General features: G+C 44.4%; 1 non-coding gene across 1 annotated transcript; it reads left to right on the top strand.

Moving 5' to 3' along the window:
- The first annotated feature begins 128,773 nt into the window (after positions 1-128,773).
- On the top strand, positions 128,774-128,846 carry Trnat-ugu (transfer RNA threonine (anticodon UGU)). The gene has a single exon. It is a non-coding gene; the product is annotated as a tRNA-Thr (tRNA).
- Positions 128,847-144,179: the final 15,333 nt, after the last annotated feature.

Here is a 144,179-nt window from a genome sequence, read left to right as displayed (position 1 = left end):
CCTTCTTCTAGTCAAGTTGTGCCACAAACTTCTCTTCTCCCCAATCCTATTCAATACCTCCTCATTAGTTACGTGATTTACCCACCTTATCTTCAGCATTCTTCTGTAGCACCACATTTCGAAAGCTTCTATTCTCTTATTGTCCAAACTGGTTATCGTCCATGTTTCACTTCCATACATGGCTACACTCCATACAAATACTTTCAGAAACGACTTCCTGACACTTAAATCTATACTCGATGTTAAAAAATTTCTCTTCTTCAGAAACGATTTCCTTGCCATTGCCAGTCTACATTTTATATCCTCTCTACTTCGACCATCATCAGTTATTTTACTCCCTAAATAGCAAAACTCCTTTACTACTTTAAGTGTCTCATTTCCTAATCTAATCCCCTCAGCATCACCCGATTTAATTTGACTACATTCCATTATCCTCGTTTTGCTTTTGTTGATGTTCATCTTATATCCTCCTTTCAAGACACTGTCCATTCCGTTCAACTGCTCTTCCAAGTCCTTTGCTGTCTCTGACAGAATTACAATGTCATCGGCGAACCTCAAAGTTTTTACTTCTTCTCCATGAATTTTAATACCTACTCCGAATTTTTCTTTTGTTTCCTTTACTGCTTGTTCAATATACAGATTGAATAACATCGGGGATAGGCTACAACCCTGTCACACTCCTTTCCCAACCACTGCTTCCCTTTCATGCCCCTCGACTCTTATAACTGCCATCTGGTTTCTGTACAAATTGTAAATAGCCTTTCGCTCCCTGTATTTTACCCCTGCCACCTTCAGAATTTGAAAGAGAGTATTCCAGTTAACGTTGTCAAAAGCTTTCTCTAAGTCTACAAATGCTAGAAACGTAGGTTTGCCTTTTCTTAATCTTTCTTCTAAGATAAGTCGTAAGGTTAGTATTGCCTCACGTGTTCCAACATTTCTACGGAATCCAAACTGATCTTCCCCGAGGTCCGCTTCTACCAGTTTTTCCATTCGTCTGTAAAGAATTCGCGTTAGTATTTTGCAGCTGTGACTTATTAAACTGATAGTTCGGTAATTTTCACATCTGTCAACACCTGCTTTCTTTGGGATTGGAATTATTATATTCTTCTTGAAGTCTGAGGGTATTTCGCCTGTCTCATACATCTTGCTCACCAGATGGTAGAGTTTTGTCATGACTGGCTCTCCCAAGGCCATCAGTAGTTCTAATGGAATGTTGTCTACTCCCGGGGCCTTGTTTCGACTCAGGTCTTTCAGTGCTCTGTCAAACTCTTCACGCAGTATCATATCTCCCATTTCATCTTCATCTACATCCTCTTCCATTTCCATAATATTGTCCTCAAGTACATCGCCCTTGTATAGACCCTCTATATACTCCTTCCACCTTTCTGCCTTCCCTTCTTTGCTTAGAACTGGGTTGCCATCTGAGCTCTTGATATTCATACAAGTGGTTTTCTTCTCTCCAAAGGTCTCTTTAATTTTCCTGTAGGCAGTATCTATCTTACCCCTAGTGAGACAAGCCTCTACATCCTTACATTTGTCCTCTAGCCATCCCTGCTTAGCCATTTTGCACTTTCTGTCGATCTCATTTTTGAGACGTTTGTATTCCCTTTTGCCTGCTTCATTTACTGCATTTTTATATTTTCTCCTTTCATCAATTAAATTCAATATTTCTTCTGTTACCCAAGGATTTCTATTAGTTCTCGTCTTTTTACCTACTTGATCCTCTGCTGTCTTCACTATTTCATCCCTCAGAGCTACCCATTTTCTTCTACTGTATTTCTTTCCCCCATTCCTGTCAATTGTTCCCTTATGCTCTCCCTGAAACTCTCTACAACCTCTGGTTCTTTCAGTTTATCCAGGTCCCATCTCCTTAAATCCCACCTTTTTGCAGTTTCTTCAGTTTCAATCTGCAGTTCATAACCAATAGATTGTGGTCAGAATCCACATCTGCCCCTGGAAATGTCTTACAATTTAAAACCTGGTTCCTAAATCTCTGTCTTACCATTATATAATCTATCTGATACCTATTAGTATCTCCAGGATTCTTCCAGGTATACAACCTTCTTTTATGATTCTTGAACCAAGTGTTAGCTATGATTAAGTTATGCTCTGTGCAAAATTCTACCAGATGGCTTCCCCTTTAATTTCTCTCCCCCAACCCATATTCACCCACTATGTTTCCTTCTCTCCCTTTTCCTACTGACGAATTCCAGTCACCCATGACTATTAAATTTTCGTCTCCCTTCACTACCTGAATAATTTCTTTTATCTCGTCATACATTTCATCAATTTCTTCATCATCTGCAGAGCTAGTTGGCATATAAACTTGTACACTGTAGTAGGCATGGGCTTTGTGTCTATCTTGGCCACAATAATGCGTTCAGTATGCCGTTTGTAGTAGCTAACCCGCACTCCTATTTTTTTATTCATTATTAAACCTACTCCTGCATTACCCCTATTTGATTTTGTATTTATAACCCTGTAATCACCTGACCAAAAGTCTTGTTCCTCCTGCCACCGAACTTCACTAATTCCCACTATATCTAACTTTAACCTATCCATTTCCCTTTTTAAATTTTCTAACCTACCTGCCCGATTAAGGGATCTGACATTCCACGCTCCGATCCGTAGAATGCCAGTTTTCTTTCTCCTGATAACGACGTCCTCTTGAGTAGTCCCCGCCCGGAGATCCGAATGGGGGACTATTTTACCTCCGGAATATTTTACCCAAGTGCTGATGCCCGGAGAGCTTCTGCTGACGATCCGCATCGAGAGCTGCAGAGTTTATGGAGAATGTATTTTATCCTAGACTTAGACCTACTTAAACCTAACTAACCTAAGGACATCAAACACATTCCTGCCCGAGGCAGGATTCGAACCTGCGACCGCAGCAGCAGCGCGGTTCCGGACTGCAGCGCCTAAACCGCTCGGCCACAGCGGCCGGCTCACTGTAGTTGCTATCTTATGCTAAGTCACATTGTCACATGCGTTTTCCAGGTTTATAAAGCACATGTATTAATCTCTTTCCTTCTCAATATTTATTTGCTTATCGTTTGGCAATATGTATACAAAGGTTACAGAACTATTACATGTCAACATTTAAGCACAGCTCTCGTAGCGTAAAATACCACAAGTCACAACAGCTATATATGGATATCAAAGTCTTTTATGTGTTTTATGACATCACTCGTCGCTTTGAGGAAATCTTCGCCAGGACCTTTGTAAGCACTTGCCGGACATGTCGATACAACATGAGCAACTGTCTGTCGTTGCGCACCACAATCACATGATCATGATGAAGATTTGCCCCACTTGTAGAGAGTGTCTACACATCGTCCATGGCCCGTTCGCATGTGGTTCAAGGTAGTCCAAATTGCTCGAAACTGGTCGAATCCAGGGGATTTCTTCTGGATGCAAGTCATTGTGTGGAGCAGTTTTGTTTTCAGCAACGTTTCCATTCATCGATGGTATTTAATTCAGTTTTCGTGAGACTCCTGGCTGCAATGAGAGTAGGATGTCTTGACCTTAGTCTTTTTCGCTCCGCATGGAATACGTTTTCCATTATTGGAAGGTCGGTGTTATTAGCAGTCTTTTGGCAGTCACATAGTAGCGCACTTTTCCCTTCTGATATCGTGAGGTGGAATGTAGTTCAAGATAGGTAGCCAGTTTGTGGGAGTAGATCGTATTGACCCACTAACAATGCGCATGGCCTCGTTAAGTTGTACGTCTATGTTTTTTTACGTGTGGACTATTAAGCCAGACAGGCGCTCAGTACTCTGCTGCTGAGTATACGAAGCCGAGTGCTGATGCCCGGAGCGCTTCTGCTGACGATCCGCATCGAGAGCTGCAGAGTTTATGGAGAATGTACTTTCTAGAATGAGATTTTCACTCTGCAGCGGAGTGTGCGCTGGTATGAAACTTCCTGGCAGATTAAACCTGTGTGCCGGACCGAGACTCGAACTCGGGACCTTTGCCTTTCGCGGGCAAGTGCTCTACCAGCTGAGCTATCCACGCACGACTCACGCCCCGTCCTCACAGCTTCACTTCTGCCGGTACCTCGTCTCCTACCTTCAAACTTTACAGAAGCTCTCCTGCAGACCTTGCAGAACTGAAAACATCCGCCAGGCTGTGGCCAAGCCATGTCTCCGCAATATCCTTTCTTTCAGGAGTGCTAGTTCTGCAAGGTTCGCAGGAGAGCTTCTGTAAAGTTTGGAAGGTAGGAGACGAGGTACTGGCTGTGAGGACGGGGCGTGAGTCATGCTTGGGTAGCTCAGCTGGTAGAGCACTTGCCCGCGAAAGACAAAGGTCCCGAGTTCGAGTCTCGGTCCGGCACACAGTTTTGTTCTGCCAGGAAGTTTCAATGTATTTTCTGGTTTTGAGCTTAGCAGATGTCCATGTAAGGTGCTCCTTAAAAGGAAGTGTCCTATCTAACGTGATCCAAAGGTATTTTGGATTAACATTATGATGCAGTTTGTCTCTTTCAAACTAGACATCACCGGCTGGTGTGGCCTAGCGGTTCTAGGCGCTTCAGTCTGGAACCGCGCGACCGCTATGGTCGCAGTTTCGAATCCTGCCTCGGGCATGAATGTGTGTGATGTCATTAGGTTAGTTAGGTTTAAGTAGTTCTAAGTTCTAGGGGACTGATGACCCCAGATGTTAAGTCCCATAGTGCTCAGAGTCATTTGAACCATTTTGAAAATAGACATCGAGGGCTCTATGTGCCAGTTTATGGATGAAAACGTAAAACTTCTGTTTTATTTGAGTTTGATTGTGACCTCCATTTACGGAAGTAGCGGCTTAAAATGTTTAGATCAGAAGTTAGGATTTCTTTAGTTCTTTAAAACTTTTTATGTTGGGTAGGTATTGCCCAGTCGTCTGCATAGCCAAACTTTCTGGACTGTGTTGGAGGGATAGAACGGATCCCTGTGGTATGCCATTAATTTTGTTGTCCGTTTGCATGAGACAAGTTGCAATAATTTATAAAGCAGTCCATACCTTCAAACTGTGTCATATCCTGCGATTAGATCAACGAAAGCAACTGATCTTTTCTGCTCCATTTGGTATCCTGCTTCAATAAATGTTGTCAACGATAAGACTTGATCAGCACAGCTCCGTCCTGGTCGGAATTCAGCTTATTGAATAGGAAGATTCTGAAAGATTACTGGACTAATCCGACTGAATAGAATTATTTCAAGGAACCTGTAAATACTGCTCAGTAGTTCGATTGGGCGATAGTTCTTAGGCTGGTCTGGTGCACTGCAGAAACAGCCAAACGTTATCTCAAAATATTCACAACAACTCTGGTGTGTATACGTAGAGTGAAGAATGAAAATTTGTGTGAAATGCTGAGAATTGAACCTGGGTCTCCAGCTTAGCACGCAGATGCACTGACCACCACACCACATTGGCACGGTAACTTTTCACAACTGCGCGGACTACCCTAGCGTGCATCGACTCCTCAATCCAAACTCTCATTCATATCTTAGCCCAAGTGGTATTCCTCCCTATATAGAACAGCATTGCAGAGGCTCTGCAGTTGTGTTGCAATAGCACCTCAGCATCGAATGAAATGGAGGATCCTGCTTCAAACCCAGGCATCGGTGCTTTAATCAAACGAAACTGTATGATTCCAGAGAACTTTTCAGATCTGAAACATCTATGAGGTATATACGAGGGGCGTTTGAAAAGTCCGTGCAAAAGTAAAAACTACTTACGTGTTTGGGGTAAAACTTTTGTATTTTTCGACATAGTCTCCTTTTAGGCTTATACACTTCGTCCATTGCTGTTCGAATTTGTTGATCCCTTCCGAATAATAGGAATTGTCCAAGTCTGCAAAATAGCTATTAGTTGCTGCAATCACACCCTCATTTGAATAAAATCTTTGTCCCACCAGCCATTTCTCCAAATTGGAGAACAAATAGTAGTTCGAGGGAGCCAAGTCTGGAGAATATGGGGGATGTGAAACGAGTTGGAATCCTATTTCCATTAATTTTGCGACCACAACTCCTGATGTGTGTGCTGGTGCATTGTCGTGATGGAAAAGGACTTTTCTGCTGTCCAATCGCCGGCGTTTTCCTTGCAGCTCGGTTTTCAAAAGGCCCATTAACAATGAATAATATTCACTGTAATAGTTTTACCCTTTTCCAGATAGTCGATGAGGATTATCCCTTGCGAATCCCAAAAGACAGTCGCCATAATCTTCCCTGCCGAAGGAATTGACTTCATCTTTTTTGGTGCAGATTCTCCCTTGGTAACCCATTGTTTAGACGTTTGGTCTCAGGAGTATAGTAATGTATCCACGTTGCATCCACAGTGACGAAACGACGCTTAAGGTCCTGCGGATTCTTCCTGAACAGCTGCAAACCATCCTTGCAACACTTCACACGATTCTGTTTTTGGTCAAGCGTGAGCAATCGCGGAACCCATCTTGCGGATAGCTTTCTCATGTCCAATTGTTTATGCAAAATATTGTGTACCGGGTTCATTCGAGATGCCCACAGCACTAGCAATCTCACACATCTACATCTACATCTACATCTATACTCCGCGAGCCACCTTACGGTGTGTGGCGGAGGGTACTTATTGTACCACTATCTGATCCCCCCTTCCCTGTTCCATTCACGAATTGTGCGTGGGAAGAACGACTGCTTGTAAGTCTCCGTATTTGCTCTAATTTCTCGGATCTTTTCGTTGTGATCATTACGCGAGATATATGTGGGCGGTAGTAATATGTTGCCCATCTCTTCCCGGAATGTGCTCTCTCGTAATTTCGATAATAAACCTCTCCGTATTGCGTAACGCCTTTCTTGAAGTGTCCGCCACTGGAGCTTGTTCAGCATCTCCGTAACGCTCTCGCGCTGACTAAATGTCCCCATGACGAATCGCGCTGCTTTTCGCTGGATCATGTCTATCTCTTCTATTAATCCAACCTGGTAAGGGTCCCATACTGATGAGCAATACTCAAGAATCGGACGAACAAGCGTTTTGTAAGCTACTTCTTTCGTCGATGAGTCACATTTTCTTAGAATTCTTCCTATGAATCTCAACCTGGCGCCTGCTTTTCCCACTATTTGTTTTATGTGATCATTCCACTTCAGATCGCTCCGGATAGTAACTCCTAAGTATTTTACGGTCGTTACCGCTTCCAATGATTTACCACCTATGGCATAATCGTACTGGAATGGATTTCTGCCCCTATGTATGCGCATTATATTACATTTATCTACGTTTAGGGAAAGCTGCCAGCTGTCGCACCATTCATTAATCCTCTGCAGGTCTTCCTGGAGTACGTACGAGTCTTCTGATGTTGCTACTTTCTTGTAGACAACCGTGTCATCTGCAAATAGCCTCACGGAGCTACCGATGTTGTCAACTAAGTCATTTATGTATATTGTAAACAATAAAGGTCCTATCACGCTTCCTTGCGGTACTCCCGAAATTACCTCTACATCTGCAGATTTTGAACCGTTAAGAATGACATGTTGTGTTCTTTCTTCTAGGAAATCCTGAATCCAATCACAAACCTGGTCCGATATTCCGTAAGCACGTATTTTTTTCACTAAACGTAAGTGCGGAACCGTATCAAATGCCTTCCTGAAGTCCAGGAATACGGCATCAATCTGCTCGCCAGTGTCTACGGCACTGTGAATTTCTTGGGCAAATAGGGCGAGCTGGGTTTCACATGATCTCTGTTTGCGGAATCCATGTTGGTTATGATGAAGGAGATTTGTATTATCTAAGAACGTCATAATACGAGAACACAAAACATGTTCCATTATTCTACAACAGATTGACGTAAGTGAAATAGGCCTATAATTATTCGCATCTGATTTATGACCCTTCTTGAAAATGGGAACGACCTGTGCTTTCTTCCAGTCGCTAGGTACTTTACGTTCTTCCAGAGATCTACGATAAATTGCTGATAGAAAGGGGGCAAGTTCTTTAGCATAATCACTGTAGAATCTTAAGGGTATCTCGTCTGGTCCGGATGCTTTTCCGCCACTAAGTGATAGCAGTTGTTTTTCAATTCCGATATCGTTTATTTCAATATTTTCCATTTTGGCGTCCGTGCGACGGCTGAAGTCAGGGACCGTGTTACGATTTTCCGCAGTGAAACAGTTTCGGAACACTGAATTCAGTATTTCTGCCTTTCTTCGGTCGTCCTCTGTTTCGGTGCCATCGTGGTCAACGAGTGACTGAATAAGGGATTTAGATCCGCTTACCGATTTTACATATGACCAAAACTTTTTAGGGTTCTTGTTTAGATTGTTTGCCAATGTTTTATGTTCGAATTCGTTGAATGCTTCTCTCATTGCTCTCTTTACGCTCTTTTTCGCTTCGTTCAGCTTTTCCTTATCAGCTATGATTCGACTACTCTTAAACCTATGGTGAAGCTTTCTTTGTTTCCGTAGTACCTTTCGTACATGATTGTTATACCACGGTGGATCTTTCCCCTCGCTTTGGACCTTAGTCGGTACGAACTTATCTAAGGCGTACTGGACGATGTTTCTGAATTTTTTCCATTTTTGTTCCACATCCTCTTCCTCAGAAATGAACGTTTGATGGTGGTCACTCAGATATTCTGCGATTTGTGCCCTATCACTCTTGTTAAGCAAATAGATTTTCCTTCCTTTCTTGGCATTTCTTATTACACTTGTAGTCATTGATGCAACCACTGACTTATGATCACTGATACCCTCTTCTACATTCACGGAGTCGAAAAGTTCCGGTCTATTTGTTGCTATGAGGTCTAAAACGTTAGCTTCACGAGTTGGTTCTCTAACTATCTGCTCGAAGTAATTCTCGGACAAGGCAGTCAGGATAATGTCACAAGAGTCTCTGTCCCTGGCTCCAGTTCTGATTGTGTGACTATCCCATTCTATACCTGGTAGATTGAAGTCTCCCCCTATTACAATAGTATGATCACGAAACTTCTTCACGACGTTCTGCAGGTTCTCTCTGAGGCGCTCAACTACTACGGTTGCTGATGCAGGTGGCCTATAGAAGCATCCGACTATCATATCTGACCCACCTTTGATACTTAACTTAACCCAGATTATTTCACATTCGCATTCGCTAATAACTTCACTGGATATTATTGAATTCTTTACTGCTATAAATACTCCTCCACCATTGGCGTTTATCCTATCCTTGCGGTATATATTCCATTCTGTGTCTAGGATTTCGTTACTGTTCACTTCCGGTTTTAACCAACTTTCCGTTCCTAATACTATATGCGCACTATTTCCTTCAATAAGAGATACTAATTCAGGAACCTTGCCCTGGATACTCCTGCAGTTTACCAATATTACGTTAACTTTTCCTGTTTTTGGTCTCTGAGGACGGACGTTCTTTATCAACGATGATAATGTTCTCTCTGGTAAGCCGTCAGGTATTTTATCGTTTCGCCCAAGGGGGGGTCCCTCTAACCTAAAAAACCCCCGTGTGCACGCCACACGTACTCTGCTACCCTAGTAGCTGCTTCCGGTGTGTAGTGCACGCCTGACCTGTCTAGGGGGGCCCTACAGTTCTCCACCCAATAACGGAGGTCGATGAATTTGCAACCATTATAGTCGCAGAGTCGTCTGAGCCTCTGGTTTAGACCCTCCACACGGCTCCAAACCAGAGGACCGCGATCGACTCTGGGCACTATGCTGCAGATATTAAGCTCAGCTTGCACTCCGCGTGCGATGCTGGTTGTCTTCACCAAATCAGCCAGCCGCCGGAAGGAACCAAGGATGGCCTCAGAACCCAAGCGGCAGGCGTCATTCGTTCCGACATGTGCTACTATCTGCAGCCGGTCACACCCAGTGCGTTCAATAGCTGCCGGAAGGGCCTCCTCCACATTACGGACGAGACCCCCCGGCAAGCACACCGAGTGCACACTGGCATTCTTCCCCGACCTACCCGCTATTTTCCTGAGGGGCTCCATAACCCGCCTAACGTTGGAGCTCCCTATAACTAATAGGCCCGCCCTCTGTGACTGTCGGGACCTTGCCGGAGAATCGGCCACTGGCCCAACAGGCGAGGCATCCTGTGGTGGCTCGGAAACGATGTCATCACCACTAGGAAGCACCCCGTACCTGTTGGAAAGGGGTAAGGCAGCCGCCACGCGGCCAGATCCCACCTTCGCCTTTCGGCCAGGCACGCGCGAGCCCACCACTGTCCGCCATTCACCCTGGAGTGATGGCTGACCGGTAAGATGCTCACTGCCGGAAGACGCAGCGACATCAGGGGTTCCATGTGATTCCAAGGCCACCGAAGTAGGCATAGGTCTCACCACAGTTGCCCCAACGCCACTACGAGCCGACGCCTGCGCCTCGAGCTCGATGAGCCTAACAGACAAAGCCTCCACCTGTCCCCGAAGAGTGGCCAATTCTCCTTGCGTCCGCTCACAACAACCACAGTCCCTACACATGACTATGTTTACCCTACTCTATACGGTGACAAATTCCCAAGATAATCTTCTGATGAGCTACTCTGATAATCAAGAAACACTCACTGAAATACGAGACGCGAAAACTACGCTAGGTTTTCCCAGAAAAACTATTTAAAAGCTAAGCGCAGCAAATAAGTACAAAAACACTGTTATTGAAATAAAAGGTTCTACCTAGTAAGCACTCGAACACGCAAGAAATTACAAAAATAAACTAGTAATTACACAGATAACTGAGAATAAGTCGCTGCTGTTTGTAAAATATGTAAGAAGCAAACGGTGTACTCGCCTTAGTAGTAGCAGGAGCTAGCGATGCGCTCTCGCTGACGGTCTAACTGACACTGACTGAGCTGCTCTAACCAAACATACAAGCCTGCACGATACGAGAGTCGATACAACGGTCGATAGCAATGGCGGTACTGTACACTACACTGTTAGTGAAATAAAAGGTTCTACCTAGTAAGCACTCTAACACGCAAGAAATTACAAAAATAAACTAGTAATTACACAGATAACTGAAAATAAGTCGCTGCTGTTTGTAAAATATGTAAGAAGCAAACGGTGTACTCGCCTTAGTAGTAGCAGGAGCTAGCGATGCGCTCTCGCTGACGGTCTAACTGACACCTTAATTCTTTTGTCATCCATCACATATCATGGATTTTATTAATGATTTCTTGAGTCGTAACCTCCACAGGGCGTCCAGAACGTTCAGCATCACTTGTGCCCATACGACCGTTCCGAAAATTTTGAAACCACTTATTACTGTTGTAATCGAAGGTGCAGAGTCACCGTAATGTTTATCAAGCTTCTCTTTAATCTTCTGAGGCGTTTTGCTTTTCATAAAGTAATGTTTAATCACCACACGAAATTCTTTTTCATCTATTTTTTGACAATCACTCGACTTCCTTGATTCACACGAATGCAAACACAAAGAAATAGACCAATACGGCTGAAACTCGGTGTGCGTTCTTTCCAATGATGCTACTAACTAAACATGACTCCGATACGCGCCGGTGGTGCCATCTGTCGGACTTCGCACGGACTTTTCACACGGCCCTCGTATGTAGACTGAAGCGACAAATGAAAATTTGTGCCAAGGCCAGGATTGACGAGGGAGACATGCCAGTCGTGCGAAGTCAGTGCGCCAGGGTGGTGTAGTGGTTAACACATCTGCCTAGTGAACAGAAGACTCGGTTTCGAATCCCGGCCTTGGGGCAAATTTTCATTCATCACTTCAGTCTACATATACAGAGTGAACATTAATAAAACCGGAATTGCATCATTGCCACGGTAGATGGTGCTGAGCGGCCAAGCTGTTGGTAACAGACGAGAGGCTGCATCGCTATACCAAAAAAGTACACAGACATCAATCACATCACACAACATTTGAAGTCCTTTTTGGTCGTTTGTGTGATCATGGACCCTTTCAGACAGACGACCATGCAAGGAGGCGGCAGTCTGTGCACACACCAGATTTGGAGCACCGGGTTCTACATGACACTGAGACGAAACCTAGTACAAGCTCCATGCAAGTGGCCCGCCAACATGGTGTAAGTGAAAGTACGATTATGTGTATCCTGAATGATGACCACCACTATCCCAATTACCTGCAGCGAATGCAAGGAATATCAGCAGCGGATATCCCTCTTCAGGAAGGATTCTGTCGACCGTTTTTGCACCAGACCCTCACAGTTACACGATTTTCGTCATCAATCCTCCTTACCGCCCAAGCAACCTTTACCAAAACTGGCATCATCAGCCTGCATAACGGTTATCTGTGGGCTACAGACAATGCTCGGGGAAGGGCTGAGACGTCTGATCAGCATCGGTTCAACATCACTGTGTGGGCAGGGATTTTTGGAGACCACATACTTGGACCTCAACGGAGGAATGCACCTGGACTTTGTGCGGAATATTCTGCCTACGCTGTTTGAAAATGTGTCTTTGACAATACGACAGGTTATGTGCTTTCTGCATGACGGTGCACCACCCAACTTCCGCGTTACAATTCGCCGACACCTGAACTGCATCTTTCCTGGATGTTGGGTAGGACGCGGAGGCCCTGTACCATGGTCTGCTAGGTCACCGGACTTAAACCCCTTGATTTGTACCTCTGGGGGCATCTGAGAAGCGTTGTTTGTGCTGGACCATTTCCTGGTGTGCGGAACCTTCAACAGCGTGTTCACAACGCCTGTGACGCTATTCAAAGAGAGAACTTGCGAAAGTCTGCGGCAGTCCATGATGCGAAGTGTGAACACGTGCATTGCATCCCATATTCACATTGACGTCGATGCGACGCAGCTCTCTGTCCTGTGCTGCAGAACGATTTGTTGTTGTTGCACGCACACTATCCATTTCCGGACGTATGTTCATAGAGCCTTTTTTCCTCCATTTCCAGTCAGGAATCCGTCCCTGCAGTTTGTCGGTTTCATTAATATTCACCCTGTATACATAGTAGATATTTGAGACATGAAGAGATCTCTGGAATCATGTAATTTCATTCTGAAACATTCCTGTCATCCGTCCACGACGTAGCTCTCATTACGCTGCGCGACGTACACTCGCGGCCGCGGTCTGAATCGAGGCACTCCTGCCGATGTGCAGCACGCGAGACAAATGGCGTGACGTAGTACTCCGCGGGATTACCTGAATACATTTATTGGCAACCCCGTATAATTGCCTGCACTGCTACCTTACCAGACCAATATAAACAAGGTACGCCAGCCTCGTTTAAACCAGTGAGACTTCACAACTAAAAATTCAGTAATGAATGTGCACTACTGGCCATTAAAACTGCTACACCAAGAAGAAATGTAGATGATAAACGGGTATTCATTGGACAAATATATTATATTAGAACTGACATGTGATTACATTTTCACGCAATTTGGGTGCATAGATCCTGGGAAATAAGTTCCCATAACAACCACCTCTAGCCGTAAGGACGGCCGTAGTGGCCGAGCGGTTGTAGGCGCTACAGTCCGGAACCGCGCGACCGCTACGTTCGCAGGTTCGAATCCTGCCTCGGACATGGATGTGTGTGATGTCATTAGGTTAGTTAGGTTTAAGTAGTTCTAAGTTCTAGGGGACTGATGACCTCAGAAGTTAAGTCCCATAGTGCTCAGAGCCATTTGAACCATTTGGCCGTAATAACGGTCTTGATACGCCTGGGCATTGAGTCAAACAGAACTTGGATGGCGTGTACAGGTACAGCTGCCCATGCAGCTTCAACACGATACCACAGTTCATCAAGAGTAGGGACTGGCGTAATGTGCCTAGCCAGTTGCTCGGCCGCCATTACCACACGTTTTCAATGGGTGAGAGATCTGGAGAATGTGCTGGCCAGGGCAGCAGTCGAACACTTTCTGTATCCAGAAAGGCCCGTACAGGACCTGCAACATGCGGTCGTGCATTATCCTGCTGAAATGTAGGGTTTCGCAGGGATCGAATAAAGGGTAAAACCACGGGTCGTAACACATCTGAAATGTAACGTCCACTGTTCAAAGTGCCGTCAATGCGAACAAGAGGTGACCGAGACGTGTAACCAGTGGTACCCCAACCCATCACGCCGGGTAATACGCCAGTATGGCGATGACGAATACACGCTTCCAATGTGCATTCACCGCGATGTCGCCAAACACAGATGCGACCATCATGATGCTGTAAACAGAACCTAGATTCATCCGAAAAAATGACTTTTTGCCATTCGTGCACCCAGCTTCGTCGTTGAGTACACCATCGCAGGCGCTCCTGTCTGTGATGCAGCGTCAAGGGTAACCACAGCCATGGTCGCCGAGCTGATAGTCCACGCCGCTGGAAATGTCGTCGAATTGTTCGTGCAGATGGTTGTTGTCTTGCAAACGTCCGCATCTGTTGACTCAGGGATTGAGACGTGGCTGCACGGTCCGTTACAGCCATGCGGATAAGATGCCTGTCATCTCGACTGCTAGTCACACTGGACTCGCATTCGGGAGGACGACGGTTCAATCCCGTCTCCGGCCATCCTGATTTAGGTTTTCCGTGATTTTCCTAAATCGTTTCAGGCAAATGCCGGGATGGTTCCTTTGAAAGGGCACGGCCGATTTCCTTCCCACTCCTTCTCTAACCCGAGCTTGCGCTCCGTCTCTAATGACCTCGTTGTCGACGGGACGTTAAACACTAACCACCACCACCATCGACTGCTAGTGATACGAGGCCGTTGGGATCCAGCGGCGTTCCGTATTACCCTCCTGAACCCACCGATTCCATATTCTGCTAACAGTCATTGGATCTCGACCAACGCGAGCAGCAGTGTCGCGATACGATAAACCGCAATCGCGATAGGCTACAATCCGACCTTTATCAAAGTCGGAAACGTGATGGTACGCATTTCTCCTCCTTACACGAGGCATGACAACAACGTGTCACCTGGCAACTCCGGTCAACTGCTGTTTGTGTATGAGAAATCGGTTGGAAACTTCCCTCATGTCAGCACGCTATAGGTGTCGCCTCCGACCTCAGCCTTATGTGCATGCTCTGAAAAGCTAATTATTTGCATATCACAGCATCTTCCTCCTGTCGGTTAAATTTCGCGTTTCTAGCACGTCATCTTCGTGGTGTAGCAGTTTTAATGGCCAGTAGTGTAACTACCTCCAGGTAAGATTGCGAGATTCGACCACTGGACTGCAATATGTTCACCGCGAACAATTCCATAAACCCCATTCAACTGATAATTTGCAGTTGCTGCTGTCAATCACACTAACAAAGAAAGGAACACAGTTAAAAGGCAATGAGGAAACAAGTCACATAAAACACCACATTCAAAACTTGGACGGAAAGAAATGGATTTTGGTATGAAATAACCTTTGGCAAGTTTGTCACTTTTCTCTAACAGTACCTCGAGCTAGCTAATAGCTCGACGCTCAGCCGTGAGGCTGATCTGATCTTTATCGATCAAATCTACTCACCAATCCGCCACGCTCGCCGAGAAATACTGAAAAGTACTGAGTAGAATTCCAGGCACTCACCAGGTGGCGCACTTAAGATTCTTTCAGTCTTCCGCATTTCACTAAGTCACTTGGTTGACCATGAAGTATCACCTACTCCCGACTTCTGGCATACACAATAAAGACACCACTTCCACCCCAAAGGGCACACAACCGAGCGAGGTAGTGCAGTGCTTAGCACACTGGACTCGCATTCGGGAGGACGACGGTTCAATGCCGCGTCCGACCATCCTGATTTAGGTTTTCCGTGATTTCCCTAAATCTCTCCAGGCAAATGCCGCGATGGTTCCTTTGAAAGGGCACGGTCGACTTCCTTCCCCGTCCTTCCCTAATCCGATGAGACCGATGACCTCGCTGTCTGGTCTCCTCCCCCCACAACAACCAACCAACCAACCTCCTTCCCCACATATACCAGTCCACTACCACTCCCAAAGGGCACACAACTGCTGCCCTCATTCGGGATGCTGGTCAACCGCCCGTCTTCGCGCGCTTCCCATCGCTCCAAAACTTTATCTTACATATAGGCCCTGCAGCCGATGAGCATCAGGAGCAGAACGTAGGCCATTCTCATTGACCATTCCATGCTCCTGTTTATGGCTCATTTACAGAATGCTACTTCGTGGCAGAGATTTGAGGACCTTTCTGTAGCCGCTGTCATGGCGAAATACCTGCCCCGGATATCCACCTATTCAGCTTCGAACATCGGTACCTAAAGAGGTGCTCTAATCTACGGATGGGAAAAAAGCGCTCGATTAAAACCAATACCGGTATTTTAGCTCCTATTAACCGGCATTTTTCGTTATTTCTTTGTTCCTGGTTATAACAGGTGTTTTTTTTTATTTTTTTACTAATAACTGAGAAAAGAACTGAAATATCAGTTAGCCATAGCAGCAATGCAAAATCTTTTTTCTTTTTTAAATGAACCATTTTTATAAAAAAGGAGTAATTTTTATTTGTAAAATATTCATTGGTTTGAAATATTGTGCTGTTGTAGAAAACAGGAAAAGTGATTAGTGCTATTATAATAGCAATGCCGACAGAAACGAGCTACAAACACATGGGGTAGGAACTGATAAGCATAGCTGAGACAATAATGTTCCAGTTTCCACGTCTCGTGGCATAATGTATGCGTTTACGTGCACTGTGCAAGACTTAGCCCCGACCTGATCTATACGGTAGTTTATCGCTTTCGCCGCCGGATATCCATTGTATTGCAGAAAGGCACCGACATTACTCTAGGAATAGTTTTACGAAGGGACGTAGCAATGAAGTACAATGCTTCACTTGCTTTAAAACGCTGAAGATTTATCTGCTATTGCATTTAAATAATAAAGTAGAAAGGAAATATTGATAACAGTAATAGATTAAAAACTGAACAACAATTCATTCTTAGTACACAATAAAAATAGACGGTGGCTGATCTGTTGCCTGTGTCTACATAATATGACTTTATCTGCTTGTAGCCCTTGAAAACGGAGAAATTAACACGAAAAACAGACTGCGTGGACCTCTGTTGTCGCCCTTTAGTGCTAACTGTTCCTGTTGTTGTTCTGGTCTTCAGTCAAGAGACTGGTTTGATGCAGCTCTCCATGCTACTCTGTCCTGTGCAAGCTTCTTCATCTCCCAGTACCTACTGCAACCTACATCCTTCTGAATCTGTTTAGTGTATTCATCTCTTGGTCTCCCTCTACGATTTTTACCCTCCACGCTGCCCTTCAATACTAAATTGGTGATCCATTGATGCTTCAGAATATATCCTACCAACCGAACCCGTCTTCTAGTCATGCTGTTACATAAATTTCTCTTCTCCCCAATTCTATTCAATACCTCCTCATTAGTTATGTGATCTACCCATCTAATCTTCAGCATTCTTCTGTAGCACCACATTTCGAAAGCTTCTATTCTCTTCTTGTCTAAACTATTTATCATCCACGTTTCACTTCCATACATAGCTACACTCCATACAAATACTCTCAGAAACGACTTCCTGGCACTTAAATCTATACTCGATGTTAACAAATTTATCTTCTTCAGAAAGGCTTTACTTGCCATTGCCAGTCTACATTTTATATCCTCTCTACTTCGACCATCATCAGTTATTTTGCTCCCCAAATAACAAAACTCATTTACTACTTTAAGCGTCTCATTTCCTACTCTAATTCCCTCAGCATCACCCGATTTAATTTGACTACATTCCATTATCCTCGTTTTGCTTTTGTTGATGTTCATCTTATATCCTCCTTTCACGACACTGCCCATTCCATTCAACTGCTCTTCCAAGTCCTTTGCTGACTCTGACAGAATTACAATGTCATCGGCGAACCTCAAAGTTTTTATTTCTTAACCATGGATTTTAATACCTACTCCGAATTTTTCTTTTGTTTCCTTCACTGCTTGCTCAATATACAGATTGAATAACATCGGGGATAGGCTACAACCATGTCTCACTCCCTTCCCAATCACTGATTCCCTTTCATGCCCCTCGACTCTTACAACTGCCATCTGGTTTCTGTACAAATTGTAAATAGCCTTTCGCTCCCTGTATTTTACCCCTGCCACCTTTAGAATTTGAAAGAGAGTATTCCAGTCAACATTGTCAACAGCTTTCTCTAAGTCTACAAATGCTGGAAACGTAGGTTTGCCTTTCCTTAATCTATTTTCTAAGATAAGTCGTAGGGTCAGTATTGCCTCACGTGTTCCAACATTTCTACGGAATCCAAACTGATCTTCCCCGAGGTCGGCTTCTACCAGTTTTTCCATTCGTCTGTAAAGAATTCGTGTTAGTATTTTGCATCCGTGGCTTATTAAACTGATAGCTCGGTAATTTTCACATCTTTCAACACCTGCTTTCTTTGGGATTGGGATTATTATATTCTTCTTGAAGTCTGAGGGTATTTCACCTGTCTCATACATCTTGCTCACCAGATGGTAGAGTTTTGTCATGACTGGCTCTCCCAAGGCCACCAGTAGTTCTAATGGAATGTTGTCTACTCCCGGAGCCTTGTTTCGACTCAGGTCTTTCAGTGCTCTGTCGAACTCTTCACGCAGTATCATATCTCCCATTTCATCTTCATCTACATCCTCTTCCATTTCCATAATATTGTCCTCAAGTACATCGCCCTTGTATAGACCCTCTATATACTCCTTCCACCTTTCTGCTTCCCCTTCTTTGCTTAGAACTGGGTTTCCATCTGAGCTCTTGATATTCATACAAGTGGTTCTCTTTTCTCCAAAGGTCTCTTTAATTTTCCTGTAGGCAGTATCTATCTTACCCCTAGTGAGATAAGCCTCTACATCCTTACATTGTCCTCTAGCCATCCCTGCTTAGCCATTTTGCACTTCCTGTCGATTTCATTTTTGAGACGTTTGTATTCCTTTTTACCTGCTTCATTTACTGCATTTTTATATTTTCTCCTTTCTTCAGTTATATTTAATATTTCTTCTGTTACCCAAGGATTTCTATTAGCCCTCGTCTTTTTACCTACTTGATTCTCTGCTGCCTTCAGTACTTCATCCCTCAGAGCTATCCATTCTTCTTCTACTGTATTTCTTTCCCCCACTCTTGTCAATTGTTCCCTAATGCTCTCCCTGAAACTCTGTACAACCTCTGGTTCTTTCAGTTTATCCAGGTCCCATCTTCTTAAATTCCCACCTTTTTGCAGTTTCTTCAGTTTTAATCTACTGTTCATAACCAATAGAGTGTGGTCAGAGTCCACATCTGCCCCTGGAAATGTCATACAATTGAAAACCTGGTTCCTAAATCTCTGTCTTATCATTATATATGTATCTGAAACCTCCCAGTATCTCCAGGCTTCTTCCATGTATACAACCTACTTTCGTGATTCTTGAACTAAATGTTAGCTATGATTAAGTAACGCTCTGTGCAAAATTCTATCAGGTGGCTTTCTCTTTCACTCCTTACACTCATTCCATATTCACCTAGTGTGTTTCCTTCTCTTCCTTTTCCTACTATCGAATTCCAGTCACGCATGACTATTAAATTTTCGTCTCCCTTCACTATCTGAATAATTCCTCTTATCTCATCATACATTTCATCAATCTTTTCGTCATCTGCGGAGCTAGTTGGCATATAAACTTGTACTACTGCGGTAGGCGTTGGCTTCGTATCTATCTTGGCCACAATAATGCGTTCACTATGCTGTTTGTAGTAGTTTACACGCATTCCTATTTTTTTAAGTCATTATTAAACCTACTCCTGCATGACCGCTATTTGATTTTGTATTTATTACCCTGTATTCGCCTGACCAAAAGTCTTGTTCCTCCTGCCACCGTACTTCACTAATTCCTTCTATATCTAACTTTAACCTATCCATTTCCCTTTTTAAATTTTCTAACCTACTGGCCCGATTAAGGAATCTGACATTCCACGATCCGACCCGTAGAAAGCCAGTTTTCTTTCTCCTATTCCTAATGCCCATATACTGATTTGATACCTGATTACAACATGATTTTTGAGTAGAGTTTCAAAAAATTAGAAGCATTGGGAGAATATTGGTGGTTTATGTAGTATTCAACCACTTACCACTGTTCGAGAAGAGCGCGAACAGTGGACGGAAGAAGTTTTCTTTTATTTGCCTACTTAATTTAGTATTTTGAATCTAGGTATGTTGATACAGAGAGTCAAAAATTTTTATTAGTCTTTGTTCGATTTCTGTGTTTATTACAGGAAATAACAGGAACGAAAAACCGAAAATCGGTTATTTCAGAAACCGATTATTTTGAGCGGTTTTAACGATAGGGCTAGACCGACATAACCGAAAACCGGTTGTTTCAGCGATAACCGCCATCCCTGCTCTGACCCGGCGGTACACAGTTGGGAGTGAAAATACTTTCCTGACCTACGCGGTGACTCAAAAGTTACGGGACATAGGACAACTCCGTTGATTGTGCAGATATCAAAAATACGATAGAGGGCAAAATTGTTGGACGTACATTTTAAATTATGCCCTAAATGTTAAATTTGTATTTTTTCATTGTTTTTCCAGTAATCAACAACAAAATTGTTGGAAATTACGTCTTAAATCATGACCTTAACGTTGAATTTTTCTTTTTTTGCCAGTAAAAAACAATAATGTCCTAGTACACAATTCAGGAAAGGGTGGGAACAGTTCTTATCCAAATTACAGGCATGAGTCTACGGGAAACTGCGGAGAAATGTCACAGACGTGATACAGATCAACCACCCCTCACATCTCGCAACCAGTGGTCGTTTAGCGGAGCATTTCAAGGTAACAGGCAGTACCTCTGACAAACGTCGGTCTAGGCGGCCACGCAAAGCAACAGATCATGCAACCTCAACTAGCGTGCTAGCTAAGCTGACAGTCAGTCCAGCGTGGTCAACGAAAAATGGGCCAAAAATCTGGCTTCAGTGAAGCATCCGTGTTACCATATTATCCAGAAATCATTTCCATTCATATAGTGCGCATTTGGTCCAGGAACTTCACGGAGATGACTCACATAGGTCGGTGCAGTTCTGTGAATGGTTTACAGAAACACGAACGCACTAGCCACACCTTGACGCTGCTATTCTTTTCAGCGACAAGGCCATCTGAACGGAACAGTGAATCGATATAACACCGTTTATCGGGCAACTGAGAAACCATACATTGCTGTCAATGCTCATTATCGACAAGCTCACTTCTGAACTGTAGAGAGAACCATTATGTAATGAAATCCAGATTGCTGCTATAGTACTTCAGTGTTTTCATTATTATGTATCGATTTCGGCTACATCGCCGACTTCAGGCCATATGTGAAAGTTACGTAATATTTTTTAAATTTTATATTAATTTTGTTTATTGCATTTTCAGATACAAAGATTCTGTACTCACGCCCTCATATCATCAGTAGTCACTATCACTCTGTATTCTATTACGATTTGGTGTAGATTTAGAACTCATATACTTCAAGCTGTTTCGTGGTTGTTAATCGTCCTTTCTCACACTTTTTATGGTCTGACATTATTTCGTCAGATTTGATAGATTGGCGGTTGTGACAACTGGCCAAAGATGCTATGTGGTTACAGTTGCTGTAGTGTATTGATGTTATCATTTTGGGCTGTGACCTGGCAAAGGCACATCTTTACTGAAGCCTGACGTTTGGTGAGGTAAGATGGCGGCGTCAGGAAGTTTCTGTATGGTACTACTACGATTTTTTGAAAGGAAATGGCGTTATTAGCGTTACGAGGTGGTTTAAACAAGTTCTGCGGCTGAGCAAACGTTTGCATACTAGTTGGGTTTAATACATGGTACAGTGTAGAATGATGTTATGTGAAGAACATAAAGTTACATATACACACACTGCAGTTTTCGTAAGAACACTCAAATGAATAAAGACACTTGTTACCAACGACAAATAGGAGCACTTTAATAACGTGCATACTACTCGAAAGAACGCCGAAGCGGATGAAAACTGGTTAAAAACATTAAGCTACGACTGTTAATACTAGATTTACTAAACCCCTTAAAATACACATGAAACTATTTCAACACTGCCGGTATTTGAGATAAGACGAACTGCAATGTAATTATTTAGGCTTAGATACAGTCCAAAAGCAAAAATACGTAATATGTTTCTAGTTAAATTTGCATTAACATATGTTACGTTCCTTCTATGTTCCGTCTACTGTACGAAACGTTACAGCCAAACACGAAGCATCTTTAGACCATTATGACAGAACTCTAAAGATGACGTAGCTGTATCAGCTTATCCCCATTTATTATGTCTCTTATATCAGTAAATAAACAGCTGTTTGCACGTCCTTCGTGCTCCCCGCCATATTTCGATCGTAAAGTGCTGGGTTCGGTGACGCCAATAATACTGTATACACTATTGCAAGTCTAGTAATGTATATCTGTAGGTGCTTGTGTCTAACCGTCACCTTTGGTTAGGAATTCTGTAACATTTTAAAAGAAATGTTTGTGTTTTAAACCTGTTTGTTCATTTAGAATGTCATCAGCGCGTTGTATTGTGTTTATCTAGATTTCTATCCCTTCAAGTTCCTTCATTGTAAATCTTTATGTAATATGTGTAATATCTTCATTGCTAACCCCATTCTGCATTGTGATTATCGTTCATTAGGTGGCTGAGGAATGTAGAGGGATTGCCGTCCAGTTTGGCCGTGCGGTTCTCGGCGCATCAGTCTGGAACAGCGTGACCGCTACGGTCGCAAGTTCGAATCCTGCCTCGGGCATGGATGTGTGTGATGTCCTTAGGTTAGTTAGGTTTAAGTAGTTCCAAGTTCTAGGGGACTGACGAACATAGATGATAAGTCCCATAGTGCTCAGAGCCATTTGAACCAATGTAGAGGGATTATTTTCGCTGGTTCTCGTGTGCTCTTGACATCTTATACTGAAGTTGCGACCTGTCTGTCATATGTAAAATTTATTGCAATCCTGACATTCGAATTTGTATATGCCTGGGTTTGTGTATATTTGTAATTTTGCTTTTCCTGAGTGAAGTCTACTGCGGGTATTGTTGTTGGTTCAATATGCAAATTGGATACTTAAGTTCTTCGTTAGTTTTATTAATTTGTTTGATATTATTCCTAAATAGGGTATAGGTTTCTACGTTCGTTTAGACTTTTTTTAGGCACAGTGGACATAAGTACAAAATTTATATCTGAAAATACGATAAACAATATTATAATAAAATAAGAAAAATTATGTAACTTTCGCAGATGGTATGAAGATGGTAATGAAGCTGAAATGGACCCATCACAGTAAAAACACAGAAGTACCGTAGCAGCAACCTGGACTTTTTTACATAATGTCTCTAAGAGATACCTTCAACCCTGCAGGCCCATTGGATCATGTTGTTGTTGTTGTGGTCTTCAGTCCTGAGACTGGTTTGATGCAGCTCTCCATGCTACTCTATCCTGTGCAAGCTTCATCATCTCCCAGTACCTACTGCAACATACATCCTTCTGAATCTGCTTAGTGTATTGATCTCTTGGTCTCCCTCTACGATTTTTACCCTCCACGCTGCCCTCCAATGCTAAATTTGTGATCCCTTGATGCCTCAAAACATGTCCTACCAACCGATCCCTTCTTCTAGTCAAGTTGTGCCACAAACTTCTCTTCTCCCCAATCCTATTCAATACCTCCTCATTAGTTACGTGATCTACCAACCTTATCTTCAGCATTCTTCTGTAGCACCACATTTCGAAAGCTTCTATTCTCTTCTTGTCCAAACTGGTTATCGTCCATGTTTCACTTCCATACATGGCTACACTCCATACAAATACTTTCAGAAACGACTTCCTGACACTTAAATCTAAACTAGATGTTAACAAATTTCTCTTCTTCAGAAACGATTTCCTTGCCATTGCCAGTCTACATTTTATATCCTCTCTACTTCGACCATCATCAGTTATTTTACTCCCTAAATAGCAAGACTTCTTTACTACTTTAAGTGTCTCATTTCCTAATCTAATCCCCTCAGCATCACCCGATTTAATTTGACTACATTCCATTATCCTCGTTTTTCTTTTGTTGATGTTCATCTTATATCCTCCTTCCAAGACACTGTCTATACCGTTCAACTGCTCTTCCAAGTCCTTTGCTGTCTCTGACAGAATTATAATGTCATCGGCGAACCTCAAAGTTTTTACTTCTTCTCCATGAATTTTAATACCTACTCCGAATTTTTCTTTTGTTTCCTTTACTGCTTGCTCAATATACAGATTGAATAACATCGGGGATAGGCTACAACCCTGTCTCACTCCTTTCCCAACCACTGCTTCCCTTTCATGCCCCTCGACTCTTATAACTGCCATCTGGTTTCTGTACAAATTGTAAATAGCCTTTCGCTCCTTGTATTTTACCCATGCCATCTTCAGAATTTGAAAGAGGGTATTCCAGTTAACGTTGTCAAAAGCTTTCTCTATGTCTACAAATGCTAGAAACGTAGGTTTGCCTTTTCTTAATCTTTCTTCTAAGATAAGTCGTAAGGTTAGTATTGCCTCACGTGTTGCAACATTTCAACGGAATCCAAACTGATCTTCCCCGAGGTCCGCTTCTACCAGTTTTTCCATTCGTCTGTAAAGAATTCGTGTTAGTATTTTGCAGCTGTGACTTATTAAACTGATAGTTCGGTAATTTTCACATCTGTCAACACCTGATTTCTTTGGGATTGGAATTATTATATTCTTCTTGAAGTCTGTGGGTATTTCGCCTGTCTCATACATCTTGCTCACCAGATGGTAGAGTTTTGTCATGACTGGCTCTCCCAAGGCCATCAGTAGTTCTAATGGAATGTTGTCTACTCCCGGAGCCTTGATTCGACTCAGGTCTTTCAGTGCTCTGTCAAACTCTTCACGCAGTATCATATCTCCCATTTCATCTTCATCTACATCCTCTTCCATTTCCATAATATTGTCCTCAAGTACATCGCCCTTGTATAAACCCTCTATATACTCCTTCCACCTTTCTGCCTTCCCTTCTTTGCTTAGAACTGGGTTGCCATCTGAGCTCTTGATATTCATACAAGTGGTTCTCTTCTCTCCAAAGGTCTCTTTAATTTTCCTGTAGGCAGTATCTATCTTACCCCTAGTGAGACAAGCCTCTACATCCTTACATTAGTCCTCTAGCCATCCCTGCTTAGCCATTTTGCACTTCCTGTCGATCTCATTTTTGAGACGTTTGTATTCCTTTTTACCTGCTTCATTTACTGCATTTTTATATTTTCTCCTTTCATCAATTAAATTCAATATTTCTTCTGTTACCCAAGGATTTCTATTAGTTCTCGTCTTTTTACCTACTTGATCCTCTGCTGCCTTCACTACTTCATCCCTCAGAGCTACCCATTCTTCTTCTACTGTATTTCTTTCCCCCATTCCTGTCAATTGTTCCCCTATGCTCTCCCTGAAACTCTCTACAACCTCTGGTTTAGTCAGTTTATCCAGGTCCCATCTCCTTAAATTCCCACCTTTTTGCAGTTTCTTCAATTTCAATCTGCAGTTCATAACCAATAGATTGTGGTCAGAATCCACATCTGCCCCTGGAAATGTCTTACAATTTAAAACCTGGTTCCTAAATCTCTGTCTTACCATTATATAATCTATCTGATACCTTTTAGTATCTCCAGGATTCTTCCAGGTATACAACCTTCATTTATGATTCTTGAACCAAGTGTTAGTTATGATTAAGTTATGCTCTGTGCAAAATTCTACAAGGCGGCTTCCTCTTTCATTTCTTCCCCCCAATCCATATTCACCTACTATGTTTCCTTCTCTCCCTTTTCCTACTGACGAATTCCAGTCACCCATGATTTTTAATTTTCGTCTCCCTTCACTACCTGAATAATTTCTTTTATCTTGTCATACATTTCATCAATTTCTTCATCATCTGCAGAGCTAGTTGGCATATAAACTTGTACTACTGTAGTAGGCATGGGCTTTGTGTCTATCTTGGCCACAATAATGCGTTCACTATGCTGTTTGTAGTAGCTAACCCGCACTCCTATTTTTTTATTCATTATTAAACCTACTCCTGCATTACCCCTATTTGATTTTGTATTTATAACCCTGTAATCACCTGACCAAAAGTCTTGTTCCTCCTGCCACCGAACTTCACTAATTCCCACTATATCTAACTTTAACCTATCCATTTCCCTTTTTAAATTTTCTAACCTACCTGCCCGATTAACGGATCTGACATTCCACGCTCCGATCCGTGGAATGCCAGTTTTCTTTCTCCTGATAACGACGTAACTGTAGAGATATCATCTCGAGATGACACCCCTGCCCTATTTGGATAATCTACCCCTAGCACAACGGCGGAGGTTTTTCTTACCGCCGCATTTCGGAGCAACAACTCGCGAATTGCTGAATGGAGTTTTATCTGGGTAGGTCAAAGAGGTCCAGTGGAATGGCCGCCCAGATCGCCGCATTTGACACCACCTGACTTTTTCCTCTGGGGCAACCTCAAATCTGTAGTGCACGGCGTCAGGCCCCAAGCACTGCAGGAATTGCAGGGAAGCATCATAGGAACCTGTGCGGCGATAAAATGAGCGGCGTTACGTAAAGTGCGCAAGAGTTATGTCAACCGCATTCAGATGTACTGTCAACACGATGGCACTCAGTTTCAATTCCTCCAGTAGCGTCGAAGCAGTGCAGATGCAGGACTTGGCAGTTAGACTCATTAATTTGTTTCAGTTTGCCACTCTGTGAGTTTGCTGTTGCGATTGTCAATTTTGTTGTTAAGTCGTAAATGGTGTACGGATATGACATTTATTTGTTTGTATTTGTTTAACTTTGCCATTTTTACAGCCACATTGTTTTGTTAAGTTAGTGATTTCAAGGAGACTAATAAGGTTACCCAATAATTAACCTAAATGCTGAATATTATGACGCAACAATTACACTCGTGATTTAAAACAATGTATTTCCTACAATTTTGGTGTGAAATGGTAATTAAATCAAGACCATAAAGCTGTCGACAGGCGTTGATATACATCAACGGGGACAGTTGAAATTGTGCGTGTTCCGACCGGGACTCGAACCCGGGATCTCCTGCTTACATGGCAGACACACTATCCATCTGAGCCACTGAGGACACAGATGATAGTGCGACTGCAGGGATTTATCCCTTGCACGCTCCCCGTGAGACCCACATTCCTAACTTAATGTGCACACACTAGATTCGTAGTGCCCCTGACCAGTACACTCATTAATCGCGGCAGACAATCTTACCGAGTCCCGTAACAGTTCGGCAATGCGTGTGAATCCAGCACAGAAGAAGAAGGTCAATGGCGGGTTAGCCTTAACTATATGAAGATGGTATCTGGTCTTTCGGTCAGATTTTTATCAGAATCGACAGCAAACGAGGAAAGTAAGGGAGAAGGGATAGATAACACTCCATCAGAATTTATAAAATCACTGGGGGAAGTGGCAACAAAACGACTATTCAAGTTGGTGTGTAGAATGTATGATTCTGGCGGCATACCATATGACTTTCAGAAAAGCATCATCCACAAAAAATATTTCAAATTGCTCTGAGCACTATGGGACTTAACATCTGAGGTTATCAGTCCCCTAGGACTTACAACTACTTAAGCCTAACCAACCTAATGACATCACACACATCCATGCGCGAGGCAGGATTCGAACCTGCGACAATAGCAGTCGCGCGGTTCCGGACTGAAGCGCCTAGAACCGCACGGCCACCGCGGCCGGCCATCATCCACATAATTCCGAAGACGGCAAGAGCTGACAAGTGCGAGAATTATCGCACAATTAGCTTAACAGTTCATGCATGCAAGTTGCTTACAAGAATATTATACAGAAGAATGGTAAAGAAAGTTGAGGATGCGCTAGATGACGATGAGTTTGGCTTTAGGTTGGTTGGTTGGTTGGTTGGTTTGGGGAAGGAGACCAGACAGCAAGGTCATCGGTCTCATCGGATTAGGGAAGGATGGGAAGGAAGTCGGCCGTGCCCTTTCAAAGGAACCATCTCGGCATTTGCCTGGAGCGATTTAGGGAAATCACGGAAAACCTAAATCAGGATGGCCGGACGCGGGATTGAACCGTCGTCCTCCCGAATGCGAGTCCAGTGTCTAACCACTGCGCCACCTCGCTCGGTGGCTTTAGGAAAAGTAAAGGCACGAGAGTGGCAATTTTGACGTTGCGGTCAATAATGGAAGCAAGTCTCAAGAAAAATCAAGACACGTTCATAGAATTTGTCGATCTGGAAAAAGCGTTCGACAATGTAAAATGGTGCAAGATGTTCGAAATTCTGAAAAAAAGTGGGGGTAAGCTGTAGGGAGATGAAGAGGTTAGCACTGGAGAGGAATTCGTGGCGGACCGCATCAAACCAGTCAGAAAACTGATGAAAAAAAAAAAAAGTCTTCCCTCACGGTGCAGTGATCAGCTCTGAAGTGGATTGTGCTACCCTCAGGAAACTGAAGAAATGAATTCAGCTTGTTCGTCGCCACAAAACCACAAACGAACTTCTCCTTATCCGTGACAACGCATGGTGTCTCACAAGTCTGAGCACCCGTGAGAAGCTCACAGAACTTCAATGGACTGTTATTCAAAATTGTTCAAATGGCTCTGAGCACTATGGCACTCAACATCTGAGGTCATCAGCCCCCTAAACTTAGAACTTCCGTGCCCGAAGCAGGATTCGAACCTGCGACCGTAGCAGCAGCGCGGTTCCGGACTGAAGCGCCTACAACCGCTCGGCCACAGCGGCCGGCGACTGCTATTCCTTATCCAGCCTACAGCCCGGATCTCGCACCTTCCGACTCCACGTGTTAGGCGCAATGAAGGATGCACTTGGCGTGAACCAGTACGTGGATGATGGTGAGGTTCTGGATGCAGAAAGACGTTGGCTCCGTCGTCGACCACTAGAGTGCTACCTTGCAGGTATACAGACCCTACAAGTAGCGTGGCGTAAGGCCTTCGCATTGGAAGGAGATTATGTTGAAAAGCAAAGTTTTGTAGCCAAAAGAGTGGCGAATAGCTTGGTGTATTGTAATCCTGAATAAAACCAACCTGTTTTCAAAAAAGATATTGCATTTCTTACTGCACGCCCCTCATATTCAAGAAAAACAGAGTTTGACTGATACCATCCCATACCATACAACAGGAATCTCGTAACAGATACTGCATGTTGCCACTTCCTTCCGATCTTTAATTTTACACAAAACCTGTTCAGTAATTTTGATAATTCCTAAAAATTTATGCATCTGCAAGTTTACTCAAGAAAATCCGCATTCATTGATACCAACCAGTCAGTCGATAAACGTTCATGATGAAAGACTCATTCTGTTTAAAATCTTATCTACAAATCACTCACGAAAAGACAATAATTCACGTTCATTTATATACTCACATGGTTCTTTACAGTAAAAGACATGCTAAATACAGGGTAAACATTAATAAAAGCGCCAAACTAGTAGGACAGATTTCCGGCCAGAGTGGCCGAGCGCTTCTAGGCGCTACAGTCTGGAACTGCGCGACCGCTACGGTCGCAGGTTCGAATCCTGCCTCGGGCATGGTTGTGTGTGATGTCCTTAGGTTAGTTAGGTTTAAGTAGTTCTAAGTTCTAGGGGACTGATGACCTAAGATGTTAAGTCCCATAGTGCTCAGAGCCATTTGAACCATTTTTGAGGACAGATTCATGTCTGGAAATAGAGGAACAAATATCCTATGAACATGTGGGCAGAAATGGTCGGTGTGCGTGCAACGACAACAAATGGGTCAAATGGCTCTGAGCACTATGGGACTTAACATCTGAGGTGATCAGTCCTCTAGAACTTAGAACTACTTAAACCTAACTAACCTAAGGACATCACACACATCAATGCCTAAGGCAGGATTCGAACCTGCGACCGTAGCGGTCCCGCGGTTCCAGACTGAAGCGCCTAGAACATCTCGGCCGCTGCGGCCGGCTACAACGACAATAAATTGTTCCGGGACACAGTACAGAGCTGCGTCGCATATACGTCACAACAGATGTTCAAAGTGACCTCCATGGGATTGCAAGAGATACGGGTAGTAGCAGTTGTTATTCAGGAAACGCATAATCGCACTTTGGCTTCCACTTGGCGAGTCACTTGCGTGGAGTTTGTACTAGGGCTCGTCTCACAAGGGAACCTCCCCATCGCACCACCCTCAGATTTAGTTATAAGTTGGCACAGTGGATAGGCCTTGAAAAACTGAACACAGATCGATCAAGAAAACAGGAAGAAGTAGTGTGGAACTATGAAATAATAAGCAAAATATACAAACTGAGTAGTCCATGCGCAAGATATGCAACATCAAGGATTGTACGAGCCCAAGAGCGCCGTGGTCCCGTGGTTAGAGTGAGCAACTGCAGAACGTGAGGTCATTGGTTCAAGTCTTTCCTCGAGTGAAAAATTTACCATCTTTATTTTCGCAAAGTTATGATCTGTCCGTTCGTACATTGACGTCTCTGTTCACTGTAATAAGTTTAGTGTCTGTGTTTTGCAACCGCACAGCATAACCGTGCGATTATTAGACGAAAGGACGTGCCTCTCCAATGGGAACCGAAAACATTTGATCGCAAAGTCATAGGTCAACCGATTCCACCACAGGAAAACACGTCTGATATATTCCATACGACACTGGTGACGGCATGTGCGTATGTGCGTCAGATGACAGGAATATGTTGTCGACCCACCTAACTTGTACACTTGGCGAATGGGTAAAAACATTCTTCTACCTTGCCCGATAGTTTTCTTGTGGATGTGATAATCACTCCCAAGAAAGTGATGAAAACATAAGAGTTTGTCACATAAACTGAAAATAAAAAATTAAAATTTTCACTCGAGGGAAGACTTGAACCCAGGATCTCTCGTTCAGCAGCTGCTCACGCTAACCACGGGACCACAACGCTCCTGAGCTCACGTCGCCCTTGATATTAATTATGTGACACATCAACTACTCAGTTTGTATATTTTGCTTATTTTTTCATAGTTCCACACGACTTCTTCCTGTTTACTCGATTGATCTGTGTTCAGTTTTTCAAGGGCTATCCACTGTGCCAACTTATAACTAAATCTGAGGGGGGTGCGATGGGGAGGTTCCCTTGTCAGTATCTTGTAGAACTCGGCCCTCCAAATCTGGTGTACGCATAGTCCGCCGCCCCCATGCACATTTGTCTGCCTGAAAGGATTCATGATCACACATACGAATAAAATGGCTTGAAATGTTGTGTGATATGGTAGGTATCCGTGAGGGTTCTTGTTTAGGAATAGTCGTGCTGCCTCTCGACGGTTTCCATCTGCTTGGCCATACACAAACACCGTCTGGGCTTGTTCTCGACATAAATACCGGACCAGTCTGCTGAATGCAGTATGCTGCGGTGCGTCAATCACACAGCCTGCAACTCACAAGAAACACACGACAAGTGGTCAGATGAACTGTCATTCACCAGCGCCATCTACCGCGGCAACGATGCATTTCCATACACATGTTCATACGACATTTTTCCTCCATTTCCATTCAGGAATTCGTCCCTGCAGTTTGTCGATTTTACTAACGTTCATCCTTCATTTTGACACACAGCAATTCGATCGACTTTGTACATTAAATGCACAAATGTCGTTGTGGTTTTATATTTGTAACTTTTTTATGTGTGTAGGCGTACATGTGAGAGGTGGCATGAGCCCCCTCTCATATTTCTATCTTACGACTCTCCTCTCTATTTGCATGCGGTGGAGGGCTGCTATTCCTTCACACGCGGACTTCCCACGCAGCGTCTCTCGTCACCCGGGTGGTCCGGTGACAGGCGGGTTAAGCCGACGTGTGTGAGGCAGTCGAGTGAATGCTTTGCAGACGCCGACATTGTCAAGAGACACGCCCGCTGGGGTGTGAAGTAGCGGCTGGGCTAGAGGTTCCGTTACTTCGGAGAAACTTAGCGAAAACACTTTCTGGCGGGCTACCAGCGAGGCGTGGGAATGACTTGTGTACCCTGGCAGTTGTGGCGGGAAAATTCCCGCACTTTCTGCAAAATAGTAACGGTGATTGGTTTGCTCAGGGCATAGCGCCGTGACGTAGCAAAATCAGCACAGAAATTGGCGCCAAGAATCTCCATTGGTGGAATGGTAGTGCTCCGGCAATGGAGTGGAATTTCCGCCGGTTTTCGAGTTGCTGATTGGAACGTTTAACCTCGGCCACTGTCGTGGGGGCGGAAATGTTCTGTGTTCGGCCTGTACGGGTGCTCTTGTGTGGAGTCGGCAGTCGCCTTTCGGTCGAGGACGTCGAAGCAACCAGCCCTCGCCTGCGGTACGCCAGATCGTGTTCTGGGAGATAAGAAGACCGTTTGGTAATGTACGTCCGCAGCACCGGCAGATAGGGATTTTCCTAGGTGACAATCAGAGCTCAGCAGAGCGCGCCTGTTCATCCTTTTCAAACTTTGTTCTGTTTCGAGTAGCAGCAATTACTGTTGGGTTAGCTGTGTGTCTCTCTTGAGATTTGAGTGGAAAGGAATTGGCTCCACATACCACCTCGTCTTAAACCTCACGATCTAGTTTAGGGACAACTTCACCTTTACAGTGTTTGTATGAATCTCCAAATTTGAGCCAATTTGATGTATTATATTTCCTGTGTTTCTTTTACTATTCAGTGTTTAGTCTTAATAAATCATATTGTTATTTTGGACAGAACTTTCATTCTGTTAATCGATAGAGCAACCCTATCATTCCTCACTATGCAAATGAAACCTTTGTTTATTTAACTTATTTATAAAATTAAATTATTGCAGGTGCCAAACTCTCTTCTACTCCACTGGCAGGGTTGATTAGAGTCAGTTCGCGTATTTTTTTTATCCTTGTGCAACAGCAAAAGTCGGAGTTAGAATAGGGGGGGCTTAGAGCATGATTTACATATGTGGATTCTAGTAGAATTTAGTGATAAATACACTGATAGCCCCGGCACCTCGCACATGCATGTGTTCTGTACCAATACACAGGTAAGAGAGATGTGAGGCTACCAGCGTGTAGGTTGAACAGAAGCTTTTGTCTAGTACTGAAATATTTTTGTGAAACTATGGCAAGAAAAAAGGGTGTAGTATTTTGAGACACTGTATGTGACAGGAAGAAATTTAAGCATACTTCAGGGATATTCGAGCGTACGAAAGCAATATTCAGGGTTACGTATGCAGATAGTTAGGCACATTATTGTTAACGAAAAAACTACAAAGAACGAAACTTGTCTAGCTTGAAGGGGGAAACCAGATGGCTCTATAGTTGGTCCGCTAGATGGCGCTGCCATAGGTCAAACGGGTATCAACTGCGTTTTTTTAAATAGGAACCCTCATTTTTTATTACATATTCGTGTAGTACGTAAAGAAATATGAATGTTTTACTTGACCACTTTTTCGTTTTGTGATAGATGGCGCTGTAATAGTCACAAACATATGGCTTACAATTTTAGACGAACAGTTGGTAACAGGTAGGTTTTTTAAATTAAACTACAGAACGTAGGTACGTTTGAACATTTTATTTCTGTTGTTCCAATGTGATACATGTACCTTTGTGAACTTATCATTTCTGAGAACGCATGCCGTTACAGCGTGATTACCGGTAAATACGACATTAATGCAATAAATGCTCAAAATGATGTCCGTCAACCTCAACGCATTTAGCAATACGTGTAACGACATTCCTCTCAACAGCGAGTAGTTCGCCTTCCGTAATGTTTGCACATGCATTGACAAAGCCGGCCGGTGTGGCCGTGCGGTCCTAGGCGCTTCAGTCTGGAACCGAGTGACTTAAAGCTAACTAACCTATGGACGTCACACACATCCATACCCGAGGTAGGATTCGAACCTGCGACCGTAGCAGCGACCCAAGCTGTCAGCAAGTCAATGTGCAAGCTATTGGTGGCTCCATAATGGTGTGGACTGAGTTTACATGGAAAGTACTGGATCCTCTGGTTCAACTGAACCGATTATTGACTGGAAATGGTTACGTTCGGCTACTTGAACACCATTTGCAGTCTAGATGCAGCCATTCATGTAGTTCATATTCCCAAACAACGATGACTTTTATGAGTGACAATGCGCCATGCCACCAGACCCACAATTTTTCGCGATTTGTTAGAAGAACATTCTGGCCAGTGGTTTGGCTACACAGATAGCCCAACATGAATCCCATCGAACATTTAAGGGACACAATCGAGAGGTCAATTCGTGTAGAAAATCCTCCGCCGTCAACACTTTCGTAATTGTGGACGGCTGTAGAGGCAGCATGGCTCAATGTTTCTGCAGGGAACTTCCAACGACTTGTTGAGTCCATGACACGTGGAGTTACTGCACTACGCCGGACAAAAGAAGGCCCGACACGATACTGGGAGGTATCCCATGACTTTTGTTACCCCAATGTATTTTTATTACACATTTCCGGTTTCGACCAATTTTGTCATCTTCAGAAGTTGAATATTGGCTTAGCAGGTGTCGATATCTTCTTCATAGAAGCATTATGGCATGGTATATCCACAAATTTACATGTTGTATGTGATTATTGTAAACAGATTGCCGAAACCGGTAAAGCATAAGAAAAATACATTTGCAACTGATGACTGAATGTTATTCTGAAAAATATGTACAACAGTTGCTGTAAATTACAACCGTAAATAAAATAATAAATTTCTGTTCTCTACTTGTCTGAACTGTTTATCCTCAACATGTAACTTACATACAAGGCTATACTCCAGAAATGAAAGTAATTATACACTCCTGGAAATGAAAAAAAGAACACATTGACACCGGTGTGTCAGACCCACCATACTTGCTCCGGACACTGCGAGAGGGCTGTACAAGCAATGATCACACGCACGGCACAGCGGACACACCAGGAGCCGCGGTGTTGGCCGTCGAATGGCGCTAGCTGCGCAGCATTTGTGCACCGCCGCCGTCAGTGTCAGCCAGTTTGCCGTGGCATACGGAGCTCCATCGCAGTCTTTAACACTGGTAGCATGCCGCGACAGCGTGGACGTGAACCGTATGTGCAGTTGACGGACTTTGAGCGAGGGCGTATAGTGGGCATGCGGGAGGCCGGGTGGACGTACCGCCGAATTGCTCAACACGTGGGGCGTGAGGTCTCCACAGTACATCGATGTTGTCGCCAGTGGTCGGCGGAAGGTGCACGTGCCCGTCGACCTGGGACCGGACCGCAGCGACGCACGGATGCACGCCAAGACCGTAGGATCCTACGCAGTGCCGTAGGGGACCGCACCGCCACTTCCCAGCAAATTAGGGACACTGTTGCTCCTGGGGTATCGGCGAGGACCATTCGCAACCGTCTCCATGAAGCTGGGCTACGGTCCCGCACACCGTTAGGCCGTCTTCCGCTCACGCCCCAACATCGTGCAGCCCGCCTCCAGTGGTGTCGCGACAGGCGTGAATGGAGGGACGAATGGAGACGTGTCGTCTTCAGCGATGAGAGTCGCTTCTGCCTTGGTGCCAATGATGGTCGTATGCGTGTTTGGCGCCGTGCGGGTGAGCGCCACAATCAGGACTGCATACGACCGAGGCACACAGGGCCAACACCCGGCATCATGGTGTGGGGAGCGATCTCCTACACTGGCCGTACACCACTGGTGATCGTCGAGGGGACACTGAATAGTGCACGGAACATCCAAACCGTCATCGAACCCATCGTTCTACCATTCCTAGACCGGCAAGGGAACTTGCTGTTCCAACAGGACAATGCACGTCCGCATGTATCACGTGCCACCCAACGTGCTCTAGAAGGTGTAAGTCAACTACCCTGGCCAGCAAGATCTCCGGATCTGTCCCCCATTGAGCATGTTCGGGACTGGATGAAGCGTCGTCTCACGCGGTCTGCACGTCCAGCACGAACGCTGGTCCAACTGAGGCGCCAGGTGGAAATGGCATGGCAAGCCGTTCCACAGGACTACATCCAGCATCTGTACGATCGTCTCCATGGGAGAATAGCAGCCTGCATTGCTGCGAAAGGTGGATATACACTGTACTAGTGCCGACATTGTGCATGCTCTGTTGGCTGTGTCTATGTGCCTGTGGTTCTGTCAGTGTGATCATGTGATGTATCTGACCCCAGGAATGTGTCAATAAAGTTTCCCCTTCCTGGTACAATGAATTCACGGTGTTCTTATTTCAATTTCCAGGAGTGTAGTTTCTTCGGTATGTTACCACAGTTACCTTTGCTTGTGTGAAAATACGTTCAGAACACTGAAAAAGTCGATAACGTACGATCACCAAAACGTACAACACAAAATACATGTACGTACATATGTGCAGGTCAGAAGTAATATACGAGTAACGTGGCTGCCTTCGCTGTGGGAACAGCTCAGTATGCGTCGTTCTACCGCTCATGCATTGCGTTCAGTGAACCCGTGCATATCGGTCAATTCTTTATCAGTAAGTCTATCCGTACTGCTGTATCTCATTGTTTACATACCGCTGAAACGGCCGGAAAACAAAGACAATACAGAACAGAGCAGTACTTTATGCAAGCTTGAGGGCAAATGTTAAACAGGCATTTCTGTTGTCAGTAGCAAGCACCGTGAGTGAAAGTAACTACATATGGTTTGTTTACAAACTAGGCTCACAGCGCGTGCTGTCGATATTTTCATACTAGTGCAGATATTTGCAGGACATTGCCGATAAGAAGATAAAGGGGTAAAAAATGAAACGAAGTGTAGTTGCTGTGGGACGGCAAATAGGAGACTTAGCCCAAATACTTACGAAATATCCTTGAACAATTTCCGAAGTTCTATGGACGGAGTTCGAATTCGCGCCCTACATAGTACGATTTAACACATAGAGTTCGCTGACGATGTTGTTCTCTTCAGCAACGGTTCGACCAGGATAATTGTATAGAAATGCAGGAGTCTTAGAAACTTAGTTGAAAGCAGTAATTTCCTTGCGTGAAAACGTTTCTTATTTCGAATAAATAATTTTACACTGGATTCCTCTTCACTTCAAGGAATAGACCCTCACCAGTTCCGACCTCAGTGTAGTCATCTCTATTTTTTCATTAACGATTAGCTACTTAAGTCCCCTTGAGTATTTCTACATCTACATCTACGTGATTAGTCTGCTATTCACAATAAAATGCCTGGCAGAGGGTTCAATGAACCAGCTTCAGGCTGTCTCTCTACCGTTCCACTCTCGAACAGCACGCGGGAAAAACGAGCACTTAAATTTTTCTGTGCGAGTCCTGATTTCTCTTATTTTATCGTGATGATCATTTCTCCCTATGTGGGTGGGTGCCAACAGAATGTTTTCGCAATCTGAGGGGAAAACTGGTGATTGAAATTTCATGAGAAGATCCCGTCGCAACGAAAAACGCCTTTGTCTTAATGATTGCCACTCCAATTCACGTATCATGTCTGTGACACTATCTCCCGTATTTCGCGATAATACAAAATGAGCTGTCGTTCTTTGTACTTTTTCGATGACATCCGTCAGTCCCACCTGATGCGGATCCCACACCGCACAGAAATACTCGAGAATAGGGCGGACAAGCGTGGTGTAAGTAGTCTCTTTAGTTGACCGGTTGCAGCTTCTAAGTGTTCTGCCAATGAATCGCAGTCTTTGGTTTGCTCTACCCACTATATTATCTATGTGATCGTTCCAATTTAGGTTATTTGTAATTGTAATCCATAAGTATTTAGTTGAATTTCAGATTTGTGTGACTTATCCCGTAATTTAAATTTAGCGGATTTCTTTTAGTTAAGGACTCAAACAACAGTGGGGAATAAACAACATGAAATGGTATTCCGATCGAATAGCACAATATTGTACAGTCGTAAATGTGACGTCCTGGACTAGAACGAAAGAAGTGTTCACAAAAAAACACTAAAATAAGTCATCATTTGCTTTTTGTTCTACATACTGAACTTCTCATATGTGGTTATAATGAGTTCTGTCATCCGACGGGAACATGGATAGCCATTTCGTGTTGTACATTTGACAGGAAGCGACTGTCTTGCCAATTAATTGGCTTAATTGTAGTGTGGAGTGGGCCGACGACGGGTGGATGTAGGGAGGAAATGTCGGAAACCAAGCCAGTTGAATACTAAGGACAAGAGTTATGAGTGTCCACATCATTTATTAATTTTACTGTAGGAATTAGACTCGCCAGTAATGTATTAAAAGGTGCGAATTTTTTCAAACGCCACAGGCCTGCCGGATATGGCCGCGCCTGGTTCAAATATCTCTGAGCACTATGGGACTATGGATCTGTGGTCATCAGTCCCCTAGAACTTAGAACTACTTAAACCTAACTAACCTAATGACATCACACACATCCATGCCCGAGGCAGGATTCGAACCTGCGACCGTAGCGGTCACGCGGTTCCAGACTGTAGAGCCTAGAACCGCTCGGCCACTGCGGCCGGCAGGGCCGCACCTGGTTTGATGCTCAAAGCAACCCCTTCCACGTTTCTCCGAGATAGGGGAGCTGGTGGCTTAACGGACCTCAGCCCGGTTCAGTAATCGAACGATCCAAACGCGCCACTTCTGTGCGAGTTAGCGTCCACTATTACTGACGGTTGAAGCGCCGTCTCAGAACTGGGACAGACTTTGGCCACACCTGATTCACCATGTGCAAGAGCTAGCAGCATACGTTTGTCCTTGAAATTATAAATACGTTGTCCGCCTGCTTAGCTGGCTGGTAACGTGCTCGCCTCCCATGCAACCGGGCCCGGGTTCGGTTCCCGTCTGGGTTGGAGATTTTCTCCGCTCTCCGCTGGGTGTTGTGTTGTCGTCATCATCGCTTCATTGTCATCACCGGCGCGCAAGTCACCCAATGTGGCGTCGAATGAAGTAACACTTGCACTTGGCGGCCGAACTTCCCCGAATAGGGGCTTCCCGGCCAACGATGCCATACGCTCATTTCATTTTTTTATAAATACATTAGCCTCTGGCTGCAAGAGGGGCTTTCAGTTTCTCTGTTGTGGCATTATCGCTTTCGGAGCTACCAGCCCAGTCCTCAGATGCACTTGTTAATATTACATTTTTTATTTTTTTTCAATCCCAAAGAAAGCAGGTGTTGACAGATGTGAAAATTACCGAACTATCAGTTTAATAAGCCACGGATGCAAAATACTAACACGAATTCTTTACAGACGTATGGAAAAACTAGTAGAAGCCGACCTCGGGGAAGATCAGTTTGGATTCCGTAGAAATGTTGGAACACGTGAGGCAATACTGACCCTACGACTTATCTTAGAAAATAGATTAAGGAAAGGCAAACCTACGTTTCTAGCATTTGTAGACTTAGAGAAAGGTTTTGACAATGTTGACTGGAATACTCTCTTTCAAATTCTAAAGGTGGCAGGGGTAAAATACAAGGAGCGAAAGGCTATTTACAATTTGTACAGAAACCAGATGGCAGTTGTAAGAGTCGAGGGGCATGAAAGGGAAACAGTGATTGGGAAGGGAGTGAGACATGGTTGTAGCCTATCACCGATGTTATTCAATCTGTATATTGAGCAAGCAGTGAAGGAAACAAAAGAAAAATTCGGAGTAGGTATTAAAATCCATGGAGAAGAAATGAAAACTTTGAGGTTCGCCGATGACATTGTAATTATGTCAGAGTCAGCGAAGGACCTTGAAGAGAAGCTGAACGGAATGGACAGTGTCTTGAAAGGAGGATATAAGATGAACATCAACAAAAGCAAACCGAGGATAATGGAATGTAGTCGAATTAAGACGGCTGATGCTGAGGGAATTAGATTAGGAAATGAGAGGCTTAAAGTAGTAAAGGAGTTTTGCTATTTGGGGAGCAAAATAACTGATGATGGTCGAAGTAGAGAGGATATAAAATGTAGACTAGCAATAGCATGGAAAGCGTTTCTGAAGAAGAGAAATTTGTTAACATCGAGTATACATTTCAGTGTCAGGAAGTCGTTTCTGAAAGTAATTGTATGGAGTGTAGCCATGTATGGAAGTGAAACGTGAACGATAACTAGCTTGGACAAGAAGAGAATAGAAGCTTTCGAAATGTGGTGCTACAGAAGAATGCTGAAGATGAGATGGGTAGATCACGTAAGTAATGAGGAGTTATTGAATAGAATTGGAGAGAAGAGAAATTTGTGGCACAACTTGACCAGAAGAAGGGATCGGTTGATAGGGCATATTCTGAGGCATCAAGGGGTCACCAATTTAGTACTGGAGGGCAGCGTTCAGGGTAAAAATCGAAGAGGGAGACCAAGAGGTGAATACACTAAACAGATTCAGAAGGATGTAGGTTGCAGTAGGTACTGGTAGATGAAAAAGCTTGCACAGGATAGAGTAGCATGGAGAGCTGCATCAAACCAGTGTCAGTACTGAAGACCTCATTTTTTTCAAAATTACATTGCAGCAGTGCATGCATAATGCAAAAGCGTTGCTCGTAGACTGCGTATTACAAAATTTTTGATCTCTACCGGTCGTCAGATCAGTTAATGTTATTTTGTTCAATTCAAACCATGCGCAATGTTACAGTTATACATACTCATGGCTAAAAACATCAGTACAGTGATATTATTTAGACTTGCGCGAGTTAAGTGTAGTCTAATAATACAGGGAACCAGTTTATATTTTCGAATTAAACATTTACAATGAGGGAATATTTACGCACTCCACTATCGTCAAACACTTTCGGCGTTATGGACAAAGTCGAAACCTTACGATGAAATCGGGAGATCTTTTATTCTAAAGGTATCGTAATTAAGTACTATTCTATGCTACTTGTGCTGGATGGTACATTGGTCACGTGTCAGGACTTATTCAGGTGAATAATAGCTAATAAAATCAACAGGAACTATTATGTTTAATAGGCGATATAATTGCCCTGTTATAACAAGTGCTTAACCTAGTTCGCAGTTTATGGTTATGCTCTAATAAAAATGCAAGTCAGACTTATGACCTCAGCAGTTGAGTCCCATAGTGCTCAGAGCCAAAATGTAAGTCAAAAAGGTACTGTCACTTAAGCATCATGGAGATACTACAGATTTTAAAAGATTAATCCACTGATGTCGCAAAAACAGAGGAATCGCATCTGGTATCCACTGTACGCAAGAACTTACTATATCATATACCTTACTTTCCATCTAAGACTGGCTGACAAATACGCCGATCTGCGAGATACATGTACCAGACAATATAACAGCGAGGAAGATCACTTAATTATCTTGTGCATGGCTAGTGAAAATCCATTCTCTTATCGCTGCATGAACTGTACACCTGAAAGTGCTAACAGATTCATTGTCAATAGTGGAATGTATATTAATGAAATGGCGTTATCCAAAACAGGAATGTTCCATAATTACTGACCGCCTGCCAGGTTCTACAGTCAGAAATATTCCACACTGACTATTACGACATAAGTGCATACTTGGTAATCTAATTGTAATATGTGGTACCCAGGTAATTTAAAAGAAGCCAAATGTTCTAACTCTGCGCTCATGATAATACGAGCCTACCTCTAATGTTTAGTTTCCGGATAAGACTGATAGATCCTGTATGCCTTAGAAAGTTAGGAAACTGCGCCACGAATGAAAAATTTTGATCAGTAGACCATAAATATTAAAGTCATCAATATTCTCTAAGCCAAAAAGAGACACATTACGAAGGAATTGTCCAAATGGGACGGAAATCGGTAGATGTGATGTTCATGTGCACACAAGCAAATGTCCACCCTTGGTAGCTGAGTGGTCAGCGCGACGGAATGTCGTACCTACCGGCCCGGGTTCGATTCCAGGCTGGGTCGGAGATTTTCTCCGCTCAGGGTCTGGGTGTTGTGTTGTCCGTATCATCATCATTCCATCCCCATCGACACGCTAGTCGCCGAAGTGGCGTCAACTCGAAAGACGTGCACAAGGCGAACGGTCTACCCGACGGGAGGCCCTAGCCACACGTCATTTCCATTTACACAAGCAAATCATTACAATTTCAGAAAAATTGGATAATTTATTCAAGAGAATGTGCTTCACAAACTGAGCAAGTCAATAACGCGTTGGTCCACCTCTGGCCTTTATGCAAGCACCTGTTCGGCTTGGCACGGATTGATAGAGCTGTTGAATATCCTCCTAAGGGATGTCGTGCCAAATTATGTCCAACTTGCGACTTAGATTGTAAAAATCCCGAGATGGTTGTGGGGCACTGTCCATAATGCTCCAAACATAATGAGTTTAGGGACAGATCCAGTGACCTTGCTGGCTAAGATAGGGTTTTATTGGCAACCACGAAGTCAAGCAGTAGAAACTCTTACCATGTGTGGTCGGGTACTATCTTGCTGAAATGTAATCCCAGGATGGCTTGCCAAGAAGGGTAACGAAACATGAATGTCGGCAACATACCGCCGTACTGGTGGGTGCCACGGCTGCAAATCAAAGGGATCGTGCTATGAAATGAAATGACACCCCAGACCATCCACTCCTGATATAAGAACGTAGGCTTCCGCGGCCGGCGTCATAGTGATTAAAATTATTCTCGGTATTATGCCGCATCATTGCAAAAAACTAACAATAATAAACTAAAACCGAAGTTTCGGCCGAATTGCAACGGCCTACCTATTGAGGAGACTATGCGCATTTTACAGGATCGGATCCCACCAGATATCTGCGAACTGGTGCACTTATGCCTATCATCTACGTACTTCACCTGTCGGGGAAAATATTACGAACAGTTAGATGGAGTGGCAATGGGTTCCCCGCTCTCTCCTGTAGCTGCGGACGTCTTCATGGAAGCCTTTGAGCAAACGGCCCTAGCTTCTGCTTCGTTACATCTCAGTTGTTGGCTACGATACGTGGACGACATATTCATTATCTGGCCTCACGGTGAAGCGGAATTGGGCAATTTCCTCCAGCACTTAAATAGCCCGCACAAAAATATAAAGTTCACACATGAGACTGAAAACAATGGTACCTTACCATTTCTGGATGTGGAAGTATACAGAGCTGCCGAAGGTAAACTGGGACACAAAGTGTACCGGAAACCAACGCACACTAATCGATACCTGCACGCGGAGAGCCACCACCAACCAGCTCAAAAGTATTCTGTTCTGCATACGTTAACTGTCCGAGCCTACCGGATAAGCGATGAAAATAACATCAAAGAAGAATTAAAGGAGCGACAACACACGTTTCGTGCCAACGGCTATGATGGCAACATCAAAAGAAAGGTAGCTAAAGCCAAAGGGAGCAGAACACGAGAAGAAGGCAAAGAAGAGAAGCTTCGACTGTAAAAGGCGTCAGTGAACGGCTAGGCAACGTTCTCCGCCGACGAGGTTCCAGACCGATTTTTCGAAGCAGTCACAGGGTCAACGAAATGATAGGTCCCACCAAGGATGTAGTCAACAATCTTAATACTGCCGGTGTTTACGAACTACGGTGTGAGTGCGGAGCTGCCTAGATGGGAGAAACAGGGAGACCTGTCAGCTTACGAGTAGCAGAACACGAACGCCATGTACGATTACAACAACATAATAAATCGGCGATAGCGGAACACCACCGTGACTGTGGACAACCTATCAGGTTCCAGGAAGCCCGAGTACTGGCGAAAGAATCGTGGATGCGACAACGCAAAATACGGGACGCGATCGAAATTACACTACTGGCCATTAAAATTGTTACACCACGAAGATGACGTGCTACAGATCCGAAATTTAACCGACAGGAAGAAGATGCTGTGATATGCAATTGATTAGCTTTTCATAGCATTCACACAAGGTTAGCGCCGGTGGCGACACCTACAACGAGCTGACAAGAGGAAGGTTTCCAAACGGGTTTCTCATACAGAAACAGCAGTTAACCGGCGTTGCCTGGTGAAACGTTTTGTGATGCCTCGTGTAAGGAGGAGAAATGCGTACCATTACGTTTCCGACTTTGATAAAGGTCGGATTGTAGCCTATCGCGATTGCGGTTTATCGTACCGCAACATTGCTGCTCGCGTTGGTCGAGATCCAATGACTGTTAGCAGAATATGGAATCGGTGGGTTGAGGAGGGTAATACGGAACGCCGTGCTGGATCCCAATGGACACGTATCACTAGCAGTCGAGATGACATGCATCTTATCCGCATGGCTGTAACGGATCGTACAGCCACGTCTCGATCCCTGTGTCAACAGATAGGGACGTTTGCAAGACAACAACCATCTGCACGAATAGTTCGACGACGTTTGCAGCAGCATGGACTATCAGCTCGGAGACCGTGGCTGCGGTTTCCCTTGACGCTGCATCACAGACAGGAGCGCCTGCGATGGTGTACTCAACGACGATCCTGGGTACACGAATGGCAAAACGCATTTTTTTTCGGATGATAGCAGGGTCTGTTTCCAGCATCATGATGGTCGCATCCGTGTTTGGCGACACCGCGGTGAACGCACATTGGAAGCGTGTATTCGTCATCGCCATACTGGCGTATCACCCGGCGTGATGGTATGGGGTGCCATTGGTTACACGTCTCGGTCACCTCTTGCTCGCATTGACGGCACTTTGAACAGTGGACGTTACGTTTTAGACGTGTTACGACCCGTGGCTCTACCCTTCATTCGATCGCTGCGAAACCTTACATTTCAGCAGGATAATGCACGACCGCATGTTGCAGGTCCTGTACGGGCCTTTCTGGATACAGAAAATGTTCGAATGCTGCCCTGGACAGCACATTCTCCATATCTCTCACCAACTGAAAACGTCTGGTCAAGTGTGACCGAGCAACTGGCTCGTCACAATACACCACTCACTACTCTTGATGAACTGTGTGTGGTATCGTGTTGAAGCTGCGTGGGCAGCTGTACCTGTAGACGCCATCCAAGCTCTGTTTGACTCAATGCCCAGGCGTATGAAGGCCGTTATTACGGCCAGAGGTGGTTGTTCTGGGTACTGATTTCTCAGGATCTATGCACCCAAATTGCGTGAAAATGTAATCACATGTCAGTTCTAGTATAATATATTTGTCCAATGAATACCCGTTTATCATCTGCATTTCTTCTTGGTGTAGCACTTTTAATGACCAGTAGCGCATTAAGCAGCCAGACAACATCAACAGAGAAGAGGGCTATAAACTCCCGGGGTGCTGGCTGCCGGCCATCCCTGTCCAACGCGCCGCGAGAGGTCGTAGGGCAGAAGCTACACGGGACACGGACGTATCTGCACAAACAGCTGTAGAGCAACTGTCAGTCCACTTCCGCGCACACGAGGAGGAAAACGTGCCGACCAGAAGCCGAACGCTGATTGGCGGACAGATACCAATCGTTGACGACATGGACATCACGAATAGCTTCTTTCCTTCTATCTTCAAAAATGGCTCTGAGCACTATGGGACTTAACATCTGAGGTCATCAGTCCCCTAGAACTTAGAACTACTTAAACCTAACTAACCTAAGGACATCACACATACTTATGCCCGAGGTAGGATTCGAACCTGCGACCGTAGCGGTCGAGCCGTTCCTGATGTGTTGGCAGAAGAGCCAACACCGTGTTGCTACAGGAGGCCGAAATGCACGCGTTTAAGCTCACGCAGACTGGCGTGAGGTCTGGAACAAGGTAAAGTAGTTGAGTCTAGTAAGAAAAGAACGTAGTTGCTGGAATACTTAACTTTAATCCACAATGGGAGAACATCGCTCTTGTTTATACATGAATTACAATCTCAATATAAACTGGTAATGGCGCCTTGCTAGGTCGTAGCAAATGACGTAGCTGAAGGCTATGCTAACTATCGTCTCGGCAAATGAGAGCGTATTTTGTCAGTATATCATCGCTAGCAAAGTCGGCTGTACAACTGGGGGAGTGCTAGGAAGTCTGTCTAGACCTGCCGTGTGGCGGCGCTCGGTCTGCAATCACTGATAGTGGCGACACGCGGGTCCGACGTATACTACCGGACCGCGACCGATTTAAAGGCTACCACCTAGCAAGTGTGGTGTCTGGCGGTGACACCACAGTTCCAGACTGAAGCGCCTAGAACCGCACGGCCACATCGGCCGGCCCTTCCATCTTCCCTTACGTCATGACTAGCCAATCATATTAGAGGGCCAATTAAAAGTTTTACTACAGTGACATCAGACATCGATAGTCTAATAAATACACTCCTGGCTAAATGGCTCTGAGCACTATGGGACTTAACTTCTGAGGTCATCAATCCCCTAGAACTTAGAACTACTTAAACCTAACTAACCTACGGACAACACACACATCCATGCCCGAGGCAGGATTCGAACCTGCGACCGTAGCGGTCGCGCGGTTCCAGACTGTAGCGCCTAGAACCGCTCGGCCACCACGGCCGGCAAATACACTCCTGGAAATTGAAATAAGAACACCGTGAATTCATTGTCCCAGGAAGGGGAAACTTTATTGACACATTCCTGGGGTCAGATACATCACATGATCACACTGACAGAACCACAGGCACATAGACACAGGCAACAGAGCATGCACAATGTCGGCACTAGTACAGTGTATATCCACCTTTCGCAGCAATGCAGGCTGCTATTCTCCCATGGAGACGATCGTAGAGATGCTGGATGTAGTCCTGTGGAACGGCTTGCCATGCCATTTCCACCCGGCGCCCCAGTTGGACCAGCGTTCGTGCTGGACGTGCAGACCGCGTGAGACGACGCTTCATCCAGTCCCAAACATGCTCAATGGGGGACAGATCCGGAGATCTTGCTGGCCAGGGTAGTTGACTTACACCGTCTAGAGCACGTTGGGTGGCACGGGATACATGCGGACGTGCATTGTCCTGTTGGAACAGCAAGTTCCCTTGCCGGTCTAGGAATGGTAGAACGATGGGTTCGATGACGGTTTGGATGTACCGTGCACTATTCAGTGTCCCCTCGACGATCACCAGTGGTGTACGGCCAGTGTAGGAGATCGCTCCCCACACCATGATGCCGGGTGTTGGCCCTGTGTGCCTCGGTCGTATGCAGTCCTGATTGTGGCGCTCACCTGCACGGCGCCAAACACGCATACGACCATCATTGGCACCAAGGCAGAAGCGACTCTCATCGCTGAAGACGACACGTCTCCATTCGTCCCTCCATTCACGCCTGTCGCGACACCACTGGAGGCGGGCTGCACGATGTTGGGGCGTGAGCGGAAGACGGCCTAACGGTGTGCGGGGCCGTAGCCCAGCTTCATGGAGACGGTTGCGAATGGTCCTCGCCGATACCCCAGGAGCAACAGTGTCCCTAATTTGCTGGGAAGTGGCGGTGCGGTCCCCTACGGCACTGCGTAGGATCCTACGGTCTTGGCGTGCATCCGTGCGTCGCTGCGGTCCGGTCCCAGGTCGACGGGCACGTGCACCGTCCGCCGACCACTGGCGACAACATCGATGTACTGTGGAGACCTCACGCCCCACGTGTTGAGCAATTCGGCGGTACGTCCACCCGGCCTCCCGCATGCCCACTATACGCCCTCGCTCAAAGTCCGTCAACTGCACATACGGTTCACGTCCACGCTGTCGCGGCATGCTACCAGTGTTAAAGACTGCGATGGAGCTCCGTATGCCACGGCAAACTGGCTGACACTGACGGCGGCGGTGCACAAATGCTGCGCAGCTAGCGCCATTCGACGGCCAACACCGCGGCTCCTGGTGTGTCCGCTGTGCCGTGCGTGTGATCATTGCTTGTACAGCCCTCTCGCAGTGTCCGGAGCAAGTATGGTGGGTCTGACACACCGGTGTCAATGTGTTCTTTTTTCCATTTCCAGGAGTGTAGAAGCACCTATCCCCATGCATAACCAGTCGTGCCGTGAGGAAAGCCGTTGCAATTCGGCCGAAACGTCGGTTTTAGTTTATTATTCTTGTTAGTTTTTAGCAATGACGCGGCATAATACTCAGAAGAATTTTCGTCACCGTCCACTCCTGGTTGACGGGCCGCACGCGGACGACGCTCAGGTTGATATCGCACCATTGTCCAGGGAGTCTACAAACACGTCTTCGCCCGTCATCGATGCTCAGTTCGAAGCGGGACTCATCACTGGAGACGGTTATACTCCATTAAATGACAGTCCACGCCGATGTGCCCGACAGTAGTGTAAACGGGCTTGCTGGTGTACGGACGTCAATGGCAATCGGCGGAAGGAGCGCTGTGAGCTTGGCACCCCTTTCTAATGATCCTTGTGTTCCCTGAAGCACCACTTGCGCGTCGGATAATGATGAATCCGGGGCTCTGAGTGCCTCTCTGACGATTTCTCAGGCCTCCCGTCCTATTGTCTCTCTAGGTCGAGCGCTTCCTTCTTGGCGCTGTGTTCAGACACGTTTCACCCATTCCTGCCAACATCGTCGAATAGTGGCATTGCCCCTTTTCAAATGTCGAGCGATTCGCCGATTACTCCAGCACGTCCTCTCTCAAATGCTGATAACATCGGAAGTTCACTGAGGCTTTTTGCGGATGATGCTGTAGTATATCGAGAGGTTGTAACAATGGAAAATTGTACTGAAATGCAGGAGGGTCTGCAACGAATTGAAGCAGTGAATGGGATTTGAATCTCAAATAACCTTTATCATTTAGCTACAGTATAGCAGGTCAGCAACTGGAAGCAGCTAATTCCATAAATTATCTGGGAGTAGGTATTGTGGTGTTACCGCCAGACACCACACTTGCTAGGTGGTAGCCTTTAAATCGGCCGCGGTCCACTAGTATACGTCGGACCCGCGTGTCGCCACTATCAGTGATTGCAGACCGAGCGCCGCCACACGGCAGGTCTAGAGAGACGTCCTAGCACTCACCCCAGTTGTACAGCAGACTTTGCCAGAGATGGATCACTGACAAATACGCTCTCATTTGCCGAGACGATAGTTAGCATAGCCTTCAGCTACGTCATTTGCTATGACCTAGGAAGGCGCCATTACCAGTTTATATTGAGATTGTAATTCATATATCATCAAGAGCGATGTTCTCAAATTATAGATTAAAGTTAAGTATTCCAGAAGCTATGTACTATTTTTGGCTACTATAACTCCTTTAATTGTTCCAGACCTCACGCCAGTCTGCGTGAGCTTAAACACGTCCCTTTCGGCCTCCTCTAGCAACACGGTGTTGGCTCTTCTGCCAACACATCATATGGCGACGAGTGTAAAATCGGTCTTCTTCTTTATACTTGCTTAAATTACTTGTGTCATGGCTTCGCCACAATCTCCAAATGTACTGTCCGAATTTTCTTGCTTGCAGAATCAGCAGACGCAGGCCTTATTGGATGCCCTTGGACAGCTCGTCCAGGGTCAACATGCAATGCAAACCGATGCGGCAGCCGCCGCTCCATCGCTCCCGCAGCCACAACACGTAGTTGCACCACCGTTTCGTCCTTTTGATGCGGCTCTGGAGAGCTGGACGGAGTGGTCCCGCCAATTTGGATTCCATCTCGCCGCCTACAGAATTCAAGGTATTGAGCGGCAGCCTTTTTTGCTTTCTTGTGTAGGAGTGTCCACCTACCATGTGATAGTGGAATTGTTTCCCCGACGCGACGTAGCAACTCTGTCCTACGACGAAATTTTGTCTGCATTAGATGCATATTTCAAAGAATCAGTCAATGTAGTTGCAAAAACGTATACTTTCTTTCGTACAAAACGTACGGCCGGTCAGACTAATAGGGAGTGGGTTGCAACTTTGCAAGGCCTTACTAGGGATTGTGCTTTTGCGTGTGAATGTGGACTCCCTTATTCAGATACTATGGTACGTGATGCAATTGCACAGAACGTTTCTGATGTTCGTATAAAGGAACAGATTTTGAAACTAGTCAATCCCTCCCTTCAACAAGTGATGGACATCTTGGATAGGCAAGACACACTTGACTTTGCTCAGGAATCATTTGAAACTTCGCCAGCTGTGTGTCACGTTAAACGGCCCGCCAGGCGAGCTGCACGGAACAGTAAACAGCCCTCGCGCCCGTCCGCGCAGCTGCCGATAAACCTCTCCGCTACGTGTGCCGCGCAAGCAAGCAAATGCAGTGCTAAAATCATGTCCGCGGTGTGCAACTAGACTTTCGCGTGAGAATTGCCCGTCACGCCAAGCTATTTGCTTTTTCTGTAATAAAAAAGGACATGTTCAAAGTGTTTGCCAGAAACAGCTCAGAACGGACACTCACAACCATTCCAGGCCCTTTGCTTCGCGCCGGAATCGAACCAAGAATACTCAGGCTCGTGAACCTTCGCCCATGGAAATTCATGTAGTTAATTCCACTCCGCCCAGTGCCACTCTCTTTAACAGTGACTGTGTTCGTCCCACAAATAGTGTGCGTCGACGTCGCCGGAAATCCCGTCAAGTCGCAAGTGATTCTGTACCGGTGTCAGTTCCTGTTGCACGAGACAGTCGCTCTTGTCGTCCGCAGGACAATAAACTTTTTGTAGACTTGGACATTAATGGCAACGTGATCCCATTCCAGCTCGATACCGGAGCTGCAGTTTCATTGATCAATAAAGACACGTACAAACAACTGGGCACACCTCCGTTGCGTGCCGCAAATGTTAAGTTAAATAGTTATTCAGGACAAGCCATCCCTGTGTTAGGACAGTGCAGCCTTCTTGCAACATACAAGGGACAAACAAAACTTGTGTCATTTTACGTTCTTCGTTCTTCTTCTGCAGTGAACTTGTTTGGTTTCGATTTATTTCAGTTGTTTCACTTGTCTATAGTAAATCAGGTCCTCTCAGTGAACCAGACTGTGCCTTCAGACAGTGTTTCTCGTCTATGTGAAGAATTTGCAGACATTTTTGCACCGGGTCTTGGTTGCGCTAAGAACTATGAAGCACATTTGGAACTGAAAGTAAACGCGCAACCGAAATTTTTCAGAGCGCGCAATGTTCCCCACGCATTGTGTGATGAGGTCGCGAAAACATTACACGATTTGGAATCACGAGATGTGATTGAACGTGTGCAGGCTTGTCTCTGGGCATCACCCTTAGTAATTTTGCCAAAACCTTCCGGAAAATTGAGACTTTGTGTGGACTTCAAAGCTACAGTGAATCCACAACTAGTGATTGCAACTTTTCCTTTACCGCGCCCGGAAGATCTTTTTGACAAACTGTGCCCGGGTAAATATTTTTCGGAGTTGGACCTCCCAGATGCGTACTTGCAAATACCGGTGGACGAAGACTCCCAGCGCATTTTGGTGGTTAACACGCATCTTGGTTTGTATCGATTCAAAAGACTGCCATTCGGGTGTGCATCCGCCCCTGCATTGTTTCAGCAATATCTGCAAACTGTTTGTGCCTCGGTTCCTACTGCAGCAAACTATCTGGACGATATTGTGATCTCCGGAAAGACGGAAGAAGAACATTTAGCCAATCTCAGAACATTATTTCAGGTCTTGCGACAAAATGGTCTTCGCTTGCGGAAGGACAAATGTGTGTTTTTTGCTCGTGTCTTACCCTATCTGGGACATGTAATCAATGCCCAAGGCATACATCCCAGTCCCGAGCACCTCCGTGCCATACAAGACTTGCCTTCGCCGCAGAATTTGAAGCAGCTACAGAGTGTGCTGGGAAAAATAAATTACTATAACAGATATGTGCGCCACGCCTCTTCCATTTCAGCTCCGCTTCATCGCTTACGCCGTAAAGGTGTTCCGTTCGTCTGGACGCCGTAATGCGAACGCGCCTTTCGCCAGTTGAAATCGGCGTTGCTTTCCACTACTTGCATTACGTCATTCGATCCCCAAAAACCCCTTTTGTTGATGGTAGATGCATCGGATTTCGGGATCGGTGCTGTGCTTGCGCACAAAGATGGATCGCATGATCGCCCTATTGCCTTTGCGTCCAAATTTCTCTCGTCTACGCAAAGAAATTATTCACAGATCGAGAAAGAAGCCTTGGCTCTCGTATTTGGTGTTACAAAGTTTCATGATTTCTTGTATGGTCGTCACTTTACCATCATCACAGATCAGAAACCTTTGACATCGCTTTTTCATCCGAACAAGCCTGTACCTCCACGTACAGCGCAGAAATTCATTCGCTGGTCTATTTTCCTCTCGCAGTACCGCTACGATATCTTGTATCGGTCCACTGATAAGCACGGAAACGCCGATGCGTTGTCCCGTTTGCCTGTTGCTGAGGATAGAGCATTCGATTCCTCCTAACTTGCTTGCATGTTCATTGATGCGGAAACCGATGACGTGGTCGAATCGTTTCCGATTGATTTTCGTAGTGTAGCTACAGCCACAGCTGCTGACCCTGTCCTTGCTACCGTTTTGCGTTTTGTTGCTACGCAATGGCCGTTGTCACAGTCACGGATCGAGGATCCATTGGTTCGCCGATTTTTTGCTCACAAGGAGAGACTTTTTGTATGACGTGGTGTTTTGCTGTTGCGTTCTGATAATGATCAGTCCAGGGTCGTGGTCCCACGTTCGTTACAGTCCTCTGTCTTACGGCTTCTCCACCAAGGACATTGGGGTATAGTGCGAACGAAACAACTTGCTCGTCAGCACTGTACTTGGTTCGGAATCGATGCTGCGATTACGAATATATGCTCTTCTTGCATGGCGTGTGCCGAACAACAATCCGCACCGCCGCGGAAATTCTTTGCATGGCCGAAAGCCACTACCCCTTGGCAACGCTTACACATAGATTTTGCTGGTCCATTCTGGAATGCTCGATGGTTGGTTGTGGTAAATTCATTCAGTAATTTTCCTTTTGTTGTCCGGATGTCTTCCACGACGTCATCTGCCACCATCCAAGCGTTATCTGCTATCTTTTGCATTGAAGGTCTTCCACAGACTATTGTTTCCGACAATGGCCAACAATTCATGTCCGCAGAATTTCAGTCATTCTGCAAGGCCAATGATATTCAACATCTGACATCCGCGCCGTTTTCGCCTCAGTCAAACGGTGCCGCTGAACGATTGGTCCGGACTTTCAAGTCCCAGATGTTGAAGTTGAAAGAGTCGCATTCTCGGGAGGACGCGTTATTGCTCTTTTTGTCTTCGTATCGCTCTCAGCCCCGAGATGGTCGCTCGCCGGCTGAGTTGCTCCATGGTCGTCCTCATCGAACCTTGATGTCTTTGATGCATCCGCCGCATCAGGTTCCTGTGCAGCGGCAGACACCTGCTTTTGCCCCAGGCGACGTTGTATATACTATCGCAACTATCGAGGTTCACGGCGTTGGCTCGCAGGGCGCATTCTTCGCTGCCTCGGCCGCGCTTTGTATCTGGTTTTGGGGGCCTCTGGTGAGGTGCGTCGGCATCTCAATCAGCAGCGCCTCTGTCGTCGCACGGGTTCTGCCGTTCCCCGTCTGCTTTCAACGACGGTGCCGTCCGGTCAGTGTCCTGGGGACCCATCTACTGGCTCGCCTCATCCCCAGGTGTTACCGACGATGCCTTCCATTTTGCCCCTTGGCGACGCGCAGCCGCCGCCGCCTGTTCTCCCGCCGGCGACGCCCGCAGTGGACGCGTCGCTGCAGCCGCCGGGCGCCTCCTGGGTCACGCGCCGCCGATCGCTTTCCGTGACCAGCTGTCCTCCGACATGGAACTCTTGCCCGCTCCGGACCAGCTGTCGTCTTCGCCCAGCGGGTGCCCCGACGCGATGGAGGTCGACCCTTCGGCCCCTCCTGTCTCTCTACGGGCGTATACACCGCATGTTGGCGTGCACCGTGGACTAGGTTTTCAGGCGTTTCCTAGCTCCCCTCGGACCGAATGGCAGGGTGCGGGTGGCACAGCCTCGCCTGTTGTTAGGCTCCCCACCTCGTCGCATACGTCAACATGGGGTCCTCCCCACGGCGGGCGGAAGCCTTATAAAACGACCGTACGCCAGTTTGCGGGGGAGGAATGTGGTGTCACCGCCAGACACCACACTTGCTAGGTGGTAGCCTTTAAATCGGCCGCGGTCCGCTAGTATACGTCGGACCCGCGTGTCGCCACTGTCAGTAATTGCAGACCGAGCGCCGCCACACGGCAGGTCTAGAGAGATGTCCTAGCACTCGCCCCAGTTGTACAGCAGACTTTGCCAGAGATGGAACAATGACAAATACGCTCTCATTTGCCGAGACGATAGTTAACATAGCCTTCAGCTACGTCATTTGCTACGACCTAGCAAGGCGCCATTACCAGTTTATATTGAGATTGTAATTCATATATCATCAAGAGCGATGTTCTCCAATTATGGATTAAAGTTAAATATTCCAGAAGCTATGTACTATTTTTGGCTACTATAACTCCTTTAATTGTTCCAGACCTCACGCCAGTCTGCGTGAGCTTAAACGCGCGCCTTTCGGCCTCCTCTAGCAACACGGTGTTTGCTCTTCTGCCAACACATCAGGTATTACGAGTGATTTAAAGTGGAATGACCATATGAAATTAATCGTCGATAAAGCAGATGCCAGACTAAGATTCATTGGAAGAATTATAAGGTAATGCAGTCCGAAAACAAAGGAAGTAAGTTACAGTACACTTGTTCGCCCACTGCCTGAATACTGCTCACCGGTGTGGGATCCGTGCCAGACAGGGTTGATAAGAGATATAGAAAAGATCCAACGGAGAGCAGCGCGCTTCGTTACTGGATCATTTAGTAACCGCGAAAACGTTACGGAGATGGTAGATAAACTCCAGTGGAAGACTCTGCAAGAGATGCGCTCAGTAGCTCGTAGGGGTTTTTGTTGAAGTTTCGTGAACATACCTTCACATAGGAGTCAAGCAGTATATTGCTCCCTCCTATGTATATCTCGCTAAGAGACGATGAATATAAAATCAGAGAGATTAGAGCCCACACAGAGGCATACCGACGATCTTTCTTTCCACGAACAATACGAGACTGGAATAGAAAGGAGAACCGATAGAGGTACTCAAAGTACCCTCCGTCACACACCATCAGGTGCTTGCATAGTATGGATGTTATTGTAGATGTAGATGCACCTGCTTATACTGTTTACGCGCCTGTCTGAGAGGCATAGTTACTTTCCGAGCACATGGAATGAAATTCACGATGACTTTATGCTCTGATATTGACACGTTCAGGGTGCTAAACGCATTCTCTGAAAATTATTTCGTGCAGTTAATTCAAGAGCCCACGCGAATAGTAAACGGTTGTGAAAACACACTTGACATTTTAGCAACAAATAATCCTGAGTTAATAACGAGCATCAAAACCTATACAGAGATTACTGAACACAGGGTTGTCGTAGCGAGATTGAATATTGTAATCTCCAAATCCTCCAAAAATAAGCGAAAAATATACCTATTCAAAAAAAGCAGATAAAAATTCCCTTGACGCCTTCCTGAGAGACAATCTCCAACTATTGTAATCCCCAAATCTTCAAAAAAAAAAAGAAAAAAAGCGAAAAATATACCCATTCAAAAAAGCAGAAAAAAATTCACTTGAAGCCTTCCTGAGAGACAATCTCCAAATATTGTAATCCCAAAATCCTCCAAAAATAAGCGAAAAATACACCTATTCAAAAAAGCAGATAAAAATTCACTTGACGCCTTCCCGAGACACAATCTCCAAATATTGTAATCCCAAAATCCTCCAAAAATAAACGAAAAATACACCTATTCAAAAAAGCAGATAAAAAATCACTTGACGCCTTCCTGAGAGACAATCTCCAAATCTGGTAATCCCCAAATCCTCCAAAATTAAGCGAAAAATATATCTATTCAAAAAAGCAGATAAAAATTCACTTGCGCCTTCCTGAGAGACAATCTCCACTCATTCCACATTAATAATATAAATGTAGACAAGATGTGGCTTGAATTCAAAGAAACAGTATCGCCAACAAATGAGAGATTTATGCAAAATAAATTAACAAACGACGAAGCTGATACTCTTTGGTACAGAAAACGGCTTAGAACACTGTTGCAGAAACAACGAAACACGCCAAATTTAAACACGTGCAAAATACCGAAGTTTGGCGATCTTTTAAAAAATGACCTTCAATGGCTCAAATGGCTCTGAGCACTATGGGACTTAACAGCTATGGTCATCAGTCCCCTAGAACTTAGAACTACTTAAACCTAACTAACCTAAGGACATCACACAACACCAAGTCATCACGAGGCAGAGAAAATCTCTGACCCCGCCGGGAATCGAACCCGGGAACCCATGCGCGGGAAGCGAGAACGCTACCGCAGGCGATCTTTTACAGAGGTTTGAAATTTAGCGCGGACTTCAAAGTGAGATGCTTATAACAGTTTCCACAACGAAACTTTGTCTCGAAACCTGGCAGAAAATCCAAAGAGATTCTGGTCGTATGTTAAGTATATTAGCGGCAAGAAACAATCAATGCCTTCTCTGCGTGATAACAATGGAGATACTATCGAAGACAGTGCTGCAAAAGCAGAGTTACTCAACACAGCCTTCCGAAATGCGTTCACAAAAGAAGACGAAGTAAATATTCCAGAATTCGAATCGAGAACAGCTGCCTACATGAGTAACGTAGAAGTAAATATCGTCGGAGAATTGAAGCAACTCAAAAAATGGTTCAAATGGCTCTGAGCACTATGGGACTCAACATCTCAGGTCATAAGTCCCCTAGAACTTAGAACTACTTAAACCTAACTAACCTAAGGACATCACACACACCCATGCCCGAGGCAGGATTCGAACCTGCGACCGTAGCAGTCCCGCGGTTCCGGACTGCAGCGCCAGAACCGCTAGACCACCGCGGCCGGCTGAAGGAACTCAAATCACTTAATAAAAGCAAGTCTTCTGGTCCAGACTATATACCAGTTGGGCTCCTTTCGGAGTATGCTGACGTGTTAACTCCATACTTAACAATCATATACAACCGTTCGCTCGGCGAAAGATCCGTACCCAAAGGCTGGAAAGTTGCACAGGTCACACCAATTTTCAAAAAACGTAGTAGGAGTAATCCACTAAATTACAGGCTCATATTGTTAACGTCTATATGCAGCAGGATTTTGGAACATACTATATTGTGTTCGAACATTATGAATTACCTCGAACAAAACTGTCTATTGACACACAGTCAACATAGGTTTAGAAAACATCGTCCCTGTGAAGCACAACTAGCTCTCTATTCACATGAAGTGTTCAGTGCTATTGAAGGGATTACAGATTTATTCCGTATTTCCGAATTTCTGGAAGGCTTTTGACACTGTACCACACAAGCGGCTTGTAGTGACATTGCGTGCTTGTGGAATATCGTCTCAGTTATGTGTCTGGATTTGTGATTTCCTGCCAGAGAGGTCACAGTTCGTAGTACCTGATGGAAAGTCATCGAGTAAAACAGAAGTGATTTTTGGCGTTCCCTAAGGTAGTGTTATAGGCCCTTTGCTGTTCCTTATCTATATAAACGATTTCGGAGACAATCTGAGCAGCCGTCATCGATTGTTTGTAGGTGACGCTGTCGTTTTTCGACTAATAAAGTCATCAGAAGATCAAAACACATTGCAAAACGATTTAGAAAAGATATCTGAATGGTGCGAAAATTGGCAGTTGACCCTCAATAACGAAAAGTGTGAAGTCATCCACATGAGTGCGAAAAGGAACTCGTTAAACTTCAGTTACACGATAAATCAGTCTAATCTAAAAGCCGTAAATTCAACTAAATACCTAGTTATTACAATTACGGACAACTTAAATTGGAAGGAACACATACAAAATATTGTGGGAAAGGCTAACCAAAGACTGCGTTCTATTGGCAGGACACTTAGAAAATGTAACAGATCTACTAAGGAGACTGCCTACACTACGCTTGTCCGTCCTCTTTTAGAATTCGGTTGCGCGGTGTGGGATCCTCACCAGATAGGACTGACGGAGTACATAGAAAAAGTTCAAAGAAGGGCAGCACGTTTTGTATTATAGCGAAATATGGGAGAGAGTGTCACAGAAACGATACAGGATTTGGGCTGGAAATCATTAAAAGAAGGCGTTTTTCGTTGGGACGGAATCTTCTCACGAAATTCCAATCACCAACTTTCTCCTCTGAATGCGAAAATATATATTGTTGACACTGACCTACATAGCGCGGAACGATCACCACGATAAAATAAGGGAAATCAGAGCTCGTACGGAAAGATATAGGTGTTCATTCTTTCCGCGTGCTATACGAGATTGGAATAACAGAGAATTGTGAAGGTGGTTCGATGAACCCTCTGCCAGGCACTTAAATGTGATTTTCAGAGTATCCATGTAGATGTAGATGTAAACGTAGATGTTCCCTGCTTACTATCCTTGCCAGCTGCGAGGTGAAATAACGCTCTAACGTTACACATTCGTCCATCCGCCGACGAAGTTTACAGTTTTACATTTTCCTTCGATAACGCCATCAATATGAGTTTGTGACGAATTTGCATGACTCATTTTCTTCTTTGTTTCAGAGTGTAAATAAAGAACTGGTAACTAAAGAGAAACTAGCCAACCTTGATTTGGTTACAGTGTTAGGATCTTTGGGTTTGACACTTACCACTGTTTCGCGGTATACGTAGTCCGCTGTCGTTCGCTGAATGTCACTATCCGAGAGGTACTGTACGCACAGGTTTTGTAAGTGATGTGTACCAGTTAGGTGTGAACTATTCGGAGAACGTTCCAGGCTATGTTATTTACATGTGTATTTTACAGTGGATGCTACTGATTGCCGGAGATGGCAGTTGGCTGTGATACCGGGGAATACAAACGTTAACATCTGTTAGATGTGTATACCGAGCCTGAATAATAATTCTGTCACATTGTCTTCTTGATTACTGCGTCCTTAGACTCTTATAACTGCCGTTTGGTTGCAATACAATTTGTGGATAACCTTGGAAGTAGGTTGTTTAGGTTTTTATGTTGGTAACGCCACGTAGCGCTCTGTATGAAAATCACTGGCTGTGCTGTGTTCAGTCCGTGGCTGGTTGGCATTGTTGGAATTTGCTATTGTAGTGTTGGGTAGTTGGATGTGAACAGCGCGAAGCAGTGTTGCCAATTTAGCGACTTTGTCGCTGGAAATGGCGACTTTTGCCTTCGTCTTAGCGACAAAAAAAACTTTTTAGCGACAAAAATTATTTAGCGACTTATCTGTCGACTTTTGTAGTACTGATGGCTTTTGAAGTACAAATCAAAACTATTTTGGGTCAGTATTTTCATTAACAAAACTAAGATTTTAACTATAGTATGGGTCCTACCACTGACTGTTCTAGATTTTCTAAGCTAAATTAAGTTCTTAGCAGATCATGTAGCATTGTTCAGCATTTAGTATATCTGAATGTGGGAATTGCCTACAGAGTAAGAAAACCATGACAATAGAACAATTCATTATTCATTACCCACTAGCCTGTTATCGTCGATAACGTATCGGTCTATAATTCTTCAACTTTTGAACTCCCTTTATTTTTCGAATTGACAAAAAACATACGTAATATTAAGGATAATAAAATACATTTCCATCCAGCAACCTCTAATTTTTCGAAATGTTAACTCGTAGTCAAATTATTACCACATGCACAGTGGTAACGCAAGAACAATTCGGCGGGGTATCTCAGACATTATTACGTTTTAAACAATGAACAATAGGACTGATATCGAGTTACCGAGTGAGTAGATTGTTTCATGACCTCTAGTTCGCCTGAGTTTTAATGTATTTTCAGTGAGTATAAATTGGTGAAACTTATGTTTTGGTGGCTTACATAATGGATTTACCGCAGAAGAAGAAGCAGTACGCTCAAAAATATCGGGATGCGTGGGAAGCAGAACCTGAATTCAATGGGTGGCTGAAACCAGTCGTTGGAGACTTATCCAAGGCAAGATGTCAAGTATGTGCAACAGAGTTTTATGCTAAATTGTGTGATATTAGAAAGTATTCGAAAACTATTAAGCATAAACAAAGAATTGATTTTAAAAAACACTAACCACCTTACCTGTGAAAATTCTTCCGAAAACTGCAGTTAGAATAGTAAGCAGAGCGAAGGCGGCCTTTCTTTATTTATTGCTGAACATTGTTCTATTTTAGCTGTAGATCATTTAGGAATACTGTGCAAGAAGGTGTTTTCCGGTGATGAGGGCGCTAAAAACATGCAATTACATCGTACAAAGTGCACTAACATTATAACTGAAGTTTTGGCTCCATATTTTACTCAATCATTGGTTGAAGATATAGGTAACCAAAAAGAGAGTGTACTAATAGATGAATCCATAGATGTATCAATATTTAAAATGCTAGGTATCGTTATATGTTACTATAGTGTAAACAACCATATCATTAGATCAACATTTCTCAAACTCGCTGTAGTAGAAATTGCAGATGCAAGAAATCTGGCTGCTGTTCTTGTGAATTCTTTGAAAGATCTCAAACTGCCTATTGCTAATATGGTAGGAATTGGCACAGATAATGCTTCTGCAATGGTTGGAATAAGCAATGGGCTTTTCGAACGACTCAAGAGAGAATACGGTTTGAAGCATTTGATATTGATTCGTTGCATTTGTCACTCTCTTCAGCTTGCAGTTTTGCATGCCTCAGTGAATACCATACCTAGAAACATAGTGTTTCTTGTACGGGAAATCTACAATTGGTTCTCCATTTCACCCAAAAGACAGGAGGATTATAAAAAGGTTTATGAGACAATAAATTGTGGAAAACAGCCACTAAAAATTTTGAAGGTCTGTGCAACACGTTGGCTTTCAATTGAACCAGCAATACGAAGAATTCTGGAGCAGTGGGAAGAACTAAAGCTACATTTTTCACTTGCCATGGTTCAAGACACTTGTTACACCGCCGATCTTTTGTACAAGATGTATTGTGACGACTCAGATCAACTTTACATGTTTTACTTTAAACATGCTTTAAAACACGTACAAATAGCAATAAAAGCTTTTGAAGGAGAAGACAATGACCCCACTAAATTACTAGTTACACTTGTATTTCTCATGCAATCACTCGGACAAAACATAGTTTTTCCAACTGTTGATTTGTTGATAACACCAGTTCCAAGCGAATGTATGTACGCAAATCCGAACCTTGGCTTTATGTTTGAACATAAATTGTCTGAGTCAAGTTTGTCTGAAGAAAATAAAGTTTATTTGAAGAAGAGATGCATTCAGTTTAGTCTGAAAGTCATAAAAGAAATTCAACAAAGACTACCAAGTAACGTTACGATCCTGAGAAAAATGTCAATGCTGAATGTTGAAGAAACACTAAAAGTGAATAAAAATAATGCTGTAGCTAATGTTGCCAAAGAATTGGGCTTTAGTGGCGATTTCATAGACGGTATGCTGCAAGAATGGCATAATATCAACTTCATTAGGTGGAATAACACTACTAACACTGTTCGATTTTGGAGTGGAAAGAATATTCAGTTCTATGAACATTATAAAAACTAAACAACCTAACAGATTATCATTAAAGACAATTAATGCTTTGATCATATTGAGAGACCAGCTGAAGAAACAAAATAAAGATTGTGCATCTTTTGACATACCGTCAGACGTATTGGAGCTTATTGGAACGAACAAAAGTTACTCCTTTGCGACCAAACCAGTCGAACTGCAACATCATCTTTTGAGCGACATTAAACCTTCTGAATCAAATACAGTTCTGTCAGAGCATGAAACAGAAGAGTTATTCGATCGTCTGAGTGACGACGATGAATAGCTCACGTACCGGTATGTATATATTTTGTAACCTAATTTGCGTTCTTGCTTTCTTTTGTTACAAATATAGTTGTATATTTCTAGTATATTTGACTACTGTGATTGAAACAACAATTTATGTGTTGTGTCAATTATGATAACATGTTTAATTAAACGATAGCGTATTTTATATGTATGTTGTTGCAAGCGATGCGTCATTTAATTAAGACAATATAGCAATTAAGTATTAGACAATTTTTATTAATATTTTATTAACCTCCCCCCCCTCCCCCAACTGGCTTATTGCACCATTCACAGCACGAAATTTTCAGTAATCCCTAGTAAAATCAGTTTTAGCGACTTTCTAGCGACTTTTTATATTTAATCTAGCGACTCGGGTTTTTTAGAGTTGGCAACACTGGCGCGAAGCGTTGCGCAGTTGGAGGTGAGCCACCAGCAGTGGTGGATGTGGGAAGAGAGATGGCAGAGTTTTGAGAGTGGACGATCTGGACGTTTGTCCGTCAGAAAAACGAAATTTGTAATACTGTATGTCATGAACTGATATATATATATATATATATATATATATATATATATATATATATATATATATATATATATATATATAAATGATTTTTGAACACTATTAAGGTAAATACATTGTTTGTTCTCTATCAAAATCTTTCATTTGCTAACTATGCCTATCAGTAGTTAGTGCCTTCAGTAGTTAGAATATTTTATTTAGCTGGCAGTATAGGCGCTCCTGTATTGCAGTAGTTCGAGTAACGAAGATTTTTGTGAGGTAAGTGATTCATGAAAGGTATAGGTTATTGTTAGTCAGGGCCATTCCTTTGTAGGGATTATTGAAAGTCAGATTGTTGAAAGTCAGATTGCGTTGCGCTAAAAATATTGTGTGTCATTTAGTGATGATCAGAATAAGTAAAGAGAGAAATATGTGAGTACGTTCAGTTTTGCTCAGCTGTTTGAAAATCAAATAACATAAGAGGTTTACCAGCACAGTCATTTGTAATTTTTCTAAGAGGAGGTTTCAACCTTTCGATCCCTATATTTTGTCCCTAGTGCAGTGTGTTTACCACTCCACCAATCTTCGACGTCACGTGAGAAGTGTGGAAGACATGTTAAATATTGTACTGCTTTCCAACGATACGCAACGGCTTTACCGCAGTGGCTACACCGGTTCCCGCGCGATCACCAACGTTAAGCGCTGTCGGGCGTGGTTGGCACTTAGATGGGTGACCATTGAGACCGCCATGCGCTGTTGCTATTTTTCGGGGTGCACTCAGCCTCGTGATGCCAATTGAGGAGCTTCTCGACCGAATAGAAGCGGCTTCGGTCAAGAATACCATCATAACGACAGGGAGAGCGGTGTGCTGACCCCACGCCCCTCCTATCCGCATCCTCCACTGAGGATGACACGGCGGTCGGATGGTCCCGGTAGGCCACTTGTGGCCTGACGACGGAGTGAGTGCTCTAACGATACACTCTTCAGTTTTGAAGTCAGTAACTGTTTTGTATATTAATACTAGTGGGTGGTTTCTGTTTTAACGTCCATAAGAACTTCGGTACGTAATACAGTCCGAGCGTGTTGCTGATGTATACACCATGGCTCCTGAGGTCTCTTAATAAAGCACTTAGAATTAGAAAGCCGCCATTTCATATGTTTTCTTCCCGTATGCTGCTTTCAACTGTATTTTTGATAAACTTTCTCCGTCGGAGATAACGTCCCTCGCCGTTCTGCTTGACAATACAGCTGGACGTACAACCGGTATGAGGCTGTTCGCTTATCAAATGAGTTTAGTCGTTATCTGATAAAGGGATGCACTTCAGCGAATCTCTGTCGAGATAGGACTCTAAGTAAACAACATTGCGATAGGTTAGACACTGTTGAATTTTATCTTGAATTGGAACAGCTTCTCGAGATCTTGAGAAAGAGAAACAAAGTGGGCTTCTCAGAGTGGAAAAGTACTATCTTCCCGTATCAGCTCACCTAATTAGTGAGTCATTTAAGTTTATTCGTCTGCAGACCATTACACAACTATTTTGGAGGTGTCAGCTTAACTGAATGGTTCAAATGGCTCTAAGCACTATGGGACTTAACATCTGAGGTCATCAGTTCCTTAGACTTAGAACTACTTAAACCTAACTAACCTAAGGACATCACACACATCCACGGCCGAGGCAGGATTCGAACCTGCGACCGTAGCAGTCGCGCGGTTCCAGACTGAAGCGCCTAGAACCGCTCAGTCACAGCTGCCGGCGTCAGCTTAATATAACCATCAAATAGAAAAGTTAACAAATCTACAGGTGCAGGTACATAAAGACATAAAATATCTTGTTTCGCAAGGCTTTATAAATAGGGTAAAATGCTCTCTCTGTTTCTCCCTCTTGAGGCCTCGAATCCAGCGACGATTCTTGGAGGGGGGAGGGGAGAGAAGTAGGGGGATGGGTCACAGTTTGTTACAGTCTCTCTTTCTGCACCTCCTCCCTCCACCCCTCAAATCTAACATTCCGTCACAATCACTTTTACCATGCCACAGATGCCCACCATTCTTACATTACGTACTGCATAAGTTCGTAGCGTTTTTCCATAAGTTTAATAAACACAACAGATACACGTAACAGAGACTGAAGTCATCAATAATGTATTTTTCTTCACTGTTTACAACAGTCTGCTAACGATGGGGTAACTTTCCGATTCCGCGACTGTAGAAATCACGAGGTACTGAGGCGAAGAACTCGCCGAGCCATGTTCGGAGAGTATATCCATCCGGAAAGGAAGTTCCTTAAGTTCCAGAATGAGATTTTCACTGTGCAGAGGAGTGTGTGCTGATATGAAACTTTCTGACAGATTAAAACTGTGTGCCGGACCGAGACTCGGACTCGGGACCTCTGCCTTTCGTAGGCAAGTGCTCTACCATCTGAGCTACCGAAGCACGACTCACGAACCTTCCCCACAGCTTTAATTCCGCCAATATCTCGTCTCCTCCCTTCCAAACTTCACAGAAGCTCTACTGTATACCTAGCAGAACTAGCACTTCTGGAAGAAAGGATATTGCGGAGACATGGCTTAGCCACAGCCTGGGGGATGTTTCCAGAATGAAATTTTCACTCTGCAGTTGAGTCTGCGCGACAGGCGAAGGTCCTGAGTTTGAGTCTCTGTCCGGCACACAGTTTTAATCTGCCAGGAAGTTTCATATCAGCGCACACTCCGCTGCAGAGCGAAAATCTCATTCTGGAAACATCCCCCAGGCTGTGGCTAAGCCATGTCTCCGCAATATCCTTTCTTCCAGAAGTGCTAGTTCTGCTAGGTATGCAGGAGAGCTTCTGTGAAGTTTGGAAGGTAGGAGACGAGGTACTGGCAGAAGTAAACCTGTGAGGACGGGTCGTGAGTCGTGCTTGGGTAGCTCAGTTGGTAGAGCACTTGCCCGCGAAAGGCAAAGGTCCCGAGTTCGACTATCGGTCCGGCACAAAATTTTAATCTGCCACGAAGTTTCCTTAAGGTTGTTAGATAGAGAGCGGAAAAGGTGAAAATCTGAGAGCGCAAGATCAGGTGAATAAGGCGGATGGGGAGTGACTTCCCAGCCCAACTCCTGTATAGTGTTCTTTGTCTATCTAGTAGAATGTGCGTGGACGTTTAGTGGAGTGACATCACTTCACGCAGTCTCCCTGGTCGTTCTTCTTGGATAGCGTCGGCAAGACGTCTCAGTTATTGACAATAAATGTCGGCCGTGATGGTTACGTATCGGGGAAACAATTCATATTACACAACACTATCGCTGTTCCACCACATGCAGAACATTATGTTCTGTGGATGCGCGCATGTCTTTGTATGGGGAGTTGCTGCTCTGTTTGGACTCAAGTATTTCTTTCTTTTTCCTTATGTTAGCATAAAGACACTATTTCTCGTCACCATTAACGATACAGGATAGGAATGGTATTTGTTGTTCACGAGCCATTCCATGACGAGCAAGCAGAGATGCACGTATGGTAACCCCCTGCTTAGAGCAGGTGGTTCCTATACACCGAATTTTTTAACCTTCCCCATGACCTGATCATGCCCCTCCCCTCTTCTAAGTCAAGTCCATTTCTCAGAAACACGTCGCACAGAGAACTTCGAACTCAAAAAATGGTTCAAAAGGCTCGGAGCACTAACATCTCAGGTCATCAATCCCCTAGAACTTAGAACTACTGAAACCTAACTAACCTAAGGACATCACACACATCCATGCCCAAGGCAGGATTCGAACCTACGACCGTATCAGTCGCTCAGTTCCGGACTAAAGCGCCTAGAACCGCTTGGCCACCACGGCCGGCACTTCGAACTCAATACAGACATATTTAGATCTCCCAACCACAAACCATATTTTATAATACAATCACATTATTCATCCCCTTCTTTAAGCTAATCCATTTTCTTGCAAATAGACCGATCAGAGGGCTTATAAGTCAATGCGCACATTTAGTTCTCCCAATAACAGCCCACTAATTAAGACGAGGCAACCAGTCAAACAGTGACCTGCATCATGGATGGCTGGGGCATGAAATCATTCTCATCAACTCGTGGTGACACTTTCATTCCTTCTGGATGTGACTGCCTGCATCTCTGAAAGTTACCTGTGACAGTTACGGGCGAAGAAAAGTGGCGGTGGGATGTCTGGTCAACAGAATACAACACAAGTTCATCAGCACACACACACACACACACACACACACACACACACACACACACACACGCACAGCTTTGTCAAGTTTCGACTTATCTGAGACCTTACTGGCTTAGTAGAACCCATACAGTTTCGTCAGCGGAACACACACACACATACATTTAGTTTACTGGTCACTAAAATGAAACAGCCAGTCGCACAACCTAAGATCAAAACTAATGAAAAATAAAGCTTTATAAGTCAGTCAGTAAACTCAGTTACATTTTCCTAGTGTAGAACATGATACTTGATCTTCTTATCCTCTAAAATGGTACTTTGTCATGTGATGGAAGTTCGTTTTTGTACCACCAGTAACATAGCTTCAATTATGCCTGAGAGGAACTGTCAACTATTACCTCCTTGGTGTGTAGCATATTATTTTGGCATGTGTTTTGTGCTGTCATACACTGAAGTGCTAGAGAATCTGCTATAGGCATGCGTATTCAAATACAGAGATTTGTAAACAGGCAGAATGCGGCGCTGCGGTCGGCAACGCCTACGTAATATAAGACAACAAGTGTCTGGCGCAGTTGTTAGATCAGTTACTGCTGCTACAGTGACAAGTTATCAATATTTAAGTGGGTTTGAACGTGGTGTTATAGTCGGTGCACGAGCGATGGAATACAGAATCTCCGAAGTAACGATGAAGAGGGGAATCTTCCGTACGACCATTTCACAAGTGTACCGTGAAGAGAAGAAATCCGGTAAAACATCAAGCCTCCGATATCGCTACTGCCGGAAAAAGATCCTGTAAGAAGGGGACCAAGGTGACTGAAGAGAATCGTTCATCCTGACGGAAATGCAACCCTTCCGCAAATTGCTGCAGATTTCAATGCTGGCCCATCAACAAATGTCAGAGTGCGAAGCATTCAACGAAACACCATCAATATGGGCTTTCGGAGCCGAAGACCCACTCGTGTACCCTTGATGACTCCACGACACAAAGCTTTACGCCTCGCCTCGCCTGGGCCCGTCAACACCGAGATTGGACAGCTGATGACTGGAAACATGTTGCCTGGTCGGACGAGTCTCCTTTCAAATTGTATCGCGAGGATGGACGTGTAAGGGTATGGAGACAACCTCATGAATCCATGGACCCTGCATATTCACAGGGGACAGTTCAAGCTGGTGGAGGCTCTGTAATGGTGTAGGGTGCGTGCAGTTGGAGTCATATGAGACCCCTAATACGTCTAGATGCGACTCTGTCAGGTGACACGTACGTAAGCATCCTGTCTGACCACCTGTATCCTTTCATTTCCATTGTGCATTAGACGGACTTGGGCATTTCTAGCAGGACAATGCGACATACCACACGTCCAGAATTGTAACAGAGTGGCTCCAGGAACACTCTTCTGAGCTTAAACACTTCCGCTGGCCGTCAAACTCTCCAGACATGAACATTATTGAGCCTGTCTGGGATGACTTACAACGTGCTGTTCAGAAAAGATTTCCACCCCGTCGTATTCTTAAGGATGTATGGCCAGACCTGCAGGATTCATGGTGTCAGTTCCTCCCAGAACTACTTCAGACATTTGTCGAGTCCATACTACGTCATGTTGCGACACTTCTGCCTGCTCGCGGGGCCCTACACGATATTAGGCAGATGTACCAGTTTTTTTGGCTCTTCAGTGTAGAACAATAATACAGACAATTAAGACGTGGGAATATTATTGTGGAATTTAGATTGAGATTCCATAGTCATGTTATTGGTGCCAAGCGCTCCTTAAAATGTAAGTCACACCAGTAATGTGAATATCTGTGCCTATTTTGATACATTATACCGACTTTTTAGACATAGAAATATCGTTGTCACACATAACATTAGAGTCTACTGTGCTGTGCATTAAGTTGGGTACAAATGTGGCTGTGCAGCAAGTGAGATACAGAGAACAATATTGCCAACTCTGGAATACATATTATCGGCAGTTTCGTTTTTATGTGCAGTAAATAACTGGGGTGTGATTGGGAGATCTCTTTCTCTCTCTCTCTCTATCTCTCTGTATCTGTGTGTGTGTGTGTGTGTGTGTGTGTGTGTGTACGCTCATGAAACTGTATGTGTTCTCTGCTGACAAGGCATCTCACCCCCGCTTTCCTCACTTCCACCTACCACAGACAATTCTCCGATAAACAATCACATGCATTCGTTACCCAACTGCTGCCACCACCACCACTGAGAAAGAATATCATCACTCCACCCATCCTTGATATAGGAAAATCTCTGATTAACTGCTTCGTTTTAATTATGGGTAAAATAATGGGCTGTCATTGGGAAAGCGAAATATGTCTGATGGCTTAAAAGCTATCTGTATGACCTATTTGCAAGAAACTGAAGTGGCTTAAGAAAGAACTAAGAAAGTGACTGGATAGTAAAATACTAGGCTGTGATTGGAAGACCTGAAATTTGTGTATTGACTTATCTCTCGCTTTGGTGTGTTTCTAAGAAAGGGGCTTGGCTTAGGAGAGGAGACAGGCATGACGATGTCATCCAACCGCTGCAGCCCTGCCCTCGTCTCTACCTGCCAAGGCTGAGGAATGGTTACTATGCATACTATATCCAGAAACCCCATTGCATTCCTACTTTCATGATTTGCTTCCTCGCAAACCTTATGAAATAAAAATTTTAAGGTTTGGCAATGACCGCCTAATTCTGTCAGAAACAGCAAAGAACATGAAAAGTCAGTAGAATGGCACCTACCTGTAAATTGAAAAGAATTGTAAAGTAGAATGCAGAAATAAAATATAGGTAAACGAATACATCATCATTGAAGTAGGTAATGCTGGTGGAATTAAATTTGGAAATGAAACAGTGGAAGTAGTAGACGAGCTTTTTTGTTTGGGAAGGAAAATAACGAGCAATGGCATAAGTAGGGACGACATAAATTGTGGACTTGCAATAGCAAGAAAAGCATTTCGGAAAAAGAGAAATATGTTAACAGCTAACATAAATTTAAGTATTTAGAAATCTTTACTGAAAGTATTTGTCTGAGGTATAGTCTTGCACTGATGTGAATCATGGACGATAAAGAGTTGAGGCTAGAAGAAAATAGCTTTTGAAAAGTGGTGTGACAAAGGAACGTTGAAGATTAAACGAGCAGACTGGATAACTACTGAGGTGGTACTAATTCGAATCGCGGTGAAAATGACGGTGCGGTACACCTCATCTAAGAGAAAGGACACATCCTGAGACATCAAGGGATTGTCAGTTCGTTAATGGAATGCAGTGTGAGTATGTTGGGGGGTGAAACATTGTACAGAGACACAAAGATTTGATCACAGTAAGCAGGTTAAAGTAGATGTTTGGTGCAACAGCTATACAGAGATGGAAAGATCTGTTCAGGACAGACCAGCATTGAGAGCTGCATCCAGCTTGTCTTCGGACTAAAGACAACAACAAAAACGACAAAAACAACATCTTATGATTGTGGTACTCTTTGTACCCTCCGCCACCCACGATATGTTGGTTTACAGAGTGCGTTTCATATGTACAAGGTCCATATGATTTGAAACTTTGGCTGGTATCCGTTCATAACAGCTTTCCGGGAATAACATGAACACATCCCAGCGTCTGTGTTTGTCATTCAACAGATAAGAGCGGCACGTGAATATCACGAGCCGCTGTTGCGAAATGGAGAAAGACTCTCTATTGAGAAAGTAACACATTAAATTACGCAATGATTTATTCTCTTTCGCGGGAGGCTAAGGATGTACCCACATCTAGCATGGAAGTATGATAACTTTCTGCAGGTGTTTCACAGTTGTTGCGTCGATTTTTTTTTTCATTTTTTTATCTATGATCGGAATGAGTATCCACAACATCTGGGAGTAGTGAGGGAGAGCTCTTAACTTGCAGTGAAGATAACAGACCTTCGCCGGCCGGAGTGGCCAAGCGGTTCTAGGCGCTACAGTCTGGAACCGCGCAACCGCTACGGTCGCAGGTTCGAATCCTGCCTCGGGCATGGATGTGTGTGATGTCCTTAGGTTAGTTAGGTTTAAGTAGTTCTAAGTGCTAGGGGACTGATGACCTCAGAAGTTAAGTCCCATAGTGGTCAGAGCCTTTTGAACAGACCTTCAGTCGATGTCGAGACGGAACATACGTTAGGATTGGGAAAAGATGAGTATAGAAATAGGTCAGGCTTTTTAAAAGAACCATCCGTAATTCTATTCGAGTGATTTAGAGGAAAAAGGGGGACTCTAAATCAGGATTGCTTGCAGATGACTTTAATACTGATCCTCTCGAATATGAATCTAGGTTTAGTCTTTGCTTAAAGCCATTCGGTCTCTTGGCCTACTACATCTAAAAAATATTTGTTTAAAAATTATCTTTTTAAATTTTACTACTCACGCTTAAATATTGTATGTGATGGGAGATTACAGTTACTTGAATTTAGTTATAACAATGAAATCCTACACGAAGCTGGAGTGTGATCGAGCTATACTTTTAGTCTATAAATTGTTATCAAGAAATTTTTCTTCCGAATGAAATGCCAATGAGATAAAAAATCGTAGCATTTCATGATTTATGTTAATAAATGTCTTTCACACAGTAGGTCCACTCCAAGCCAAGATTCTTTGTCATTTAGGCTTGGGGGATTTGAATAAGAACGCTGGAAATATTTGACCGTGGCGCCTATCATCGAACTTCTCTAACGTAATATCGAAAATTGCGGGTTGGTCTTTCAGATATAAAGTATGGTTAAGGAGGGTAGGACGTCAAACGGGCCGACTTGGAGCAGGAGAGGCACCACTGAACATTTTAATTTCCACTGTCTACACTTTTACAAATAAATTCATAAAACTTTGTCAGCATGACCAGGAAGGATTCAGAATTTACACTCTTAGCAGTGGAAGTTCGAAAACATATGAAATAATTTTTTTTACATGTGAAATTTCTTCATTTTTTTCACTTACTAATGGCAGCATTTGTTGCTGTAGGTACACTTTTCTTCATAAGTAAGAGAGATTCTTCGATGAATTTTGCACAGCATACGAACCATACTTAAAAGTGTATGAAACTCTAGAATTTTCCAAATCTATTAAAAACTGTGGTAAAAATTGAGGTAATTAACTATAAAATTTGTGTTTTTTCTAAACATGAAGTTTAAAATATAGTAGTTCATTCGTGTTTTCATAAATTAAATAAATTCTAGAGTGTCGTGCACCTGTGAGTATGGTATGTATGCTGTGCAAAATTCATCGAAGAATCTCTCTAACTTATGAAGAAAAGTGTACCTATAGCAACAAATGCAGCCATTAGTAAGTGAAAAAATGTTGAAATTTCGCACGTAAAAAAAATTATTTCGTTATGTTTACGAACTTCCACTGCAATGGGTGAGAATCCTGAATCCTTCCTGGTGATGCTGACAAAGTTTGAGGAATTTATTTGTAAAAGTATAGACACTGGAAATTAAAATGTCCTGTGATGCCTCTCCTGTTCCAAGTCGGACCGTTTGACGTCCTACCCCCCTTAAATGGTGAAAGGTGCTTGCTTATGGCGTCTGGGCTGTTGTGCAGCTACAGGTCGCAGGATGTCATTCACGTAGGTCACATTGGTCTCACTGCCCTGGACACTCACCAACTATGATTTGTGGTTGTACGCAGTAGGACCCCACACAATAAGGCCTTGAGTTGGTGCTGTACGTCTCGTGCGAATGCAGTTACTCCCCCCCCTTCCCCCCCCCCCCCCCCCCCTCTGTCTGTAGCGAACCAAAATACGGCCATCATTTTCAAACCAACAGAATCTGAATTAGTTAGAAAACACTATCTTATGCCGTTCATGTTCCCAGTAGAGTTCTTCCATACACAACTGCGTCTAGTATGTTTCTGCACAATCGTCAAAGGTAGACGGAGAAGTGGACGATGCGCCGCACGTAACCCATGCCGTAATAAACGTCGACGGACTCTCACCCCTGATGGTGTACGATGAGTCACACTGTTCCACTGTTGCACCACTGTTCCACTCAGATCTGTCCTGCAATACCATTCGAATGAGGTGTCGATCTTCTCAGGGGCTGGCCTGGGAGGTGCGACCTGACCCATCTCGTCGTGTTCTACAGCCTTCCGTGAATCATTCTGCACACACTCCGTGCACTATCGAAACACTTCGTCCCACACGAGCAGCAATTTCCTGAATGGATGCCTCGAATTCTAATAATTGGCAACCAAAGCTGTACAATCGCAATAAAGTCATGAGATGTTCAATTGACTCTTTTATTAGAACATGTTACGCTTTTCGGGATTACACCCATCTTCAGACATCACAAACTCGAACTCCCTCCTAACCAATCAGGGGTACAGCCTTGACAACTCAAAGAAAGTGTCGAATAACTGCGGCACAAGCAGTCTTGAAGCACAGCGTATATGACACATTCTTTGAGTTGTCAAGGCTGTAAGCCTGGTTGGTTAGGAAGGAGTTGAAGTTTGTGATGTCCGAAGCTGGGTGTAATCCCGAAACGAGTAACATGTTCAAATAAAAGAAAATGGCTGAAATGGCTCTGAGCACTATGGGACTTAACATCTATGGTCATCAGTCCCCTAGAACTTAGAACTACTTAAACCTAACTAACCTAAGGACATCACACAACACCCAGTCATCACGGGGCAGAAAAAATCCCCGACCCCGCCGGGAATCGAACACGGGAACCCGGGTGTGGGAAGCGAGAACGCTACCACACGACCACGAGCTGCGGACTCAAAGAAAAGAGTCAATTGAACATCTCACGACTTTATTGCGATTGTACAGCATTGGTTGCCAATTATGAACATAAAAATGATCGCAGGCCTCAGACGGGATTTTATGTCCTGCATATCATGCTCCAAATACTATCACGCCAATAAAGCCCTCTTTCAAACTCACTGATTTGACGGTACGGTTCGCGCATACGTCTGCGAGGGATCCTGCACGTCTGCTCAAGTTGCAGTGATCCATTTCCTTCGGTTTATAGCGACAGCGAGAGCCGCAGACACATTTTACCAGTAGGTAGTGTTGCACCACGCTGTCGATGTTGACCTTGACCCCGCAGGCCGACATGGTTCAAATGCTAATCATTTCTGCAGACCACACTAATGTACATGTCCAGCTAGAGGCAGGACGCCTCTAGCTGTTCAAGGTGTTCTATTTTTTTTCTGAACGTGAGTTATACACTCCTGGAAATGGAAAAAAGAACACATTGACACCGGCGTGTCAGACCCACCATACTTGCTCCGGACACTGCGAGAGGGCTGTACAAGCAATGATCACACGCACGGCACAGCGGACACACCAGGAACCGCGGTGTTGGCCGTCGAATGGCGCTAGCTGCGCAGCATTTGTGCACCGCCGCCGTCAGTGTCAGCCAGTTTGCCGTGGCATACGGAGCTCCATCGCAGTCTTTAACACTGGTAGCATGCCGCGACAGCGTGGACGTGAACCGTATGTGGAGTTGACGGACTTTGAGCGAGGGCGTATAGTGGGCATGCGGGAGGCCGGGTGGACGTACCGCCGAATTGCTCAACACGTGGGGTGTGAGGTCTCCACAGTACATCGATGTTGTCGCCAATGGTCGGCGGAAGGTGCACGTGCCCGTCGACCTGGGACCGGACCGCAGCGACGCACGGATGCACGCCAAGACCGTAGGATCCTACGCAGTGCCGTAGGGGACCGCACCGCCACTTCCCAGCAAATTAGGGACACTGTTGCTCCTGGGGTATCGGCGAGGACCATTTGCAACCGTCTCCATGAAGCTGGGCTACGGTCCCGCACACCGTTAGGCCGTCTTCCGCTCACGCCCCAACATCGTGCAGCCCGCCTCCAGTGGTGTCGCGACAGGCGTGAATGGAGGGACGAATGGAGACGTGTCGTCTTCAGCGATGAGAGTCGCTTCTGCCTTGGTGCCAATGATGGTCGTATGCGTGTTTGGCGCCGTGCAGGTGAGCGCCACAATCAGGACTGCATACGACCGAGGCACACAGGGCCAACACCCGGCATCATGGTGTGGGGAGCGATCTCCTACACTGGCCGTACACCACTGGTGATCGTCGAGGGGACACTGAATAGTGCACGGTACATCCTAACCGTCATCGAACCCATCGTTCTACCATTCCTAGACCGGCAAGGGAACTTGCTGTTCCAACAGGACAATGCACGTCCGCATGTATCCCGTGCCACCCAACGTGCTCTAGAAGGTGTAAGTCAACTACCCTGGCCAGCAAGATCTCCGGATCTGTCCCCCATTGAGCATGTTTGGGACTGGATGAAGCGTCGTCTCACGCGGTCTGCACGTCCAGCACGAACGCTGGTCCAACTGAGGCGCCAGGTGGAAATGGCATGGCAAGCCGTTCCACAGGACTACATCCAGCATCTCTACGATCGTCTCCATGGGAGAATAGCAGCCTGCATTGCTGCGAAAGGTGGATATACACTGTACTAGTGCCGACATTGTGCATGCTCTGTTGCCTGTGTCTATGTGCCTGTGGTTGTGTCAGTGTGATCATGTGATGTATCTGACCCCAGGAATGTGTCAATAAAGTTTCCCCTTCCTGGGACAATGAATTCACGGTGTTCTTATTTCAATTTCCAGGAGTGTATATACAGGGTGGTCCATTGATCGTGACCGGGCCAAATATCTCACGAAATAAGCGTCAAACGAAGAAACTAAAAGAACGAAACTTGTCTAGCTTGAAGGGGGAAACCAGATGGCACTGTGGTTGGCCCGCTAGATGGCGCTGCCATTGGGCAAACGGATATTTACTGCGTTTTTTAAAAATAGGAACCCCCATTTTTTTATTACATATTCGTGTAGTACGTAAAGAAATATGAATGTTTTAGTTGGACCAATTTTTTCGCTTTGTGATAGATGGCACTGTAATACTCACAAACTTATGGCTCACAATTTTAGACGAACAGTTGGTAACAGGTAGGTTTTTAAATTAAAATACAGAACGTAGGTACGTTTAAACATTTTATTTCGGTTATTCCAATGTGATACATGTACCTTTGTGAACTTATCATTTATGCTGTTAAAGCGTGATTACCTGTAAACACCACATTAATGCAATAAATGCTCAAAATGATGTGCGTCAACCTCAATGCATTTGGCAATACGTGTAACGACATTCCTTTCAACAGCGAGTAGTTCGCCTTCCGTAATGTTCACACATGCATTGACAATTCGCTGACACATGTTGTTAGGCGTTGTCGGTGGATCACGATAGCAAATATCCTTCAGCTTTCCCCATAGAAAGAAATCCGGGGACGTCAAATCCGGGGAACGTGCGGGCCATGGTATGGTGCTTCGACGACCAATCCACCTGTCATGAAATATGCTATTCAATACCGCTTCAACCGCACGCGAGCTATATGCCGGACATTCATCATGTTGGAAGTGCATCACCATTCTGTCATGCTGTGAAACATCTTGTAGTAACATCGGTAGAACCTTACGTAGGAAATGAGCATACATTGCACCATTTAGATTGCCATCGATATATGGGGGCCAATTATCCTTCCTCCCATAATGCCGCACCATAAAAAATTGATTCAAATGGCTCTGAGCACTATGGGACTAACATCTCAGGTCATCAGTCCCCTAGAACTTAGAACTACTTAAACCTAACTAACCTAAGGACATCACACACATCCATGCCCGAGGCAGGATTCGAACCTGCGACCATAGCGGTCGCGCTGTTCCAGACTGAAGCGCCTAGAACTTCTCGGCCACCGGCGGCCGGCGCCGCACCATACATTAACCCGCCAAGGTCGCTGATGTTCCACTTGTCCCATCCATGGTGGATTTTCCGTTGCCCAATAGTGCATATTATGCCGGTTTACGTTACCGCTGTTGGTGAATGACGCTTCGTCGCTAAATAGAACGCGTGCAAAAAATCTGTCATCGTCCCGTAATTTCTCTTGTGCCCAGTGGCAGAATTGTACACGACGTTCAAAGTCGTCGCCATGTAATTCCTGGTGCATAGAAATATGGTACGGGTGTAATCGATGTTGATGTAGCATTCTCAACACCGACGTTTCTGAGATTCCCGATTCTCGCGCAATTTGTCTGCTACTGATATGCGGATTAGCCGCGACAGCAGCTAAAACACCTACTTGGGCATCATCATTTGTTGCAGGTCGTGGTTGGCGTTTCACACGTGGCTGAATACTTCCTGTTTCCTTAAATAACGTAACTATCCGGCGAACGGTCCGGACACTTGGATGATGTCGTCCAGGATACCGAGCAGCATACATAGCACACGCCCGTTGGGCATTTTGATCACAATACCCATACATAACACGATATCGACCTTTTCCGCAATTGGTAAACGGTCCATTTTAACACGGGTAATGTATCACGAAGCAAATACCTTCCGCACTGGCGGAATGTTACGTGATACCACGTACTTACACCTTTGTGACTATTACAGCGCCATCTATCACAAAGCGAAAAAAGTGGGCCAACTAAAACATTCATATTTCTTTACGTACTACACGAATATGTAATAAAAATGGGGGTTCCTACTTAAAAAAACACAGTTGATATCCGTTTGAGGTATGGCAGCGCCATCTAGCGGGCCAACCATGGCGCCATGTGGTTTCCCCCTTCAAGCTAGACGAATTTCGTTCTTTGTAGTTTTTTCGTTTGATGCTTATTTCGTGAGATATTTGGCCCGGTCACTATCAGAGGACCACCCTATATATATGAAACAACGTAGAAAGCTCTTTCGTAAGCATTGGCATTCCCATCGCATTGCACTCCTTTGCCGATTTAATTCTTATTTCTGTTCATTGCTGAATTAATGTAAGTTTATGTTGAAAATATAATTTGAAAGGCAAGTATTATTCCAAGTCGTGCATATTACTTATGCAGTTCCAGTCGCAACTTAATTTCGAAAATATTGTGAGACAAGTGGCGTATATTGAAGATGAGGTTTTTGTGGAAGAATTTTGAATCGGCTTCGCCAACATTTAACCATACTTTATATCTGAAAAAGCAACCTGTAATTTTCGGTATTACGTTAAATAAGATCGATGATTTTCCTGATAGGCGCCACTGTCAAATATTTCCAGTGTTCTTATTCAAATCCCGCAATCCGAAATTACAAGCAATTTTGGTTCAAATGGCTCTGAGCACTATGGGACTTAACTTCTAAGGTCATCAGTCGTCTAGAACGTAGAACTATTTAAACCTAACTAACCTAAGGACATCACACACATCCATGCCAGAGGCAGGATTCGAACCTGCGACAGTAGGGGTCGCGCGGTTCCAGACTAGCGCCTAGAATCGCTCGGTCACCTCGTCCGGCAAAGAATTTTGCCTTGGAGTGGATCTGCTGCATGAAAGACATTTATTGACTTAAATTATGACGTACTACGATGTTTTACCTCATTAGCGTTTCATACGGAATGAAATTTTCTTGATAACAATTTACGAACTAAAAGTATAGCTTGAGCGCAGTCCAGCTTCGTCTAGGATTTCATTGTTATAACTAAATTCAAGTAACTATAATCTCCCACCATATACAATATTTAAACGTGAGTATTAAAATTTAAAAAGATAATTTTTTAAAAAGTGTTTTATTTGATCAGAATTCTCTGTAGAATTCTCTATAGGATTACTTCACCGGTGTCAGAAAGTGAGGTAGAGCTCGTTTGAAAGAGAATTCGGAACTTAGGTTTCTGATCTCGGATGGTTACTCGAGCCTGTGCTGTGTTCTGATGCTGAGAGGAATACTATCTTTGTCTGCCAGAGACCCATGCTGTCGTGTAGGTTTTCACGATGAATAAAGAACTGTGTGAGACTGTTTTAGTTTATTTACATTGGTGAAACTTATTGATAGTGGCAAGGTTAGATTGCTTAGCTGCGACCACTATGCGAGTAGGCATGGGGGCGTTGTGCTTGCGCGTTATAAAATGGATGCTGATATTTAGTTGATGGAAGGTGGTTATCGCACCATAAACTACCTTTTCTCTATGTCGTTTTGTAAAAAACAGATTTCCGACGGAACACTTATAGGATCACTTTGTGTGCGTGTCCGACTGTTGAAAACTTTTTTTCTCAGGATCGAGTAGACGTATCAAGTTGAAATTTATGCCACGTAGTCAGATGTATGGCAACGCCCTTGCCGCAGTGGTAACACCGTTTCCCGTCAGATCACTGAAGTGAAGCGCTGTCGGTTTGGGCTAGCACTTGGATGGGTGACCATCCGGCCTGCCGGGCGCTGTTGGCAGGGAATGCCGGACATTTGCCACACCGGACATTTGCCACACTTGCCCCTTCGCCAGGTAGCTTGAGTAGCGATCCCTCAGGTAAGGGACGCCCTTCCCCGCACTACCTCTGTCCGCTTTCAAACCGCCGTCTCCACATCTTACTCGATACAACCAGTACGTAAGGGACCCTCTTCTTCGTCATCTTGGTCAAATACAGAGCTTGTTTTCCGAAATCGAAATATTTATAACTTTTGGGAAACGAAAGCAATATCGACGATTATGTCAGCATGTAATTAGTTCTGCCAAGTGTAAATATAGATTCCTCTGTCTGTACGGTAGCTTGTTTTCACGCTTACTGATTGCGATAGAAACAGTCCATCGGCATGGGAGCAACAAGAAAGGAACGATGAAACTAGAATGCAAATGTACGCTAATCATTTCTTTTTTATCACTGCATTTGTGCCTACTTTAATTACTACAACTGCATACACAAAAGACACTAGGGAAAGAATAAATGGGTTTGTGAATGTTTGAAAAGAAGAACGACATACTCCATATTAATTTACTCTCTAAAAACATTAGTTAATAAAGTGTAGTGGGACAATGTTCAAAGCAACTGAAAACACGTCCACTAAATAGAGATAAGAACATCTATGACTGACATGTCATCTAAAGTCGACTTACATTTTAAAATGTTAGAAATAAGGAAATGAAGTAATACAGAATGCTACGCTTGTAACGTACGTTGTTGTTTTACATTGTTTAGCTCTGGTATTTACAGGGTCACAGAGAAAGCATCTTAGGTTCTGGAGGGAAAAGCCGTAATTGTAATTATCTGCGCTACAACAGAAACAAGAAGGACAACTTAAGGAAAAATAATGTGAGCTCACTATCGACTTTGAAGCAGATAGTTCCTGTGACTTAGTATGGGGCCGGCCGAAGTGGCCGTGCGGTTAAAGGCGCTGCAGTCTGGAACCGCAAGACCGCTACGGTCGCAGGTTCGAATCCTGCCTCGGGCATGGATGTTTGTGATGTCCTTAGGTTAGTTAGGTTTAACTAGTTCTAAGTTCTAGGGGACTAATGACCTCAGCAGTTGAGTCCCATAGTGCTCAGAGCCATTTGAACTTAGTATGGGCAGAGGTTATACTCGACAACCGGAATAAATTAATAACTGGCTCCTTTTACCGACCCCCTGTCTCAGATGATACAGTTGCTGAACAGTTCAAAGAAAAGAAAACTTGAGTCTCATCACAAATAGGTACCCTACTCATACAATTATAGTTGGCAGTGACTTCAATCTACCTTCCGCATGTTAACAAAATACATTTTCGTACCCTATTATAAATAGAAAACAACTTCCGTAATTGTTCTAAATGCTTTTTTTAAAATTATTTTTAACAATTAGTTGACGAGGCTTTTCAAATTGCAAATGGTTACGAAAACACACTTGACCTCTTAGCCACAAATAATCCAGAGCATCACGACGGATACAGGGATTAGTGAACACTCAGTCGTAGAGAGGCTCACTTCCTTAACAAAGAAATTCACCAAAACTAAACGCGAAATATATCTATTTATAAAAGCAGCTAAAAATTCAGGTGACGTCTTTCTAAGGGATAGTCTCCAATCCTTCCAAACTATGTAAATGGAGACAATATGTGGCTTAAGTTCAAAGAAATAGTATCAACAGCACTCGAGATATTCATACCAAATAAATTAATAAGAGACGGAACTGATTCCCCATGGTACACAAAACCGACAGAAAGCTGTTGCAGGAGCACCGCAAAAGGCACGTATAATTTAGACGAACGCAAAATCTCCAAGATTGGTGAAGTTTTACTGAGGCTCGAAGTTTGGTGCGGATTTCAATGCGAGATGCATTTAATAGTTTCCACAACGAAACTCGATCTGGAAATGTGGCGGAAAATCCAAAGAGATATTGGTCCCATGTTAAGTAAACCAGTGGAAAGGCTCAATAAGTACCTTTACTGCGCGACAGCGACGGTAATGTTACTGATGACAGTGCCACTAAAGTGGAGTTAGTAAATGCATTTTCCGAAATTCCTCCACCAAAGAAGACGAAGTAAATATTCGAGAATTCGAAATGAGAACAGCTGCAAACATAATTTAGAAGTAGATGTCCCTGGTGTTCCAAAGCAACTGAAATTACACTGTCAGTGACAGAGGAAATGATCAAATATCTTTTCAAAAAGTCTCTAATGTATAAGAAAAGTAGGTCTAATACATTTGTTTCTGATGTTCTTTAGTAACAATTAATTTTCAGTAGTAAGCTCCTTGCTTTTACTGACCTGTTTAGAGATAATCAACAATTTGGTAAGAAATTTTAATTTTTAAAGGACTATATCTAAATGTACTTAAGTAGATTTACATCTACTATAAATGTTTGCAGCTAAACGTAAATAAAAAATATTTGAGGTGCCAAAATGTCTACCTTAGCATCAGATCAGTTTTGGGATGTCAATTTTAGGTGCAATTCAAAGGTTCAGTTCCCATTTTCTTTTACGAAAGCGTATACTATCAGTTTAACAAACCATGATATTTTAGGTGATAGTTGCAATTCTGAAGCTTCAGAAAATTATTTTAGAACTCACAATTATTTAATAGTATGGCCATAATATTGGAAGGCAGAAAAAAGTTATCTTAACGTGACAACAATAGGGACACTTTTGTGAGGCTTGAAACACTTTTTAATTTTTACATTAAAGGCTGATTCGCATCACGTTGCACAGGCTTTGGACCGTGAAAATGATAAATGACCATCTACCATTCTGGCTTGTGTAAAATCAGCCTAAACACGCTGAACTAATGTACACTCTATTTACAATTACAACTTAATATTAGCCCCGATAATGCTGCTTCAATGTTTTAATAATTTTATGTCAGTAACCTGCGAGGACTCGGTGGTCTTCATAGTTTTTAATACATTATTTTTAACGTATTTTATTCCAGTTTCTGAATATGGGCAATGGCTTTCAAGCAAGGCCTAATGTTGCCAGTCTCTTCATATTTCTTTATGATTCTCTCTATCCTGTCGTCCAGCTTCAAGTACTTCTTCTTCCTCTTCTTACCTTCAAGATTAATTTCCAATTTCATGTACATACAGTTCGTGAGCTGTGCTTCCTTTTTCAAGCACTCCACCAAATAGTTGATTTTAGGGTGAGAGTTTCCAATAATACTATTTATTTTGTTGTGCCGCCTTTCAACAGCATTCGTCGTTCGGTGCCTTTTTCCGTAACAGTCCCACATTTCTATTGCGATATCCTCATTCTCTAGCCAGTTATCCACAAAGTAGTCAAAAAAATTGAGAGAACCTTCCGTTATCAGGAGCTTCTGCATGACTCTCAATCCATCCATTGCTTACGTCCTCCAGTTTTACAACTGCCAGCGCTGCACACAAAATGCTGACGTGAAGTCTTAAATCCTCGTTCTAGCGGTACTCCTCAGTTAGACCGAGAACTCGAGTTCTTCTCCATAAAGTCTTCTTCATATGGAAACAGAATCCATTTATTTCAGTTGTAGGAAAAACTTGACGAATGGCCGAAATCGCAGCCTCAAAGTCCATCTTTACTTGTTTAGGACACCACTCAGAGACTGCCTGTTTTATCAGACGAAACAGACGAACATATGTGTCTTTCTTCTTATTAGGGAGCAGTGCAAACACAGTAGGAAGAACGTTTGTTTCTTTAATCGGGCCTCCTAAGTCTACGTGTATGGTGTAGATCTGTGCAAACTGCTTGCTGCATCTCTTAAATGTTCCATCCATAAAAAAATGGGAACATGTTTTTAAACTTTCTTTTCCTTTGCTTCCACTAAAAATCATTATTCTCACCTATAATCTATCGTCTTCCAGAAGAAAACTACTGCCATCTCCCATTTTTAATAGATCTTCATGAAGACCAATTTCATAAGAGTTCTTAGGCTCTTGTTGGTTCCCCCACTCTGGACTCCATCGACGACGCATGGTTCTCTTCATAGATTCTGAATTGGGCATCACTGTGACAAAGTCATAAACTTTATTATGTAGATTTCCCATTTCATCCGCGTATATCTCCGATAACTGTGTAGTTTCTTTTCGAGACCTTCTCTTCGCTCTTTCCACTTTCAGAGCTGCATCGTCAGGTGGTCCACAGAGATGTTCTAATACGCTCAACACTTCTCCGTTCCTCGAAAGCAGCTTTCCCTTGCAATGATCCGCTTTTCGGCGTAAGCACATCCATGTAACAACACCTTCTTTAGATTCCCTCTGTTTAAGATACGCGTAACCTTTGTAATGAGCAGGAGGCCTGCCCTTGTTCGTTGTAATATTTTCCATACTGATGGTCACGTTAGGAACTTCGAAAGCAAACTGGGGGGGGGGGGGGGTGAGCAGGAGGAGGAGGAGGAGGGGGAAGGGAGACAAGGGACCGAACCCTTCGGAGCAGGTAAAACCGTGGCAAATGTCCGGTGTGGCAAATGACCGGTGTGGCAAATGTCCGGACACCGTTGGGAGGTGGGTTGCACTCAGCCCTTGTGAGGCAAACTGAGGAGCTACTTGACTGAGAAGTGGCGGCTCCGGTCTCGTACACCGACATACGGCCGGGAGAGTGGTATGCTGACCACATGCTCCTCCATATCTGCATCCAGTGAAGCCTGTAACTGAGGACGACATGGCAGCCAGTCGGTAGCGTTGGGCCTTCATGGCACGTTTAGGCAGAGTTTAGTTCTCTGGAACGAGTAGACGTATCAAGTCGAAATTTATGCCACGTGCTGAGGTCTATGGTCCCTTGGCGGCGTAAAACATTGAAGATTCAAAGTCAGTGCAATCAAAAGGTACGGCGGTTTATGTCACATATTTTAATACTCGCAAACCCACTCATTAAAAACTATAGGGTGCTTCCCGTTGGCCTAGGATCGTAAAATTTAGCAGAAAAGAAGGTTTCACAGTACAACCAGAGGAAAACATCCCAAAACTGTAACTCTTTAATTATATCACACGAAAAAAAATTTCTTTTCCCATTTGTTATCCGACGTGAAAGTTGAAAATAAAACAATCAGCAGTTCTGTATTCAGGCTGACTGGGTCGCAATGATAATAGTCAGGCAGCCGTTGTGACCGAGCGGTTCTAGGCGCTTCAGTCCGGAACCGCGCGACCGCTACGGTCGCAGGTTCGAATCCTGTCTCTGCTATGGAAGTGTGTGATGTCCTTAGGTTAATTAGGTTTAAGTGGTTCTAAGTTCTAGGGGACTGATGACCTCAGATGTTAAGTCCCATAGTGCTCAGAGCCATTTGAACTATTTTTGATACTAGTCAAACATCAGGCGAGGAATGACTTTATTGCTCATATGGCGCATTTCGGAATTTGTCCATCGTCAGATATCCATGAGCGATTACCGTGTCATATGAGCAATAAAGTCATTCATTGTCTGATGTTTTACCTTTACCATTGCGACCCAGTCAGCATGAATAGAGAACTACTGATTATTACAATAATGGTCACTTGCCTCGTGCATGACTTTTCGTCACATTTATATTGTTGATATTAAAATGTTCTCGAAACTCTTGTAATCCCTGGGACCGATATCTTGGGAGTATCAGTGTCCATAACACACAAAAATGTTCGAGATTCTCGGCTACCGGAGTGGATGAACTCTATATTCGTAATTAAGTTTGTACGTTACCCTCAGTGCGCGAGACGTACTCGCACCTGGCCATTTTTTTTACCTATCTACGCGCTGTGAAATAATAATGGTAAAACCAGTAGAATTCGATCTCATATGTATGTGCTGCTCTGAGATTTTGGCACAGTAGAGATAGTCGTGTTCGGCCGCATCAAACCAGCCTATAGTTATTCCGACGCATTATTCGTGAAAAGAACAGAAAATACGTTAAAGAGGGAGGGGGAGGGTAAAGGACCGTGGTACATAAAGTGCCCTGGCTCGCACACACTTTAGATGACTTGAGCAGTAAATATGTAGATGTGCCGTTGCCCCTTTGTGCTTCGTTGATGTACAGTGTGCAGCGCGTAACACTCTTAAGGTCTGCTGTTCACGTGTAGGCGTGACTTATCAGAAGCCACAAGTGTCGATGTTGACTACGGCAAACAGGTTTCCGGAAACACGTATTGTTGTTTGCGGACTTCGGCTCCCTGTGTCGCACATTGACCTCGGATCCATCGCTCAGCCCACATTAACGCAAGTCAGGCTTTCGAGCAGAAATTTTGCGCGGTCAAATACAGCTGCCACAGACCTGTGTTGTCTTCTTTATTTCGCTGTTTAACTTAACACTCTCCTGACGGTTGGGTGTGTTTGCGTCCATCCTGTCCAGTCCAAGTCTGATCATCGCTACATGGCTAAAGGTCGATTCGCAGTGCACGCCACAAAATGGAACGTAACAGAACTTCAGTTTCGGGTGGCAGCATTCACGCAGGCCGTTGGAACACGACAGAACGGAACGTCAGGGAAGAACATACTTGTGGGAGGTCAGCGGCTTGTCTGTTGGCATATCATGTTCACTCGCCACACTCTCTCATGTTAGAGTAGCGGTTCAATGCTGTTTTGTGTGTTTGATCCTTATTTTATTATTTGCTTTGTTTACTTGAAACACTGCGATGGCTGTTGTGCACCTCCTTCGAATTTTCACCCACAAGCGAGACCAAATTAATGAAATTGAAAAATGACTAAGCATTACGCGGACAAAGAAAAATGCTGCATTGTTCATACAGAAGAATTTGAATGCAGTAAACAACTTTTATTAAAAAAGACATTTTTGACCGTAAAAAAGCCTGATCTATTAAAGAAGAAAAACAAATTTTGTGACGACGTATAGAGAATATAAAACACAATGGATAAGACTGAAAACGCGATATTGTTGCTGTTGTGTGATTTTCAGTCTGAACACTGGTTTGATGCAGCTCTCTATGCTACTCTATTCTGTGCAAGCCACATCATCTCTGAATAACTACTGCAACTAACATTCTTCTGACTCTGCTTACTGTACTCATCTCTTGCTCTTCCTCTATGATGTTTACCCCCCCCCCCCCCCCCCTCGTCCACTTCCCACCAATAACAAACTGGTGATCCCTTGATGTCTCATGTCCTATCAATCGATCGCTTCTTCTAGTCAGGTTTTGCCACAAATTTCTTTTCTCCTCAATTCTGTTCAGTACCTCTTCATTAGTTATGTGATCTACCCATCTTATCTTCAGCAGTCTTCTGTAGCACCACGCTTTTCAGAAAAGACGGCCTAACATTTAAATCTTTTCTTCAGAAATGCTTTTCGTGTCATTTCCAGTCTACATTTTTTATCTTCTTTACTTCGGCTATCATCAGTTGATTTACTGCCCAAAGAGGAAAGCTCATCTACTACTTCAAGTGTCTAGTATCAGCCGGCCGCGGTGGCCGTGCGGTTCTAGGCGCTTCAGTCCAAAACCGCGCGACTGCTACGGTCGCAGGTTCGAAACCTGCCTCGGGCATGGATGTGTGTGATGTCCTTAGGTTAGTTAGGTTTAAGTAGTTCTATGTTCTAGGGGACTGATGACCTCAGATGTTAAGTCCCATAGTGCTCAGAGCCATTTGAACCATTGTCTCGTAACCTAATTAATTCCCTCAGCATTGCCTGATTTAATTCGACTACAGTCCATGATACTGTCTTGTTTTTGTTGATGTTCACCTTATACCCACCTTTCAAGACACTGTCCACCCCGTTCGCACACTGGACTCGCATTCGGGAGGACGACGGTTCAATCCCGCGTCCTGTCATCCTGATTTAGCTTTACGTGATTTCCCTAAATCGCTCCAGGCAAATGCCGGTATGGTTCCTTTGAAAGGGTACGGCCGACTTCCTTCCCCGTCATTCCCTAATCCGATGACACCGATGACTTCGCTGTCTGGTTTCCTCTTCCAAACAACCCAACCCTATTCCATTCAACTGCTCTTCCAAGTCTTTTGTTGTATTTGACAGAATTACAGTGTCATCGGCGAGGTTTTATTTCTTCTCCCTGAACTTTAATTCCATGTCGAAAGTTTCCTTCGGTTTCCTTTACTGCTTTTTCAGTGTACAGATTGTAAAACATCGGGGCTAACGTAGGCCTATCCCAGATAGGCTACAACTCTGTTTCACTCCCTTCTCAATCGCCGCTTTTTTTTTTTTTCAAGCCCCTCGACTCTCATAACAGTCTGTAAAAGTTGTAAATAGCATTTCGCTTCCTGTATTTTACCCATGCTACCTTCATAGTTTCAAAGAGAATGATCCAGACAACATTATCTACTGGTATAGACGATCTATATACTCCTTCCATCTTTCAACTTTCCTTTCTTTGCTCACGACTGATTTTCTGTCTGAGTTCTTGATATTCATACAGCTGGTTCCCTTTTCTCCAAAGGCCTCTTTAAATTTCCTGTAGGCGGTATCTATCTTTCCCCTAGTGGTATATATTTCTAAATCCTTACATTTGTCGTCTAATTGCCTTCCAAATATTGTTCAATGTTTGCTCTGCTGTGGAGTGTGCAATGATCTGAAACTTGATGAGATATTGAAATTGTGAGCCAGACCCGCGCTCTAACCTGGGACCTTCGTCATTCGCTGGCCAATGTTCTGCCAGATGAGCTATCCAAGTACAGCTCTCGACACCCCCTTACAGCTTTGTTTCTCCAGCACTTTTCTCGTACGTTCTAGACTTCACTGAACTTCTCCTGGATACTCATCGGAACTAGCGCTCCTGGAAGAAAGGGTATTGTGGAGACCTGTGTAAAGGACATGTACTTGTTAATAAACTCTACTGCCATTGCTAGTTTCTTAATTCGGGTACTAAATTGGGCTTTTCGTAAGACGTACGGTATCTCGTAACCTGGCTTTTCTCCGTTCGGTTTTGAGCTAAAAGAAGTGAGTTTGCGTTGACGTTCCTTCTGTGCCAACACACCTCCATGTCACCGTGACGTCCTGTTCCGTAAGCCGGCCGGAGTGACCGAGCGGTTAAAGGCGCTACAGTCTGGAACCGCACGACCGCTACGGTCGCAGGTTCGAATCCTGCCTCGGGCATGGATGTGTGTGATGTCCTTAGGTTAGTTAGGTTTAAGTATTTCTAAGATCTAGGGGACTTATGACCACAGCAGTTGAGTCCCATAGTGCTCAGAGCCATTTGAACCATTTGAACCATCCTGTTCCGTACCGCAACGTCCATTGTCAATCGACCATAATACACTTGCAACTCACTGCAACCTGGCATTCCATATCCCAAATACACTCCTGGAAATGGAAAAAAGAACACATTGACACCGGTGTGTCAGACCCACCATACTTGCTCCGGACACTGCGAGAGGGCTGTACAAGCAATGATCACACGCACGGCACAGCGGACACACCAGGAACCGCGGTGTTGGCCGTCGAATGGCGCTAGCTGCGCAGCATTTGTGCACCGCCGCCGTCAGTGTCAGCCAGTTTGCCGTGGCATACGGAGCTCCATCGCAGTCCATAACACTGGTAGCATGCCGCGACAGCGTGGACGTGAACCGTATGTGCAGTTGACGGACTTTGAGCGAGGGCGTATAGTGGGCATGCGGGAGGCCGGGTGGACGTACCGCCGAATTGCTCAACACGTGGGGCGTGAGGTCTCCACAGTACATCGATGTTGTCGCCAGTGGTCGGCGGAAGGTGCACGTGCCCGTCGACCTGGGACCGGACCGCAGCGACGCACGGATGCACGCCAAGACCGTAGGATCCTACGCAGTGCCGTAGGGGACCGCACCGCCACTTCCCAGCAAATTAGGGACACTGTTGCTCCTGGGGTATCGGCGAGGACCATTCGCAACCGTCTCCATGAAGCTGGGCTACGGTCCCGCACACCGTTAGGCCGTCTTCCGCTCACGCTCCAACATCGTGCAGCCCGCCTCCAGTGGTGTCGCGACAGGCGTGAATGGAGGGACGAATGGAGACGTGTCGTCTTCAGCGATGAGAGTCGCTTCTGCCTTGGTGCCAATGATGGTCGTATGCGTGTTTGGCGCCGTGCAGGTGAGCGCCACAATCAGGACTGCATACGACCGAGGCACACAGGGCCAACACCCGGCATCGTGGTGTGGGGAGCGATCTCCTACACTGGCCGTACACTACTGGTGATCGTCGAGGGGACACTGAATAGTGCACGGTACATCCAAACCGTCATCGAACCCATCGTTCTACCATTCCTAGACCGGCAAGGGAACTTGCTGTTCCAACAGGACAATGCACGTCCGCATGTATCCCGTGCCACCCAACGTGCTCTAGAAGGTGTAAGTCAACTACCCTGGCCAGCAAGATCTCCGGATCTGTCCCCCTTTGAGCATGTTTGGGACTGGATGAAGCGTCGTCTCACGCGGTCTGCACGTCCAGCACGAACGCTGGTCCAACTGAGGCGCCAGGTGGAAATGGCATGGCAAGCCGTTCCACAGGACTACATCCAGCATCTCTACGATCGTCTCCATGGGAGAATAGCAGCCTGCATTGCTGCGAAAGGTGGATATACACTGTACTAGTGCCGACATTGTGCATGCTCTGTTGCCTGTGTCTATGTGCCTGTGGTTGTGTCAGTGTGATCATGTGATGTATCTGACCCCAGGAATGTGTCAATAAAGTTTCCCCTTCCTGGGACAATGAATTCACGGTGTTCTTATTTCAATTTCCAGGAGTGTATTTTTACCCGCTCACCCCTTCGTTTTCCACAGCTCTTTCTATTCAAGTCTGTTCAGTGACACTTCATATTATTTTCTCTTACAATTGTGAATTTGCTTCTTTACGCTAATGCAAGATTCCCCATTTCAGTCTTGTTAACTTCATCAGAGAAGGAACTACGCGCCGGGTATGACAGACTGACAACTTCGCTCGCAGATCACGTAGTGCAAAACGAGGGAATTGGAAGTCAGGGTAGGGGAACATGGAATAGTACCCTTCTCGGAGAGGCGCTGACAGATTTCCTTCGGACGTTTCAAAACACTTTCTGTGACGTTAGTCATGGTACTGTGAGGTGTATCGTCGCACACTGCGCTACAGCTTTCCTGACACTGTTACACGTCGTACAGTGTGTTTCAGAAAGCTTAGTCCCATTTTATCAGATTGTGTCTTCAGTATTTCAAATACATTTGCACTAACTAGGACAATATTTCATACTGAAATCAGTGCTGGCTGACAGCCACATATTCGCAACTACACTAAAAAGAACACGACGCACCACGAAGAATTATCCGAATCGGACGGAACGACGCACCACTAAGGAAGCACACAAAATTATATTCGTACACGTTTCGACCGAAAACGCAAATCCGTAAACTTGTGCGGGTGATGAATGAATGTGGTCAAAAAATGGCTCTGAGCGCTATGGGACTTAACATCTAAGGTCATCAGTCCCCTAGAACGTAGAACTACTTAAACCGAACTAACCTAAGGACATCACACACATCCATGCCCGAGGCAGGATTCGAACCTGCGACCGTAGCGATCGCGTGGTTCCAGACTGTAGCGCCTAGAGCCGCTCGGCCACTTCGGCCGGCTAATGAAAGTGTGACACTGCAGCGTAATTTCACCGCGGAGCTTGCAAGGATAGTAAACAGAGTACATGTCGGTACCAGGGTATGAAGCCTTTGCGAAAGTCATTTCGTGTATTCAGATGGACAGTAACTACGCCTCGCAGTCTCGTGAACAATATACGGAGAGGTCTGCATGTGACAGAGGACGTTTACATGGGCTCAAAGAAGCCGGTTGGAGCAATCGGCGAATCGCTCGACGTTTGAGTAGGAGCTATGCCACTATTCAACGATGTTGGCAAGAATGGATGGACCATGGCCGAACAAAGAGTCAAGAAAGAAGACAGAACGTGAGGACCGAGCAATCGTCAAAGAGGCACTAACAAGGGGAGGCCACGACGTTTGGAACACGGATTTACTGCAAACTTCGTACACTCGTAGTACTCCGTTATGGCAACAAAATGTGTAAGCAGTAGCGCGTACTTCTCGATTGTTATTGAGAAAATCGAAACATAAATTCGGTCGTCAAATATATACCTGTGAGATGCCATTTTTACCATGAAGCGGCAGCAGCCGTGTGGTTAGCGTTCAAGCCCCGTAATCGCTGGATCGAGTCCCGTTCGTCAGGTTTTTTTTTCCAACACAGTCATATTCTTTACTATGTATATTACAATTGATATAATGGAAAAAATACGTGTAATCGCATGAACTTTTATTAAATTCACAATGTTATTTGGGAGTCTACAAATTTTTATTATCACAAATAATATAATATTCATAAATGTAATAAACGTTCATCCGATTACACGTATTTTCCCATTATTTCAGTTTTAATATACATAGTAAAGAATATGTTGTTGTTGTTGTTGTTGTTGTGGTCTTCAGTCCTGAGACTGGTTTGATGCAGCTCTCCATGCTACTCCATCCTGTGCGAGCTTCTTCATCTCCCAGTACCTACTGCAGCCTACATCCTTCTGAATCTGCTTAGTGTATTCATCTCTTGGTCTCCCTCTACGATTTTTACCCTCCACGCTGCCCTCCAGTACCAAATTGGCGATCCCTTGATGCCTCAGAACATGTCCTACCAACCGATCCCTTCTTCTTGTCAAGTTGCGTCACAAACTCCTCTTCTCCCCAATTCTATTCAATACCTCCTCATTAGTTATGTGATCTACCCAATCTCATCTTCAGCATTCTTCTGTAGCACCACATTTCGAAAGCTTCTATTCTCTTCTTGTCTAAACTATTTATCGTCCATGTTTCACTTCCATACATGGCTACACTCCATACAAATACTTTCAGAAACGACTTCCTGACACTTAAATCAATACTCGATGTAGTAAAGAATATGACTGTGTTGAAAGAAACAAAAAAAAAAAAAAACCCTGACGAACGGGACTCGATCCAGCGATTACGGGGCTAGAACGCTAATCACTTTTTTTTTGTTGTTGATCTCATTTTTGTTCTATATTGTTCGTTGAATTTGTTCGTGGCGGACGTCCAATTACACCCGTTCGGGTTGTTAGTTAATCCGTTCACTCAGTTTTTTTTATTATAGAGGGTAGCTAAACCCTGTGACCGAATACGCTGAGCTACCGTGCCGGCTTTCCACTCGGCTGCCGCAGCTTCGGCTGCCGCAGCTTCATGGTAAAAATGGCATCTCACAGGTATATATTTGACGACCGAAATTATGTTGCGATTTTCTCAATAACGCTTGAGAAGTACGCGCTACTGCTTCCACATTTTGCTGTCCTAATGAAGTACTACGAGTGTACGAAGTTTGAAGTGAATCCGCGTTCCAAACGTCGTGGCCTCCCATTGTAAGAGCCCCTGATTCATCATTGTTATCGATACGAAGTGCTTCGCTGACCAACCATCAATAGAAAGGGGACTGAGCTCACAACGCCCCTTGCGCCGAATACCATTATCTCTGTACGCCAACAAGCATGTTTGCAGTGGTATCGGCCACATTCGGCCTGGAATCTCATCGAATGGAGTAAAATTGTCTTCAGTGGTGAATCCAGCTTTGAACTGAGCTCCGATGATCAGCGAACCTGTGTCTGGAAGTTTCCTGGACAACCGTGGGATACGAACCTGACTGTCACGTGCAGCTAGGAGTGATGGTCCGAGTTGCCACTTCATTTCATTGCACAATCCATTTGGTTTTCAACCGTGGCACCTTACAGCACAGCGGTACGTCGACGATGTTCTACGCCCCGTTTTGTGGTCATTCATGGCAAGCCATCCTGGGCTTACATTTCAGCAAGATAATGCCCACCCCAACACTGCGAGAGTTTCTCCTGCTTATCTTCGTGCTTGCTAAACCCTACCAAGGCCAGCAAGGTCACCAGGTCTCTCCCCAACTAAGAACGTTCGGAGCACTACGGACAGGGCGTTCCAACTAGCTCGGGATTTTGACGATCTAACGCCCCAATTGCACAGAATACAGCACGATATCCCTCAAGAAGACATACAACAGTTCTATCAATCAATGTGAAGTTTAATAACTGCTTACATAACAGCCAGAGGTGGACCAACCCGTTATTGACTGCTCAGTTTGTGAACCTCTTTCTTTTGAATAAATCATCCAGTTTCTTCTGAAATTGTAATCGTTTGCTTGTCTGTAAATGTACGTCACACCTACCGATTTCCGTCCCATTCGGATAATTCCTTTGCGGTGCGTCATTTTTTTGTCACAGACAGTTTACTATAGCTAAATTTTTATATTAGAGTGGTCAGTTCTGATAGAGGTATATCACCTGTTTCGTTACCGCCTAGATCCCATACACTACTTCAATATTCTAGGATAGGACGTACGAGTATTTTGTAAGTAATTTCCTTTGTAGACATTGCATTTTCCCAGCATCCACCCATTGAACCAAAGGCTGCCATCTGTTTTACAGCCTACGTAATCGTTCATCTACATCAGGGCTTCACAACATACGTGCTCGCGGAGCAAGCTGTGAGCAGCAAGGCGCAAGCACGGAGCAGCGCGAGCACGCTACCCCCACTACCGGACCAGAGCGGCGAGTGGGGAGAGTCACGTGGGGCACACAACTACTGCCGCCAGTCAATGTAAATCCGCGGCCACCTGCAGGGATATCACTCACGATTTATTACTGCGGCAAATGAAACAAATAAAGGAGAATGTACACGTGCCACATAATTTTATTAGCTTAGTGTATACCTCTGCATTCGTATTAATTTGTGAACTGTTACACAATAAAAGGTGTCACTGAAGTGTGGGATTCTCGGTTATCTTGTACTTTTTGCCCTTTATAATTGCGTCTGCGTTCGGAGTAATCGTTATTGTGCATTGTAGGCGCAGCGTGCAGTTTAAATTTCGATCAGAAAATGCGTTTGTCAGGCGCGTCTTGTTACATTTCATTGCAGAGAACAGTTGTTCACAAACATACGTGAAACCGAACATTGATGTTATTGTAGCCGCCAGTTTGTGCAAACGAGGAAATCTATCCTGAGGGAAGTGTCTGTAGAATTCCAAATTTTTTTATTGTTCTGAAATTTGTCTCTGTATTCTCTGTCGCACTTCAGGTCAATAATTTCTAGTTCCAGCTCAGGACGAATCTCTTCAATATTCGCTGAATATGGAGAGGAGAACAGATCAAAATCACTGTCTAGTGCTGTCAGATCTTGAAAGCGTTGATCAAATTCTTCCTTAAGGGCAACTAAACTATTTGAATAACGTTCACAGTCTTTGTGAACATCTTGCATGGATGATAATTTAGGGAAATGAGCTAGATTTCCTGTTTCCAGCTGACTCACCCACAGTGTCAATTTCATTTTAAAAGCTCGTATTCAATCTATCAAATGAGTAATTAGCAGATCTTTACCTTGTAGTAAAATGTTCAAAGCATTCAGATGGCTAGTTAAATCTGCTAAGAGCGCGAGATTACATTCAAACGTGCGCGCGCATTTCCCCTCTCTCCCCACTCCGCGACCTTGCACCTGCTCGCGAGCACGTGCCTGAGCAGACGCGAGTACTCGCGCTCAAAACCGGCCAGTTGTTAAGTCCTGATCTACATCTACATGGATACTCTGCAAATCCAATTTAAGTGCCTGGCAGAGGGTTCATCGAACCACCTTCACAATTCTCTATTATTCCAATCTCGTATAGGGCGCGGAAAGAATGATCACCTATATCTTTCCGTACGAGCTCTGATTTCCCTTATATTATCGTGGTGATCGTTCCTCCCTATGTAGGTCGGTATCAAAAAAATATTTTCGCATTCGGAGGAGAAAGTTGGTGATTGGAATTTCGTGAGAAGATTCCGTCGCAATGGAAAACGCCTTTCTTTTAATGATGTCCAGCCTTAATCCTGTATCATTTATGTGACACTCTCTCCCATATTTCGCGATAATACAAAACGTGCTGCCTTTCTTTGAACTTTTTGGATGTACTCCTTCAGTCCTATCTGGTAAGGATCCCACACTGCGCAGCAGTATTGTAAAAGAGGACGGACAAGCATAGTGTAGGCAGTCTCCTTAGTAGGTCTGTTACATTTTCTAAATATCCTGCCAATAAAACGCGGTCTTTGATTAGCCTTCCCCACTATATTTTCTGTGTGTTCCTTCGAATTTAAGTTGTTCGTTATTATAACTCCTAGGTATTTAGTTGAATTTACGGCTGACTGAAATTAGACTGATTTATCGTGCAACCAAAGTTTAACGAGTTCCTTTTAGCACTCATGTGGATGACCTCACACTTTTCGTTATTTAGGATCAACTGCCACTTTTCGCGCCATTCAGGTATCTTTTCTAAATCGGTTTGCAGTTTGTTTTGATCTTCTGATGACTTTATTAGTCGATAAACGACAGCGTCATCTGCAAACAACTGAAGACGGCTGCTCAGATTGGCTCCGAAATCGCTTATATAGATAAAGAACAGCAAGGGCCTATAACACTGCCTTGGGGAACTCCAGGAATCATTTCTGTTTTCCTCGATGACTATCCGTCAATTACTATGGACTGTGACCCATTCCATATCCCCATAAATTATTACATCCAGATATTTGTGCAAGTTGACTAATTCAAACTGGTATCCTTTGATATCGTAGTCATAGGATACTACATTTTCGTTTTGTGAAATGCACTATTTTACATTTATGAACATTACGAGAAGGTTGTCAAACTTTCGACTATTATAAAGACTCGACTGAATACTTGTGCATTTTTTTACATACTTCGTTGTAGATAACTGCGTAATCTGCGAAAAAGTCTGAGTTTACCATTAATATTGCCTACTACATAATTAACATACAACATGAACCGCAAGGGTCGCACCAGAATATACGTAGGTCAGTCTTACAGGGTGTTTCAAAAATGATCGGTATATTTGAAGGGGCAATAAAAACTAAACGAGCAGCGATAGAAATACACCGTTTGTTGCAATATGCTTGGGACAACAGTACATTTTCAGGCGGACAAACTTTCGAAATTACAGTAGTTACAATTTTCAACAACAGATGGCGCTGCAAGTGATGTGAAAGATATAGAAGACAACGCAGTCTGTGGGTGCGCCATTCTGTACGTCGTCTTTCTGCTGTAAGCGTGTGCTGTTCACAACGTGCAAGTGTGCTGTGGACAACATGGTTTATTCCTTAGAACAGAGGATTTTTCTGGTGTTGGAATTCCACCGCCTAGAACACAGTGTTGTTGCAACAAGACGAAGTTTTCGACGGAGGTTTAATGTAACCAAAGGACCGAAAAGCGATACAATAAAGGATCTGTTTGAAAAATTTCAACGGACTGGGAACGTGACGGATGAACGTGCTGGAAAGGTAGGGCGACCGCGTACGGCAACCACAGAGGGCAACGCGCAGCTAGTGCAGCAGGTGATCCAACAGCGGCCTCGGGTTTCCATTCGCCGTGTTGCAGCTGCGGTCCAAATGACGCCAACGTCCACGTATCGTCTCATGCGCCAGAGTTTACACCTCTGTCCATACAAAATTCAAACGCGGCAACCCCTCAGCGCCGCTACCAGTGCTGCACGAGAGACATTCGCTAACGATATAGTGCACAGGATTGATGACGGCGATATGCATGTGGGCAGCATTTGGTTTACTGACGAAGCTTATTTTTACCTGGACGGCTTCGTCAATAAACAGAACTGGCGCATATGGGGAACCGAAAAGCCCCATGTTGCAGTCCCATCGTCCCTGCATCCTCAAAAAGTACTGGTCTGGGCCGCCATTTCTTCCAAAGGAATCATTGGCCCATTTTTCAGATCCGAAACGATTACTGCATCACGCTATCTGGACATTCTTCGTGAATTTGTGGCGGTACAAACTGCCTTAGACGACACTGCGAACACCTCGTGGTTTATGCAAGATGGTGCCCGGACACATCGCACGGCCGACGTCTTTAATTTCCTGAATGAATATTTCGATGATCGTGTGATTGCTTTGGGCTATCCGAAACATACAGGAGGCGGCGTGGATTGGCCTCCCTATTCGCCAGACATGAACCCCTGTGACTTCTTTCTGTGGGGACACTTGAAAGACCAGGTGTACCGCCAGAATCCAGAAACAATTGAACAGCTGAAGCAGTACATCTCATCTGCATGTGAAGCCATTCCGCCAGACACGTTGTCAAAGGTTTCGGGTAATTTCATTCAGAGACTACGCCATATTATTGCTACGCATGGTGGATATGTGGAAAATATCGTACTATAGAGTTTCCCAGACCGCAGCGCCATCTGTTGTTGAAAATTGTAACTACTGTAATTTCGAAAGTTTGTCTGCCTGAAAATGTACTGTTGTCCCAAGCATATTGCAACAAACGGTGTATTTCTATCGCTGCTCGTTTAGTTTTTATAGCCGTTTCAAATATACCGGTCATTTTTGAAACACCCTGTATGAACGTACTTATGTTAACGTACGTTGGGGTGGTGCCGAATATGATTTTTCGGAAGACAAGAAACATTACATTCACTTGACTGCCTTCATCCATTGCTTTCAGTATGTCATGTGAGAAAGCACGATTTGGGCTTCACAGGACCGATGTTTGGTAACGAAGAGCTCATTCTGCTCGAGATACCTTATTACGTCTGAGCCCAGAATATTTTCCAAGATTTTAGAACGCATGGATGCCAATGAAATTCGACAGTAGTTTTGTGGAACATTTCTGTTATCCTTTCTTTAGATGTGTGTGGCGTGTGATTTCTACTGCTCGACATAGTTTCTTTTATTCCAGAGTTCTACAGTATGTTACGTTTAAAAGGGGAGGTAATTCAACCGCAAGTTGTTTGTAGAATCTAACACGAGTCCTATCGGGTCTTTGGGCTTGGTTCAGTATAGATGTCACCCCTCTCTGAAGTGGGGAAGAATTAATTGGGACAGTTTTCCTGGATTTTTCTTTGTAAAGGCTCATTAGAAAATAGAGAGCAGCATTCCTACTTTTGCATTATTACCCTCAATTTCAACTTTCTGTCATCCATGAGTAACTGAACGCTAATTTTGGTACAACATGTACGGTATTCAAATTATAAAAAATTCCACTTTTTTACAATAATTTTATCTTGAAACAATTCCATTGGTCCGTGTTAGCACACAAAAACAATACGGGATTGTAGGTCCGCCTTTATGCAGAACACTTTTGTTATTATTATTTATTTATTTATTTATTCCCAAGCTAGTTTCAGCGACAAATATCGACACCACCAGTTGGTTCTTTGATTCTAAAAGAGACAGCATACTTATAAAACATTGTAAAATATTATTACATTTGTATTGTTTGGTCCCAGAATTGCTTTCTGTGAATAATTTCCTAGCACCTTACTTACTATACATCAAAGTATCGTTTCACGATTGTTGCTGCTGTTTCGGGCATATTTTCTGCGTTTTTTGTTGCCTTTGTTCTCGGCATGGATCATGTTTACTAACAGCCATTTATACAGTTGCAGTTGACATGATGTGTGAGTGGTTGTTAGTAAACATGTTGTATGCCGAGAAAAACAGCATAAAAAACCGCACATAATATGCCGGAAACAGCGGCAACAATCGTAAAACCATTTTGTGACGTGTAGTTGGTTGGTTTGGGGGATTAAAGGGACCAGACTGCTATGGTCATCGGTCCCTGTGACGTATAGTGAATGAGGTATTATGAAATTATTCACGGAAAACAATTTTGGAACCATGTAATAATGTTTTACAGTGTTTTATAAGTTAGTTACTTCTGCATGTTTTAGGATCATAGGACCCACTGACGATGGCGATATTTGTCACTGTAACTAGTTTGATAATAAATAAATGAATAACAAAGTGTTTTGCGCCAAGGTTCAAATGGTTCAAATGGCTCTGAGCACTATGGGACTCAACATCGGAGGTCATCAGTCCCTTGAACTTAAAACTACTTAAACCTAACTAACCTAAGGACATCACACACATCCATGCCCGAGGCAGGATTCGAACCTGCGACCGTAGCAGTCGCGCGGTTCCGGACTGAAGCGCCTAGAACCGCTCAGCCACCGCGGCCGGCTTTTGCGTCAAGGCGGACCCACAATCCCATATTGTTGTTTATTTTTTACGTTCTGACGCACACCGCCCCACGCCTAAGAAAACGTTGTACGCAATGTCTTGCAGGCCGCACCAGGCAGTGAAAGACGCAAGCGTATTCGCAGCGCGCTGCGATAAACTTCCGCACATAGGAAAACGTAGGTGTAGGCTACTGACGACGCGCCGCGCCTTTCTTGTGAAGTTTTCCACAGCTGTCTTAGGCGTGGGGCGGTTTCAGCGACAAATATCGCCATATCGCCATCATCAGTGGGTTCTATGATCCTAAAACATGCAGAAGTAGCTAACTTATAAAACAGTGTAAATATTATTACATGTTTGGTCTGCTGTTATTTTCTATCTACATAAATGATCTTTTGAATAGGGTGGATAGCAATGTGCGGCTGTTTGCTGATGATGCTGTGGTGTACGGGAAGGTGTCGTCGTTGAGTGACTGTAGGAGGATACAAGATGACTTGGACAGGATTTGTGATTGGTGTAAAGAATGGCAGCTAACTCTAAATATAGATAAATGCAAATTAATGCAGATGAATAGGAAACAGAATCCCGTAATGTTTGAATGCTCCATTAGTAGTGTAGCGCTTGACACAGTCACGTCGATTAAATATTTGGGCGTAACATTTCAGAGCGATAGGAGGTGGGACAAGCATGTAATGGCAGTTGTGGGGGAGGCGGATAGTCTTCTTCGGTTCATTGGTAGAATTTTGGGAAGATGTGGTTCATCTGTAAAGGAGACCGCTTATAGAACTCTGGTGCGACCTATTCTTGAGTACTGCTCGAGCGTTTGTGATCCCTATCAGGTCGGATTGAGGGAGGACATAGAAGCAATTCAGAGTCGGGCTGCTAGATTTGTTGATCATCACGCGAGTGTTACGGAAATGCTTCAGGAACTCGGTGGGAGTCTCTGGAGGAAAGGAGGCGTTCTTTTCCTGAATCGCTACTGAGGAAATTAGAGAACCAGCATTTGAGGCTGAGTGCAGTACAATTTTACTGCCGCCAACTTATATTTCGCGGAAAGACCACAAAGATAAGATAAGAGAGATTAGGGCTCGTACAGAGGCATACAGGCAGTCATTTTTCCCTCGTTCTGTTTGGGAGTGGAACAGGGAGAGAAGATGCTAGTTGTGGTACGAGGTAGCCTCCGCCACGCACCGTATGGTGGACTGCGGCGTATGTATGTAGATGTAGAACATTTCTGCGACACTCTCGCTCTGACTAAATGGAATCTTTAACGAAGGGCAGGCACTGCGCGAAAGCGAGGCTGGTCGGTCAGCAGCTGCCAATGCCCGCTAGAGTCAGGGAGGTCAGGCAGGTTATATCAGCGGTGAGGTGCCGCGCTCAGCCACGTGGTCCAGGGTACAGAGGTCGCTTTTCCCGCCGGCCGCACGAGGCCGTCACGCACAGCCGCGGCTCAAAGTCCGACCCGACGCTCAACACGCCATCCAGGGCCACGTCACCTCCACGTAGGGAACCAGCGGTGCCGGGAGCGGCCGCCACCTGTTGCAGGCCACTGTGGCGACACCTGCGCGCGTACATAGTTTCGTGACGTCACACCCGCTGCGTCACAGACTGCGGCTGCGCCGTTTGTAGGTCTGGGCCATCTCTCCCACAGTGCCTGACCTTCTTCAGTTAACGCACGCGCCGTACGTGGCGCGACTGACAAGGGGAGGCCGCCAATTGTGAAATTCAGATTCGATTCATACTGCGCATAATAAAAGCTCATGGCCAGAGGTGTAATGTGACAAAGCACCAAGATGCACTTCTCAGCCGTTGTCGAGAAAATCGACAGTTAAAAGAAACCGTTGCGGTGAAATACTCTCTAGGTCCTATAACTTTCCATAGCTTCGTGGCGCAGCGGTAAGCGCTCGGGTTTGTAATCTGAAGGTTGCCCCGGATAGAATCTCGCACCATGCAACTTTTTTTTTTTAGTATTTGTTTTTTGTAATTCAAATGTGTGTATACACACACACACACACACACACACACACACACACACACACACACATATATATATATATATATATATATATATATATATATATATATATATATATATATATAATTCCCGGCAAGCAGTTGCAACAATTATGCATAAAATAAGTTGTTGAAAGTCGTTTGTCGTGGAAAAACTGGCGACTTCGAACATCATTATGTTTTCCACAAACAAAGTTGTATTTCACAAATGTTATTAATTGTCTTCATAATGTTAACCACATATAGTTAACGGAAGACGTAGAAACGATATTCCGAAACGAATACGTATAGCGTAAGTCAAACGTTCGAATTAGAATAGAGACCCCACGAACACAAATTCGCTGTGGCAGGTATGAAATATAAACTCCGTTACTCGCTCGTTACACTTGAAGGTCAGATGTTGAATGGGCTGAAACGAGCCGCCGCATAACAGCGTAGTTGCCTGCTAACTTCGAAAGAAGGTAGATGCGGTCCCTAGCGCAACTTATAACATCGTCGAAAATCAGTGCGGACGGGAGAGCTTCGGTACACCCTGTTAAAAAAACGGAAAAATGGAGGCGGTACAATTGGAGAGCGATCCGCCACCACCAACATGCATAAGCAATTCATTAATAGTTTATATATATATATATATATATATATATATATATATATATATATATACTTGAATTACAAAAAACTAATAATAAATAAAATTGCATGGCGCCAGATTCGATCCGGCTACCTTCGGATTACGAACCCGAGCGCCACGACGCTGTAGAAAACTAATAATCGTAGAGAGTATTTCACCGCAACGGTTTCTTTTAACTGTCGTCTCGCTTCCCACGCCCGGGTTCCCGGGTTCGATTCCCGGCGGGGTCAGGGATTTTCTCTGCCTCGTGATGACTGGGTGTTGTGTGATATCCTTAGGTTAGTTAGGTTAAAGTAGTTCTAAGTTCTAGGGGACTGATGACCTCAGATGTTAAGTGTCATAGTGCTTAGAGCCACTTTTTGAACTGTCGATTTTCTCGACAACGGCTGAGAAGTGCATCTTGGTGCTTTGCCACATTACACCTTTGGCCATGAGCTTTTATTATGCGCAGTATGAATCGAATCTGAATTTCACAATTGGCGGCCTCACCTTGTGAGAAGGCTGACTGCCACTTCAACAACCCAACACACACGAGCGACGGATACCAGCAATCCGTCGCCAGATCGTGCAGTCTGCCCCAGGATCTACAGGGTGTTTCACAATTCATGTTACACACTTCTAGAGGTTGTAGAGGAGACTTGGTAGATCAAGTTTTACATACACTACTGGCCATTAAAATTGCTACACCACGAAGATGTGCTACAGACGCGATATTTAACCGTCAGGAACAAGATGCTGTGATATGCAAATGATAGCTTTACACAGCATTCACACAAGGTTGGCGCCGGTGGCGTCACCTACAACGTGCTGACATGAGCAAAGTTTCCAACCGATTTCTCATACACAAACTGCAGTTGACCGGCGTTGCCTGGTGAAACGTTGTTGTGATGCCTCGTGTAACGAGGAGAAATGCGTACCATCACGTTTCCGACTTTGATAAAGGTCGGGTTGTAGCCTATCGCGATTGCGGTTTATCGTATCGCGGCATTGCTGCTCGCGTTGGTCGGGATCCGATGACTGCTAGCAGAATATGGAATCGGTGGGTTCAGGAGGGTAATACGGAACGCCGTGCTGGATCCCAACGGCCTCGTATCGCTAGCAGTCGAGATGACAGGCATCTTATCCGCATGGTTGTAACGGATCGTGCAGCCACGTCTCGATCCCTGAGTCAACAGATGGGGACGTTTGCAAGACAACAACCATCTGCACGAACAGTTCGACGACGTTTGCAGCAGCATGGACTACCAGCTCTGAGACCATCGCTGCGGTTACCCTTGACGCTGCATCACAGACAGGAGCGAATGCTATGGTGCACTCAACGACTAACACGTCATTTTTTCGGATGAATCCAGGTTCTGTTTACAACAACATGATGGTCGCATCCGTGTTTGGCGACATCGCGATGGACGCACATTGGAAGCGTGTATTCATCATCGCCATACTGGCGTATCACCCGACGTGATGGTATGGGGTGCCATTGGTTACACGTCTAGGTCACCTCTTGTTCGCATTGACGGTACTTTGAACAGTGGACGTTATATTTCAGATGTGTTACGACCCGTGGCTCTACCGTTCACCCGAGCCCTGCGAAACCCTTCATTTCAGCAGGATAATGCACGACCGCAAGTTGCAGGTCCTGTACGGGCCTTTCTGGGTACAGAAAATGTTCGACTGCTGCCCTGGACAGCACATTCTCCAGATCTCTCACCAACTGAAAACGCCTGGTCAATGATGGCCGAGCAACTGGCTCGTCACAATACGCCAGTCACTACTCTTGATGAACTGTGGTATCGTGTTGAAGCTGCACGGGCAGCTGTACCTGTACACGCCACCCAAACTCTGTTTGACTCAATGCCCAGGCGTATCACGGCCGTTATTACGGCCAGATGTGGTTGTTCTGGGTACTGATTTCTCAGGATCTATGCACCCAAATTGCGTGAAACTGTAATCACATGTCAGTTCTAGTGTAATATATTTGTTCAATGAATACCCGTTTATCATTTGCATTTCTTCTTGGTGTAGCAATTTTAATGGCCAGTAGTGTAGGAACCCATGCCCGGAGACGTCATCCAGCGATGCTACAGAGCATCAAAGACAAAAGCGTCAGCGTCCGTAAATGTGTGTATATACACCGTGACTCCGTGATGATGTTACAGACTTTCTAGGATGATGTAAAAGGTTAAATGTATCAATATGAGGTAAGGGTCCCTGTACCGGAAACGAATGAGTCGCAAGTTATAAGCTAAAACCGTTCTGATACCTCTGACAGTGGAATATATATATTGGTACAGTATGGTAGGAAATTTTCAGAGCTGGTAGTATGGGCCAAAACAAGGAAAAAAGTCCAGTAAACAAGGGCTCTAAAGTATATGCTTTGAGAGCTATGAACACTTGTTCAATAGAAATATGTTTCACAGTAGCGCAGATGAAAAAGTGCTCGTCGTTCCTCAGGTATGCAGTTTACTGCCCACGTTTAGCGGACACTTTTTCCTTGTTTTGGTTCATAATATCACCTCTGAAAGTTGTCTGCCCTACAGTCTTAGTAATAACAGAATGTTCAAATGTGTGTGAAATCCTATGGGACTTAACTGCTAAGGTCATCAGTCCCTAAGCTTACACACTACTTAACCTACATTATCCTAACGACAAACACACACACCCAATCCCTAGGGAGAACTCGAACCTCCGCCGGGACCAGCCGCACAGTCCATGACTGCAGCGCCTAGCCCGCTCTGGCTAATCCCGCGCGACTTTACTAATAACAGTACCAACAGATGTATTCCACTGTCAGGACGGTTTTCGCTTACAACTTTCGACTCGTTCGTCTCCAGTGTAGAGACCCTTATTTCAAATTGATACATTTATCCTTCTCTACCACGGAATCACCGTGTATACATGGTGGTCCATTGATAGTGACCGGGCCAAATATCTAACGAATTAAGCGTCAAACGAAAAAACTACAAAGAACGGAACTTGTCTAGCTTGAAGGGGGAAACCACATGGCGCTATGGTTGCCCCGCTAGATGGCGCTGCCATAGGTCAAACGGATATCAACTGCGTATTTTTATATAGGAACGTCCATTTTTAATACATATTCGTGTAGTACATAAAGAAATATGAATGTTTTAGTTGGACAACTTTTTTTCGCTTTGTGATAGATGGCGCTGTAATAGTCACAAACGTATAAATACGTGGTGTTACGTAACATTCTTCCAGTGCGGACGGTATTTGCTGCGTGATACATTACCCGTGTTAAAATGGACCGTTTACTAAATGCGGAAAAGGTCGTTATCGTGTTGATGTATGGCTATTGTGATCAAAATGCCCAACGTACGTGTGCTATGTCTGCTGCTCGGTATCCTGGACGGATAGTTACGTTATTTAAGGAAACAGGAAGTGTTCAGCCACATCTGAAACGTCAACCACGACCTGCAACAAATGATGATGCCCAAGTAGGTGTTTTAGCTGCTGCCGCGGCTAATCCGCAAATCAGCAGCACACAAATTGCGCGATAATCGGGAATCTCAAAAACGTCGGTGTTGAGAATGCTACATCAACATCGATTGCACCCGTACCATATTTCTATGCACCAGGAATTGCATGGCGACGACTCTGAACGTCGTGTACAATTCTGCCACTGGGCACAAGAGAAATTACGGGACGATGACAGATTTTTAGCACGTGTTTTGTTAAGCGACTAAGCGTCATTCACCAACAGCGTTAACTTAAACCGGCACAATATGCACTATTGGGCAACGGAAAATCCAAGATGGCTGGAACATCAGCGACCTTGGCGGGTTAATGTATGGTGCGGTATTATGGGAGGAAGGATAATTAGCCCCCGTTTTATCGATGGCAATACAAATGGTGCAATGTATGCTGATTCCCGACGTAATGTTGTACCGATGTTACTACAAGATGTTTTACTGCATGACAGAATGGCGATGTACTTCCAACATGATGGATGTCCAGCACATAGCTCGCGTGCGGTTGATGCGGTATTGAATATCATATTTCATGACAGGTGGATTGGTCGTCGAAGCACCATGGCCCGCACGTTCACCGGATCAGACGTCCCCGGATTTCTTTCTGTGGGGAAAGTTGAAGGATATTTGCCATCGTGATCCATCGACAATGCCTGACAACATGCGTCAGCGCTTTGTCAGTGCATGTGCGAACATTACGGAAGGCGAACTACTCGCTGTTGAGAGGAATGTCGTTACACGTATTGCCAAATGCACTGATGTTGACGGACATCATTTTGGGCATTTATTGCATTAATGTGGTATTTAAAGGTAATCACGCTGTAACAGCATGCATTCTCAGAAATCATAAGTTCACTAAGTAATAAGTATCACATTGGAACAACCGAAATAAAATCTTCAAACGTACCTACGTTCTGTATTTTAATTTAAAACCTACCTGTTACCAACTGTTCGTCTAAAATTGTGAGCCATCAGTTTGTTACTATTTCAGCGCCATCTATCACAAAGCGAAAAAAGTGGTCCAACTAAAACATTCATATTTCTTTACGTACTACACGAATATGTAATAAAAATGGGGGTTCCTATTTTTTAAAAAAACGCAGTTGATATCCGTTTGAGCTATGGCAGCGCCATCTAGCGGGCCATCCATTGCGCCATCTGGTTCTCCCCTTCAAGCTAGACAAGTTTCGTTCTTTGTAGTTTTTTCGTTTGACGCTTATTTCTTGAGGCATTTGGCCCGGTCGCGATTAATGGACCACCCTGTATACACCGTGATTCCGTTATGATGTTACAGACTTTCCAGGATGATGTAGAAGGTTAATTGAATGTATCCATTTGAGGTACGGGTTCCTGTATCGGAAACGAATGAGTCGAAAGTTATAAGCGAAAACCGTTCTGATACCTCTGAGAGTGGAATATATGTATTGGTACTGTAGGGTAGGCAATTTTCAGAGGTGACATTATGGACCAAAACAATGGCTCCAATGTGTATGCTTTAAGAGCTATGAGCACTTGTTCAATAGAAATACGTTTCACAGTAGCGGAGATGAACAAGTGGTCGTCGCCCTTCAGGTATGCAGTTTACTGCCCACGTTTACCGGACATTTTTCCTTATTTTGGTCCATGAATCACCTTTGAAAGTTGCCTACCCGGCAGGTGTAACGCCGGAAATGCATATCCTCCTATTTCCATCTATTGTACTATAATTTTTTTCCTTGTTTTGCTACCTCAAGATATGACATTTCTGTCTTTTTATCTATTGTAATTGTTTTACTGTTTGTATATATATATATTTATGCATTTATGTTGGTTTGTTTTGTGAATATTATTTGTATTTATACGCTGGGTCTGGCCTAGGGAAAACTATGCTATCGAACGAATACATCGATAGGTCGTGTGGAGAACCAAAGTGTTGAGGATCTTTGGTAGTGTTAACTCTGCCGCGTGGAGCGCGGGCTGAGCAGAGGGAGTCTGGCTGGAGTAGTGCGGTTGAGCAGGTGTGCTGTGTGACGCTCCCGCGAGTTGCCGCGCCTTCGGGGTTTGGCAGCATGTAATTGCGCTCGACTGGCTATAATAGTTTCTGACATGGTGTCGCGGACGGGAAGCATTAGCTGGCACACATCAAGAGCCCGTTTCGTCTGGTGACCGTGTCGAGAAGAAGGCGCGCCAACATCCAGCTTCTGCAACAGCGACGGCCGACAATGAGTGACTGTCGCCACCTCCTCGATCGACGGCTTCAAACCTTCAATCAACCAACAAGGAAGACTGGAAGCACGTAAAGTTTTAGAACTGTATGGCAGACCTCAGCTTTTAAAACTGTTCAAATCACAAAATTACAGCAACTTAGTATGAACCTTTGTTGCTCATTGTCCCAATTGCATTGCCAAGCAGGGTCCCTTCCTTTTCCGAAATGAACCCGAGTGTCGTTGAAATTCAAACGCCAGCATTAAAATAGCATCATTCGATTTCACTGCTTTAATTTCAAAGTTCAGTTAAGGTATTCATAGCTGGCTACAATATTTAGATTACGCAAGCACAAATTAAGAGTGCGAGTTTTGTTACCGTATTTTAGCTTACCTGTGACTGCAGCTCAGCTTGGTACGTACTAAATTTTACTATTGTTAATTGTTCAGAATCATTTAATTCAAGTTCGGAGTTAAATCTCTTATTTCTAAATTGCGTAGATTCAAGTAGCTTTTGAAATGATTGTTGAGGTAGCCCAAGACTAACTGTATTTTACTGAATTTCGATATGCTTCTGAAACAAAGTTCACTATTAATTTCAGTCACTAAATTAACTTTCAATTTTCCAGTTTTATTAATTCTTTTGCTAAATTAAGTCAGGGTGTAGCGAAATTTATTACTTCTGACAAACATCCAGTTTTCACACAACACGTGTCAACCTTCAGTTGCCACGCTTTTAGTGTTAATTATATGTGCAATAACCTTTCTTTTTCAGTTATTATAGTAATTGTCCATAGGACTGGCGACCGTAATTTTCCCCAAATCTCAAATATCTAATTACCGCTAGTTAATTGTTAACGTAACGGCCGCACATTTACTTTCTCTATTAACTTTACCCCTTTTCAAAATTAATTTCCACCAGTTTCATTTGCATTTTCCTTTTCATTTAGATGTAACCCTTTCCTCCCTCTTTTCCGACAGATTAACTTCGGTGGCGATTGCTTTTCCCAAATTTCCATTAGGTACACGCGGTTTAATTTTTCACTGTCATTAAGGTCGATAAGTGAGGGGGAGGTTACACAGTCAAATGTTCAAATGTGTGTGAAATCTTATGGGACTTAACTGCTAAGGCCATCAGTCCCTAAGCTTACACACTACTTAACCTAAATTATCCTAAGGACAATCACGCACACCCATACTCAAGGGAGGACTCGAACCTCTGCCGGGACCAGCCGTACAATCCATGACTGCAGCGCCCGGACCGCTCGGCTAATCCCACGCGGCTACCCAGCAGTCTTAGCAACAACAGCACCAACACATGTATTCCACTCTCAGAAGTATCAGGACGGTTTACGCTTATAACCCGCGACTCATTCGTTTCCGGTACAGGGACCCTTACCTCATATTGATACTTGTAACTTTCTACATCAACCTACTCGTTCGTTTCCGGTGTAGGGACCGTAGGCTCAATACCGTTTCTTCCATATCCACCAGAAACAAACGCAAAATAATTTTATTTAAAAAAGCGGATAAAGTGTCACTAGAAGCTTCCTAAGAGCCAATCTCCAATCCTTCCGAACTGACTATGCAAATGTAGAAGAGATGTGGCGCAAATTCAAAGATATAGTGGCAACAGCAATTGAGAGCTTCATACCTCATAAATTGGTAAGAGATGGAACTGATCCCCCATGGTACACAAAACAGGTCCGAACGCTGTTGCAGAGGCAACGGAAAAAGCATGCGAAGTTCAGAAGAACGCGAAATCCCGAAGATTGGCTAAAATTTACAGACGCGCGAAATTTGGCACGGACTTCAATGCGAGCTGCCTTTAATAGGTTCCACAACGAAACATTGTCTCGAAATTTGGTAGAAAATCCGAAGAAATTCTGGTCGTATGTAAAGTACACAAGCGGCAAGACGCAGTCAATACCTTCGCTGCGCAGTGCCGATGGTACCGTTACCGACGACTGTGCCGCTAAAGCGGAGTTATTGAACGCAGTTTTCCGAAATTCCTTCACCAGGGAAGACAAATGGAATATTCCAGAATTTGAAACACGAACAGCTGCTAGCATGAGTTTCTTAGAAGTAGATACCTTCGGGGTTGCGAAGCAACTCAAATCGCTTGATACGGGCAAGTCTTCAGGTCCAGATTGTATACCGATTAGGTTCCTTTCAGATTACGCTGATACAATAGCTCCCTACTTAGCAATCATATACAACCGCTCGCTCACCGATAGATCTGTACCTACAGATTGGAAAATTGCGCAGGTCGCACCAGTGTTTAAGAAGGGTAGTAGGAGTAACCCATCGAACTACAGACCTATATCGTTGACGTCGGTTTGCAGTAGGGTTTTGGAGCATATACTGTATTCAAACGTTATGAATCACCTCGAAGGGAACGATCTATTGATACGTAATCAGCATGGTTTCAGAAAACATCGTTCTTGTGCAACGCAGCTAGCTCTTTATTCGCACGAAGTAATGGCCGCTATCGACAGGGGATCTCAGGTTGATTCCGTATTTCTGGATTTCCGGAAAGCTTTTGACACCGTTCCTCACAAGCGACTTCTAATCAGGCTGCGGGCGTACGGGGTATCGTCTCAGTTGTGCGACTGGATTCGTGATTTCCTATCAGGAAGGTCGCAGTTCGTAGTAACACACGGCAAATCATCGAGTAAAATTGAAGTGATATCAGGTGTTCCCCAGGGAAGCGTCCTGGGACCTCTGCTGTTCATGATCTATATAAATGACCTGGGTGACAATCTGAGCAGTTCTCTTAGGTTGTTCGCTGATGATGCTGTAATTTACCGTCTAGTAAGGTCATCCGAAGACCAGTATCAGTTGCAAAGCGATTTAGAAAAGATTGCTGTATGGTGTGGCAGGTGGCAGTTGACGCTAAATAACGAAAAGTGTGAGGTGATCCACATGAGTTCCAAAAGAAATCCGTTGGAATTCGATTACTCGATAAATAGTACAATTCTCAAGGCTGTCAATTCAACTAAGTACCTGGGTGTTAAAATTACGAACAACTTCAGTTGGAAAGACCACATAGATAACATTGTGGGGAAGGCGAGCCAAAGGTTGCGTTTCATTGGCAGTACACTTAGAAGATGCAACAAGTCCACGAAAGAGACAGCCTACACTACACTCGTTCGTCCTCTGTTAGAATATTGCTGCACGGTGTGGGATCCTTACCAGGTGGGATTGACGGAGGACATCGAAAGGGTGCAAAAAAGGGCAGCTCGTTTTGTATTATCACGTAATAGGGGAGAGAGTGTGGCAGATATGATACGCGAGTTGGGATGGAAGTCATTAAAGCAAAGACGTTTTTCGTCGCGGCGAGATCTGTTTACGAAATTTCAGTCGCCAACTTTCTCTTCCGAATGAGAAAATATTTTGTTGAGCCCAACCTACATAGGTAGGAATGATCATCAAAATAAAATAAGAGAAATCAGAGCTCGAACAGAAAGGTTTAGGTGTTCGTTTTTCCCGCGCGCTGTTTTTCCCGCGGGAGTGGAATTGTAGAGAGATAGTATGAATGTGGTTCGATGAACCCTCTGCCAAGCACTTAAATGTGAATTGCAGAGTAGTCATGTAGATGTATTTCAAATTGATCCATTTATCCTTCTCTATCACGGAATCACCCTGTATAGACGTACGTTTAGGGCGCCGGTGGCTATAACTTTGTCGCTCTGTAGCGTCGTTGGATGGTCATGGGTTCCTATGTAAAACTTGGTCTACTAAGTCCCTTCTACAACCTCTACAAGAGTGTAAAATGAACTGTGAAACACCCCGTACACCTCCATCATTATGCGGGGAGTTCGGAAATTCCCGTTACAAACTTCTAGTACTTGTGGAGGGTAGTGTGCACATAATATTTTGAATCGGAACCTGTGTCCGGACAGTTCAGATGTTCAACTCATCCACTTCTGCTTGAGGAATTAAATTAGGCGTGACGCAGTACAATTATTAGGTAAGAACTGGAAAGGAAACATAACGAAACTACATTTATCACTTTAGCACATTAGTTTGTATTGATAGTTTTTTTGTAAATAACTTTTCTGATAACTGTCATGATTTTCCTTTATTCATATTTTACACGATGCTTTTCGGGAAATGATTCCAATTTTCAAGTGCGTTTTCACTTTGTACTATGCCATTTTTACGTAATGTTTTCGATGTGTGAGTTCTGTTTTGTTTTGTTGACTTTACTGCAATATTTTAAAAAACGCACAATTTTTAGTTATTTATCGGTTTTTGCATGTAGTTAGTGGCGAAATTTTGAAGAACATGTACTTTCAGTTTTCTTATGGGCCTTTTGTCCAGTCTCGTACGTGTTAAACACCACACACAGTTTTCGGTGCACAGTATACATCGAGAATAGCTTACATAAACAAACAGTTACAAAGAAGTTTCTATATGTAGTTGACAGAGGTAATGTAACAAGTCTTCCAGAGAGTATGATATGCTTTTGTACAGAGGGTATTTATCTTAACAATATAAATCATAATTTGCTTATATCTATTTTGCAGTTATGCTTATTTCTACGTGTTACTATTTTTATTGAAGTATATTGTCAAAGCATCTGAAGAAATTCACTGATTCACTTTCAACTTTTTCGTTTAATACTTTTATATTCGTATTTTCTGTAATATGAATATATCTCCATTTCTTCTAACAAATCCACTTTATGCCCCGTATTTCGTCTGTGGAGTACTTTCACGTTTTGCTCTACTTTTCCAAATTGGTTATATGTGTGTGGCTATTGGTGATGTTTTTTTGTCGGTTGGGTGTGTAGGCTTCAATGTGCCCTCAGTAGCTGGTGTCAAAATTTCGACCTGTTGGTCCCAGGTAGAACATGGACCATTCCTTGCATGTTACTTTGTATATTCCACAGTCTGAGTAATGGTCATTAACACATAAACATTACGTGTGGACGTTATTCCAAAACAAAAAAGAGCCCAGCAGACTGTACCTGCAGAACAGTACTGATGCATTACAACAGCGGCTCGATGTGGCAACAACCAACCTCGCCACAGACATTGTACCTGCGAAGCCTGTTCTGGTACACACTTTCTGTTTCTAGCGCAGCGGCCGGAACTCATGCCAGCAGATCTTCCTGCCTCTACAGGAGTGCTGTAAATTAAACTTCGCATACGACACCACAAGGAGAAGTCCATTGGAGGTAAATCCGCCGATCTACAAGTCCCAGAACTTCGCGACGGAAATTTCCGAACACGCTGTATAATCTTCACGCCACTGTATAGTGCATGGCGGATGGTACAGCATAACAATGTTATCGATTTTCTGTCTTATTGCGTTCAGGTACTGAGCGTGGGAAAAATGTCTTGTTTATGTGCCTAATCGCCTTTGTCTTATTCTCACGATTCCTACGCGAGATATAAACTGGTTGCGACATAGTTGTCACACATTCTTTTTCTATTTAGTATTTGATAGGTATGTCAACTGTAATCTCTTGAATGACTTCATCAAGCTACAGTTGGAAGAACCTATAATTTTGATCTTATCATCACATCCATTATACAAGTGTCAACATTAGCAGCTGATTTCATTTGTAATCTAAAAAAAGGCACACTGGACTGGGAAGCTATGCCTTGAAACATCAGATATTACTGCGCCTGTGCTTCGTTGTTATTGGTGTTTGTGTTATTGCTAGCAGTGATTAGATGACATATCGTAGGCTTCGCTTGAGTAGTTGCCAGTGAATACTCGAAAACAGGTTACTGCTCCTATGCAGCTACGCTGACATAGGAAACTCGTGCTTGTTGTTTGCTCTGCTCATACGCTTGTCGTCGCATTTATGTTTGGAAATTGGAGCGTCCTGAGGCATCACTTGACCATGTGCAGCACTGCTGCATGTTGTTCAAAGGGCGCATGCGGAATTACTGTACTTGGGGAATTGTTTTGTCATATCCTATCCAGAAAGGAATGCAAAATAAGGAAGCAGTTCTTGGCATAACATTCATTTCAAAACTAGACTCTACAGCACAACTACGTGTTGACTTTAACACACATTTTTTTTTACTCAAGCTTTGCAATACTGTTATGCAGCATTTCCAGTCAGGTTTAGATGTATACAGCACTGCAAAAATCTTGTAAGAAGGAACATAAAATTCTCGCATAAATAAAACATACCGTTTCCAGAATGATATTTTCACTTTGCAGCGGAGTGTGCGCTGATATGAAACTTGCTGGCAGATTACAACTGTGTGCCGGACCGAGACTCGAACTCGGGATCTTTGTGTTTCGCGGGCGAGTGCTCTACCAACTTTTTTTTAAAATCTCATTTTGTTCGTTTATCGTTCGTCGTATCTGCTCGTGGCGGACGTCGCAAGGCACCCGTTTTAGTTTGTCGTTGATCCATTAACTCAGTTTTTTTATTACAGAGGACAGCTAACCCTCTGACCGAACACGCTGAGTTACCGTGCCGGCTCCAACTGAGCTACCCAAGCACGACTCACGCCCCGTCCTCACAGCTTTACTTCCGCCAGTACCTCGTCTCCTACCTTCTAAACTTTACAGAAGCTCTCCGCCGGCCGGAGTGGCCGAGCGGTTAAAGGCGCTACAGTCTGGAACCGCACGACCGCTGCGGTCGCAGGTTCGAATCCTGCCTCGGGCATGGATGTGTGTGATGTCCTTAGGTTGGTTAGGTTTAAGTAGTTCTAAGTTCTAGGGGACTTAGGACCACAGCAGTTGAGTCCCATAGTGCTCAGAGCCATTTGAACAGAAGCTCTCCTGCGAACTGGTAGAGCACTTTCCCGCGAAAGGCAAAGGTCCCGAGTTCGAGTCTCGGTCCGGCACACAGTTTTAATCTGCCAGGAAGTTTCAAAACAAACAGTTGATTGTGTACACCAGAACTAAGGACAATAAGTTATTTTATGTCTATTTCAAACTGTCTAAAAGATTAACAAGGTTATCTGTGAAGCCAAGAAACTGTACAATTGGAGGTCTACACCGATGATTGGAATGGATTGTTTGGGGGAGGAGACCAGACAGTGAGGTCATCGGTCCTACCAGGTTAGGGAAGGACGGGGAAGGAAGCCGGCCGTGCCATTTCAAAGGAACCATCCCGGCATTTGCCTGGAGCGATTTAGGGAAATCACGGAAAACCTAAATCAGGATGGCCGGACGCGGGATTGAACCGCCGTCCTCCCGAATGCGAGTCCAGTGTGCTAGCCACTGCGCCACCTCGCTCGGTACACAGCTGATCCAAACCAATTATGATCACCTGCTTAACAGCCTGTTAGTCCGTATTTGGAATGAAATACGTCACTGATTCTGGGAATCAGGGAACCGGCAGTTTGTTGGTGGGTTTTTAGAGATGTGTGGCATTAGATGTCTTCGCACAGGTCGTGTAATTCGCGTAAATAACGGGCTGCTGTTTTGCGTCCGCGGTGATGGCGCCCGATAGCGATCGGGATGGGTTCCACAGGATTTACATCAGGCGAATTTGGTCACCGAGACATGGACGTGGGTTCAGTATAAAGCTCCTCAAATCACTGTAACACAAATCTGCCTCCGAGACACGGACAGTTGTACTGCTGAAAAATGGCATCGCTGTCGGGGAAGACATCAAGCATGAAGGGAAGCAGGTGGTTCGAAACTGTCACCGATGCTTCGATCACTACCACAGGTCCCATGCAAGCGCAGGAGAATGTCTCCCTATAGCACAATACTACTCCCACCAGCCTGCGCCCGAAGCGTGTTGCACGTTTCGATCCGCCGTTCACCTCGATGACGGCGTTTGTGGAGGCGACAATCGACCTCGTGTAGCAAAAATGTGATTCACCCGAAGAGCCAACGCGCTTCCATTGATCGACGGTCGAGCCCCGATCGTTCCGTACCCTCTGCAGTCTTAAGGAGAGGTTCACTATCTTTTGGTTAAAAAAAATCGATTTTTTTAAATTGCATATTTGGATACATAAAAGTGTTTAGAATCCACCTCTGAAACGGTTTTTCCGAAAACGGGACGGAAACGTTTGTTATTCTTTGTTGAACAAAAAAAGTGCACCTGCCTGAAATCGGCCTTTTTCACGCACCAGTTTTTTTCTTTCTGAGGACGAGTTATTGTACCGGTGCTTGGGAGGAAACACGCAAAATTCAATTTAAAGTTTGAACGCGTGTGTTTGGAAGTTAGCCCCCAAGCATTTGCATTCTGGTGCGAAGACTTTGGAGATTGCGACTTTCCTAGCAGTGAACAGCTTCAAACGAAGGGTATTCAGCAATTCTGAAGACCATGACAACGATGGACGTCACCCTGGGACTCTATTCGATACAGTTCGCCAAACATTCGGCCGAAAACCGCTTGTCACCGGCCGTACGAGCGGCTCTGGAGCAGCGCAGGATCGCCTAGATCGAGCAGAACGCCCTCTATGAGGAAGAGGAAGGACTAGTTTATGGACCGGAATAGCAGATTGAACGTAAGTTACATATATTGCATTTATATGTAGTCAAAACTTCAAACGCGTTTTTCTCGAAATGACTTTTTTTATCGCGCGGTATGGTAACTTCAAATCTACTGAACCGATTGGCTTGATTCTTTGTTTCCGACGGAGCTAAGTAAATTGTCTATGAGTTGTACCACTTTTATTCCGATCCATCAACTATAAATATTTTTACTTGGCCGACGAAGTCGAAAAATCGATGGAAAAACCCCTATTTTTTCAAATGGCCGCCATTTTGTTTCCTATGGTCCAAATAACTTAAGCGACGTACAGATTCCCAAGGAATCTTATATACATCGCTAACGTCAACTCAATTCTGATTTCAGACGAGTCGGCTGACCTGTGACATACCGCGCGTGGAGGTCTACATCGAAATTTTGTTTAGTTCCGACAGCACTTCCGCCTTTGCTCTTCGACATTCCCGGTCGAAAAAATTCCATTTTGTAGAGCAAATATCAACAAAAACATTTTGACCAAATTTGACATTGATATCTATAACATATCCCGAGAAAAAAAATTCTCAAAGAACATGCTTTTTTCGTGCCAAAGATAATAAACCTCCCCTTAACTGACGATGTCGTTGATTCAACATGCGAACAAGCAGGTGTGTTCTGCTGCGGAGCTCCATGTTCAACAATGTACGATGAACGCTTTGCTCCGGAGTACTTGTGCGTGCACCAGCATTGCGCTCTTTCGGCAGAGATGCCACAGATCACCATCCATCCTACTTTACAGAGCAGACAAGCGTCTGAACCCCACGTTCTGTGAAGAGTCGTGGACGTCCAACATTTAACGCCGAGAGATAGTTTTACTGTCCTTCTACCTCTTTCCCTACATGCCCACGACAGTAGCACGTGGACATTCTACCAGCTTCACCGTTCTCGAAATATTCGTTCACAGGCTCTGCGTATTAATAATCTGCCCATTGCCTAAGTAGCTTATCTCAATGGATTTCCCCATTTGCAGTCCATATCTTTTCTAGTGTGATTTCCTGACCGAGTCTGCTATGCCTATATACTTTTGTTATCGCGTCACGTGGCCGCAACGCCACCAGACGGAATCCAACGTCGCGTTGGGCAGTGGTCGTAATGTTTTGGCTTATCAGTGTGTATTCTACTCCAGGAGTAAATATAAAGCCGTGTGGGGAGTTAAAACTATAAAACGTGGTATGCTCCCATGTATAATTTAGCAGAGAATAGCACTTATGACTTACAACACTAATTAAGAAATAACGTCAAGCCTAAAAGACTTAACAGACAAATGTCTTCTAATAGAAAAACATTGTGTTTCACAGAGGGCACATTTGTAAAAGCCTGTTAAAGCTGTCAATATATCTGAAACAAAATATTTTATTTAATACTACTGACAAAATCTACCTGCTTAGTTATCTTGAAGTGAAGATTTATGTATGTTCGTATGTGTACAGAAGTAAGAGACCTTACATTAAGGCATAACGGAAACGGAACATCAGAGAATACACCAAGAGCTGCAGAATTTCGTAAACCATACTAAAATGCATGATTTAGCTTACACTGCACATTCGCATGTCCAGATTCGCACTGAAGTAGGTGGTATTGAGCTTCTCAGTATGGTTTTCGGGTTGTCAATGTTCTTGGAGTACCAGAACTATATTCTCGTGTTTTTTTCTTCATTATGACATAACAACGCCATGCGTGCCAGAAAATGAAAACGTTAGTGAACAATCGAAAGTAGCCAATAGTGTGGAACGAAACACTTTTTTTCAAATAAATTGATTGCCTCTAAGGAAAAAATTAATAAAAGCCACGTTTCCTTAGGAAACCAACAAAAACAACTTCAATGTTTTGCGAGACGATTAACGCTTGATTGATAGTAACATGGTAATAAAAAAATGGTTCAAACGGCTCTGAGCACTATGGGACTTAACTTCTGAGGTCATCAGTCCCCTAGAACTTAGAACTACTTAAACGTAACTAACCTAAGGACATCACACACATCCATGCCCAAGGCAGGATTCGAACTTGATACCCTAGCGGTCGCGCGGTTCCAGACTGTAGCGCCTAGAACCGCTCGGCCACCTCGGCCGGCCATGGTAATAAAGCCAGAAAACTGAAATTAATAACACATTTTAGTCTTCTGTAATTACGTGTATGTATTTTAATTCATTTGATAGCTCCCAGATACAGAAATCCGTTTTGTTTGCATTTGACGTGAGAGCTGTAATCGAAGAGAAAGCAGCAAAATCACTAAACATAAACACAGGTCACGTGCAGACTACCCCCCCCCCCTTTCCCGGCGGGGTCAGGGATTTTCTCTGCCTCGTGATGACTGGGTGTTGTGTGATGTCCTTAGGTTAGTTAGGTTTAAGTAGTTCTAAGTTCTAGGGGACTGATGACCATAGGTGTTAAGTCCCATAATGCTCAGAGCCATTTGAACCATTTGAACCCCCAACCCCCCACTACAACTCTGACTATTCTGCGCATGTGCGAATCTGGCAGCTTGGACGCGCCAGTAAAATTTTTCCGGGTAGCACCTGGCTGCTTGCTGCTACTGCGCTTACAGCCTACACCCACACGTCAAATAGCCGGAAGTGGGAGAAGACGCCGCTCATACGCGACTTCGGCTATGCGCACGCTCGTAAGCCAGCTTGCAACTGCTCAAACCAACTTATATACACAACAGCGGGCCAGACAAGCAAACCAACGCGTGGACAACATAAACTTCCTGGCAGATTAAAACTGTGTGCCCGACCGAGACTCGAACTCGGGACCTTTGCCTTTCGCGGGCACAGTTTTAATCTGCCAGGAAGTTTCATATCAGCGCACACTCCGCTGCAGAGTGAAAATCTCATTCTGGAAACATCCCCCAAGCTGTGGCTAAGCCATGTCTCCGCAATATCCTTTCTTTCAGGAGTGCTAGTTCTGCATGGTTCGCAGGAGAGCTTCTGTAAAGTTTGGAAGGTAGGAGACGAGATACTGGCAGAAGTAAAGCTGTGAGTACCGGCCGTGAGTCGTGCTTCGGTAGCTCAGATGGTAGAGCACTTGCCCGCGAAAGGCAAAGGTCCTGAGTTCGAGTCTCTGTCGGGCACACAGTTTTAATCTGCCAAGAAGTTTCATATCAGCGCACACTCCGCTGCAGAGTGAAAATCTCATTCTGGCATGTAGGACATTAGTTACAACCTTTTTCTAAAGGAAACACACAGATCAAGACGCAGTAAATTTAGATGTAGGGCACAGGTGCGGCTCCGAGACGTCATGCAATCCCTCATGCGCAACAACATTTGACTAAAAGCCTTTAAATTTTTGGTTAGATCAGCTTTTAAGATTCTTAGATAATTTTTGGAAAATAATGTAGCATGAAAATAAAGGTAAGGAATGCTATAAAATGCAACCTATGTTTAATACAAGACTTTTCCAACTCCTCGATTGAGGGATAGGCACGTGGGTGATATAGGAGACTGACTGGCTGCAGAGAACGTTCCAGCGGGGAAAAGGGGCCTATTTGCAGGCTGACAAAATCTACTATCAACAACAAATTGACAGTCAGCTGTTATATTGCGTATCTGTCAACTTCCAAGGATTTAGTGTATTACCTGTCAATTATTCACGAGCAATTTTTGCTGTTATCTCTGAACCTACTGATCGCCTTTGGCTGCGGTGTGTGCTATAGTGGTTTCTCTGCTGAAGTTCTTTGGGGCATTAACGGCGAAAGCCAGGGAGGGGCGAGGGCATGTAGATGTCACTACAGGCGTGTTTTTGTAAATTTCAAAGGAGTACAAATCATTTGTTTTTTTTCCTTCTGTTCGAGGTTGCGATAGAGCAAAGATATAAATATATAGGGTAGTCCATTGATAGTGACCAGGCCAAATATCTCACGAGATAAGCGTCAAACGAAAAAACCACAAAGAACAAAACTTGTCTAGCTTGAAGGGGGAAACCAGATGGCGCTATGGTTGGCCCGCTAAATGGCTCTGCCATAGGTCAAACGGATATCAACTGCGTTTTTTCAAATAGGAACCCCCATTTTTTATGACATATTCGTGTAGTACGTAATGAAATATGAATGTTTTAGTTGGACCACTTTTTTCACTTTGTGATAGATGGCGCTGTAGTAGTCACAAACGTATAAGTACGTGGCATCACGTAACATTCCGCCAGTGCGAACGGTATTTGCTTCGTGATACATTACCCGTGTTAAAATGGGCCGTTTACCAATTACGGAAAAGGTCGATATCGTGTTGATGTATGCCTTTGTGGTCAAAATGCCCAACGGGCGTGTGCTATGTATGCTGCTCGGTATCCTGGACGACATCATCCAAGTGTCCGGACCGTTCGTCGGATAGTTACGTTATTTAAGGAAACAGGAAGCGTTCAGCCACATGTGAAACGTCAACCACGACCTGCAACAAATGATGATGCCCAAGTAGGTGTTTTAGCTGCTGTCGTGGCTAATCCGCACATCACTAGCAGACAAATTGCGCGAGAATCTGGAATCTCAAAAACGTCAGTGAAGAATGCTACATCAACATCGATTGCATCCGTACCATATTTCCATGCACCAGGAATTGCATGGCGACGACTTTGAACGTCGTGTACAGTTCTGCCACTGGGCACAAGAGAAATTACGGGACGATGACAGATTTTTTGCACGCGTTCTATTTAGCGACGAAGCGTCATTCACCAACTGCGGTAACGTAAACCGGCATAATATGCACTGCTGGGCAACGGAAAATGCACGATGGCTGCGACAAGTGGAACATCAGCGACCTTGGCGGGTTAATGTATGGTGCGGCGTTATGGGAGGAAGGATAATTGGCCCCCATTTTATCGATGGCAATATAAATGGTGCAATGTATGCTGATTTCCTACGTAATGTTCTACCGATGTTACTACAAGACGTTTCACTGCATGACAGAATGGAGATGTACTTCCAACATGATGGATGTCCAGCACATAGCTCGCATGCGGTTGAAGCGGTATTGAATAGCATATTTCATGACAGGTGGGTTTGTCGTCGAAACACCATACCATGGCCCGCACGTTCACCGGATCTGACGTCTGATTCTCATATTCGTTATCTATACTACTTCCCATTAAAATTGCTACACCACGAAGATGACGTGCTACAGACGCGAAATTTAACCGACAGGAAGAAGATGCTGTGATATGCAAATGATTAGCTTTTCAGAGCATTCACACAAGGTTGGCGCCGGTGGCGACACCTACAACGTGCTGACATGAGGAAAGTTTCCAAGCGATTTCTCATACACGAACAGTAGTTGACCGGCGTTGGCTGGTGAAACGTTGTTGTGATGCCTCGTGTAAGGAGGAGAAATGCGTACCATGACGTTTCCGACTTTGATAAAGGTGGGATTGTAGCCTATCGCAATTGTGGTTTATCGTATTGCGACATTGCTGCTCGTGTTGGTCGAGATCCAATGACTGTTAGCAGAATATGAAATCGGTGGGTTCAGGCGGGTAATACGGAACGCCGTGCTAGATCCCAACGGCCTCGTATCGCTAGCAGTCGAGATGACGGGCACCTTATCCGCATGGCTGTAATGGATCGTGCAGCCACGTCTCGGTCCCTGAGTCAACAGATGGGGACGTTTGCAAGACAACAACCATATGCACGAACAGTTCGACGACGTTTGCAGCAGCATGGACTATCAGCTCGGAGACCATGGCTGCCGTTACCCTTGACGCTGCATCACAGACAGGAGTGCCTGCGATGATGTACTCAACGACGAACCTGGGTTCAAGAATGGCAAAATGTCATTTTTTCGGATGAATCCAGGTTCTGTTTACAGCATCATGATGCTCGCATCCGTGTTTGGCGACATCGCGGTGAACGCACATTGGAAGCGTGTATTCGTTATCGCCCATACTGTCGTATAACCCGCGTGATGGTATGGGGTGCCATTGGTTACACGTCTCGGTCACCTCTTGTTCGCATTGACGGCACTTTGAACAGTGGATGTTACATTTCAGATGTGTTACGACCCGTGGCTCTACCGTTCATTCGATCCCTGCGAAACCCTACATTTCAGCAGGATAATGCGCGACCGCATGTTGCAGTTCCTGTACGGGCCTTTCTGGATACAGAAAATGTTCGACTGCTGCCCTGGCCAGCACATTCTCCAGATCTCTCACCAACTGAAAACGTCTGGTCAATGGCGGCCAAGCAACTGTCTCGTCACAATACGCCAGTCACTACTCTTGATGAACTGTGGTATCTACATCTACATCTACATCCATACTCCGCAAGCCACCTGACGGTGTGTGCCGGAGGGTACCCTGAGTACCTCTATCGGTTCTCCCTTCTATTCCAGTCTCGTATTGTCCGTGGAAAGAAGGATTGTCTGTATGCTTCTGTGTGGGCTCTAATCTCTCTGATTTTATCCTCATGGTCTCTTCGCGAGATATACGTAGGAGGGAGCAATATACTGCTTGACTCTTCGGTGAAGGTATGTTCTCGATACTTTAACAAAAGCCTGTACCGAGCTACTGAGCGTCTCTCCTGCAGAGTCTTCCACTGGAGATTATCTATCATCTCCGTAACGCTTTCGCGATGACTAAATGATCCTGTAACGAAGCGCGCTGCTCTCCGTTGGATCTTCTCTATCTCTTCTATCAACCCTATCTGGTACGGATCCCACACTGCTGAGCAGTATTCAAGCAGTGGGCGAACAATCGTACTGTACCCTACTTCCTTTGTTTTCGGATTGCATTTCCTTACGATTCTTCCAATGAATCTCAGTCTGGCATCAGCTTTACCGACGATCAACTTTATATGATCACTGCATTTTAAATCACCCCTAATGCGTACTCCCAGATAATTTATGGAATTAACTGCTTCCAGTTGCTGAGCTGCTATTTTGTAGCTAAATGATAAGGGATCTATCTTTCTATGTATTCGCAGCACATTACACTGGTCTACATTGAGATTGAATTGCCAATCCCTGCACCATGCGTTAATTCGCTGCAGATCCTCCTGCATTTCAGTACAATTTTCCATTGTTACAACCTCTCGATACACCACAGCATCATCCACTTTGAACAGTGGACGTTACATCTCAGATGTGTTACGACCCGTGGCTCTACTCTTCATTCGATCCCTGCGAAACCCTACATTTCAGCAGGATAATGCACGACAGCATGTTGCAGGTCCTGTACGGGCCTTTCTGGATACAGAAAATGTTCAACTGCTGCCCTGGCCAGCACATTCTCCAGATCTCTCACCAATTGAAAACGTCTGGTCAATGGTGGCCGAGCAACTGGCTCGTCAGAATACGCCAGCCATTACTCTTGATGAACTGTGGTATCGTGTTGATGCTGCATAGGCAGCTGTACCTGTACACGCCATCCAAGCTCTGTTTGACTCAATGCCCAGGCATATCAAGGCCGTGATTACGTCCAGAGGTGGTTGTTCTGGGTACTGATTTCTCAGGATCTATGCACCCAAATTGCTTGAAAATGTAATCACATGTCAGTTCTAGTATAATATATTTGTCCAATGAATGCCCGTTTATCATCTGCATTTCTTCTTGGTGTAGCAATTTTAATGGTCAGTAGTGTAGTTCACTTCTAAGCTGTGCAAATATTTCGGTATCTGTGTCTTTGTTGTCATCAGGAAGTAGTGCGGTTAACAAACATTCTGCTGATTCCCTTTGTCCAACCGTCATTGAGCCATCCCACTTGCGAATTGTGGACATGATACTAGGTCTCTTAACCTTTTCAGTCAATAATTTATACGGGCTTCCCTTTACCTCAAATTGCATTTGCCTTTGTAGAAATTTTTTCTAGTGTTTTCCTTTAGTTTCCTGAAGCAATGCTTTCCAACGCATCTTAACTGCCCTGTGTTCATGGAGCCTAGCAGTGAGCTGTGATTGCCAAAGAGCACGTTGACAAGCTCTTCTTGTCAATCTTACCCTTCGCCTCAGCGTGGAACGTTCTGGGCTCCTAACTGTTTACCTTTTTCTTACGAATATAAATGTCGTGCGCTCTTTGCAAGTTCAAATGGCTCTGAGCACTATGGGACTCAACTGCTGAGGTTATTAGTCCCCTAGAACTTAGAACTAGTTAAACCTAACTAACCTAAGGACATCACAAACATCCATGCCCGAGGCAGGATTCGAACCTGCGACCGGAGCGGTCTTGCGGTTCCAGACTGCAGCGCCTTTAACCGCACGGCCACTTCGGCCGGCTCTTTGCAAGTGTTCAGTTACTAGCTGCGCATCAACGTCTACATGTAAAGGAAGCGATTCCATTGGAAATGCTGTAAGGTAGGCAACTGAGCCATCCCAAACCGCTTTCCTGATGTGTAACCCAATCTTGCTTTCCGCTGATGTCTCCCTGTGTTGTTGTCTTTTCCCCCTTCGATTCGATGACAATTGCATTATGGTCACTGGATGTTAGGTACGGGAGCACTTACCAACTATTAATCTTAGCTGCTGCAATGCAGTTTGCTAAAGTGACATCTGTGTTAGTGGTTACACCTGCTCGTCCCTCTAATGTACTCGGCTGGCCTTCTACATTTAAAACAATGAGGTCCATTTCCTGTAGCGCGTCCTCTAGTATCGTCAGTTCACTACTGTGCTACAGAGAGGATTTTTCATTCGCGTCTGTTGCCACAAGGAGACACGCACCTAGCCCATACAGAGCAACCGCACTATATGCATAAGCTTACTACACCCCGCTTTGTCTGCGCGTCCTTCAGTTCTATGTGACCATGTGCTTGTCACACAGCTGTGCTACATTTGTCACAGGGAACATCCTACTTGTAACGACAATGTCAGACATTGCCTCATCGTGGCCAGTTGCTGTTACACCAGCTGCGACATAGCCGCGTATATGAACAGTGAGCCAATACTGTCAAATGTTTTTTATTCCAGTCTTTGATCACAATATTAATTCTTTTGACGATGACCGGTTTCAGTTAGTAATGACCATCCTACACTTTAGGACATGGTGTAGAAAAGATCTGAGGATGGTCATTACTGATTGAATCCGGTCATCGCCAAAAGAACTGATATTGTGAACAAAGAGTGGAATAAAAAACATTTGAGTTACTGTTACCATATCCACAGGAAAATGTGATTACCTCTACGGTGCCGGCCGCTGTGGCCGAGCGGTTCTTGACGCTTCAGTCCGGAACCGCGCTGCTGCTACGGTCGCAGGTTCGAATCCTGCCTCGGGCATGGATGTGTGTGATGTCCATAGGTTTAGTACTTCTACGTCTAGGGGACTGATGACCTCAGATGTTAAGTCCCATAGTGCTTAGAGCCATTTGAACCTCTACGGTATGGTTCTTGCAAACAGGTTGTATCAACACTCACCTCGTCAGTTAGTTTTCGCATTTGAGTCATAGACAGTTCACTTCGAGCAATATTTACCTGCAGTATCGTTATCCTTTTACGTGTTTCGAGTGTAAACAAAGCACTTCGGTGAGGAGGGGAGTTCTGGATCACAGCAAGTGCATCCATACGCCTTTACAAGATCCACGTATAAATACTCAATGTCGAATGGCTCTTTTCTCCTCGTGAACGCCTACCGAAGGAGGTCACATAATGGTTGAAACTCTGTTGGCAAAGTATTTACTCTCAAAAGAATCCTGTTTAATGCGCCAGGTGTAGTATACTCACTCACTCACTCACTCAGTCACTGGTCATACCGGACTCGAGAGTCTATTATCGCAGCAACGTACTTTCTCCATTCGTCCCTGTCTTGGACTATTTCCTTCAATACCTAGGCTCCTCAAATCAGCCTTCACATTGTCCTCCCATCTACGCCTCGGTCTCCCCACAGGACGTTTTCCCTCCAAGTGCCCTACCAGTACTCTGCGCGCTGCCCTGCCCTCATCCATTGGAGCTACGTGACCCGCCCATCGCAGCCTACGTGATTTAATAAAACTGGTTATGTCAGGGCTTGAATAGAGTTCGTGAACCTCTTCGTTGTGCAGTTTTCGCCACTCTCTGCTAATGTCATCCCTTTTTGCTCCAAAAATTTTCCTCAAAATTTTGTTTTCAAATACTCGAAACGGCTTTTCATTTTGCACAGTGAGAGACCAAGTTTCACACTCATACAGCATAACTGGTGGAATAATAGTTTTGTATATTCGAATGTTTAAATTCCTAGACAATATCCGTGATGAAAGTAATCTATTCAGTGGGAAGTAGCAAGCATTTCCCGCCCGTAATCTCTTCTTCAGTTCAGATTCAATCTCATTTCTTGAAGTGATGTCCACGCCTAGATACTTAAATGTGTTCACGTTTTCAAACTGCATGTCTCCAACTCTTAAGCAAGTGTAGTATACGTAATACATTTTCGTTTAGGATACCCAGTTCTAATAGTATGTCTAAGAGCAACTTGCAGTACACTGGGATACTCCAAACGACTTAACCAGACATTAACTTCTAAATTATAATAAATTTTGTTAGTGTGCAAAAAAATGGTTCAAATGGCTCTGAGCACTATGGGACTCAACTTCTAAGATCATTAGTCCCCTAGAACTCAGAACTACTTAAACCTAACTAACCTAAGGACATCAGACACATCCATGCCCGAGGCAGGATTCGAATCTGCGACCGTAGCGGTCACGCGGTTCCAGACTAGCGCCTTTAACCGCTTGGCCACACCGGCCGGCTGTTAGTGAGCAATTGGAAATCATTTTTAGTAGGGCTCAAAATGGTAGGCATATTTTTTTGTAGTTTATAGAAGGACTTGATTTTTCACTGCACTTCGCTGCTTAGTGATTCTTGTACTCATCGGAATTATCACGGTCACCACACTTCACGCGGAAACAGAGGAGGCTCTGGAGACGAGTTAGAAGCTGGATGGGTCTCTATTGGTTCAAATGGCTCTGAGTACTATGGGACTTAACATCCGAGGTCATCAGTCCCCTAGAACTTAGAACTACTTAAACCTAACTAACCTAAGGACATCACAGACATCCATGCCCGAGGCAGGATTCGAACCTCCGACCGTAGCGGTCACGCGGTTCCAGACTGAAGCGCCTATAACAGCACGGCCACACCGGCCGGCTGGGTCTCTATTGCTACTGCAGGTGCAGTGCCAATGTTATCATGATCATCACCATCTTTACCATACGTCCACGTAGTGTAAACGTGTGGAATGGGATAGTGAACCCTCAGCTCATAGGCCAATTTTTCATAGTCGGAACACTCATCGCGCACAATTGTCGCAACCTCTAACAGACCATCTTCCACGGATACAGAAGAAGTTCCTCTGGAGACTTGGAGAAACCTGTGGCATCAACATGATGTCTGTCCAGACCATATTGCACGAAGAACTACAGTTTGTCTTCACGGACTCTTTCCAGATAGTTGTGTTGGACGCAGAGGACCTTTATCTCGGCCGGCCCGTTCCCCGGATTTGACGCCCGTAGCCTTTTTTCTGTGGGGAAAGCTGAATGACGGTGTCTACAAGGACATACCAACTACACATGATGAAATGCACCGTCGCATTACTGCAGCCTGCTCGGACAGTCCCGCTGAAATGCTAGCAAGTATGCAGCAGTCGTTCCACACGAGACTGGAAGAGTATGTTGCCGCTGCCGGCGGTCATTTGGAACACAACCTATGATGGTCAATTGTCTCGTTACTGGTCGTAATCCATGTAACTAGTGTATGCGCTTGTGTTTTTCTTTAGTGTGTGGTACAAGTGTCGGTGTGGGAACGTTTCAAAATACGATATCTCGTAAACGACTCACACTAGAATCCTGCAACAAACCCATTGACATTCGAATTTACCCTACTTTTAGTTTGTTAATGCCAATGGGTATTGTTCCATTTAAAAAAGTGTATGTTTGCACAAAAGACACACTTCCTAAGTATTATTATAATCTGTTCATTGGTTAACACCGTGAGCCCTGACGACCAATCCATTCCGTGAAAACCACACATCAATAGTACTTTCCATTTCCGCAGTATTTGCGGTGCAAGTTTTAGGTTATTCTATAGTTTGAAGTCATACTGACCATTAATCGACCGTGACTGTTTCTAAAGTATGAAAAGGTTCTCAGATACCGCTTCTAGCCACAAAATTTATTGGCTACTAAACTATCTACACTCCTGGAAATGGAAAAAAGAACACATTGACACCGGTGTGTCAGACCCACCATACTTGCTCCGGACACTGCGAGAGGGCTGTACAAGCAATGATCACACGCACGGCACAGCGGACACACCAGGAACCGCGGTGTTGGCCGTCGAATGGCGCTAGCTGCGCAGCATTTGTGCACCGCCGCCGTCAGTGTCAGCCAGTTTGCCGTGGCATACGGAGCTCCATCGCAGTCTTTAACACTGGTAGCATGCCGCGACAGCGTGGACGTGAACCGTATGTGCAGTTGACGGACTTTGAGCGAGGGCGTATAGTGGGCATGCGGGAGGCCGGGTGGACGTACCGCCGAATTGCTCAACACGTGGGGCGTGAGGTCTCCACAGTACATCGATGTTGTCGCCAGTGGTCGGCGGAAGGTACACGTGCCCGTCGACCTGGGACCGGACCGCAGCGACGCACGGATGCACGCCAAGACCGTAGGATCCTACGCAGTGCCGTAGGGGACCGCACCGCCACTTCCCAGCAAATTAGGGACACTGTTGCTCCTGGGGTATCGGCGAGGACCATTCGCAACCGTCTCCATGAAGCTGGGCTACGGTCCCGCACACCGTTAGGCCGTCTTCCGCTCACGCCCCAACATTGTGCAGCCCGCCTCCAGTGGTGTCGCGACAGGCGACACTGGCCGTACACCACTGGTGATCGTCGAGGGGACACTGAATAGTGCACGGTACATCCAAACCGTCATAGAACCCATCGTTCTACCATTCCTAGACCGGCAAGGGAACTTGCTGTTCCAACAGGACAATGCACGTCCGCATGTATCCCGTGCCACCCAACGTGCTCTAGAAGGTGTACGTCAACTACCCTAGCCAGCAAGATCTCCGGATCTGTCCCCCATTGAGCATGTTTGGGACTGGATGAAGCGTCGTCTCACGCGGTCTGCACGTCCAGCACGAACGCTGGTCCAACTGAGGCGCCAGGTGGAAATGGCATGGCAAGCCGTTCCACAGGACTACATCCAGCATCTCTACGATCGTCTCCATGGGAGAATAGCAGCCTGCATTGCTGCGAAAGGTGGATATACACTGTACTAGTGCCGACATTGTGCATGCTCTGTTGCCTGTGTCTATGTGCCTGTGGTTCTGTCAGTGTGATCATGTGATGTATCTGACCCCAGGAATGTGTCAATAAAGTTTCCCCTTCCTGGGACAATGAATTCACGGTGTTCTTATTTCAATTTCCAGGAGTGTATTTAGCGACATGTTTCGAGGTGATACCTCATGATCAGGCTAAAAACATTTAACACAAGTGTATACAGATACTGAAGTCTTTACATGACTGTTGTGATCACCCAGTGGAGAGAGAGAAGGATAACCTACAATGTCACTTTGTATATTGGTCTGTTGTTCTCATGAACATTTTTGCGAAACTGGTAGAGGTATCTGAAAACCTTTTCATATTTAGATGATTCATCCTGTATATAAAGATCTAGGCATAAAGTGAATTGGAGACTAATTTCAACTTCGTTAGGCGGTAAGACGATGACATGTGCTAAACGATCGCGTATGTACCGTTGTTAAAGAGGAACGGGGATGCCAGAAACCAGAAGATAAGAGTGGAACACCAGCCAGTGCGCTGAGTCATGCTGCTCAGTCACAACACGCGGTACGGAAACGCGGTTGCGTCTGCCTCCTTAGCTCAGGGGCTAGAGCACTGGTCTTGTAAACCAGGGGTCGTGAGTTCGATTCTCACAGGGGGCAAACATTTTAAATAGAAGAAGGGTAACTAACTCTCACAACCGGAGCTCTGCATGTGGACGTAGATGTCGTATGACAATTGGTTTGAGTACTGAACTGTTTGTATTTTATCCATAATGGTTGCAGTTGAGCTCCGTGACTCTTCGTTTACAGCGTGCAGAGTTATAATCGCTAACAGTGGCAATAATGTGACAATATTGAGACTGCGATTAAGGACGACCTAGTTTGTTCAGCGGCCTAGTTGGTTTACGACGAACAGCTAAGGCGGCCAAGGAAGCTACTTTCTGCAAAACCGACGCCGTTCCCAAAAGGCGATGTTTCGTAATACCAAACGATGAATGGTGTGCTTCCGGAGCAATTCTACACCAGGCAGCGAATACACATTTCAGCAAAACTCGCAGCACCTGACGAAAACGGAAATTGTGAGTAGTGCGATACTACACAACATATTTACAGGTAAGTTCACGTAATACCGATAAGTCAGTAATTTCACACTACAAGTAAGGATGTAGTTCTTTTTCACTATGTAAGCTAAAAGCTCGTTTGTCTTTGAAGTAGTACATACCTTCTGGCTAATCCCCGGCATAATTTCTTCTTTACTACTGATGTTACCGGAAACTACTTTAGTACGCACTGAAACGGAATAACACTTGTGCTGATGTTCAGCGCAGTGGATAAACGCAAATTTCAGGTTAAGTATGTGATTTGGGATTGGGGTGAAAACCGGTGAGGTTTTGTTATCAGCATGGTGACTATTTTGTAAGTCGCCATTTGTATGTAATTCGAAATTTTCAAGTAGAAAGGGTACCAACTGACATATCAAAAGAGAATTATACATACGCACACAAAATGCTTCCTTTCATTTGAGCGCAGCATGAGCTATTCTCGAGTATGTTGCACTTTGTACAGAAAAACATACCTCTCGCGAAGTGAGCACGAGGAGAAAATCCGGGGAATTTTGCACAGAGCACAACTTAATCATAGCTAACACTTGGTTCGAGAATCATACAAGAAGGCTGTATACATGGAAAAAGCCTGGAGATACCGACAGGTTTCAGATAGATTATATAATGGTAAGACAGAGATTTAGGAACCAGGTTTTAAATTGTAAGACATTTCCAGGGGCAGATGTGGACTCTGACCACAATCTATTGGTTATGAACTGTAGATTAAAACTGAAGAAACTGCAAAAAGGTGGGAATTTTGTGGTGTCACTGCCAGACACCACACTTGCTAGGTGGTAGCTTAAATCGGCCGCGGTCCATTAGTACATGTCGGACCCGCGTGTCGCCACTGTGTGATCGCAGACCGAGCGCCACCACACGGCAGGTCTCGAGAGACGTACGAGAACTCGCCCCAGTTGTACGGCGACGTTGCTAGCGACTATACTGACGAAGCCTTTGCTCTCATTTGCCGAGAGACAGTTAGAACAGCCTTCAGCTAAGTTAATGGCTACGACTTAGCAAGGCGCCAATTGTATCAGTGCATGTAGCTTACGAGTCTCATTTGTATAGTCAAGAGAGATGTATCACAAGGAGTGATTAAAAGTTAAGTATATTCCAAAGATACGTATTTTCTTTATAGCAGTCATAACTTATCCTGTTCCAGACTTGACGCCAGTCGGCGTGTGTGTACGCGTGCCTTTCGGCTTCCTCCTCAGTGTGGCGTGACTAGCTTGTTACGCCACAACAGATTTAAGGAGATGGGACCTGGATAAACTAACTAAACCAGAGGTTGTACAGAGTTACAGGGAGAGCATAAGGGAACAATTGACAGGAATGGGGGAAATAAATACAGAAGAAGAAGAATGGGTAGCTCTGAGGGATGAAGTAGTGAAGGCAGCAGAGGATCAAGTAGGTAAAAAGACGAGGGCTAGTAGAAATCCTTGGTAACAGAAGAAATATTGAATTTAACTGATGAAAGGAGAAAATATAAAAACGCAGTAAATGAAGCAGGCAAAAAGGAATACAAACGTCTCAAAAATGAGATCGACAGGAAGTGCAAAATGGCTAAGCAGGGATGGCTAGAGGACGAATGTAAGGATGTAGAGGCTTATCTCACTAGGGGCAAGATAGATACTGCCTACAGGAAAATTAAAGAGACCTTTGGAGAAAAGAGAGCCACTTGTATGAATATCAAGAGCTCAGATGGAAACCCAGTTCTAAGCAAAGAAGGGAAAGCAGAAAGGTGGAAGGAGTATATAGAGGGTCTATACAAGGGCGATGTACTTGAGGACAATACTATGGAAATGGAAGAGGATATAGATGAAGATGAAATGGGAGATACGATACTGCGTGAAGAGTTTGACAGAGCACTGAAAGACCTGAGTCGAAACAAGGCCCCGGGAGTAGACAACATTCCATTAGAACTACTGACGGCCTTGGGAGAGCCAGTCCTGACAAAACTCTATCATCTGGTGAGCAAGGTGTATGAGACAGGTGAAATACCCTCAGACTTCGAGAAAAATATAATAATTCCAATCCCAAAGAAAGCAGGTGTTGACAGATGTGAAAATTACCGAACTATAAGTTTAATAAGTCACAGCTGCAAAATACTAACGCGAATTCTTTACAGACGAATGGTAAAACTGGTAGAAGCTGACCTCGGGGAAGATCAGTTTGGATTCCGTAGAAATGTTGGAACACGTGGGGCAATGTTGACCCAACGACGTATCTTAGAAAATAGATTAAGGAAAGGCAAACCTACATTTCTAGCATTTGTAGATTTAGAGAAAGCTTTTGACAGTGTTCACTGGAATACTCTCTTTCAAATTCTAAAGATGACAGGGGTAAAATACAGGGAGCGAAAGGCTATTTATAATTTGTACAGAAACCAGATGGCAGTTATAAGAGTCGAGGGACATGAAAGAGAAGCAGTGGTTGGGAAGGGAGTGAGACAGGGTTGTAGCCTGTCCCCAATGTTATTCAATCTGTATATTGAGCAAGCAGTAAAGGAAACAAAAGAAAAATTCGGAGTAGGTATTAAAATCCATGGAAAAGAAATAAAAACTTTGAGGTTCGCCGATGAATTGTAATTCTGTCAGAGACAGCAAAGGACTTGGAAGAGCAGTTGAACGGAATGGACAGTGTCTTGAAAGGAGGATATAAGATGAACATCAACAAAAGCAAAACGAGGATAATAGAATGTGGTCAAATTAAGTCGGGTGATGCTGAGAGAATTAGATTAGCAAATGAGACACTTAAAGTAGTAAAGGAGTTTTGCTATTTGGGGAGCAAAATAACTGATGATGGTCGAAGTAGAGAGGATATAAAATGTAGACTGGCAATGGCAAGGAAAGCGTTTCTGAAGAAGAGAAATTTGTTAACATCGAGTATAGATTTAAGTGTCAGGAAGTCATTTCTGAAAGTATTTGTATGGAGTGTAGCCATGTATGGAAGTGAAACATGGACGATAAATAGTTTGGACAAGAAGAGAATAGAAGCTTTCGAAATTTGGTGCTACAGAAGAATGCTAAAGATTAGATTGGTAGATCACATAAGTAATAAGGAGGTTTTGAATAGGATTGGGGAGAAGAGGAGTTTGTGGCACAACTTGACAAGAAGAAGGGACCGGTTGGTAGGACATGTTCTGAGGCATGGAGGGATCACAAATTTAGCATTGGAGGGCAGCGTGGATGGCGACCAAGAGATGAATACACTAAACAGATTCAGAAGGATGTAGGTTGCAGTAAGTACTGGGAGATGAAAAAGCTTGCACAGGATAGAGTAGCATGGAGAGCTGCATCAAACCAGTCTCAGGACTGAAGACCACAACAACAACAACAGAGGATTACCAGCAATCATTCTTCCCACGTGCCATTCGCGAATGGAATCGGTTTGGGAAGGGGGGGGGGGGTTACAGAAGCACTCTTCGCCATACACCGTTAGGTGGCTTGAGGAGTTTGATGTATCTGTACTGGTGTATGTCCTTCGGCAGCCAAGAAAGGAATAACAGCATGTTGGTCCTGTTTGGAAGCATTTGGTAATGACGTCGGCATATTTCACGTTTCCGCATTTGCCGCACGCATGTCGGAAAGCCACGATTACCACACTATAGACTCTTGCCTATATTTAGGTGATCATCCTGTTACAAACTTCTAGAACTTGTAGAGGGGAGTGAGTACGTAAAATTCTGAATCGGAACCCATGTCCGGAAGCGTACCGTTTTCGTACTACAAAGGTTTCAGATGTTTAACTCATCCACTTCTGCTTGAGGAATTGAAACTATGGAGAATTTTGCCATCTCTGAACAACGTTTTTTAAACCGAACGGCATGTAGTTGCATTCAAACAGTCTGAATGGAATAATAATCGCTGTTTTTCGTTGCATCCTCTGGAGGCTCTGGTATTTGTGAATATGCCATTTTGCAATCACTGACATTAAAAACTGTGCTAGGGCAATATCGTTGTTGAAGTCTGCCATGTGAGGAAGTGAATATTTATCCGGCACTGTACAAGCGTTAAGTACTCTGTAACTGCCGCAGAGGTGCCATATATTCTTCTTCTTTAGTACCATACTGTCGAAGAGTGCTACGACACCTTCTTGTATTTACTTCTCAATATCTGCCTTTGCTCCCAAATATTTTTCAGGTGGTGGTCTTCTTGTTTTTTTGCAGGTGGTAGTCTTCTTAGTGAGGTCCGAATACCGTTCATTGTGTCATGTTTGCACTGCTTGACGGGACGTTGTCTCCGCTGTGATCTCCGAAAACTCTTGAATGATGCGCTCGAAAGGGCAGTTAATTTGCAGTGAGATCTGGCGTCAGTCGAAAATAGTATAGGAAATCAGGTTTTGTAAGAGGCTTGATTACAGCCGCCATGACGAAACTCCATAGAAACAACTTGTTCAAACCATGGTCCAATTCAAGACGTTTCTTGCCATACGTCTGAATGCGGGAATTGTTGGCAGCTGTCAGCAACTGTGTGCTAGGAGAACCATCTCCTTCAGGCAACGTTGTGGGTACAGACTACCGTTAGACCCTGTGTTTACCTGAAATGTGGATCCAGACACTTTGTCGCAAACAGACATCTCGAAACTGTTCCTTCCACGTGCACGAAATCTACCTTCAGTGGTCTGTCCGCTTGCGAGGAATGACTCACTGCTCTATTCATGTCAGCTAATCTTAATTCTTTGAAACCCACCATAAATGAGATGCAGTGGCTTTTCGTGTTTCTTGTTCTAGGCACTCCATGCTTTACAGTAACCTCGGAATGCAGAACTGTTATGAACTTGAGGTTGTAAGTTCTGTAATGGCGATGAGCGTCTCTGAATTGAGGCCTGTTGCACGTGTTGGCTTCATTTGCGGTCTGCAGAACGTTAGCATTATGAGCATTGTTAAAGAAGACTCCGCTTGATTAAAGTGGCTGTTGCCTCAGCGACACTACCAAGAACTGGACTATTTGGTCCTGTAGCCGGTGAAAGGTCCGCTGTCCAAGGTGCGGCTGTTACCTGCGACAGAAGCGGAGACTGGCCGTTATTCGTCGCTCAGTTATTCTGTATGGGGACTCGGCCGAATTTCGTCCACAACCGCCACTGGTTCTCAAGGCGTGGCCTCAGACGCAGCACCAGCGGGCAGTCGGCAACGGGGGAGAGAGGCATGGCCGAATTGGATTTGACTTTTAATAACTAAGATATTTTACTACAAGAAGAAGACGGTAACACGGTAATACAGCGAGTTTCAAAAAGAATGACCTGTTTTTCGACGGTAATGATTGCAAAACATGGGACGTGCCGGCAAGGAAAAGTGTGTTGTTTGAATGGGTGTGGCCTAGAGTTTCAGAAAATCGCCGTTAGATGTCAGTGCATATTCTCAGTTTGCAGTCAATCAGAAATAAGATGGCGTCCGCTCGACAGAAAGGGTTTTGTATGCTGCCCTTTGCAAAGAGTGAGACAGTGATTTCGGTCCAGCATGTTTTCGTCGGCATTTTGGCCTGATCGAAGAGATAGGTTGCTTGTGCAATGGCGAGAGTCCAGGTCGACATCGCGCATCTGATGACACGGTGGAAAGAATAAGGTGAAAGTTTGAGCGGAGTCCACGGAAGTCTACTCGCCGCGCAAGCAGAGAACCGGCAATGCCTCATACGACTGTCTGGCGAGTGTTCAGCTGTCGATTGGTCTATAAACCATACAGACTACAATTAGTGCAAGCTCTTCGAGTTGGTGAAAAAGTAAAATGGTTGACTACAACAAAGCTCTGCTACAGTACATGGAAGATCATACGTTTTTCCCACAGTTAACTTTCAGTGGTGAAGCACCGACATAATGTGCACTCATGGATGCTCCAGAAACCACACGACGTTCCTGAACACGAAAGAACATTGTTTGTGTCATTTCTCATAAAAAAAAATGTATGGTCCCTTCTTTCTTGAGGAAAACACAGTGACTGGAACGAACTATCTTCAGATGCTACAGAACTGCCTTTTTCCACAACTTCATGAGGCCTCCGATGACTTCGTTTTCCAACAAGATTGAGCTCCACCATGCTGGCACAACAATGTATATCAGTTTCCCAATGGCACTCTGCCTCAACGTTGGATAGGGCGCAGGACCCCGACATATTGCCCTGCAGTCTTGCCGTCCAAGGTGATTAGACATGACCTAGTAGATAGCGTCGCAAGTTCCATGCGGATTTTCCCGGATGATGCTGTAGTATACAGAGAAGTTGCAATATTAGAGAATTGTAGCGAAATGCAGGAAGCTCTGCAGCGGATAGGCACTTGGTACAGGGAGTGGCAACTGACCCTTAACATAGACAAATGTAATGTATTGCGAATACATAGAAAGAAGGATCCTTTATTGTATGATCATATGATAGCGGAACAAACACTGGTAGCAGTTACTTCTGTAAAATATCTGGGAGTATGCGTACGGAACGATTTGAAGTGGAATGATCATATAAAATTAATTGTTGGTAAGGCGGGTGCCAGGTTGAGATTCATTGGGAGAGTCCTTAGAAAATGCAGTCCATCAACAAAGGAGGTGGCTTACAAAACACTCGTTCGACCTATACTTGAGTTTTGCTCATCAGTGTGGGATCCGTACCAGGTCGGGTTGGCAGAGGAGGTAGAGAAGATCCAAAGAAGAGCGGCGCGTTTCGTCACAAGGTTATTTGGTAAGCGTGATAGCGTTACAGAGATGTCTAGCAAACTCAAGTGGCAGACTCTGCAAGAGAGGCACTCTGCATCGCGGTGTAGCTTGCTGTCCAGGTTTCGAGAGGGTGCGTTTCTGGATGAGGTATCGAATATATTGCTTCCCCCCACTTATACCTCCCGAGGAGATCACGAGTGTAAAATTAGAGAGATTCTAGCGCGCACGGAGGCTTTCCGGCAGTCGTTCTTCCCGCGAACCATACGCGACTGGAACAGAAAAGGGAGGTAATGACAGTGGCACGTAAAGTGCCCTCCGCCACACACCGTTGGGTGGCTTGCGGAGTATAAATGTAGATGTAGACGTCTTAAGGGAAAGAGCCAATGTATCGAATAGACTTAAGCCACTCCCCATTAAAGAAATTACACCTTTAAGCGCAGTTAATTTGGTGTGTGTATGAAAAAGAAAACTGGAAATGCAAAAGATTGAAGCCAAAAAACTAAAGCTGGAGTATATGGCGAAGTCTACTGCCATAAAGGAAGAAGATAAACCGCAATCGGGAAGGAAGAATCTGTTGCAAATGTACAGGCAATATGTAAATATTGCTTTAAACACAGTGTGTGGCTAACCTGGCCACCACTGGGGAATATTAAATGTCTGAATTTACTGTTAATAGCAATGGTAAGTGGCCTTATGTTGGAGTCCTGGCCGAAAAGGATGGATTGCAGCAATTGTACTGTATTAAAGGACACACGAAACCCTGTTAATAAACCTCAATTCCCACCTGGATCTGCTTAAAAAGAATGGTTACGTTGTATCCAAGCGTGCTGGACTGGATGTGTTGCATGTAGCGACAGAACAACCGTTTGTAGAGATTAAAACCGACGGCATAACGACATTTAATGACAGCTCATTTGCTAAAGTTCTATACGGAAATTTCACAAAAAATGTGCAGCAGAAGAGCTGGTAGCATACACCCAGGAAGATGTGGGGTGTTATACAAGAAATAAGAGGCAAGATTGAAACTGCCGAATGCTGTCGTCTAGAAGAACTGATGGAGGGAACAGAGGTAATTGAAAAAACTATAAAAGACATAGTTTACAGGAAAAAAATGAGATATGTTGAAGAATTAGAGAACATTCCTTCTTTGTAACTGTCAGATTACTGGTTGGAGAAAGAATTAGAAGAGTCCAATGTAGATTTAAATTATAAGATAAAAATTAAGGTGGATGTTAAACTACACAGAGCAAAAATAAAAGAGTTGTTTCCTATCTATGAACATACATGTAGAAGCTCAAAAAAATGGCTCTGAGCACTATGGGACTTAACAGCTGCGGTCATCAGTCCCCTAGAACTTAGAACTACTTAAACCTAACCAACCTAAGGATATCACACACATCCATGCCCGAGGCAGGATTCGAACCTGCGACCGTAGCAGTCGCGCGGCTCCGGACTGCGCTCCTAGAACCGCGAGACCACCGCGGCCGGCCATGTAGAAGCGAATAAAGATTTTGTACAAGAATATTTGTTTTCATATTCTCTCTAAAACTAAACTAAACTCCGTCCAAACAGGCCTTGGAAGGCCCAGCGGCACTGACCGGCCGCCGTGTCATCCGCAGCCCACAGGCGTCACCGGATGCGGATATGGAGGGCCATCTACAGCTACATCTACATCTACATCTACATCTACATTCATACACCGCAAGCCACCCAACGGTGAGTGGCGGAGGGCACTTTACGTGCCACTGTCATTACCTCCCTTTTCTGTTCCAGTCGCGTATGGTTCGCGGGAAGAACGACTGTCGGAAAGCCTCCGTGCGCGCTTGAATCTCTCTAATTTTACATTCGTGATCTCCTCGGGAGGTATAAGTAGGGGGGAGCAATATATTCGATACCTCATCCAGAAACGCACCCTCTCGAAACCTGGACAACAAGCTACACCGCGATGCAGAGCGCCTCTCTTGCAGTCTGCCACTTGACTTTGCTGAACATCTCCGTAACGCTATCACGGTTACCAAATAAACCTGTGACGAAACGCGCCGCTCTTCTTTGGATCTTCTCTACCTCCTCCGTCAACCCGATCCGGTACGGATCCCACACTGATGAACAATACTCAAGTATAGGTCGAACGAGTGTTTTGTAAGCCACCTTCTTTGTTGATGGACTACATTTTCTAAGGACTCTCCCAATGAATTTCAACCTGGTACCCGACTTACCAACAATTAATTTTATGTGATCATTCCACTTCAAATCGTTCTGTACGCATACTCCCAGATATTTTACAGAAGTAACTGCTACCAGTGTTTGTTTCGCTATCATATAATCATACAATAAATGGCCCTGAGCGCTATGGGACTTAACATCTTAGGTCATAAGTCCCCTAGAACTTAGAACTACTTAAACCTAACTAACCTAAGGACATCACACACATCCATGCCCGAGGCAGGATTCGAACCTGCAACCGTAACAGTCCCGCGGTTCCGGACTGTAGCGCCTAGAACCGCACGTCCACCACGGGCGGCCATACAATAAATGGTCCTTCTTTCTATGTATTCACAATACATTACATTTGTCTATGTTAAGGGTCAGTTGCCACTCCCTGCACCAAGTGCCTATCCGCCGTAGATCTTCCTGCATTTCGCTACAATTTTCTAATGCTGCAACTTCTCTGTATACTACAGCAACATCCGCGAAAAGCCGCATGGAACTTCCGACACTATCTACTAGGTCATTTATATATATTGTGAAAAGCAATGGTCGCATAACACTCCCCTGTGGCACTCCAGAAGTTACTTTAACGTCTGTAGACGTCTCTCCATCGATAACAACATGCTGTGTTCTGTTTGCTAAAAACTCTTCAATCCAGCCACACAGCTGGTCTGATATTCCGTAGGCTCTTACTTTGTTTATCAGGCGACAGTGCGGAACTGTATCGAACGCCTTCCGGAAGTCAAGCAAAATAGCATCTACCTGGGAGCCTGTATCTAATATTTTCTGGGTCTCATGAACAAATAAAGCGAGTTGGGTCTCACACGATCGCTGTTTCCGGAATCCATGTTGGTTTCTGCAGAGTATATTCTGGGTTTCCAAAAACGACATGATACGCGAGCAAAAAACATGTTCTAAAATTCTACAACAGATCGACGTCAGAGATATAGGTCTATAGTTTTGCGCATCTGCTCGACGACCCTTCTTGAAGACTGGGACTACCTGTGCTCTTTTCCGATCATTTGGAACCTTCCGTTCCTCTAGAGACTTGCGGTACACGGCTGTTAGAAGGGTCAGCACACCGCTCTCCCGGCCGTATATCAGTTTACGAGACCGGAGCCGCTACTTCTCAATCAAGTAGCTCCTCAGTTTGCCTCACAAGGGCTGAACGCACCCCGCTTGCCAACAGCGCTTGGCAGACCGGATGGTCACCCATCCAAGTGCTAGCCCAGCCCGACAGCGCTTAACTTCGGTGATCTGACGGGAACCGCTGCAAGGCCATTGGCTCATATTCTCTCTACCCTACCAAAAACTACAAGCCGACCGCTGTGGCCGAGCGGTTCTTGGCGCTTCAGTCCGGAACCGCGCCGCTGCTACGGACGCAGGTTCGAATCCTGTCTCGGGCATGGATGTGTGTGATGTCCTTAGGTTAGTTAGGTTTAAGTAGTTCTAAGTCTAGGGGACTGATGACCTCAGATGCTAAGTCCCATAGTGCTTAGAGCCATTTGAAGCATTTCTGAAAAAAGACAAAGAAAAAGCCTGTTATTTACAATAACCTACTCGTAGGGGATGTGGGTAGTTGGATGAACTTGAAAAGTAGTTTAAACTAGGTAGTTGAAGGCAAAACAACCCTCGTTTCTTACCTATATGAGGCTGTTGTGGTCTGCACACCCTGTTACATACCAAATCGATACAGCTGTTTTGTGATGCGGGAAAATCCTCTAGAGGCCATATGACCCTTTCTACGAGATACACACATCTGGTTCCGATCCTCTCTGTAACTCTTAAGTGTAAAAGCATCCTGCCGTTGCAATACCACTTCTGTCCTTCAAGAGATAGGTTCTGCGATTCGTTCTCTGCACTTTGGAAACTGAATATCTCGGTTGACCAGAAATGCTGTCTTGTGCTTTAAAATACATACTAAATCATCTACATTAAATTGCTGAGTGGATGGATCTAGCATTTTAATACGGTTGCATACTATATATACACCTTATTCATCGTAAGAATAAACCTGATAGCGTTCTCGCTTCCCACACCCGGGTTCCCGGGTTAGATTCCCGGCGGGGTCAGGGATTTTCTCTGCCTCGTGATGACTGGGTGTTGTGTGATATCCTTAGGTTAGTTAGGTTTAAGTAGTTGTAAGTTCTAGGGGACTGATGACAATAGCTGTTAAGTCCTATAGTGCTCAGAGCCATTTGAACCAATAAACCTGACAAACACAGACATGATGATTCGTCAGCAGTCTCAGCTCTCGTTCACGGGTCTTGTTCCGCTCTTGGCAGTAGATCCAACTTAGGTTCAAAAATGGTTCACATGGCTCTAACCACTATGGGACTTAACATCTGATGTCATCAGTCCCCTAGACTTAGAACTACTTAAACCTAACTAACGTAAGGACATCACACACATCCATGCCCGAGGCAGGATTCGAACCTGCGACCGTAGCAGCAGCGCGGTTCCGGACTAAAGTGCCTGGAACCTCTCGGTCACAGCGGCCGGCCTCCAACTTAGGTATTAGATATTTTATTACTATGTCACTGTAAAAGAACCTTTAAGACATTGTGATGTATTAACTGCCATCAAAGTTTTACTTAATCATACTTTAGCTACGTAATTTTTATTTCAAAAATCGTGTACAGTCACAGTCTCTGTAAGCGCTACTTATGCGCTGATTGTCTCGTTGTTCATACACACTGCGAAAATGGATGACACTTCTTCCTGCTTCGTAGTGAAACACACGCGCGGAGCACCTTTAATGGCGAGAAACAAGTTGTTCTTAATGTTTTTCACAAGATTTCAGAGAAAAAAACACCTTTGACGTTTTTCGAGAAATACTATCTAATAAATATAAGGGTCATTATTTTAATTATATGAGTGACTTAACTGCCGACGCGGTAGCTCAGCGTGTTCGGTCAGAGGGTTAGTTCCCCTCTGTAATAATAATAATAAAAAAAACTGAGTAAATAGATCAACAGCGAGCTTGAGCAAGTGTCATACGACGTTCACCCAGGGCAAATACAACGATGAATTACGAACAAAAATGATATACAAAAACCGATAGCGTCGTATAACAATAATCATGGATGCTGGTGGGCGGTGGTTCGACACTCGTAGTGGTCTTTAAGTTTTTATGTTCGGTTTGAATACCTAAATCATTTAAATATGAAATTCGTCAAATATATGTTGATTAAATCAAACTTAACTATCATTTTCAAGATAAATACATGTCTTCTAGTTTCTAATTGCATATCGCACGCAACATTCTGGTTTTCATTGTAAATATACATGATTAATTTTGGACATTTTTAAAAAGATTGTTAAAGATTGTTGAAGATAAGAAAACGTTACACAATTTTTTGGAGAAAAATGAAAAATCAAATACTCTTTATTATAATAGGTCCATTGCTTTGTAGAACAGGTGTGGCCTCATACGAGCCAGAGTGATAAGCGTCGTAGAAACATAGAGCACACTATAAAAATGCTGCATTTTTACAGTTGTCACAGTAACACTGCAATTTGAATCAAGTAGAACTGATCTGGAGCGAAGTTAAGGGATTTGTCGCAAGAAATAACGACATTTAGGCTTCCAAACGTACTGGGACTAATGCACGAAGCTTTGTGACACATCACTGCCGAACGATGGCGAAATGCGGAACAAAAAAAATGGTTCAAATGGCTCTGAGAACTATGAGACTTAACTTCTGAGGTCATCAGTCCCCTAGAACTTAGAACTACTTAAACCTAACCAACCTAAGGACATCACACACATCCATGCCCGAGAATGCAGAACAGCACGTCATGAAAGAGGAGGCGGAAATGTGGACCTTTTGGTAGCTTGGGATTCTGTTACTGGTCGCCTTGTTATTAACGTAGCAGTACTGAAATGTACCGTATTGCTCGGAGTCGGATATGGAAGCCGTTCAGAGATTACCAGACGACACCTAGTGCGGCTTCAATATTTAACTACATGGGAAATCAGGAGTGAGCTTTTACGGCACACATTGCTCATGCACAAAAACTACTCTTATTAAAGTCAGGAATTTTCATCACTCCTGTTGGCTAAGAATGAGAGCATGTTATGTTTTGCCGGCCGGAGTGGCGGAGCGGTTCTAGGCGCTACAGTCTGGAACCGCGCGACCGTGTGGATGTGTGTGATGTCCTTAGGTTGGTTAGGTTTAAGTAGTTCTAAGTTCTAGGGGACTGATGACCTCAGAAGTTAAGTCCCATAGTGCTCAGAGCCATTTGAAACATTTTTTGTTTTGTTTTCCGTACGCTCACCTAAGAAGCCTATCGCCTGAGCTTTTTCAAATATGATTCCTTCTGTTTAAAATTAAATGATATTCAAAGCTGTATTGTTTCTGTGCTCGTATCTTTTTAGATCTTTACTGCAATTGTTCACATCACTGCAGGTTAGCTGGGTCACTTGCCTGGACAGTTCTGTCCAAGCTAACTGCGCCGGTAAGGCTGTTGCCCCGTATAATAGCTGAGTCTATGTACGCGTAACGCACAGCATAAAACGTATCCCCATTATCGTACTTGACTGTACTCGCGACAGCATGGCTTCCGCTCCACGTGAAACGAAATCCAATGAGGTTCCAGCAAACGCGGAAGAATACATAGTGTAATGTTTGCTTCAGGTTTATTCTTATGATGCACGGAGTACAGAAGTCTATTTTCATGAACATCGATTGGTCTCATTTTTATTGCGCGGTGTGTGGTTCGATTATACTGTGCAATTATTTGCGGGAGCATACTGGTCCATTTGTGTGAGCCACAAAGATTGAATCGCATCCACATCTACATCTACGTGATTACTCTGCTATTCACAATAAAGTTCCTGGCAGAGGGTTCAATGTCCCATCTTCATGCTGTCTCTCTACCGTTCCACACTCGAACGACGCGCGGGAAAAACGAGCACTTAAATTTTCTGTGCGAGCCCTGATTTCTCTCATTTTATCGTGATGATCATTTCTCACTATGTAGGTGATTGCCAACAGAATGTTTTCGCAATCGGAAGAGAAAAGTGGTGATTGAAACCTCACGAGAAGATACCGTCGCAACGAAAAACGCCTTTGTTTCAATGATTGCCACTCCAAGTCACGTATCATGTTTGTGGCACTATCTCCCCTACCTCGCGATAATAGAAACCGAGCTCCCCTTCGTGCATTTTCGATGTCATCCGTCATTCCCACCTGATGCGGATCCCGCACTGCACAGCAATACTCCATAACAGGGCGGACAAGCGTGGTGTAAGCAGGGCTTTCAGTGTTCCGTTCAGACTTCCCACGATACTCGCCTTCAGGGTGGGTGAATGTCGAGTAGTGATGTATTCCACACCGCTCCATCAGTCTTGAAATGTCTTCTGTAAAACTCGCCGCCGTGGTCTGTTTGAAGGTTGTCTGGGCTTCGATATGCCCCCGTCTGCAGCAATTGTTCAAACACATGCGCGTCGTCCTTCCCTGTTTTCGCTTTCACGGGTAATGCCCAGCCAAATTTAGAGTAAGTATCAATGACCATTAAAATATATTTGAATCCGTTATTCACACGTGAATATTCCCTCTCGTCGACAAGATCTGCCTGCCGTAGGTCATCCAAACCTTTAAAATCATAAAATATCTTCAAGGGTCTGTTTTGCGTGCTGGTTTTGTGCAGTTCTCGAACTACGGTCTCCATACTGATGCTATGATACTGAAACGTCCCCTTAGAAAAATTATAAACGACTGTGCTGATAAACCTCTTACGTTATTTGATTTTCAAACAGCTGAGCAAAACTGAACGTACTCAGACATTTCTCTCTTTACTTATTCTGATCATCACTAAACTGACACACAATTTTTTTTTATTTTCTTATTTTTTTTTATTTTTAGCGCAACGCAATCTGCCTTTCAATAATCCCTACAAAAGAATGGCCCTGACTAACGATAACCTATACCTTTCCTGAATCACTCACCTCACAAAAATCTCCATTACTCGAACTGCTGCAATGCACCGAGCGCCAATACTGACAGCTTATTAGAAGATTCTAACTACTGAAGGCACTAAC

Source organism: Schistocerca nitens, chromosome 2, assembly GCF_023898315.1.
Source record: "Schistocerca nitens isolate TAMUIC-IGC-003100 chromosome 2, iqSchNite1.1, whole genome shotgun sequence".
Taxonomy (NCBI): Eukaryota; Metazoa; Arthropoda; class Insecta; order Orthoptera; family Acrididae; genus Schistocerca; species Schistocerca nitens.
This window is presented reverse-complemented; position numbering and strand designations above follow the sequence as displayed.